At 51.4% G+C, this 140,970-nt stretch overlaps 4 protein-coding genes across 5 annotated transcripts; 1 reads left to right on the top strand and 3 right to left on the bottom strand.

Moving 5' to 3' along the window:
- Positions 1-997: 997 nt before the first annotated feature.
- On the bottom strand, positions 998-19,466 carry ONECUT2 (one cut homeobox 2). Its single transcript, XM_088527885.1, has 2 exons — positions 18,359-19,466; positions 998-1,398 (listed from the first exon to the last, which is right to left on the bottom strand). The coding sequence occupies exons 1-2, from the start codon at positions 19,464-19,466 to the stop codon at positions 1,112-1,114; spliced, it is 1,395 nt and encodes a 464-aa protein (XP_088384011.1). The 3' UTR covers positions 998-1,111.
- A 13,574-nt stretch (positions 19,467-33,040) lies between these two features.
- Positions 33,041-37,908, bottom strand: ST8SIA3 (ST8 alpha-N-acetyl-neuraminide alpha-2,8-sialyltransferase 3). Its single transcript, XM_088527884.1, has 4 exons — positions 37,681-37,908; positions 36,966-37,088; positions 34,798-35,355; positions 33,041-33,649 (listed from the first exon to the last, which is right to left on the bottom strand). The coding sequence occupies exons 1-4, from the start codon at positions 37,857-37,859 to the stop codon at positions 33,367-33,369; spliced, it is 1,143 nt and encodes a 380-aa protein (XP_088384010.1). The 5' UTR covers positions 37,860-37,908; the 3' UTR covers positions 33,041-33,366.
- A 33,576-nt stretch (positions 37,909-71,484) lies between these two features.
- WDR7 (WD repeat domain 7) lies at positions 71,485-102,655 on the bottom strand. Of its 2 annotated transcripts, XM_088527874.1 has the most exons (27): positions 102,484-102,655; positions 102,196-102,302; positions 101,851-101,929; positions 101,446-101,620; positions 101,008-101,084; positions 99,471-99,590; positions 98,982-99,127; positions 98,482-98,584; positions 97,749-97,890; positions 96,932-97,180; positions 95,914-96,134; positions 94,394-94,589; positions 93,175-93,389; positions 91,531-92,282; positions 90,894-90,982; positions 89,273-89,362; positions 88,308-88,426; positions 88,095-88,218; positions 86,672-86,785; positions 83,323-83,544; positions 81,064-81,250; positions 78,601-78,718; positions 77,724-77,873; positions 77,383-77,465; positions 75,524-75,623; positions 72,851-72,955; positions 71,485-71,688 (listed from the first exon to the last, which is right to left on the bottom strand). In XM_088527874.1, exons 1-27 carry the CDS (start codon positions 102,640-102,642, stop codon positions 71,485-71,487), a joined length of 4,446 nt encoding a protein of 1,481 aa, XP_088384000.1. In that variant the 5' UTR covers positions 102,643-102,655. The 2 variants fall into 2 exon arrangements, with proteins under 2 accessions (XP_088384000.1, XP_088384001.1); XM_088527875.1 differs by lacking the exon at positions 89,273-89,362.
- Positions 102,656-106,904: 4,249 nt separating this feature from the next.
- On the top strand, positions 106,905-117,462 carry TXNL1 (thioredoxin like 1). Its single transcript, XM_088527873.1, has 8 exons — positions 106,905-107,034; positions 108,253-108,349; positions 109,372-109,545; positions 112,394-112,516; positions 112,848-112,917; positions 113,513-113,685; positions 114,684-114,788; positions 117,205-117,462. Exons 1-8 carry the CDS (start codon positions 106,937-106,939, stop codon positions 117,232-117,234), a joined length of 870 nt encoding a protein of 289 aa, XP_088383999.1. The 5' UTR covers positions 106,905-106,936; the 3' UTR covers positions 117,235-117,462.
- Positions 117,463-140,970: the final 23,508 nt, after the last annotated feature.

Genomic DNA, 140,970 nt, shown 5'->3' with positions numbered 1-140,970 from the left:
CACGGCGATGCCCGCGGCCGGGCTCCTCGCGGTGCTGCGGGGTTTGTGAGGCTTTCTGGTTGCTAAAACAGCGACGGGGGAGACGGGGTCCTTGGCTCGCGGGTCCTGTCGCTTTGGTGTGCTGTGGTCTGGGCAGGTGGCGGGAACCGGTGATGGGAAGAGCTCGGCGCTGGCCCCGGCGCTCCGGCCTCGGGCGGCATCCAGCAGGCGTGTGCAGCACATCTGGCACGGCCAGCAACATCTGCAAGGCTTGCTTCTGTGGGCGTCCTCTGGTTTGACTCCTGCTTGAAAGTACCCTAAAACTCCGATGCAGATTTTGAGAAAATAAAGAAAAATGCATCCAATGCTAAGCACGTCTCAGTAACCGTGACATGGCAAAGGGGAAACTAGATTCCTGGGAACTGAAAAAGACTTCTTAATGACCTAAAAAAAACCTAGATCTTTCCAAAATCTTGTGTTTGCTCCATGTTATTTAGCAGTTAAATTGACCTCCTGAGTATGTATCTGCATTATGCACAAACACAGAATTTGTGGCAAGCTGCAAACTGTGCTTGAGACCTTGTACTTGTTCACTAAGAGCTTTGCAAATCTGAGTGCATCTGGCAAGAGCCGCCGTGGTGAGTCCAGACCGTACCTATTTCTACAGCTATTGGCCTTGTGCTTGATTCTTTGAGCTCAAGTGAACTGGATTTCTTCTGATCCCAGATAAAGCTATGTTCACCGATTAAATAAGAAAAAGTTAAAAAAAACAAAACAGAGAAAACTTCAATTTGATCGCTTTTCTTCCTAAAACACTTAACAAAACCATGCCTGAGTTTTAAGGACGGGTTCTTGGTTCCTGGCGTGCGGGAGGGTTGTGCTCGTGCTGCGGGGTATGGCTGTGAGCTTTGGTACACGGCGGCGCTGCGGACAACCGCCTGCTTCCCAGGCCTGCCTAGCGTGTCCTGAGCATAATTTTGTAGAGAAAGAGGTTAATTTTTGACTCGCGCCTTCTCGACCGGACTAAAAGCCGTAGGAAGTGTCCTCTGCTGCCGGCGGGGCGCGACGCGGTTTGCAGGAGGATTGTGCTTTCAAGCCACCAGCGAAGGGCCCCGCCGCGCGCCCGCCGCGCTCACGCCTTGGTGCAAGTGCTGGGCGCCGCCGCGGAGCCGCCCGTGCCCAGATCGTCCTGCCACTTCTCCAGGCTGCGCCGCCGCGCGTTCATGAAGAAGTTGCTGACGGTGGTGAGCTCCAGGCCCAGCTGCTGGGAGATGGTGATCTGCATTTCTTTGGACGGACGCTTGTTCTCCTTGAAGATGGCGAAGAGCGTTCTGCGCTGGAGGTCGGTGAAAACCAGGCGGGATTTCTTCTGGGAGCTGCTCCTCTCCTTGCTCGGCTCCTGCTCCTTGCGCTTGCATGCTTGGGAGGGAGAGAGAAAGAGCGGATCAGCACGCGGCCTCCAGCGACACGAGAGCGCGCGCACGGATAGCGTGGGTCCCCTAAGGAGAACTGCATACGCGGTGCCCTCGTGTTCCCCCCAAAACGCACACGTTTTTGGATCTGACTCATGATTTTGGATGGTCAGATGGGTAGTTAATTGCTCTGCACTTGGGCAGGTCAGAGGCAGGTAGAGCACCCATCCTGTGCACGTTCCTTCTCCTTGCAACGCCACCCGGGACCAGCCCCTGCCTTCGCTTGCTCCTCTGAGCAAGGCCGCAGTTGGAGATTTTCCATAGCTTTTGTAAAGCCCCCTTGGGAAACATGTCATTCTTCGGTCCCACTAACACTAGGATTAAACTTTCCGCTTCTCCTTATTTGGTCTAGAACAGAAAATGCAAAAAGCATGCCTTTTTTTCCCTAATAGCTAGCAAACATTAATTCTTTGCAGATCTGTCTCACATCCTGACAAATAACAACTCCAGATTATTATTTGTTAATGCAACTGCACAGGCCCCTAATCCTTAATGCAAGAGGGGTAATTCATGCAGCAGAGCCACCCACGGAGGAAATGAGGGTGGGAATTGATGTTGCCAGGGCACACAGCACCGCCACGCACAGCTTTGCCTTCCCTCCTTCACTTCTCACCTCTTCGGACGCCTTGGGAAGGTTTTTTTTCTATAGCTTTTTTTACAGAGCTTCATTCTGCCCTGCTGCGACTGACCCCCCTCCACCACAGAAGAAAAGCCCCAAAGCAGAAGGGATCAGAGGTTTGCAGAGCACAAGCAGCGCTTCCCCAGGCCCGCGCGTGCCCGACGTCGAGCCACGCTAATGGCTCATAAAGAAAATCAGCATTAAGAGCTCATCTGTATTTATTAGCTCAAAGAGAACATCAAGTGCTGAAACCAATACCACCACCAAAGCAGATCCAGGTTTAAAAATAGACTGATAAGGCTGTCTACACGAGGCAGCAAGATAAAAAAATCCATATGTTGACATGATTAGGTAATGTGCTGGGACGAAATGAGTAGAGGGAATTGGTAAGTGGCCAGATTTCTAAGCGGCCATATTAAAAATCTCTGCAGCAGGGCCCTGTTTGGCACTGGGGCTTAGTATGGGGGCACGTGTATGTGGGTTAAAAAATATGATGGCATGTGTGAATATATATATATAAAATATTCAATATTATCTGGAGGGCTTGCTCCAAAGTGAGCAAGACAGTAGCTATCACAGATAAACCCCCAAAAGAGGGCAATGGGGGGCACAGGTTCATGCTGGAGAGGAATCAAGCACAAGCCTATCTGGGATGAGGGTTTTTTCCAGACTGTCCGAGATTCCCAGGGAAGGGAACAAGAGAGGCCGGCGTCACTGTAGGACATCCTCAAACAAGAGCTGCACAGACAGTCCAGCAGTTTTCCTGCAGCTGGCACCACGAGGTCCGAATGCACCCAGTTTGGGATACGTGGTGGATAATGAATTATTCTTGCCCAATTTTAGACATCTGGGGTGGTGACATCCGCACCCGGGCTGGCCGGTGAACAGGAAGGGCCGCTCGGGACGTGACTGCAGCGGCGTTGGGGATGAGCTGAACCGCACGCGGCTGTATCGATTTCGGTCTGTTGACCATAAAACAGCCCCCACAATGAGCCTGGATGCAAAGCCCCGCCGCGAGCTCGAGCTGGTCCGGGGGCTGCAGCGAGCGGAGCGGCGCGGCCGCGCGGGGCTGTGCCGAGACGGCCGCGCTTCACCCTGCGCCTGCCGCAGCAAAGCAACAAATAATCACTCCAATTTGCAGCACACAGATTTGTAATCAGCTGCTAGGAAAACCTTTGCATGGGGTTGTTGGCTGCTGGAGTGGGTTATTCCGGTGTCTTGGCAAGGCTGGGAGCAGAGACCTGCTCATCCCGGCTCCCCTTTTCTCGCCACATCCTCTCCTCCGCAGCTCTGAACTTTTTGGATATTGTGCAATCCCACTTGAACAATCACGTGAAATACTGACCTGTGGCTTTACTTTGGGTAGCCCCTTTCACCAAGAATCTAGCCCAAACATTTTCTGGAATTGTATCACATTTTAAAATTTTACTTTTCCTGCAGGAAGGAAGTTTGATCCCTATCTTTGTCTCACGCTGAAATCACCAGTGGAGCTATTGCTGATTTGAACTAGTGCGGATCAGAGAAGCACATCTGGTGTATCAAGAACAAGTCATTGCAGCATTTTTATTATCACCTCTATTTCTTCTTTCCCAACAGTTGTCAGAAAAGAAGGCCAAGATGCAGTTGAGATCCGTGCCAGAGAGAGGACAGCTTCAAAATTAAGGTGAAATGATGCAACTCTATGGAGATAAGCACGACTGGACCCTTCTGACATGCCTGAATTTAAAGTCAGGGATGAAGTCAGAAATCCTTAAAGCTGCTCCTTAAAATTGAGGCTGTTTAAATTAATTTTGGCAAGCAAGGGGGAGACAACTGGAGAATGCGATTTTCCTAAAGAAGGTTTGGCCACGGCATTAGCAGACATCTCGGAAACAGAGCTCTCGGCAGCACTGGAAACAGAAGGTTATATGTGTTTTTCTTTTTTTCCCCAGGGGAAAGGACCTTGCTTGCTCTATGGTTCCCTTTTCACACCCATCATGAGACCATCCAGCTAAACAGGGAGTCTCTTCCCAAGCCCCGTTCTCCTCGATGGTGTAAGGACAGTTTTCCCTCTTACTTTGTCTCAAATCCAGGGTCATGGCATGCTGGAGGCTGCGGATGTGATGAGCTCTTGCATTTTTGCTGCAGTTTCTAATAGTTTCCGGGATACCAGGAAGATTCCAGTATTTCCTAACATCACTAATTTATGTTCAGAGATACTCTGGGTATTGCAGTTATTGGTATCTTATAATAAATAATGCAAAGGTATGTGCTTTTCAATGCATTCAGTAAATACTTTCCTTGAACTGTTAAGTTTGCTCTTGAAAAGGAACCATAAAGGCAAATGTTTTTTCTTGACATGCATTTATGAGAAAAGAAAAATGGAGGGAGCACTCTAATAAAATATGTTTCTTATCCAGGAAACCTGCCTATGGATTGAGAGACATTTTAATAGAAGAAGGAAGGGAAGCAGCCATCTTGGTCTTAAGAACAACTCGATTGTATTAACTGCAATTAATCCTAAGTATAGTACATGAAAGAAAATATATAATTAATAATAATTGAAAGCTGTAACAGTGGGGAAAAAAAATCATTCTTTTTCTGCTACCTTGGGCTAAGGATGCTTTGCACAGAAGCAGTATAGATTAAGTTCAGAACCAAATGCATTTCTGCTTTACCTTATTTTTATGTATATGGAAAGCTACTGATTTAAAACACATAAATAGTGATTTAAAAACATGCCATCGCTCTGCTGAATCAGGTCGTGTGTGTTATGTCTCTAAAAAAGGGACAGTGAATCTTAAATAAGACTAATTTTGTCTTGCAGCTAAAATTAAGGAAAAGGTTTTTTTTTTAAGAAAAAAAAATAGTTGCTTTAAAATGATGAGGTGGTTGTGTTTTCAGAGTGAGGTATTACTGAGAAATTCAGAACAGGCATGAAGAGGCAGGGGAGGAGGCAATAAATGCAATGAGTCCCTAAGTCTCTACAGTTCTTTTTCATTAGAAAAGACTCCTTTCCTTGAAGGTAAATATTCAGATTCAGTGATCTGAAGTACAGAGATTGAATTTCAGAATAAACTCTGATGATTTCTTACTCCAGCTTTTTTTGCCAGTGTGGATATATGGAAACCTTATAGCATTGAGCTTTCACTGGTGCAGACTGCACAAGCAATGTGAAAACCAGGAGCAACTGCAAAAAAGACAGTGGAGTTACTAGCTGGTTATGTCCTGATCCAGCAAAATGTTTATGCACAAGCTCAACTTTAAATATGCAAGATGCTCCCTTGGCTGCAGCCAGCGTATTTGCAAGGCTGAGGTGGAATGAATGCTGGAATATTTTGCTAGCGCAGGAGCAAACAGTCGTCTCTTCTGCCAATAGCTCCAGCATCTCCCCAGCGTGCCCCTTGGTGAGCACTCAGCATCCAGATAAGTGAAATCCAAACCTGGCGCTCCGGATATACCCAGGAGTTGCAACCTGAACTGGATGCACAATGCAGGATTTTATGCATGTTCTATTTATGATCCAGGGAAGCCACGAGTTTGTGGATGTTCCCTTTGCAATGAAATCCCAATAACAGAACTTGAGATTGTGGGTACGGTGAAGCTATGATCAATAACGAAACCTTCTGCATCATCTTTGGAGATCTTCCCCACGCATTGCAACGGGGGCTCCTCTTTCCTCGGCACAGCAGCAATGCTGGGAAGGCTCCCAGCCCTGTGTCAGCATGGAGCATTTAGACAGGCCGGTGCTACCACAAGGAGAGGCTGATGCTTTCCTTATATAAATATGTTTATGAGTGATCTCTGTACTAAAAGCTCCAGAGATTGGTCAGGCCCATAATTTCCACGGAAAAGCAAGGCATCCGATGCTGTCCAGGAGGCAGGTGTCCCGTGCAGGTGCAACTCCTCCCTTGGACTGCTGGAAGGCAGCAGAGATGACAGGAACCTTCCCCGGCCTGCGCTGAGCCCTGGGACACACGTGGGCCCCTTCCTCTATGGAAAATCAGCTCTACACCGCCTGCGTTTAACAGCTTCCAACACAACTCACATCATTAAAAAAAAAAAAAAGAATCAGTGATTACAAAACCCAACACAAGCAAGAAGTCCAGCGATGAGATCCCATTGCATGAGTTCCAATGTGGGCAGCCCCATCGGCTCGAAAATACCTGGACGAAGCTGATGATTTTTTCAATTTCAATTCAGCAAACCTGTCTGGGTTTTGATTTTCTTTATATGCTTCTAATTTCAGCTTAGTCTTCTTTTTGTCATTGAATATCATTAAATTGAATGTTTCTACCAATATTCCATTTGTCTGCAACAGCAGAGTTATTTTCAGCAAAGATAACACTTATTTTCCATTTTCTCCCTCAAAACAGAGAAATGCAGCCAGCCCATGCGTTACAAATAGCTATAAATCCTGAAAAATACTTAGAAGCATTTCAGCTGATAAGTAGTGTCTTTAAAACTTCAGTTTATAAAGACTAAAGCATTGTGAACATTCCCTCTAGTCATTAAGGATGAACACACGATGACTATTAGAAAGTGGGAGCGGATCCCAGTCCTGCGTGGGTCACGGATCTAGTGAAAGAAAAACCCCAGAATGGAGAACGGCTGGAGATCATCTAGATCACGCAGAGCACATCACCCAGGACCGTGTCCTGAGTATATCCAAGGACAGAGACACCACAACCTCTCTAGACAGCCTGTTTCAGTGCTCAGTCACCCCCAAGCAACTATCATCTCATGCCTTGTGCCACATTGGTTTCTATTAACTACTTACGTACATTTACAGAAAGACCAGAGCATGGGCAGAAAGACTGCTTTTTGAAATAGGAACTGATTTTGCCACATGTTGGCAAAACTGGTCTGATACGCAGCTCATCCCCGTGACTATTGGCATCACTAGTAGTATTCAAAGTGCCACCGAAATTGTGTTACAACAGGACAGTCCCGGCAGTGAAGCTCCAAAAATGTTGCAGATGGCCAGCGATGGCAAAAAAATGGCTTTAAAACTACAAAACAAGTAAGTAAATGCTAGGAAGGAATCAAGCAGCAAATAATATTATTTTAATCCATCAGGAAGTCATTCGTCTCCATTGTTTGTAAGGAAAAGTCATGAATATTGATCCCATATATGTTGTTACATATGGGTGTAGTACAAAGTCAACCAAACCAAGTTATCTGTCTGATGGAACTAAAAAATATTTTTCAATTTGATTTCAGAGAGAACTCAATGTGAAAGAAATTTAATTATGCTAGTAATACTGAACACAATGAAACGACCATCAAAAGGCTTTCCAGAGGCTTAAAATGCTTTCTTTTGATATGATTCACTTAAGGCAACCTCCTGTATATCTGTGCTACTACAATCTCTTAAAAACTAGGCCTCAAAAATCAATTTGATTACCTCTCCGAATTAAGTATGCACAAATGAAAGCAATTCAGATCAATACAAATTAGGTTAAGTACTCCACTGTGTACAAAATCATTATGTAACAAGAAACAATTTGAATGAAGATGCAAATAATCACATTGTTAGGGTGTGCAGCCAGTGCACATTTATCTGCTTATTTCCCTCTGCTACACACGTGCACTAAACCCTCTTGATTTTTTTAATCCCTATGAATGCCCTTTGAAGGTATTTATCTAGAAATATTAAATATGCGCATGGATGGAAAGTGCAGTCCTAAGGGTTAATTCTGCTCTTTCACAGGGTGAAGTGTTAGTGGCAGAGCTCTCTCTGCTCACTCCAACAAGCCCTTTGGTAAATGGAAGATGCTCACCCTACAGTGATCCTTGTTTCAGGATAAAAGGTCCTGAGACACAACCCCACAACCTAAATATTTCCCGTCAGCAACGACTTTTCTTGGTATCCACCCAAATTTTCTCCTTCTTAATTCTGTCACGGACAGAACACCTTTCTCTAACTAGGACTTGCATCCTTCAGCTGTTTGCGAAGGGAAGACGAACGGCTTTTGAGGTTTTGCTCTTTTAACCCTCCTTCTGGCATGGAGCAGGGCTCGAGCTTCTTGTGTCGAATCTCTTGTAAATCCGCTAGAGAGCTGAAATTGGGCTGTAAATTGTGTGGGGCAGGAACTGCTCCCTCCTCCACGATCCTGCTACACCTATCTCAATGTGGCATCTCTGACAAGGGCTTCTAAGTACTATTGTAATATACATCTATCATTAATACAGAACAATAAATAATAGATGGGGTAGGGCCAATTTATTGCACTCTAGGGCAAGAATGAGTGGAGGCTTGGTGAGCGTACAGCACAGTTTAAATGTACTCCTTGTCACCAAGCACTTGTAAGCTCTACCCATAGACTGCAGCACTTTCTGCAGAGCAGCCCCAGTTTCTTTTTCTGTGGCATAGGCAGAAGGTGCCCTCCAATGCTAATTATTCAGCCGTCTTTACAAGCAAGCACTTCTGTGCGCTGCAGAATGAGCAGCCCTGATTTCCAACAGACATCTGGTCCAGAGCTGCTGATGTGTTCTTAATGCACCCTTTCCGATAGCTGGGACATTTGCAAGCTCCCTTTGCAGGAGCAATCACCATCTAACATGGTGCAAACTCGTGTTAGAGCTTTGCATCAGCAATCATGCACTTAGGAGGTCCAATTCCTCTCTTGTTTCCACAAAAATGGGCAATCCACCCCTCCCCTTCCCCCCTTCCTCCCTCCCAATTATCTTTGGGAACTCCAGCTCAGTGTGAAATTAGATTCGTGTTGACCACGGGGTCCAAATGACATTGTGAGGAGAGGAGGCAGAGGCTGCAGAGGCAGACAGACATGTGAATCTTGCATAATTGCATAATCCTTGCTAAAAGGCCAAAATATACTCATGCCATTTTGGAGTCCAAATTGCTTTGAGGAATACAAGCTGACAAAAACTAGCAAAAGTGAAAGCATTTAAATGTAACCCCCTGGCTATGGTAAATGGTGTCACACTGTTCACTCAGACGTGCCGCTCTGCTAGATCACCAGCACTCGTGTCAAAGGCACAGCAGAATCTGCTCTAGCCAGGCCGCGTGCACAGGCCTGAACAAATGCTGCTATCAGTTCTGTGTGTCCGAGGATGAAAGCATTTACTGTTAGTCAAGAAAACTAGACATTGGAGAACTTTTCATGGGAAGGGAAGAGGTTTAACATGGAAGACATCGGAGAGAGATCAAGAAGGATAAGGTAGTTCCCTACTGGCACAGGTCCCTGAAAGGAGGGATTTAAGCTAGGTTGTTTCTACCACTGCTTTGGCTCCTAGCAGGGAGGAAGCAGAGTGTAAAATGCAGCACAGCTCAGGTAATCCAACGAGGAAAAGTGAAATGTTGAACCCTTGGAATGACAGTCAGAGACTCCTCCACTTCTAACACCTGAGAGATTTATGTTCCCGCTTGTCCTGAAGACTCCCCCTTTTGAATCCTCACATAGCTTCCAGCTGAACTATAACACTTTTCTGTTAGGTGGATTTATATTCCCTTAGTCAGAGCACAGAACAGACCCTGGACCTTTTCTCATAGCGAGCAAGAGTGATGCACCATCACGTCCTCTCAGGCCCCACAACAGAGCAGTGACTTCCTCCGCTTGCAGAAATAAAAGTACATAGGCTTTTCCAAGACAGCAGAGGGAATCCCAAAAGGGACAGTCGAGTAAGCACTGAATGACCTATATTGAAATATATATTCAGTATTTTCTACTAATCACCTCAAGTTGCTTTCCCCTTGGTATGCAGGCTGTGCGCTGTCCATGTGTTCCCTCACATCATGTTGTACTTACAAGTCAGAGACTTGAGCTGGGCCCCCAGCTCCTACTGGCAAGCTACAGAGAAAGTGTGGACCTCCTGGCTTCTTGGGCTATGCTGCAAAACCACATTTCTTCCAGAAATCCTGTCTTACACTAGAAAGCAAAAAATAATGATTTATTTGAATATCTTACTGGTAGGGTGCAATTACGACGAACATGAGAGGAAAGGAGCAAAACTCTCCTCGCGCAGAGGAGAAGGAAAGCTGCGAAGAAGATGTATGGGAGCGGAGGGGAAAGGGTCTCTCTCAGGAAGACTTCCTCGTGTTCTTCCTTTATTCTCTTCAGCTATGTGCTGCTTGCCAAAGCTTAATGCCTCAGTACAGCCCTTCCTTTTTAAATCTCCATTATGCCAAGAGGAGATCTGCTGGAAAATCACCACTGCTTATACATATGTTCTCTGTTCACTTACACATATTTTGGTCCCAGAGACAATTTGTGTTTTGGAAAACTGCCAGTCTCTATTGCTTGCCTAGTAATTCCTCTGTGGAGCATTTACTAGTGTTTTGAGTCCCCCCTTTTTCATAATGCAGTAGTTTGATTTTATAGTTCAGGGAAAAAAAAAAAAAGGACAAAAACCCCCCCTTTTTCTTTTCTGATTGCATTTCTGCTTACAGGTGAGTGGTCCTGTTGATCTATCTATGTGTCCATTTGAGATTAGCCTAATTTGTATGATTTCTGCATACAAAAATCCTTTACAAATCAGTGAGCCTTTTATACAAAAGTCTGCAAGACTGGGACTGTATACAAGCTCTTCTACCTTGGGCAAAGGTATTGTCTGTCCCACTGAGACTTTTTTTTTTCTGCCTGTTCATCTCCAAAATATGATGAAGTTTTGTCTTCTCTAAGACAGAAGACATGATAGTCAAATATAAGCAAAGAGGAAAAAGAATATATATTTTTTCCTGTTAAATATGTGCAGAACATTCAGTGTCTTCAGGACCACTGTGGAGCAAAAAGATTAGAATGGATAATATTATAGAAAGCTGATCCATGAGAAATATGATTTATCTCATAGCCACAATTTGCATATGGAATGGATAGTTCAAAAATTAACCACTAATCTACAGCTGAAGTGAGGAATAATATTTAATAATATTTTAAGCCACTAGGCACCTTTCAAAGAATCTAAAGATTCCTGCATATTTAGTTCAATTTTGAGTAATAGTGTTATATACACTTAATACAGATGCTGTTACACCATATTTTTTAGTTGCAGCTGCGGGTGACAGCCTGCAAAATCCACTAAATCCACTAGACTCCTAGCGGAGGCCGCGCACAGGACGGCGATCCGCCTGCGGACTAGGATGCCCTCGGCGTAAGGGGAGCTCAGCTGAAGGACCCTCCCTAGCGCGGAGGGTGCTCGTGTAGTGCCAGGTGGTGTCAGAGGCGGCACTAGCCCAATGCCCGGCCCGGTTCCGGCCCGGTCCCGGTCCCGGTCCTCATCGCGGCCGGGTGCCGTGGGCGCCGCCGCTGTCCCTGGTGCTGAAGCCCGAGAGGCGCCGCCGTCCCCGGTGCTGGAGCCGCTGTCCCTGGTGCTGGAGCCGCTGTCCCCGGTGCTGCAGTCCATGTCCCCGGTGCTGCAGTCCACGTCCCCAGTGCTGGAGCCCAAGCGCAGCGCCACTCACCACTGCAGGCACCTCAGGGGCCTGTCCTGTCCCTCCATAGATGTCGGCTTTTCTACGTGCATTGGCTCCTGCAGAGCCTATCTCCCTCTTTCTGCCTGACGCTACTTGTATTCCTTCGAGCAGGAAGAGCATCCTACTGAAATTCCTACTGCACTTGTCACACAGAGGCCTCAGATGAACCCCGCGGTGCACCAGGGCAAAGGGGTTTACCGGGCACAGCAACACACGGAGCAGCACAGCGCAGCACAGACCAGCACTGCACTAGAGCAGGTGGATCTTCCTCCAGGAAAACAGGGAGAAGAGCTTATCTGCACTGAAGGGACTGTCTTTTATGCGACCATCTCCATGCCAGGCTAGACCCTCTGTGCCAGGTGCCAGTGTCAGCCATGCCCCGTGGCTGCAGCTGTGAGTCCATCCCAGGCCAAACCCTGCAGCCTTGGGGAATGAAGAAGATAGCAGACCGTGCCCGGCCGAGGGTAACTGTAGCCCGTGAGAATAAGATTAAGCTAAATTGGGTTGGTGGTGTAAGAAGCAAAATAGGAGTGTGCATTTTTCTAGCATTTGCAGGGAGCAAAGATGAGCAACATGGCCAAGATTTCCGGTGGGAACCCTAGATGCAGCCTCACGCAAGGCCTGTTAAACCAGACCTGGCTCCCAGGGCCCGGGCTCGATGCATCTCCCTGGGGGCCATTCATGGCCCGGCATCACGGTGTCCTGGTGCGGGCAGCTGGTGGCAGGAGGCACTCGCGGCCAGCGCGGCCAGGTGCAGCAGGGCCCTTGTACCCCTGCATGGGGCCGGCTCCAAACATGAGCTGCGCCGGCCCAGAGAGCGCCGCTGAAATGCACAGCGATCAAAGGGATGCGAATACGAAACGGCCAGGATATGTGCGTTGCACAAATGAATCATTGATGGTGTTTCGGTACAAAAATGTTTAATCATCAATAACGTGATTCAGCAATCAGGAAATGTAAACAAGCAATGCAACTATTTTGCTGATCAGCCCAGAAAAATAATAGGATATCTGCAAAGCACAGGATTTGCCAGGCTGTCGTTGCCTTGCTTTCAAACTGTCGTTGTTTGTACAGTAGGGCCACTTGTAACCTTTGACTTTGCAAGGCAGTAAATAATTCTGATGGGGTTAAACAAGCATGAGGCAAAACCTGATTGTTTAAACAAATGTTTTGCTCTGCTCTGACAGGAGTAAGTTACTCTAAGGCTAATTCTCAGAGCAAATTGCAGAAGCTGCTCCGCAGGTCAGAGACCTGCATTATTCAGTGAAAATTGTATTATTGGGTGAGAAAATGGTTCTTCCACCCCAGAGGCCTTCACCCGCAGTTTCAGAACCCAGCTGAGCTTGGTAGCTTACCAAAGATTACAGCGCGAAAGTTATTTTAATTGCATTCTTCCTGTGTTTGCTTGCCATGGCTTTGGTGCACCTTCCAACTGATAATATTCTGAGGTTTAGTACTTTGCAGGCAACACAGGCATTAGGACATGGTTTCGTGTTCAATTAACCTGAACCACAGTTGAACTCTGCCCTTTGAACTCACTGAGCAGATAAATACACTGACTCACCTAGGGATCATTAATATTCTTCATTCTGGCAGAAATTTAGGGACTGCCCTACCCGAGCTGTAGCAAATAGAGATTTTACAGAAACGCTTCCGTATTTGCAGCTCATACAGTTAGAAGGTCACGAAGTCAGAGGAGATGGGGGGAGCAGATTGGTGCTGCCAGAGCTGCTGGCTGTCCCTGAGCGAGCACAGCCCTTGGGGCAATGGCAGTGCCACCTGCCTGGCTGCCCCACTGCCTCTCGGAGCTCGCCTGACCCGACAGGACAACTCAGCTAACACCGTTTCACTCCTTGCAGCCTGCTCTGCCAGAAGAGCCACAACGGCTGGGCAGGGTTGGGGCCAGGCCCAGCAACGCGTGGGCAATCGGGAAATGAACCTGTTTGCAGGGAGCTGAGCATACTGTGGGCAAGTATTTTACCCCTTGATTTTGCCCACCCTGTCCCAAACACCCCTGATTCAGCCATGGTTCCTGGAGCAAAGTGTCTCTCTATCTCTCCTTTTGCTTGGATTCCAGGTTTAAAGCTACTTTGGTTGAAACCACTTAAAAGAGTACTGCAAGCATGAAGGGTAAATCTATTGAACAGGGGTCTTTAACTATGCGGTTTCCATAATGGGGAGGACTGGATCAATAGGATCAATATGAAAGGTTTCCCTGGCCCTGCATAAAACAGTGAAGGGCTCCTCTTCCCACTGGATTAGCGCTCCCCTCCACATGCAGATCAGTGAGCTGCTGCGCGGTGGCCCTGTGCGGTGGCCCTGCTCGCCCTCCGCCGGGCCAGCTCGCTCCGGGGGACACTAGCCTGGTCAAGCGCGGGTGCAGCGGCAGCGCAGCCTCCGGAGGGGATGCAGACGGTCGCCGCACGCTCCCTCCTTGTTAAAGATAACACTGTTATTTACGTGGCCTCCGCATTTAGTTTCACGGTGTGTCTTCCGGGCACAGATTCCCTGCCGCATCTTCCCTGCCACACAAACAGGATGCTTATACGGCTTCAGGGGGGAAATCCAAGGGTGGTAACGTGACAGCTGAGGAATGGTGAGAATCTGAAGACTGGTGAGATTTTATGTTTTATATTTTAGGAGAATGTTTATCCAAAATTGTCAGCAGCCCACCAGAAATAAAAATCTGTTTCCTTCTGCAGAGTTGGAGCCTTTGTCAAAGCCAGATGTTCCCGTTGAGAATTCTTGGAGATTTCTCTTGCTGCAGACCGGGTTCCTTTGTTGCAATGTGCTGTGCAGGACCCTTTGGATAGCAGAGATCCTTCCAGGTGCCGGCAGTTCTTCTGTCCCCCTGCTCATCGTTGCCTTAACCCAGCAGGCTCTCATTTTACTTTCCCTCCGAACATTTCCAAAAACATGCACAGTTATGCCAAAGAATGATATTTTGTTCTTGTATCTTTAAAGCATTTGGCAAGGAAAGTATTCGCTAACATTAGGACATATTTTGGACATTTAAAAAATCTGTGTAAAATTTGACTGGATGTGATTTACTATTCTGTGTATAGAATGTACTGCTCGCATTCCTATAGCTGGCTGGAATTGAGATAGTAGCTTAAATTTGAACTGCAAGAGGTTCTTGTACCTCCACAGGGGCTACCAAGTGCTGCTTGCTGTTTTATGTTCCAACAGTGCACAAAATCAGCCTATGCAGTGTCAGTAATTCTAGCCCAGAAATGGCTGAAGATGATCAACGGACCTAGAAATCCTTTAAATAATAAATAATCAGCACATCCCTCTTCTACAGTTCTCGCGGGGAGAGAAAGGCTTTCTCTCAAAGGACAGCGTATTTCCCTTCCGTTTGAGGGAAACTTACGGAAAGGGCACAGGGGCAAACGGCTTTCAGAAACCCGCCGGCAGCACTTTCGGTTCATTCCTCCCGCTCCGAGGCATCGAAGCGGGAGAGTAAAGGTAAAGGAAACACCGGGGCAATGAAGCTGCATATTCACACGTGGTAATAAAAAATCAATTTCCCGAAGGGACGGTAATTTACGGAGGTCTTTCCCGCTCCCCCCGCCGCCGTCGCGGGCGGCTTCCCCGTTCCCCGCGAGGATCAATGCGGGCTGGGGCTGGCGCTGCGGACGGGGCCGTTCACGCGGGGCAGGAAGCCCCGGCCGGGAATATCCTCCCCGCAGCAATGCGGAGAGCGCGGAGCGGCGCGGAGCGGCGCGGAGGGTCGTGCGGGGCTGTGGAGGAGGGGGCCGCGGAGCAAGCGGCTTCTCCCAGCGCCCGCTCCAACCTCCGCGAGCAAACCCGAGCGGCGCGCGGCCGGGAGCCGAGCCGGCTGCGCGGGGCTGCGCGGGTCGCGGGGGGAGCTGCCCAAGCGGGCGGGCACGGCCCGAAACAGCAAAACGGGGCCGGGACGGCGGGGACACCAGAGGGGCGGCTCCGCGCAAGCTGAGGTCAAGACTGTTCGCCCGCCCCGTCCTGGCGCGGCCCCGGGCTCCGCTGCCCGCACAACCTGCGCCCCTGCGGAGCGCCCTGCGAGGGACGAGGAGCCGGAGAGGAGAGGAGGGGGAGCCGGAGCGAGGTGCTGGGAAGGAAGAGCCCCGGCAGCATTACTGGAAATAAGCCGGATCAGGTTCCAGATCAATGAAAGCGGGTCCGCACGTTTATGTTCTTGTTGCCAGCATTAATGCTCTTTTAATCTTCTAAACATTATCTGCATCGATTGGCCTCCGCGCACACGTCTGTTTGGGAAGGCGACACAACCGCGCGCTCGCAGCGAGCGAGGTGCGCGGGCCGGGGCGCCCGCAGCGCCGCGGGAAGGGCCGGGAAGGGCGGCCCGGGCTGCGCGGGGTGCGCGCGGGCCCCGGGGCGGCTCCGACCCCGCGCATCGCGACCGCTGAAACCGCGGAATAGCCGGGTCTGGGGCTCGGGGGGATGACGGGGGGCAAGGGGAGCGGGGAGTGACCACAGGCGATCGCTCTTGCAAAGGTGAAAGCAGCGCGCGGGCTCTCGCAGGGCAGCAACGCGGTGGGATTAACGGCGGCCCCATCGGCAGGGCAGCCGCGTCGCTCCCCTTCCTCCTACTTGTTGTAACCACCCAAGGCCCCTTCCCTGCACCGATGCTCTCCTTGCAGACAGCCTCGAGCCTGAAGATGGGAAATGACTGAATATCCGTCCCCTCTTGGCCCGGGGTGTCGGAAATGGCAGTGGGGATTTGCAATGCCCTCTGCAGCCATGTGCTTTCAGCCCTACTGCCCCTGGCCCGGCTAAGAAGGGCCTGCAAAGCCAGGACCGCTGTGAAAGGCAGCGGAGCAGGGAGCTGTGCAAAGCCTCTTTCACACTGAAGAATCCCCAGCCGCCTCGGCGAGGTGTTCAGAGGCTCTGGGTCGGTGCTTGTTTAACCCGCAGCATCTCTGGCCCTTGGCTGGGCAAGGATTATAACCATCCATAATTCATGGCCACTCTTCTTCCTACTCTGACTCTTCCCACTCCGTGGAGCTGCCCAGCATGCAGAGACCTTCTGCGGGCCCACTGCACACCACTTACGGTCTTGCAAAAAGGAGAGCAACCTACTGACTCGCAAAGAGAGAGAGAGAAATGTCATTTTATGAGATGCCCCGAGTCCTTCACACACTTGTTGTTACAAATAAAATCTCGTGGCAAAAAGGGAGCTCTCAACTCGGCTTAGGGCGCGTGCAGGCTCACAGGGGGGTGCCCCGGAAAGGCGGGATGCTTGCTAGCCTTTCTCTGCCCATTCCACGGGTTCGGGAGGCCCAAGGGACACCAGTGCCGTGACCGCAGCCACAGCAGCCAGACCCTCGTCATGCGGACCAGCCTGGGAGCCGGGGGAGACCGGGAGCCGCCGCTTGTCCCGCCCGGGAGGGGGGTCACCTTGGTGGGCTCCCCCCACAAGGCAGCTCCAGGCAGCGCCGCGAACCCCGCGGCAGCCGGGCTGGTTCAGAAGAGTCGCTCGGAGCCTCACGCATTAATCAGCTCCAAGGCGGATCGAGGAAGGGGGGATCAGAGGCTGGAAATTGCCTCTCATCTCCCAGCTGCGCACCCCCCCGCTACGAACAAAGGAGGGGACCCCCTCGCCCCCTCTCTGCCCCCCGGGGCAAAGCGGAGCTCTCCCCCCCGGGGCACCTCCCGCTGTCCGGGGAGCAGCAGCTTCAGCATCGCCCGGGAGCGATGGCCACGGCGGCAACAGCGGCTGAGCAGGGCAGGGGGAAGCGCTGGAGCCCCCCGGCTCTCTCCCTCCAACTCCGTGCGCTCCGGCTGGGGACGACGCGGCACGAGAGGCTGCAGCACGCGTAAACTCTGCTAATGACTAGCACACAAAATTAATCGCTCTGGGTCAGAATCAATGGGAATAAAGATGAGCAGGACTTGTCCGTGCAAAATTCCTAAATCTCCAAGGGTGTTCGCGGACCCGCTGCTGTCACAGCCGCGCCGCCGGACACAGCGCACACCGCACGCGCGTGCCTGTCCGCACTCCGCCTATTTACCCTTTATCTCCACAGGGCACGAGATAAATAAGCTATCCCCATGGGGAGGCGATGTGTTAAAAGGTGTCCTCGGAACGGAGCGCTCGCTCCCCGCAAGCCCCGCTTTGGCTCGTGCGGGGAGAGCGGGGCGCTCCGCGCAAACTGCGAGCGGCTCCGTCCCCCGGGGCAGCCGCAGCAACGCGGAGCGCGCCCGGCCAAGCCGCTTCCCCGCGCAATGTCGTCCCGCTCCCCCACGCAACACGGGGGCCCCGCGCAATCCGCTCCCCGGGCCCCGCTCCGCGCTCCGCCGATTTGGGGCCGTTTCAGAACAATAGAGGCTGCCGCGCGCCGCGCCCGCGCCAGGGGGCGCCCGCCGCGCCCCGCGGAACAATGCGGCCGCGGACCCCCCCGCGCGCCCCTGCGCGCCCCTGCGCGCTGCCCCCGCCGCTCCTCTGCGCGCCCCCTGCGCGCCGTCCCCCCCGCCTGCGCGTTGCTCCCGCCCCTTCTCTCCGCGCACCCTGCGCGCTGTCCCCGTCGCTACTCTGCGCGCCCTGCCCCGCCGCGCAGGGAAGGGCAAGGGGGGCGCGCAGAAGCGCGGAGCGAAGCGGCGGCCGCGCTGGGGGCCGCGGCGAGAGGCGGCGCCGCGGGGCGAGGGGGACCCGGCGCGAGGAGCCGCTCGGGGGACAGCGCAGCGCGGGGCCGCCGCTGCCTCCGCGGCTCTGCTGTGCGCAGCGGGCGAGCGAGCTCCGAGGGCTGCCGGCAGCGGCGAGCGCGGCGGGGACAGCGGGGCAGGCGCGGGGACAAGCCCGGCCCGAGGTGCCCGAGGCCGGGGGCCGCACGGGGCACCCGCGGGGCGGGCAGCAGCCCCGGCTCCCGCACTTACCGGCGAGCCTGAGGGCCGACATGCGCTGGAACTCGGGCTCCTGCAGCCACTTCCACATCCTGCGGAAGGTCTCCCGGCCGGATTTCAGCTTACTCCAAGGCTTCGGGTTCCTTAGCAAGTCCGAGAGGGTCCCCTGAGAACGGCACAGCACCCGCTGGGCGAAGATGGCCTGGGGGATGCTGTAGCGCTTCAGCTCGGCCGTGATCCTTTGTGCCACCTCCTTGGTGTTGATCTCCTCCAGCTGCCCCGCGCCGCTCACCTGCGGGCCCGGGGGCGCGGGCGGCCGCTCGCGGGCGGCGGGCAGCGCGGGGCCGTGCGGGGCGGGCGCGGGCGGCCCGCCGTGGGGCCCGCCGTTCAGGTGCGGCATGACGGTGCCCGGAGGGGTGCCCAGCCCGCGGGGCAGGTGCTGCTCGCCCCGGGCCAGCATGGCGCCGTGGCCCACCTCGAAGTTGGGGCTCAGCATCTTGTCGTGGCCGGGCGGCCCGTAGCCGTGCAGGCTCTGCTGGGCGTTGTGCAGGGGCCCCAGCCCGTTGGGCAGCGGCGACAGGCTCTGGCCCATGGCCGGCATCTCCTTGTAGGGCCCGTAGAGGTTGTTCATGGCGGGCAGCCCGCGCTCGTCCCGCATGAGCGTGAAGCTGCCGCTGACGCTGCCGGCGAGGCGCTGGTGGTGGTGGTGGTGGTGATGGTGGTGCGGGTGGTGGTGCGCGTGGTGGAACTTGTCCGACACCGTGGAGATGGGCGGCAGGGGCTGCAGCGGCGTCAGCGTGGTGTAGGTGCCGCTCATGCCCATGCCGGGCGGCGAGGAGTCGCAGGGCATGGCCATGGCGTGGTGCAGCGGCACCGAGAGCTCGGGCCGGTACTCGGCGGCGCCGTCCAGCAGCGAGGCCATGCTGGGCACCATGGCCGCGCGCGCGGGCTCCTGCGGCGGCGGCGCGCGGAGCGGCGCGGCGCGCCCGCCCTGGTGCGGGCTGGGGCTGCCCAGCAGCTCGGCCTCGGCGGCGGCGGCGGCGACGGCGCCGTGCAGGCTGCCCAGCGGCTCGAGCGGCAGCTCGGGGTTCATGGCGCAGGGCCCGGGCGGGCAGCCGTACGCGCCGCCCGCGCTCTTCATTCAGTGCATGGGGGCGGCGGCGGGGCCTGGCGCGGGGCTGCGGGCGCCGCGGCGGCCCCTCGCCATGTCCTCGCCCTCGCCGCCGCCTCCGCCGTGTGCCCGGCCCGCGGGCGCTGTCCAGAGCGCGGCCGTGCGCGCGGGGCGGCCGCGCCCGCGGGGCGGAGCGCGGCGGGGGCGGCGGGGGCGGCGCGGCGGCGGGGGCGCCAATGGCGCGGCGGGGGCGGCGGCACCGGGCCGGGCTGGGCCGGGCTCCGCCGCCGCCGCCGCCGCTTTGTGCTGCGCGGGCCCCGCCGCCCCCCGCCGCGGCCGCGCTCGGGCCCGGCCGCTGCCCCCTCGGCGGCCGCGCAGGGCCGCGCAGATGTCGCCTTTGTTGGCGCCGCCGGGCGCGCGCGGCGTGACCTAGATCCGCGGGGGCCGCGGCGCCGCCCCCCGCTGCCGCGGGGGGACGCGGAGCCGAGCGCGGGAGGCCCCCGCGCAGCCCCCGCGCGTCTTCCTGCAGCCCCGCGCAGCCCCGCGCATCTCCCCACGGCTCCGCGCATCTCCCAAAGCGCCGCACAGCCCCATGCAACCCCGTGCGTCACCCCACAACCCCGCACAGCTCTGCGCAACCCCCACGCAGTCCCTGCTCAACCCCCACGCATCTCCCTGCAGCCTGCTCAGCCCTGTGCTGCCCCTCACAGTCCCGTGCAGCTCCATGCAGCCCCACGTAGCCCCATGCAACCTCTGTGCATCTCCTGCAACACCGCACGGTCCCGCGAAGCACCCATGCAGCCCTTGTGCTTCTCCGCACAGCCCTGCACAACCCTCCAGCATCTCCCAACATCCGCCGTACACCTCCCTGCAACCTCCGTGCACCTCCCTGCAACCTCCGTGCACCTCCCTGCACCCCTGCACAGCCCCGTATAGCCCCCATTCATCTCCCTGCACAGCCCCTACGCGTCTGCTCGCAACCCCACTCACCCCACACGTCTCCTCGCAGCTAGGCGCAGTTCCCATACAAGTTTCATGCATCCCTGTGCATCTCCCTGCATCCCCAGCCCGCCGCCAGCATCACCCCTGGCCTCGCTCTTGGAGCTGGGGTGCTGGGAGGCCTCGGTACCGGCCAGCCCCGATGCGCGGTTCGCCTGCGCTAGCAGCCGCGCGTGCTCTTCTGTCCTCTCGGGTTTTTAAACCAAGGCTTCATGTTGGTTAAATGTGGGAGGAATTCTGCTTTGGGGAAGCATGTGCTAGAACATAAAACAGTAAATTGTTTGCTACGGTCACCAGAATAATTCCCTTCCAAGGGATGGACTCCCCTTGCCAACGCACACGGTCGCCCTGGACAGACCCCCCAGCTGCTCCCCCAGGGAAGGCCGTGTTGGAGGGTCCCGCTCGGCCTCGTGCCTGGACGGTGCAGCAGGACGCCGCAGAGCGGAGCGGCCCGGCCATCGCGAGCTCGTTTCCACCGCTTGATTCTTGCCCTTGCCCAAACCATCTGGCGCGTGACGGCAGGGCTATTGATCCGAACCCGCGGCCGCGGGACCCTGCGCTAATCCGGCGTGTTAGTGGCCATTGGCCTGGCGCTGAGCTGCGTCCATCCCCACGTCCCCTCTCTCCGCAGCAACATCTGCTCGGGCTGAGCCTGCGCGCCCCGTGCACCCAGGCTCGCACCCTCGCACACACACACCCCGATGCGTGTGCACTTGCACGCGCGCACAGATGCTCACGCTCACACACAGGCTCTCGCACGCTCACTTGCATTCGCCTGCGGGCCCCGATGCGCATCCCCCTTGCACACACTCCCGCTTGCACGTGCACGAGCTCGCGTGCCCCCTTGCACACCCAGCCTGCACTCCCTCCCCTCACACTCGTGCACACACTCACACAGGGGCCCTGGAGCTCAGGGTCAGGGCACGGAGCTGCCGGGGGTTCCCGTGCCAGGCTGAGCCGTGCCATGCGGGGCAGGCCGTGCCATGCAGGCCATACTAGCCCTGTTCTTCCTGGGTAACAGGCAGTCGGCACCAGGACCCTCTGCAGAGCCTGGAGGGGCTTCCCAAGGACACCACCTCTCATAATATCCCTTCTCTTCCTCGCGTTTCCTGCATGGATCCAGCGGCCCATATTCCCACCCTGTCTGTCCCGCGCGGCTTGGGGACTCCAAGCTGCTTTCCAGCACTAACTGCGTTCATCTAAAATAAAGTCCCCCCCGCCTCCCGCCAGCCGCTTCTTCCATCGGTTGGCAGCAACAGCAGGGAGAAGGGAAAGAAAAGGCAGAAGAAAAGGAAAGCCCTGGCGTGAGGTCCCTTTGTCCAGGGCAAGTTAGGCGTGAAATCCTTTTGTCCTCCCGAAAGGGAGGCAAAAGTTGCAGTTGATTTTGGGAAGAGCGAGGCGAGCGCGGCGCTGCGGGGCGCAGCGGGCAGGGAGGGCTGCCGCCTCCCCGCTCGCTTCTTCCTTTCCCTTTTCCCCTCTTTCTCCCGCTCTTCTTCCCTGCCTGCTTCTCTCTTCCTCTTTTCCTCCCTCTCCTCCTCCTCGCTGCTGTCCATGCCAGCCCGGCCGTGGTGGGGCCACACGTTGCTGCTCTGCCCCAAACCAGCTCCTTGCTGGCCGGGCGGCCTCGGTTTATGTGGCCATGGCTTGGGGTGAACCTCGGAGCCCCCAAAGCAGGGAGGACCCGGGGCCTGGGGTGCCGGGAGCAGATCTCCCTGCTGCCCATCTCAGGAGAAACGGGGCTGCAGATGAGCCGCGCTCACAGCAGGAACAGAAATACTTTGTTTGCCAATCAAGCCAAGTCCTGACTATATAACAAAAATGTAAACTGGGAGCGTAACACACCATGTCTGTGCTTACCTACTCCATCCCTGCCTTTGCTGGGAACTTTCAGATCTTAGGAACAACTATCTAAAAACTGAGATTAATCAGACCTTGAGTTTTAGCTCCATAGGTTTGCAGAAGTCTTCCAGCACCCTTCATAAACAAAACACAGCTTTCTGCTGAACCCCACGATTTACGTGGTTGTGTGTCGATCTCCTTTTCTCTGGGAAAAGCTGTTTGCTTTCAGTGCCCTCCAGCAGCTTGGTCAGTTCGGGTGTCTCATCACCTTTGGGGACACCTACCTTCCAGACTCGGGTCTTCCCGCATGCAGCAGGACCCCGGGGATTTGTGGATAACATGCTGGCTTTTCCAAGCATAGCTGAGTACATAGTTGCTTGATTCTGCTGCTGTGGAGCTGGCAGGAAAATCCATGGGGCTTTTGGCCCAGAGGGCTGGGCTGAGCTGCTCACTTAGATCAGTTCAGCTCCCTTTAAGCTATCACAAGAAAAAAGAGAAATTGTTATTTTTTCCCCCCCGACAAAGTGATAGTTTCAAAATTCAGGAGATAAGCTCTGGCCCCGACCTTTTCTTCTGCAGCCCGCTCCCGATGGCTGCATTTCACAGCTGCTGCTATCGCCCGCGCTGGCGCCCGGCCAAAGGGCCGTCAAAGTCTTCACGGCAACCAGCCATAAATACATAAATATCAACGTGCAGCGCAATTACAAGGGCTACAGCGAGCACTTAACGGCAAACGCTGCCCCGCGCGATGCTCCGTGCCTCCTTGGGAGCCGCAGGGGCAGAGCGGGACCCACTGCTCCCTGCGGGGCCATTTTTCCCTTTTCTCTCCCAAAACACGAGACGGTGGTGGGAGGCACTTGTGGGGCTGATGTGGAGCATTGGTCTGAGGTTTTCTCGCTCTTCATTGCCTTTTTTTGCCGGTTTCTTTCATTGCTGGTTCCTCTGGGAACCAGGATTTTTATTGCTGCCCTCTTCCGCTCATGGGGGCCCAATTTGGTGGTTTTCTGGTGGGTTTTCGGGCTGTTCCGAGGCGGGGGCAGGCACAGCCCCTGCCCGCAGCGCTGCAGGCCGGGCTGCCGGACCCGACCCGCGTGCACGGCGGGAAGGGAGCGCAGGGAAGCGGCCGCCCCGCGCGGGGACGTGCCCTTCGAGCCACGGTGTGGGCGACTTTCACCTGCTTCTAAGCAAATATTGCAAGTGTTTTTCTTTGGGGGTTTTGAAACCGCTCGTGCAATTCCCCTCCCCTGGCCAGAGCAGAGGGGCCGGGACAGAAATCGCGTTCTGGGGGAAGAACCCCCAGTTTTCCCGTTATTTAAGGGCGTGCTCCGGGGCGAGGAGGCAGGAACATGGCTTTAGCACCCCAGGAGCCCGAGCAGGTCCCGCTGTCCCCGCTCCTGCCCGCGGGCTCCCCACGCTCAGCCCGTGGCCCACTTGGCCGCGAGGGCCGTGGTTAAAGATTAAAAGCGCCGCGGTCGGCAGTGTTTGCCGTGGCGGGAGCGACGCGGGCTGCTTGGCTGGTGGGATGTGCTGGGAAACGGCCAGTGGCACTTGCTGCTCTCCCATCCCGGCGGAAAATATGTTAAGGAATTCGTGTGATCAGATATCAGCGTTGGGAAGCATGCAAGTAGCATAGTTGGATAGTGATTTTTCATATATATTCATAAATATGTTCATATATGCTTTCTGGTGAGTCCCAAAGCATTTTCCAAAGGTTCATGGCTGATTACTCCAACTATCAGCCCTGCACATGGATCCATAGCTCGACCGGGACATTGCAGCGCCCGGCTTATAGGGAAGAGCAGGCTTTAAAACCATCCCGGTGGCACAAGTCCCCGGTGAGCACAGGGACAGGACGCAGGGCGCTTGGTAACGCGCCTGCTCCTGTGTAGCGCGGTGCGTGGAAAGCTCCCGGGAGCAGATTGTGCATCGGGATGACCCAAGGAAAAGCTGGCCCAAATGCAGGCGTCATGACATGGACTTGGATTGCAGGCACGTTTGGAAGGCAGAGGTGCGAGCCAGGGTTGCTCCTGTCCCTGCTGTGAAAACAAGGGCGAAAATCCTGCCTGAAGAGCAAGGAGAAAGGGAGGATGGAGAGTTTTCGGGTTGGGACGTCAGAGGGGAAAGCAGCAGCAGAAAGCAGGGGATATGCTTGAAGCACAAGTGCTTGCTGCTGCATCTATCCCACAGGCCCAGAATTGTCCTGTTTGGTTCCAAATGGGAAAAGGAGGTTTGGTGCTCGTGCTGCCGAGGCACAGAAGCGGGCAGATGCATCGAGTGAGATCCATTCGGGACGTCAGAGCTTGCGCAGGGACCTTGGGGACTGCATCTTTTAAGCCTGGTGTGGACCATGACTCCACTGTCGAGAAAAATTTGGGATGCAATTATTTGTATAGCTGGTAGGTGACAAGAGAAACCATTAACCTTTCACTGGAGAGGAAAATGAAGGCGCAGACACTGCTGAGACATAAATAGAGTCCTGGCCCAAATCCACACCCTGAGGATGGATTCTTAGGTAGCAAAAATAGCATTTTCTCTGCTTTGGGTTCATGGCATGTTCTTCATGCTAAGAGCAGAGAAATGGGCAGGTCTGCAGCAGGTCTTGCAAGCTGATAATCATTCCCTTTAGGAATAGGTTCATTTATTGTCCTGCTCTATCAAAACAGGTATTTAAAGTCGGATTGAACAAAGCGGTGCCAAGTGTATAGTAGAATATTGATGCTGCAGTAGTTGGGAAGGACCTAGATTATTTAACAGCTGATTTCTGGCTTTTGTATGATTTGACAAAGAACTGTTGGAAACTGACTTAGAATTGTTAGAGACCCAATATCCTAAATTACCACTTTTAAAGTGATTTTTGGTTTTGCTATCCTCTGCGTGAAAGCTGCTAGGCAATAACTATTGGCAACGTTGATCGATCTGGCAGTTGTTCTGGGTTCAGTAGTGGTGAGGGAGAAAAACCTGGAATAGGAGATGGGAAGAGATGAAGAAATATGGGCACTTTCTCCGGGACTTGCCTTGGCAGGTGCCTGGCGTGAAGAAGAGTCATTGCTTGAAGGTGTCCTTCCACCAGAGGCTTCCTGAGTTGTGAATCCACCAGCTGGAGGTCGGATTCCTGCTGGGATTGCGTTGGGTCTTGAAGGTTGGTGAGAGGGACTCAAGTGTGCACGTGCATCTCTTTCACAGATACAGAAATAGCTGATGAATAAGAACTCGTAGGTGCCAGGAGAATGTTCCTAGTACTAGTTATCCCTGTAATTTCACAGAGACATAAAGGGATCCAATACCCAGAAGCTGCCTGTAGTAAAAGACTAGAGATTTAAAGCACATTTTTAATAGTGGGAAAATAACCATTACGACAGCTTAAAAATGAGATAGTGCATTCTGCAGCAGCAGAAGTCTTTACATCAGTCAGTTTAAAACATGCATTGCATTTTCTCCACAAGCATGGCCATGATATAGGAATCCCCAAGTGAAATTCTTGATCAGCGCAGTTCTGACTAAATATTTATCACGGCCTCTTCTACCCTGCAAAACTGCGTGCCTGGGGATTTATGGGAACTTCAAAAAGCCATGCCAAAGTTCCTTGCAAGGAGCAATAAGAGACCCAAGTAGTGTTGAGGCAAGCAGCAAGTCTTCTCTTGGACTAGAAACTGGCCACAAGGCAGAAACAGAGTAGAAAGGATCGATCGTTTCTGACACAGCAAAAGGGCAGCTCTTAGAGCTCTGGATTTACCCTACAAGGAGGCCAAGAGATTCACAGTTCAGACTGGAATCAGATATTCATGAGTCTACTGAAAATATCCACTGACGCAGGAGAAAACAGAAAAAGAGTGGTGATTAACCCCCAGGTTTCAGGTCATTCTCCAGCCCCATGGCCCGGCCAGCTCTCCTCTCTGCCCGTGTGCATGGGCCGTGTTTCCTTGGGGGACATCAAGTGTTTCCTTGGGGGACACAGACCAAGACCATGATAGGCAGCTGCCCCACCACAGCAATGTCCCGGAATCATGGAATAAGGACCCAAATTGGAGCAGGAGATAAAGCCTGCGTGCTGAAGTGGGACAATCCATACATTTTACTAGTAGTATAGATAATGGATGGAGATTATAAGATGTTCTTGTAATGTAATTCACTTTAATGAACGAAAAGCCCAAGCCAAGTTCTGCACTGATTTACAGGCTTTGGAGCTCAAAATATTTCACAATAATGCAGAATTTGATCCATCATCCTAAGCTCACTGCGGTATATAATGAAGTATAAGACATAACAAATAAGACCTTTGGCAACTCTTGTGATGCAGTTTTCCAGTAAAACCTTTTCTTTAAGGCCAGATCCACAGAAAACCTCCCATGTGGGGATGCAGAACACGAGACTTGAAGTCCAAATGTAGACCCTCAAAACACCTGGTCAGCTGCCATGTGTTGCCAAAGGCTCCGGCTCCCCGTGCATCCGCAAGCGCTGCCCTCGGAAAGGCCCATGTCGGGATGCAGCCCCAGGCCTGCTCCATAGCTGCATCCCTCGGGTTTGCAATGGTGAATTCTAAACCATGGTGAGATTCCATAGCACGTTTAGGGAAAGGCAAATTTCAGCAGGATATTTTCCTGGAGGGAAGCGGGACTTGGGCTGCCCGCGCTGCCGCTGGGGCCGAGACCCTTCGGAGAGGGATTCAGCCCCCGACACAACCCACGGGTTGTCTCGAGTGCCTGCTGAAGGGGAGCTCGCTCTGTGCGAAGACCTTGCTGCTTGAGCAAGAGGGTAGTTATTTCTAAACTGCTACTAAAAATACACAAAAAGGCACTGAAAAATCCTGAGACTGGGGCACAGCAAAATGTTACGCTGGCTCCCAATGAGCTGCTGTGCTGCTGCCCTTGGGGCCTTGCTGCAGACACGCTGAGGACCAGCTGGAAGAGCTGGAGGATCATCCTCTTCCAAATGGAATGGAAACAGAGTTTTTTGACACTGTCCAGGAGGAAATGAAACCCTTGACCTGGTTCTTGAGTGGAGAGGGTACCGTAGCTAAGCGAGGGGCAGAGGGGTGCTCTGGGCACCGTGCCCTCCACGCAGCACTTGGTGACCCGCTCCATAGAGCGTCATCGGCAGGAGCAGTTCACAGAGGAGCAGGGCTGGGACACTGCAGGCTGGTCCCCACCGTCCCAGCCCAGGGAGCTGCTGGAAAGCAATGGCAACGTGCTAAGTACCCGCCAGAAAGGGGCTCGCAGCCAGACCCTGATCCGTACCAACACCCTCCAAACCCCTCTGCATCGCTGCCAACACGTACTCTTTTTGGGAAAAGAAATGTGTGTGTGTGGAGAGCACTGCGATTTCCCCAGGCTGACGGCAGTGGATGTGGATGTGCCCTCGGCCAGTGCAGGAAGGAATCTTTGGAAAGCATGGTATGGAAGCAAGGTGAATGTAAGTAGCCAGGAAAACAGCAGCCACGTTCTTCAGAAGTGGAGATGACGATGAACACAGGTTTTGCTAAGTCCAGAGACTCGGAGGGCAAGAGCCCATAGGAAAAAGCACAAGAGGAGAAGCTGGGCTGCATGTCTGGCAGCCACTTAAGGAAAGGACATTGATGGCTCAAGCCCAATTAGCGGCAGAGGAAGAGGATGGGAAGGCTGTGAAGAGAGCAGATGGGGAGGATGGGAAGGCTACAAAGAGAGCAGATGGGCTATGTCACAAATCTCCAGAAATGCGGGCACAAGTAAGTATCTAGAAAGTGGTTACCTGTAAGATTACCAAAGATTAGTAAAAAAAAAAAAAAAGTATAAAAATGTAGGAAGAGTGTCAGAAGGTGCAAGGCACAAACGAGCAATGCCCAGCAGGGACATGAGGAGGGGGTTCCGAAGTACCACTAAAACTGGCTGCAAGTTGACGGTCAGCAGGGCTGGAGGAGCCGTGAGTACCCTGGGGCAGGGGGAGAAGCAGGAGCGATGCTACAGTCAGGACAAGTGCAAGGGGTGCACGGTGAGGAGCAATGGACACCAGCGACACGAGGAGGTGCAGCCCCAGCCACACCAGCATTTTGGTGAGGCAGAATAGTCACAACATCCCCCATATAGTTTATCTGGGGGTATTTGCAACCACACAGTGTCTCCTTAAAATACAGACTGCTTTCTGATCAAAGTGATGCCCTGGTGTCCATTAGAGTGTGTGTACGGCATGGGAAAAATCATTGGATTCACGCCAGTGGTTATTACTGACAATAAGCAGTTAATAAAATAATAATAAAGGAGGAAGTGGACACAGTTTAGTTTTACAGACTTTCAAAGCACAATAAAACATTTTATTTAAAAACAATGCATTCAATATCTTGTTTTGGCACGAGTCAATGTTGCAGGCACATTCACACCGAACAGTAACATCGCTGAAAGATTCCGGATGAATCGTTGCGTTTTGCTCCACGCACTATGGTCACAACAGACACGCAGGATTCCTCTACACGGAGAGCCGGGCTCCTTGCAGCCGGATTGCAGATGTGCCGCCACATCTGGCACGCACTGCGGAATTCCAGCCCCGATCCCGATGTCCCTGCCCTGCTTCCCACGGACGGGCTCGCACGTGTGGCTCCGCATGCCGTCACCGGAGACGGCATTCCGGCCCTCTGTGGACATCCGCCATTAAAAATAAATAATACTTCTAGTCTGGCCATTAAAATAAGGAATCCTTTATTACAGTTATGGCGATTTTTTTCTTTCTTTTTTTTTAAATATTTATCTTTTTTATTGAAAACAACTCCATCAGGCATTGAACTGTATAGCCATTAGAATAAAGACACATTCATCCCCAGGAAACCTGCTCTCTAAAAGATTTGCTTTTGCAGCCTCCATTCACAGTCCTTGTTTTTTGGTATACTCAACATTAAAACCGGTAGCCAAAGCCACGTATCCTGCTACCATTCACTGAAAAGATGCAAGCAACAAAAATACAGAAGACAGGAGTGAAAGCAGAGGAAGCAGCACACCTAGCTCCATTGCTATCTACACTGTTTACTTGATATTTGTCTGCTCCACAACCCAATGCCCAACACAAAATGTGGCTCCCGGGTGCAGGCACCAGCTGTAGGGTGCTGTGCGGGGCTGCTCCTTGCGCAGTCCCCACGTGCACCCCTGGGCTCCTCTTGATTTTGTAAACGAAAATGTTTTGCACTTACACATATTGATCACACTGCATTACAGCATACTTTCATTTAGCTATATTTGTTTGTCTAGACATTCAGCAATAACAGCGAGTATTTTCCCTGAACCATCAAGAATTCATTTAGATGCACAGAGACAGGAAGATTTGGGAGCGAACAAAAGGGGAGGAAGGGTCTAGCCGGGAGGATGGCGAACGCGATGCTCCGTGCTGAGCACCGCAGGCTGCAGCTGGCCCCTTCCCGCGGCTGGAGCCGCCGTTCCCGACTGGAGATGCTGATTCAAAGCACCTCTGCTCCTCGTGCGTTTTCTCTTTGCACCCTTGGGTCTTCACCTCTCCACGAAACGCAACCACAACCTGCCCCTGACGCTCGAAATGAAGCATCACTGCAAGTGGCAAAACCTAGAGCTCTGTTGACTGTCATCTCCGATTTGAGGGGCGCCAAGCAAAGGCGCTCGGTCCTGCTGGGGGTCCCCGCCACACCGGAGCGTGCACTTTGCCCCTGTTGAAAGGGAGAACTGCTTTCCACAAAAAATAAAATTGCACATGCTGCAGGTCAGGCACAACCTGGGAGGGACACTCGGCTCCGACCTGCAAGACCAAACATCTAGGGGGGATCTCACCAAGGCTCCGAGCTCGTCCCTTCCCCTCCGCCTCCCAACAGCAGCAGAATTCAAAGAGCCTCTAAAGAAACAGCAGGAACAGAAGACACATTTTGAAGACCATTTTCCACATTGCAACAACTTGGGCAAAAAAATATTGATACTCAGAAGCAATTTGCTTTGGGCTGTATTGCGCCATTGATTCTGAAGCAGAAGTCCCCATTGAACCCAGTGATTCTGAAATGCTCAATGCGGTTCTGCAAAGTCAATAGGGAGTCTTGCTTAAAAATCAATGCTGTAATATGGCCCTTTGTCAATAATTTTCCCGCATTCCCATTTCTGGATGTTTGCAATCATTTCTGCGCTCCACGCCGAGCACTCTTAGCGCGTGGCGGAGCGGAGCGGCTGCGCGTGCAACACGCCGTCCCACGCGGCCTTGCCGCCGACCCCGCTCCCGAAAAGCTGCGGGCAATTTTGTAACTTTCCTCTGAATAAGGAGAAAAACTTAAATTTTTAAAGATTAAGCAAAAGTAGGAAAAAGTACCCTGGGGCAATTTAAGTATTTGGCTTCTATTTCTAATTTTTGCTTTTTATCTTCTAACGTAGGTGCTCCAAGATGTTATTCTGAAAGGGAAAAGAAATGTGCACCGTTCTGAAAAGGCTGATCTGGGACTTTCTGAGTGTCAGACTTTCTCCCTTTCTCCCTTCTTATGCAGACTCAGGGGAGGGGGCACGATTTTCCCCGGATTTTGCTAAGAATGGGGCCGTCCTGATGCAGATGGGCTTGTCCCTTGTTGCGCTGTGCAGCCCCACTGAGGAGCCTGGACGTCACCCAGGGTTGTTCCCGTCCCCAAAAGTGCCTCTAGGTGCATGATCAGACATTTGTTTAGACTAAGGGTGCTCATTTGCCTTGGCATAAAAATTAAACTCGTTTTTATCATGTAAACACCATACAGCAGCCAAGCAGCATCCGCCTGGGCAATTTCTCAGCCTGGATGAGGGGCACAGCCCGTCCGCACCTACTGTACAGTTCAATACTAAATTACCTTGGAAATGATTAATTGATGCATTTCATTAATAGCTCGTGCAGAACCCCTTCTTGCCTTTATAATTCCTGCTTTTCTTTTGGAGTGGGGAGGGGAATAAAAATCCGCATGCACAGGCACCTGAGGAGAGGTTTCTCAAAGGGCTTTGCCTACCTGCTGCCCCGCCAGCTCCTACCCTATCCCAGCAGCTTTGCCCACCTTTTGGGCTCTCCCCTGGGCTCCAGCATTCCCAGCTCTCGGGACAGCCGTCCCGGTCCCCCCCGAATCCAGCACGACTCAGTGCTGACCCCCGCCTGGGCCCTTGCATGCTGCGACAACACAAATAATAAATGGCAATATTAATAATAAATCGCAGGGCGCCATATGGCATCATACACTGCTATTACTACACAGCTATGTCTTAATAACAAAATTTGCCAGAAGTCATACTTTGCTGCATGAATAGTGATGAGAAGAGGCTTACTGCGCTTGCAAGGAAAGGCGAGAGCTGGGACGCGGATGCAGCGGACGAGGAAGCAGCGACGAGTCGTCTACAGAGCGGATCTGCAGCGGCTCCGCGGGCCGGGCACGTCCGCGCTCTAAATACCCGCTTAAAAATAAAAGCCAGAACACGCCAGGTGATTAAAACAGGGTGAAAAGGGAGGGTTTTCTACATGGCTTTAAAATCCTTGGTATTTCCAGAATGAAGTCCCTTCTAGTTGCAATTGCTGTGGACGTGCTAAATTTGTCCCGTGGAGGATGCAGTCATTTTTTCCACCACCAGTGCTGGAATTGGGGCATTTTGGAGCTGTTGCAAGGTGAGACTGAGGGCACTAGGGATGATGAGCTCCGTGGCTGGGGGAATGGCTCAGGACTCATCCTAATGGGAACAGCTCACAGAGCTGTGGGCACCGCGAGATGCTCCGCATTGCTCGGGATTTTATGTCATACTGGGACCTCTTTCCTTGCTTTCTACACCTACTTTAAGAATCCTAAAAAAAATGAAAATGCATAATTTTAAAGTATGATTTTAAATGCACTTTTGCATCTTCTTTCAGTGTATAGTCAGGTGTCACTTAGTGTAATACAGAATTATATAAAAGAGTTAAAATACTTCTAAGTATAATTGTTTTAATAGGAAAAAAAACAGTTATTTTATAGACTCCTTTATCCTGAGAAATATTGGCCAACATTTCCAAACTTTAAGTGACCCTAAAATTTGTCCTCTCAGTAAACAGTCTGATTTCCAAAGGTGCTCGAAAACCTACATCTTCCTTCGACTGCAGTGAACATTTCCTTGTGACCTGGAAATGAGGCCACAAATCTAGTGGCCTGAATGTGGTTTTGGAGATGTAAATGTGACAATCTGATGAGTGGCTGTATTTCTTGCTGCCTGCATCCCCGCTATGCTCACTTTGCTCCTCTTTACAAAGAGATATTTAAAAATACTGCTTTTGGCTTTGATGTTGCTCAGGTCACAGTTACTCTGCTCCCGCTAGGAGCAGCTGTATTCCCTAATGAAGGCGTCGGGTCCAGGATGGTCCCCTCGCCATACGGATAACGGCAGGACCACGGGACGGGCTGCGGGGTCCTCCGCAGCACCGAAAACAAGGCCAAAGGAAAAAGAAATCTAGTAATTCTTGTTTTGGTATTTTATATTTAAAACCAAAGGGCCAAACAGGATCCCCTAGACGTGAACGAAAAGGAATTCAGTTCGTCTGACTGCGATTCGGCCCAAGTTGAGTTAAAACACCGAAGTACTCTAAAAGTATTACAAACGCCTTGCTATGGTACAGGCCGTGCTCTGACCTTCGTGGTATTCCAAAAAAATGCAGAGTTCAGTAAATATGGAAACATGCAAGTGGTGGAGCGCAGGCTCCACGCTGCCCATTGCAGCTCGCGCGGCGCTTTGGATCGGCCGCGACGACCCACGCGTGCCGAGCCAGGCACAGCAACAAACACGGGAGAAGCGGAGCCGTTCGGGGCTAACGTCTCTAACCTTGACCCGAATGGAACAACAGAACTAGGAGATTTAGAGGCAGTTAGAGGAACGCTAAAATATGAAAATATCTTAAAACATATTTAGAAGCGTATCTATAAATGCAAAATATTCCAAGTTTTCTGCTTCACAAGTAGCATCCACAGAACTTGATAAATGCGTCTGCACTGCTAAATATGCTCAAACCCTCTGAGGAGCAGTGATAAGAGTGATTAAAAAGCATATTTATCATATGGAAAATACTTTTTTTTTTAAGGATTCTATCTGAAGAATGTTTAATTCTGTTTTGGGCACTTTTTAGACAATGGTTTGGCACTTGGAGCTTTAGGTTCTTAGGCACAATGCGACAAGGTGAGTTTGGCCAGTCCTTCACCGTGCATCCTGTAGAGCAGCTGGAACTCCGCGGGCAGCTGGTGGGACTCCTGCCACTTGGTGGTGAACTTGGTTCCCTTCTTGTCGTAGTAGTGGTACGGGAGGTCTTCCCTGGTGTTGGGATCGAAGCCGAAGGGCCAGAATCCGTATAGGTGGATCTCCTCGCATATTGCAGAAGCGAGGGTGTACATGAGAATACCTGTGCTCAGCCGCTTGGGTGACAAATGCTTGTTTTTCCAGTATCTGTGAAAATAATAAAGGCATCTTAAACTAGCATGGAAATAATACGCATGGGTTTACTGTAATAGGAAAAAAATTACTACGTGGATCCATCAGTACTAAGGGCTGATGATCTGAGTAGGGTAGGGATTGCTGCTTGGGTCAGTCTGGAATAAACAGGAGTGTTGAAGAGTCTTTTGGATATTCTGATCAATATTCCCCTTTGTGGCCCCCTTCAGAATGCATTTTTGCCTTAAAAAACAAACAAACAAACAAATAAACCCCAGGAAAAGTAGTGCCTTACTGAAGAAAGTAAATGCATTGAACCCTGGTCACACGTGTGTTTGCTAATGAGGTTGACAACATTATCCTAGTGTGATTTCATAGAATAATAGAATCGTAGAATCATTATGGTTGGAAAAGACCTTCAAGATCATCAAGTGCAGTTGTAAACCTATCAGCATCCTGCCTGCTAAACCATGTCCCTAAGTGCCTCATCTACACGTTTCTTCAATGCTGCCTGGGACGGCGACTGCACCACTTCCATGGACAGCCTGTTCCAAGGCTTCCCCACTCCTTCTGTGCAGAAATTTTTCCCAGTGTCAAACCTGAAGCTCCCTGGGACAACTTGAGGTCGTTTTCTCTTGTCCTGTCCGCAGTTATTTTGCAGAAAAGTTCTACAAAGATCTCAAAGATCCAAGAGATTTATGACAGTTTTATTTGGGCCAGTCTGCAGCTATGTCTGGTAGCCTCTCTATTTGCTAGTGGAGAAGATCATTTACAGAAGATGTCATGAAAAACTCTGGTGGGAACATCATGCAAATTCTTCCATAAATGATGTCCTGCTTGTGCTAGATCTCTTGCAATTCCTTGGTGCTCCTTCTCTCTTTGTGGGAGCACCAACAGGAGCAGAGTCCAGGGGTGGGATCTACCCCTGTGTGAGCAACCAACCCAAGGCACAGTCGTTGCCTGAGATTGGTAAAAAAAATCACTGGAGCTTCACTTACTGAAGCAATAACAATGCTACATTTGCACTAAAAGCCAAGAACATCAAGCTCTAACTTGCTAGAGAGTTCACATCATTTGGGCACAAATGGAAGAATAAATACAGTTGCATTTATAGCCACGGTGATACATATTTTGATGAATTAAATGCAAGAGAAAATACACACCTGTTAACATGTTGCATTATATTTCCTGGCCAAGCCAGCTGGACCTTTAACTGCCCTCTATGCTCAACAAAGAAGTCAACCAGCGTTCTTGTGACTGTTGCTGACGTGTGGAAGAAAAAAGCGGGGATCCAAAGAATGGCCCCATCGAGCTTTTTTAAACTTAAGAAAAAGTTGTTGCGATCCTGAATGGTCAAAAGATTGTTGTAATACTTCTCCAGGATGCTGGGGTTGAAGGTGGTGAGATTGGTTTTCCTTCCAACATCTCTTTGGAAAGCCTCAGTTGGAGCAAAATTGCAACGAAAAACAAAATCAGATTTATCTATTTCTTGTCCGCACTGGCTCCCAGTTAGGATTCCACTATTCCCAACCACAGCGCAAATGTTGTAATGCTTGTTCATGATGGGCGACACATCTGGAAGCAGCGATCTGAAGTTATTACTAATAGAAAAAACATACTTATGGCTGGAATAATCATAGTGCATTAACTGTCCGATCCGAACACTGTTCTTTGTCAGAGAAAAATTTTTTATTACGTCAACATGCTGAAGAATTTCTTGCCTAAAATAAAATAGAAAAAGGAAAGAAAACATTTTATTATTTTTCCCCCTTCTCTATGGCAGAGACATTATCTTTCTGACTAGACCTAAAATGTTAAATGTTTTACAGCAGTTTCTGGGAAATGAGATGGAAACCAATAATAATGAATTGGGATCATGGAGCTGCTCCCTCGCCTAGTGCTCTGCCGGTGCTGCCGGACTGTCCTGACTGATGCCAGGTAAGGAAGGTGTCTCAGAAGAGTGTCAGGATTAAAATACTGGGTTATTTTTTGAAGTCTGAGACGTATAATTGTGGAGACTCCCAATACGGCCGTTTCCGTGGGACAGTGAAGATCAGATTTCTCATTTTGCCATGATCCATGTGGCCGGTGGACCCGTGCTCTGCTGATGCTCTCTGCAGCCAGAGGCTCTTTGGTAGCGGTGGGCAGCGTGTCTGCCAACAGGCACTCAAAGAAAACCAAGCAGTCCAGAGTATTCAGTTGTGTTAACTGCAACGGAGCTGACTTTTAAATACAAGCATTTTGTATGCTCTCATTAAGAAGTTTTGGATCATAAAAAAGTGACCATCACTGTCTCCCTTTATGTAAACATAATTTCTTAATGTCTTACTTGGGCAAGCGCATGGGAATTTTTAAAAAGGTTATTAGGAATACTTAAAAACAAACCAACCAGCCCTGCTCAGGAATTTCCCTAGCAGGGCATAAAATTAGAAAACCAATACCACTTTATTTGCTCCTGTTTATGGAAAACAACCTTCCTTCCAGCTCACATCCTCCAACATCTAAGCATTAATGGAGTCCCAGTGGGTTCCCTAATTATGGGTTATGGCTAACAGACAAATGCAAAGGCAGACCTTGAGGCATTAGCTAATATCAACAGTGAAGTGACACTAAGATATTTATTAAGGGTTAGATGGTGATGCCAGGAACCAAGTGATGCTAACGGATGGCCACTGCCGCCTCTCCAAGTCCACATCGCAAGGAGGGATGACGATGGCAAAAGGAAAGTGCATTTGGCTTGGTATGAAGAACAGGGCAGCTCTGAAAGACCCCATGCCATTGCCACCACCAGAATGGTCAGCGCAATGTGCCCATAGCAGGCAGAAGGCAATACGTGAGGAGGGCATTTCAGCTGGGTCTGGCCTTGACGGTGCCCTCGGGGACTCTCTGCCCACTCTGCCAGCCACGGCGAGAGCTGGGAAGGCAGAGCTGCACTGCACAGGCTCGGAATTGCTATTAGCTGGGAAGTTTCATTGGGCATGTTTTGCCCTCCATTTCATGGCTGTTACAGTTTGATTTGTTTCAAGTTTCAAAAAAACAGCCATTTATCTTGAAGAAATGACAATTTCACTTGCACTCTGGGAAACTGGGTCACATGCCGTTTGGTAAAATAATGTGTGTTGCAGCTTGGTGTCCTACTCTGAAATAATCAATTCTTCTAAGATAGCTGTTTCCATCTTGGGAAATGCTCCGATTCAGCCTTTGTCTCTCACTGCTGGCAAATTACTCAGAGCTCAGTCTATTTAGCGGCCCCCGATTGTGTTCCCTTCAATCCTGGGGGGCAAGGGGCCCCCTTGGGGAAGGTGGGAAGGAAGGGCCGGCGCGGGCTCACCTCTGATGGGCGAACGCCGTCCTGTTGAAGGTCCACTTGGCAGGCTTCTCCTGCAGCTCGTGGCTCAGGGAGTTCGTGATGGGCACGAACGAGGGGTCCAGGAACTTCAGGGCGAACTGGGACCTGGGGAGCAGCGGGCACACACGGACCCTCGCGGACCCACGCGCGGACCCGCCGCCCGCGACCCGCCGTGCCCAGGCCCGGCCGCCGCCGCCGGCGTCAGCACCGCGGACAGCGCCCGCCGCGCCGCGCCGCGCCGGGCCGAGCCCGGCCGAACCGAGCCTGGCGCCACCGGGCCGGGCCTCACCGAGTCGAGCTGAACCGGGCCGAGCTGACCCAGGGCGAGCCGCGCCGAGCCGAGCCTAATCGAGCCGAGCTAAGCCGGCCTGCGCCAAGCCAAGCCGAGCCTAACTGGGCCGAGCTTAACCGAGCCGAGTCGGGCCGAGCGGAGCTGAACCGGAGCGAGCCTAACCAAATCGAGCCGGGCCATGCAGGGCCGGGCCGTACCGGACCGAGTGGTGCCGGCCTCCCCCCCACCGCCTTTCCCCGGTGCCGCCGGTTCCCAGGCCCGGCCGCGGTCCCCGGGCCGGGGGGAGGCCGCCCGCTGCCCGCAGGCCCCGGCGGCCGCTCCGCGGGGGCGGGCAGGGCCCGGGGGGGAGCGCAGCCCCCGGGGCGGCGGGGAGGGAAGAGGGCAGGGATGGAGGGGGGTCCCTACCTGAAGCCCGCGTGGAACATGTACATGCGCGGCCCGGCCGCGCCCGCGGCGCGCGGCGCCCCGAAGATGTTGTCCTTCTTGAGCGAGACGTAGCTGATGAGCGAGAGGATGAGCAGCGCCACGCTGAGCATCACGAGCCCCAGCACGCTGGCCACCCGCACCATCTTGCAGCTCCGCATGCCGCGCTGCGCGTGTGCGCGGCCGCCGCTGCCGGGCCGCGGGCACGGCGGGGAGGGAAGGCAGGCGAGCCGAGGGGGGGCGGGACGGGGCCACCCCCGCCGGGCGCGCAGGAAAATGGAGGGACGGCGCGAGGAAATGGCAGCCGGGAGCCGCCGACCGGCGCCGCCGGCCCGGGGACCCCGCGGGCACGGGCATCCCGTGGGATCCCCCCGCCACGACCCCCGGGGACCCCGCGGGCCCGGGCATCCCGTGGGATCCCCCCGCCACGACCCCCGGGGACCCCGCGGGCCCGGGCATCCCGTGGGATCCCCCTGCCACGACCCCCGGGGACCCCGCGGGCCCGGGCATCCCGTGGGATCCCCCCGCCACGACCTCCCAGGGACCCCGCGGGCACGGGCATCCCGTGGGATCCCCCCGCCACGACCTCCCGGGGACCCCGCGGGCCCGGGCATCCCGTGGGATCCCCCTGCCACGACCCCCGGGGACCCCGCGGGCCCGGGCATCCCGTGGGATCCCCCCGCCACGACCCCCCGGGGGCTCCACGGGCACGGGCATCCCGTGGGATCCCCCCGCCACGACCCCCCGGGGGCTCCACGGGCACGGGCATCCCGTGGGATCCCCCCGCCACGACCCCCCGGGGACCCCGTGGGCACGGGCATCCCGTGGGATCCCCCCGCCACGACCCCCCGGGGGCTCCACGGGCACGGGCATCCCGTGGGATCCCCCCGCCACGACCCCCCGGGGACCCTGTGGGCCCGGGCATCCCGTGGGATCCCCCCGCCACGACCCCCCGGGGGGCCCCGGTGGGCCCGGCATCCCATAGTGCCCTCCCAGGCAGCCCTGGGCATCCAGGGGTGCCCCCAGCAGCCCGGGTGCCCCCCCGGCAGCCTGGGTATCCCGTGGTGCCCCCCAATAGCCTTGGGGCATCCTGGGGTGTCCCTCAACAACCCTGGCTCTCCCCCAACAGCCCTAGGATGCAGCCGTGGATCCCATGGTGCCCCTCCGTCATGGTGGGGTGCCCCCACAGCTCCCGTGCATCCCAAGCTGCCCGCTCCCCAACTGTCGAGGGTGCCCAGAGTGTGCCCGACATTCCAGGGTGCCCTGCAGTGACCCCCGACAGCCCAAGATGTCCCCCACAACCCTGATGCATCCGATGGGGCCCCCGCAACCACCCATGGTAGACCCCCTGGCAGCCCTAGGGTGTCCCCTGACATACCAGGGTGCCCACAGCAAGCCCCAGCAGTGCCAGGTCACCTTGTGGGGACAACGCCACAGCCCTGAGGCCACCGGGACCCCCACATCCAGTGTGCCCACAACGAGCCCCCCATGAGCCTGCTGCTGGCTGGGGGCCACCGTGTTGCCTCCTGGTGCCTGAGGTGGCAATATCGCGTGTGAAGCACCGCAGGAGCCTCCAGCACCATCTGTGCTGGGGCAATGCAAAAGCAGATGCTGGCTCCATGGACCCCTCGTTCCTTAAAAACATGTTTTGCTTTTTCATTGTTTTATTTTTATTTATTTATTTATTTTTGCTTTTTAGCCCATGATGCTACTTAAAAGAGTCCTGCCTGTAATTAAACTGCCTCATAAATCACACAGCAAAATTCATGTGAACTCGAAGAGTGGCTGACTCCTGCCATGTGAAGAATGCCTTTTATGAACATGGCTTCTGCATTCTGCAATACTTTCAGTGTTACTTCTAGCTACATTTTCTTTCCTTATAAAGCTTAGCCCCCTAGACAACTCTGCCTCTGAGCCCTGAGTTCATAGAAGTGTGTTATAAATAATAAATACTGTCTTTGTAGCACCAGCCTTGCTCTGGGCTATATCCTACAAGCTCTCCATGCATGAAGCTCTCTTTGAAGAGGAGGAGCACGAGGAGTTCGCAGGGCTGTGCTCTGCGTCACAGCGTGGCTCTTCAGCCTTCAGCTGGGCCTGGGTAAGGCCCCGAGGTCTACAGTCATTCCTGTGGGATATATGTGGCTTTAGTGGGGAGAGAAAAGGATGAAAAGGTAGGAAATAATGCTGCTTTGCTGTACAGGATGGGCTTTTTCTATATGAACCTCTGCATGGTCTCTGGTCGGCACTTTTACCCAGGGCCCCGTGTCCCCAGGTTCAGCGTGCTCATCCAGGCTGCCCAGCCTGGAGCAAACGTGTTTTACCCGCAGGTCCTTTGGGAATTAGGTGGTATATTGGACGGTGGGTCTTGCCATGGTCTCGAGGCTCGGTAGAGCCCCCCTGGCTCAGGCTGCGCGGCACTCGCGTTGGGTGCCTTCCCGCACGGCCAGCGCTGCTCAGGTGCAAGGAAAAGCGCCGTCCGTGGGATCCGCGCAAGATTCCCAGTTGCCTGAGGGAAAGTTGGGTGAGTGAGATCAAGGTGCTGCCACGGGGCTGTGGGACTCATGGTGCCTGCCCTCTGCAGCCAGCTCCTGGGGATGCCTGCGGTGGGACACGAGCTAGGTGTTGCAAGAGGGATGTCAGTGATGTGCCCGTTTGCTTGGACCAGCTTCGCGCCCTGCTCCTGCCCAGCCTTTCTGTGCAAACCAGGGCCAGGAGAGCAGCAAGGCGCTTTGGCAAGGAGGGCTCCGCCGGCCCCGCCGCCATCCCCGGGCACGCGGCCTCGCACAGGTTGCAGCACGAAACAAAGGCAGTTCTTGCTTCAGATTCTTCAGAGATAGCAATATGTCAGGAGCCCCTAGAGAGGCTGAAAGTAAATGAATCAGTGCTAGAAAGTGAAGGATATCATCTGCACTGAATGGTGAAAAGGAGTCCTGAACAGTATCTTCATTGATTTTTCTGTAATTGACACAGAATCTCGGTTTGCCTGAGGGCTTCAGCACGGGAGGAGTGGGGAGGCCCAGGTACAGGCAGCTTCCTTCCCCAGAACCTGCAAAAATTCCTCCTCAATTAAATGCCTTATTTTTCATGTGAGCCTTGGAAAGAAGCAGTGGGTTGGTAATGCAATATTTTCCCTATTCACAGGGTGTTTCACAAGCTGCATTAAAGGCAAGGGGCAGAGAGAGCCCTGTCTTATGCCGTAACGCTACCAGCTGCTTTCCATCATCCTTGCAACAGCCAGCAAGACATCAGTGTTTGGGGCAACTCTGAATTGTTGGCTCTTGATAAATATCTGTTCTTAAGTGAGTGTGTTTGGTAGAAAATACAGTAGTAACACACTGCAGGAATTTTGTAGGAATTACTGCTTTGATTAGATTGGAAGCTCTCAAAGGAGGATTCTGCTTCCACCTGAAACCTGCTCTGGCTGCGGCTGTAGTTCCTCTGTTTTGGGGTGTGCAGGGGACAGACAGCACTTCCAGGCAGCAGATCTGTTAGATCCTGACCGGCCAGGAGCCATCCTTGGGCATAGATATATTTTTAAACATATATAAGAAAGGAGGACACGTCATTGCCCCTGCTCGGAGTGGCTTGTCCTGAGCTCCCCACGAGGGCTGCCCAGATGCAGGTTGCGTGTTGTGAAACCTGCCTAGCCCTGGGCTTGTGGCCGCTGGCTCCTGGACCCGGCTTTAAGGCACCTATGGCCAGGGCAGCACAGCTCCAGGATGCCCTCAGCCTTCCTGCATCAACCGATCACCGAGCATCTGCAGGAGAAACCAGAGTGGAAGTTAGGGGGATTTTTAACCAATTGACTGCCCGTGCCATCTATAACTGCATCGTCGTGCTTGCTGGCGAGCCCGCCACGGAGCGGGTTGCTGTGTCAGGGATGCAAGGGAGCTGCTAACACGTTAGACAACATGTATCATCACTTAAAAAGGTCCTGCCACAGACAGACTGAACTGCAGGAGTTTATATTTTCACCAGGGGAAGAAGACACGTTTCAGCTGTCTGTCAGCACTACCCTTCGCCTGCTAATTAATATCGAGTCGAGGTCCAGTTGTCTTACAGTTTGCATATATGTTGGCTGATTAAGATAAATATGAACCTCCTTAACCTTAAGCTACTAAATAGTGTTAAACTTGTAACTACTTTTGCTTCAAACACAGTTTTGTAAATATAAAATGTTCTTAAAACTGGGAACATCATATATAATAGCATCTGGCAGAAAGATCTGACAGCTAGAAGGAGGACATCCTCTTTCTTACATACCGTGATGCCAAACAGGCTTTTATTTTATTGTGTTTGGGTAGGAGAAAGTGATCAACATTAACATTAAAAATACAAGGACATCTAATTTGCAACACTTCTCTGTGCGGGGAAGAACTCCTTTTTTATGATGTTCAGTGATAACAGGCTAATCTATCACTCTTAATTCAGCAGCTGGAGCCCCCTCCAAGCTCCAGAAAACACGTATTTTTATTTAACACAAAGCTGATGTGATGGCTCTTAATAAACTAGACCTCTCGCCTGCCTCCCCCAACACCTTTGCTCTCCATGGAGGAGCTGGGGTCCCCCCGAGCAGCCGGGCACGGCCCTGCGGACACGGGATTTCTTCCTGCACTGTTGTGGACACTGCGAGCTCTCATAACCCCCTGTCTCTTCCCTTCCTTTGTCCCTTCTTGCTGTGGAGCTGGTTCAAAGCTCCGTGGAAAGAGCCTGGAGCTCTTCCTGGAAAAATTCCAAGAAACTCTTCCTTAGATGTTCCTTTCCCGCTGTACTGAGCAGCCTCTGCGCAGACTGACTCCTCCCAGGAGCCCACCAGCCTCTTGCCTCCCTTTGCAGAAGGCAATGCATGGAGATCATCCATGGATACACTAATGCCAAATCCGTGGATCCATGGGGCATTCCCTGATGCCTCTTCCAGAAAAGAGGAAGCTCCCCAGCTTGTCCATGGCCACGGATGAATCGTGGTCCTACACAGAGTATGCCTGGCTCCAAGGGCCGGATTGGTGCTGTTGTCTCTACAAGCATGAGATTTGGCCTCTACGTGCCGTTATAACAGCTGATGGCCTGGATGGATCTTCAGTTTCATTTACAAGGAATAAAGAATTTGTGCTCTTCCCCGTAGGCCTGATACAGTCTTTGACCCTGATGAACAAGCTCTGAATTTCATTCCAGCTGATGCGTGCCTTGGAAGCACAGGGTGGAATATTCCTCCAGACCGGTTTCAAGTAATGAAAAAACAAAAATTGCTTCAGCAAAACACAACCCAGCCATGACTGACCTCCCTGCTCGCTAATGAGCACAGCAGCCCAAGCAGAGGCAGCCAATACTGTGACACCTGCGGCCTTCCGCGGTGCTCGGGTTTGACATGACCTATATGGCCACAGAGCTGTTGGGGCTATTTGCCGTAACGACCACCGGCGTCTACGCTCTCCGTTTGGCTACAGCCTCTGCCCTGCGCTGCAGAGAGCGGTCGGTGTTTGGCCACTGGCCCTAGCGGGAAGGGCACGGGGCTTTCCCTAATTGCGGAGCTGCAGTAGTGTCACGTCCAGAGCGAAGCTGCTGCGGAGGAAGGGGAAGGGGTCCTGGCTGTCATTGCACCGGGTGGCTTGGCTCTAGGGTCAGCAAGCCAGGTGGAAAAGCAGAACAGCTTTCCTTGGCTCTGGATGGTCCCTGAGGTGGGAGAACGTAGAAGATGCACAGGACAAGCGCTGTGTTCTGGGAAGAGGTCCGTGTGCTGAGTTGGAGCTGGGAGCAAGGTTTGGAGCCCTGAGTTGGAGACCTTGTGAAAATGCTTGCTGAATCGCTGTGATTTTCTCAAACCAACAGCTTATCAGTGAGGGAAAACATGGACAGGCTGCATAAGAGAAACCAGGACCATGGGCGGCTTTGAAGCTCTGTAGAAGAAACACCCAGTGGGTTGAGAATTTGCTTAGAAAATGTTCCTGTATTTTGACTTATTCATAAAAATGGGACATGTTCTGTTTAACTTTACAGGAAAGTTGTACTTTGAAGATTTGCACCTGTAGAAATGAACCTTTTCATTGCTAGCTTTTCTGTGTTTTCCTTCCTTTGAAGTGCATGTGTAGGATCTCCAAGCAGTAAGGGGGTCTTGGTCTGACCGACTGCACCCAAAACAGTTTTAAAACCTCTTTAAAAGCAGCACGCTGTTAGCCTGCTGGTGTGTGAAGCTCTATGAATTTGTTATCAGAAGCATTCTCATTCCTCACCCTTGTTTAGCTTTGGCTGCTGGTGTGCAACATCTCCGCTTTTACTGCAAATACATTCCCCCAGGGAGGAAGGTAAGGAAAGAGCCACCTGCTACTCTAATAATGACATTTTATTAATAAAGGTCCAGCTCCTGAAGTCATTCAGTGCTAAAACAGTCGCATGAACCAACATGGGTAAAGTCTAACTATGAACAGAACTAAAATGTTCGATTTGCCATGAGCAAAGCAGCAGCAGGCAGTGGCTGTGGAAGGCCTGACCCTCATCCCCACGATGTCACTGAGAGCTGTGCTGGTGACTGCAATGACAGGGCACAGCCAGAGGTAACTGTTCTGCCTTGCAGAGTGTGGTGGCATCTCAAGGGGTTTGACATCTTTACCAGGGTGGGAGGGCACTGCATGGACCGTGACAGCAGGGGAGCAGAAAAGTGCTTTGTATGGACTCTACAAGCCCGGTGACACTCTGAAGCGGCGAGCTGGGCAGACATGGACCATGGCAGAGTGCTCTTGGACCCACCTCTCCCTTCCTACTTGTCTCCATCCTCTTTGCCAGCTCCCTCTTGCTGGGTGCAGGAGCACATGGCCGAGTCCCTCATCCACCCAGCGCTGAAGGTTGGCCTTGACCAGGGTTCTCGAGAGCTGTGCTGGGTTATGATGGGATGTCCTGGGTTGTGATAGGTTGTGGTGAGTTACGATGGGCTGTGATGGGCCCTAATGGGTTGTGGTTGACTGTGATGGGGTGTGATGGGCCCTCAAGGCTTGTGATGGGCTGCGTTGGAATGTGATGAAGTTTAAGGGCTGTGATGGGTCACAGATGGTGACAGGTTGTGATGGGCTGTGAGAGATTGTGCTGGCTGTGAAGAGGTTTAAGGACCATAAGGGCCCTGTGTTCCGCGGAGGACCCCCCTTCCTGCTGCAGACCCTGGTGGGAGCGGGATGCCGGGCCCGGCGCGGAGCCGCTGCCCGTCGCGCCGGGCGGCTCCGCTTTCCCTGAGTCACTCTCTTGAACCCGGCCCCGAATTTCCTGCTGAGGCAGCGCTTTGGGGCTCTAAATGCTTTGTTGAACGTCTGCCCAAGTGTGCGTAAGTGCTTTCAGGTTAGGTGGCTGCTGAATTGGGTTTCTTTAGGTAATAATTTTGAACATAAGTACCCAAAGTCTTCTTCAGTTCTTTTTAAAGTGCCTAAGTTATTTTGTTTTAAAAATCTGGCTCTGTATCCTTGTACCTGTGGTCAGAACAGTCCCAGATACACATTTATTTAAGTTACATTTGCAAAACCTTGCTGGAGATAAATGACAGGCCTTGCAGTCTGACTTCAGCACACGCAGCGTTTTCTGTTAATCTTCAGCTTTTGCTGCCCTCAGTGCCCGGGCGAAGCTGCCCTTATGTTTCAGTGCAGCCAGCCCAAGTCATTTCTGTCACGGGGATTCTCCTTGCGGATTCTCTCTGCTGTTTCCCACCATGCCAATCCCGCACGTAGCAGTGGGATCAGTGCCGCTGGCGCTGGACAGCTTTGGAGCGGGCTGAGCTCCTCCATGGGGCTTCGCAAGCTCCATCTGTCCCACGCGGAATGACAGCCCTGGAGCGGGTGTGGGACAGCACGGGCCCAGGGAAAGGACCAGCACACAGGCTGCTGGTCTACCCTCATCAAGGTAAACGTTTTGGAAAATAATTTCTTCTGCCGCTTCCCAGGCCAAGCTATGTGGTCATCCTTAGGGCTCTGGTTCAAAAAGGTGCTTAAGGATAACATTAGGCGTGCGCGCCGCACCGCTGACAGGGGTGATGGATTTGTAGCTATTCTGAAAAGATCCATGAATATTGCATGTGGATCCACTTATTGGAGCCTCCGCTGGGTGGATGCTCCGCGCGGGTTTAATGGGGGGCTCTCAGCAAATGCAGGCAGGGAGGAACGGTCCAAGAAGAGCCCTTTCCTGGGCAGCACTAGGGGCTGCTGGAGAGCAAGGAGGAGGGTAGGGAAGGACCACACAGATGGCTCTGCAAACCAGCCTTCCTTGTCCTGCTGGTTTGGGGGAGCTCCCTGCATGTCCTTGGACCAAAACCACCAAGTCTGGCTCTGGCCAGGCCCTGTGGTGGGTTCTCTGCCAGCTTCTGAGACAGGTTTTATCCAGGTGTCCTAATTCAGCCGGGTCCCCCTGCCTTGGTGGGCACCAAGCCCCAGCAGGTGGAGAAGGAGCAAGGTCCTAACTGCGCCCATGAAAGCCACTCCAGCTGGATTTTCTCCAATGTTTACTCCGTGACATTTAGTCAGCAGCTGGAGATTATTCCTTGTTCCCATTTTATGCATTAATCAGCCAGAGAGGGGAGTATTTTATTCCCACATAGCTGCTGCCAGCTCCTCCCTCGCTTGCACCTGCGCGGCTGCCCGGCTCAGCAGAGCCGCGCGCGGCCCCGCTAATTAAGACGCCTGTTGCTAAAGCAGGAACGATGGAAAACAATTAACCCCGTGCAAAAATATGTGATGCTGGAAAGGAGAAATGCATAATTCAGGAATCCGGAGGCTGCTATGCAATATTAATTGCGGGCAGCGTGTCGGAGCAGCACGACATGCCGAGAGTCTCCTGCTCATCACGAGCTGCTGCAGAAGGGCGGTTGGGGACACAGAGCCCCAGGGACATGTCCATGTGGCCAGCAGTGATGGAGGGGGCTCATGGACGGGCTCAGGGCACTCACTGCTCAGCCCGCGGTCCTGGCGGGTCGGGGACGGGCTCGGTGCCTCCGCTGGCAGAGGGACGGCCAATTTCGTTAATTAAAGTTGTAATGGTGCTAAGGGAGCGCTGACCTCCTGGAGGACCCCTGCCCTTCTCTGCACGGAAAATTGGATTATTTCTACTGGTGCTGATTGCCGGTGCCTTCTTGGCTGCTGAAATATTCTCTCTCCTTCCTAATCAAATGGCTGAAAAAGGCCAAACGTGGAGCTTTCAGCAGCAAATGCACCTACTTACTCAGCAGGCGCAGGATGTGTAGGGGACTTTAGAGAAGCTCATGGATGACAGTGAGCAGAAGGTCCCCTTGCTTTTGATATGCTTCCGGGGTTTGACCTGGGGTTTAACAGCTCTGCCAGTGCTTTATTTTAACACAAAAAGTGCTGTTTAGGACCCGTGGGCACAGCAGGGAGAGGACTTGGCATTGACAGGATGTTGGGGTTGACCATTGCATGGGACCAAGGAAGCAAACCCAAACCCGCTGTCACGTGGGCTGGCTCTGCTCATCTCACTGCAGGTCTACAAGTGGATGCTTACTCACAAACTCTCAAAGTTTCTCAAAAATCCTTGATATTTGATTTTTTTTCCTGATTTCCATAGTTTTGCTGGATTCTGAGCCCCTGATGGAGGTGCTGTTGGCACCCAGCGAAGATCACCTTGCTTTAGAGCATCATTCAAGGTCGTCTTCCTCCAGGGTGCTGTGGCACCAGCGCAGCGTTGTCCCCATTGGTGCCAGCGGCTGTTCCTGCAACATAACCTCACTGCAGCATGGATGCTGCTAGCTTGGAAGTCAACCCCTTGGCTGCTGTTGGGGCCTCCACACTCAGCGGGGCCACCTCTTACAAGAGAGCCCTTATGCTCGAGCAGGGTGAGCTCGAGTCCACCAGGAACGAGGCAGCACCGGCGCTTCCCGGTGCCCCATGCTCCCTTGGCTGTCATGCAGCCTCCTTTCTGCAAGTACTAAATCAAGAAATTACTTCTTAAATGACTTTAATGCTATTTTCCAGCCCAAGCTAATGAGCTATTTGTGTAATGAATCATAAATTACTTAGAGCGAGACCTCTCTTTTACTTAAATTGGGTAAAAAATATGTGGTCTCTCTCGTCCATGCTGCTCTGCCCACAAGGCCGTGGGTGTTTTCGTCTTAGGCCTTAAGTGTGCACAAGCCCTAATTTTGCAAATAAATCTGCTGTTTCATTAAATGAGTTCTGCATGGCCTGCTTCTCATAGATATTTCCAGGAACATTAATTCATAGACTTTAATCTGATTAGCATCTGATTAACAGATTTTTTAATCACCCATAATAATAATAAAAACCTTAAAGCAATAGCAGAGAGGTAGGTGTGTATTTGTCTTTGCTCTTGCCATTGTCCTCACAGCCATCAGCACTGCACAATAATTCATGATATTTGGCATTGTTTCTTTCAGATCTATTGATCAGATGGAAAAAAAAACAGAACTTGTTTGAATCTGATTCATTTAACCATTTTTGTTAAATTACCTATTATCAAGAGAGGGTGTTTTGAAGCAAGCGCTTCAGTCTCCTTGAGTCAAGATACATCTGTACTATTCACTCCTGTGACACAAATACCATTAAGCCCATGTCTCCAATAATTAAATGCCTGCTGCATGACACCTAAAATCATATTTGTTGTCAGATATGGCACAAGGTACAATAGTGATAGATTGTAGCATACATTTAGTATAAAAGTAACCATGCTGCAGCAAAGAAATTTGCCTTTACACTATTATTCTGGTTGTATGTTTGACTTCTTGGTTAACTATCTATAAATACATATGTCATACAACATGCCAAAGCAAACAATGCCTGCATTATCGAAGGTCCTGCTCCGCAGTAAAACTGTACAGGGCAGTTAAAAGCAAATGCAATTAATTGAAGACAGGGCCGGCTCCCATACTTCTCCTTTAACAGATTTAATACATTTAGTAAATCCTTCCTCTAATTCTATTGTGTTGCAGAATGCAAAAATCCATTACGGTAATCACTTTAAAGTGTCACCGCAGCAGAAGTTCTGCGAGCAGCTTCTGGAGGGAATCGGAATACAAGAGGAGATGTTTATTGCGCTTTCCCTTGCTCTTCTCCGTGGGGATTGCTGCATTTCCAGAGTCCATCACCAGGAGCCAGGGCTTGCTCCCATCGTGTTCCCACCCAGTGCAATGGGGCTTCCACACCTGAGTGGTTTCTACACGTGAAACGCCTTCCACAATGAAGTGGCAGCAACGTTTCTCCAGGCTGAATTAGGGCCCGGTTGCTATACATAGTGCATGAAATAATAAGCACCGACCTGCTTCCTTCTTGGCCTGGTGAAGTTGTGTTCTGCTGCACAAGGTGGGTGTAGGATGCTACGAAGCCAAAGCAATTCAAGCACAAGTCCAGTCTGTACAGATGAGAATGGCTATGCAATAAATACACTCAGTTTGTGATAGAAAATATGTTTTTAGCAAGATCAATGATTTTCACAGAACCACAGAAGTGCTGAAGTTGGAAGACACCTCTGGAGACCACCTAGTCCAATCCCCCTGCCCAAGTGAATTTTCCTGTGCGTGCATATAAATATTTATTTTTAATATTTCATTAGAAAAACAGAACAAAATATCGCATTGGTGCCGCAGTTGTCCACATCCATGAGCAGCCCATTGAGCGCCTCTTCCCAGCTCCATGAAATTCCCTGGGACCGGTTCCTCCTCAGCATCTCCGCTTGGCTCCTCTCTTCACCCCATGGCCAGTGGTCCAGTGTGAAGCTGGACAAGCCACCTCATTGCCTTGCTCCACCATGTCCCCTCTCTGACGGTGCTTTTTGGGCACGTCTCTTGCACTACCTGTCAGAGCATGGGGTGAACATCACTGCCAGTGTGGTCTTACACTGCTCCGATGCGATGGGACCTCAGGTGCTCCGATATGATGGGACCTCAAGTGCTCCAATGTGATGAGACGTCGGGTGCTCCGATGCGATGGGACCCTGGGCGCTCGGATGCGATGGGACCCCGGACATGTCACTGGGCAGCCCCGGACACGGCCGTGCTCCCTCTGTGTGTCCCTGGAAGAGGCAGGAATGTCACTGCAACACAGGCCTGGAGACAAGGTGGGGAAGGAGCCAGAGCTCTGGCTGTGGCCACCTCCAGCTGCCCCAGACCCGAGGGCTGAGCCGTGCAGCACGAGCAGCGGCGACGCAGCGCGAGAGGGAGCTCTGCTTCCACGCTCTTGAGGGGAGCGTCTTGGCGGGGAAATGGCATCTTTTTTTGTCTTGCAGACATGGAATTAAGTGTTTTTTCCTTGGCAAGGGTGAGTTGAAGGTCAGGGTGTAAACTGCCTGCTGTACTTTGTGTGGAGGGATCGATACTCTGGCCACCCACCTTCGCACACCCCTTGCAGGGAGAAACCCTGAAAAGCAGGAGCCGAGAGCGGTGAAAGGCATCAGCTGCATTTCAGGGGGCTCCTTGCCTCTCCCTCCTGGAAATTGGAAAGAAATGGATCGATTTTTTACTCTTTTCGGGGTGAGGGGAAATTGCAGAATGAAGATGACTTGAAGGAATTAGATGGATGGGAGTAACTGAAGCTCATCCTCCACGGGGGAGAAAAATGCAGGGAAAATGACAGTGTTAGCTATCCGTCCTTCCGTCAGTGTTTTCATATGGAGGTCCATCACCGGAGCACCTGGGCACCAGGGTTAATGCAAGCCCTGCTAATTCAGGTGGCCGCGCACCTTCAATAATGCATCGCCGCCAATATTCACAAATGATAAAAAAGCTGGAATCACCCCTGGAAGGGCCCGGGAGGCAGGTTAGCCATTCCTCAGACCCTTGGCTATTCCATAGCACATTTGTATTTGTGACAGAGAAATAGCCAAAATGGGGATTTTTAGGGACTTGTTTTCGCAAGGGGCAGCAAATTAAGGTGTCAGGGACGTATGACTCGGTCCTGCGCTAGGCTGTCTACCCACCTCAACCATTCCATGATTCTGGGGTGTCCTACCTGCAGGGAGTCCCATCCATGGAGCCCCCCATCCGTAGGACCTCCCACCCATAGGGTCTCCCACCCATAGGGTTTCTCACCCATGGGATGTCCCATCCATGGGGTGTCCCATCCTCGGGGCATCGCATCTCCCAGGGCCATCATCACATCCCAGCCTCCTTTTCAGCCCCTGCATCTCCCCGTGACGGGACTCGAGACAAGAGGGAACCTTCCCTGTGTGGAGCAGTTATAAATTCGCAGCGTAGCAGATTTCGAGCTGATTGCCTTTTCTCATGTTGTCCCTCTGCAAATGAGGCTTTTCACCGATGACAGATAGAGCTGCTCCTCCAAAGCATAAATTCTCAGCTAACACAATGTACTGCCACAAAATATTTAACACTTCTGCTCCGCAGCCAGCCCAAGCCCAGCTCCTCCGATGACACAGTGGCCTGGAGGGTCTCCTGAGCCAACGTCCCTGTCCCCAAGCCAAAGCCCCAGTGCGAGGCTTCCATGTAAACTCTGGCTTTGAGCCGGGCACCAACCTCAGCTCCAGAGCAAACACTGTGGCCAAAGGCCTTCTAGTCCATCCTACATGAACCCAAGGATGGATCTCCACTCATCCCTGTAATCCTAAGTGTGTGTAGTTATTTTTTTTCCACTTGTCTGGTGCTTTCTTTTGCATTTCTGCTGCTTCTGGCCCTTCAGGGCATTGGAAATGGGGCTCTCCGCCCTGACGGCTGCTGCAGCCCCAGTGCTTTTAATGCCTTTGGAAATGCTCCCAGGTTTGGGAAGCCTCAGAAACAAGGAGCAGCCGTCCCAATTGCTTTGGAGCGGAAAAGTGGATGGAGAATCAAGCTGTTTCCACTAAAGAAAGGGACAGAGCAAGGAAAACCTTGGGAAGAGGATGAGATTCATTCCCACCGGTCGCGTGGCAGCCTTGCCCCATGCGGGCACAAACCCTGTGCAGGATGTGACTCGAGTCCTGGGGCAGGAGCATCACCCCAGGAGGGGCTGGAGCCGCTTCGACAAGGTCCCTTCTCCAGAACGGGGCCACGAGGGGGAAAGTTCTCAGGAACGGCCCTTCCGGACGCCGCGAGCCCCTTGGAGAACGGCTCGTGGCCGCCGGGCCGATGCTCGCCGCGCCGCTCCCCGGTGAGCAGTAAGTCTCTGCAACGGTGCTTACAGCCTGTAATAATATTACTGCTCGGGCGGCTACATGGTCCCTCAGTCATTTTTTCAATTAAAAAAGGACCAATGCTCTATTAACCTTTTGCCTGCTCCGCCATTCTTCATGCCGCCGCGGCGCGGAGATTGCAAGCCATGTATTAAAAAAGGCATATATTACCGTAAACCGTCTCCAAGTTTTTTGTCATTAGAAAGATGAAGTATCATTTTTTCATTTAAACGCCTGAGACAGTTTATCAAATTCATAACCTCCGCGCTGGCACGGGAATCTCTTTGTTACGCCGGAGCGCTCGGAGCGCGCGGGAGCCGCGGCGGGCGGCGTGGAGCGCCCGTGTTTGCGTTTGGGACCGTGGGTTATTGATATTTCTGACAGCCTTGCCGATAGGGAAAGACATATTCTGCTCGCAGAATGCTCTGGCGGGGAACGGCGACAGCTCAAGCAAATAAATAAATACATCTATTTTAATCAAGAGAAGGAAGGGATTTGGGGGCTGCGCTAATTAGGAGCGGTGGCGCTTTTCCTCCGGGGTGTTCCTGCCTTTGGGGAGAGCTGCTTTTGCAGCGTGCCCAGTGTTTGCATGGCAGCGTCCCGGCGCAGACCCAGCTCCTCTGGAGCGCTGGAAAATATTGAGCTAATTGTGAAAATTGATCCTTAATCCCGCGGAAAAACGCAAAGTCTGGTCCGGGGCACACGGGCCGCGAGGCTCTGGGTTTTCCTTTTGCTTAATGATTTGTAAACGGCCATGAGCCTGTGTTTGGTTACTTAATACTTCCCACGGCAAAGTACATAAATTAACTGCAAAACTTGGGGGAGGAGATTTTTTTTTCCCTCCAGAAATAGGGAATGCAGAACTGTGTGATTCCTGATTTGTGCGTCGGTGTTTTGCTGACACTGTTATACCCATGTTTTCACCCAGTATTTTATTGCAGGTCCTTCTCATTGCTGTAAATCTGCGCTGGCCTCCTCCGTGGTGATTTGCAGTGCGCAGAAACGGCCCCATACTAAGCAATGCCTTTTAGCCCTATGACCATTTTCTTCCCCTTTAACGATGCAAACTTAGTTTTTGAATATCTGTTCTTCAATATAGATGGTGGAGATGGTGGCAGTAATGGTGACAGTGACAGTGGTGACTAGCGGTGTTGGTGGTGGTGGTGTTGGCCGCTCTCGCACGCACAGAAGGAATTGGGGAATTTTGTTTGCAGCAAGGGGCTGCCCACCGGGTTGCTCCTGCTTCTCCAAGTGTTTTCCATGCCCCAGGGCACGCGACTCAGGTTCCGTGTCCGCTGCTTCCCCCAGCTCCATTTTCACGCGGATAAAGTGAAGCATTTGTGCACCAAAAGAGCAGCGTGCTGCGCTCCAACAGTGACTAGCATCCTGTTACTAGAGCCTGCTCTTAAATAAGCATGTGCTAGAGAGACCTGGATGCTTCAGTTCGATTTTCCGGACCCACAAATAATGGTTTACAATACATTGTTTGCTAGAAATTACCCGGAGCTCAGCTCTTCTGAGATCGTTCTGCCGTACAGCAGAGAGACCCTGTTGCAATCAATAGGTTTGCCATGGTCTCTGACTGTCCACTGGCTGTTATTTTGCGGGTTTTATTTTGCTTACAGGCCCAGCTGCATCGATACGGGCATTCAGGCTGCTCCTGGGCTTAATTGAAGCAGCAATTGGGGGTTCTCATTTACTTGTTTGTTTTTGAGGTCTCTCACTCTCCTGGCCAGGCTGCGGTTCCTGGAACAGGGGACAGACAGGGAGGGAGAAAGCGGAGAGACAGAAAGGGGGGATATTTCCAGAATACTGTGCCCATTAAGTGCTGCTTACAGAGGGGCAAAAATGGACATCTCCATCACAAAGGTGGAGAGTGCAGAAGGACAGCTAGAATGCAACGTAATCTCAGATTTGGGCAATTTTTACATATATATTCTTCCCCAGGACGTGTTAAATGACTCAGATTGAATATGCATCAAACCAGGCATTTTTAAGCACTGCAAACAGGGAGGTAACTCGATATGAATATTGCTCCTGAGCTTTCATGTCGCAACATATTGAGGTTCCTGGATCCATCATTTGTAAAAGGTCTCTTAATTTTCACCAATTAATCCCGTATTGTTCCCAATAGCGGGTGCCTGTGTGAAGATCCATTTCCAAAACGCTCCTGCCTTGCTGGGAGGCACCAGGCTGTTGCCCCCACGGTAGTTTGTTCCTATGGCTTTAATTCAGGGCCTTTTTCACCCTGGGGTTCGCCTGGCTCTGCTTTCTCCAGCAGCACCCCCGAGGATGTCCCCGTATCCCTTGCTGCTTTCCTGTTCTCCACGGCTTTGCTCAGAGCATTTTTCATCCCTTCCTCGATAAGCTCAACACATCAGGCTCTTTCAGTCCGTGCCTGTGCAGTATATTTTTGGCTCGCAAGTGATTTTATGGCTATTTTCTCTTCCCTGCTCGCTTTCTCAGCATCCCTTGGAGCCGTCAGTACCACAACAGGCTCTAGCGCTGCAATCTCTGCCTACAAGTGCCAGCGCGCTCGGTGGCTCCCGGGAGCAGATCCGCGTCCTCCGGGCACGAGGATGACGCCGGTCACAGCCCCCCGCAGCGCTCCCTGCTCCCAGGGCACCTGGAATGTGCGATGCTGCTCGGGGCCCTGGCTCGTGCATGCTGCTCTTTGCAGCTCCATGTCCCGTGCCCGGGATCCATCCGCTGGCACTCACTTCCATCCGCTGGCTCATCCGCTGGATCAATGTGCCCAGAGGAAATGGTATTTACCTTTCCTCCCGTGCGGGGAGACGCTGCAGCCAATATCCCCAGCAATAAATTTAACGCGGGCCCTCTCCAGCGCTGGGTGTGCTGCAAGGAGGCCTCGAGCTCGCTGCAAGTGTGACAGGGTGTCCTTGAGCTCACTGTGAGCGTGCACAAGGTGTCCTGGCGCTCACTACCCATGCACACAGCGCGGGTAAAACTCTCCTCCCAGGCCCTGCAATTGCTCCATCACGGCTTTCCGGCCCTTTTCCTGGCAGCGCCGCCTGTACCCGGAGCCTGTGGATGCTCCTGTCCCTTCCCTGGCACCAAGGGCCCCCGACGCCCTCCATTTCCCCATTTTGGTCTCATATCCCATCCTCTTTCTGGCATATTACTTGGATTAACAGGACCCTCCATATCAGCTATAAGGCGCCTTGGTCCCTCTAATGAACTCGCGGCCACCTTTGCAGCCTGGCTTTGCACCTTTTATCCCCAAGATATCCCTTCCTCCGGCATCCTCCAGCAGGCAGGATCCCGGATCCCCACGCTGGGGTCTCACCCGGGCTCAGCAGCTCCCCTCCGTGCGCTCCTTCGCGCCTAGATTTATTATTCGTCAGTGATCGTGTTGAATTGCATTTGAAATCAATTAGCGCAGGTGCTCCAAGATGAATGTCCGCGCTCTGGGAAAGGGTGATGAAAACATACCATTTAAATAGAAATCAATTTCCCTTTCATGTATTTCTTCCTCGCTGCTGCCCCCAAATTAATAGTTTTTAGATATTTGTGTGCAAAGAGGGGACTTCGCTCCCGTAAAGCATCCGCTCTCCCGCGTGCCTGGGAACTTGCACGCCGGGAAGGAGGTTTTGTCTGACTGAGCCAGAACGACCGGGTTGGGAGCAGGGAAAACCTCCTCCTCCCTCCTCATATTTAGTGACATCACGAGCCGTTTCTCCATGGGAAACTGTTTAATTCCAGCAATTGTGAACACGGGAGCAACAGCAAACGGGCTGCAGCATCTGCTGTTCCCGGGTGGCTCAATCCTTCCGCAGACCTCAGTGCGCCCATGGGCTACGACGGGCAGCGGTGGGACAAGGACATGGGGGTGAAGGGGGGCCCTCCGAGCACCCCAGGCCCCACACGCACGGTCACATCTGAACTAGAGAGGTCCCAGGGGAGCCAGCAGGACCCGCTGGGTCCAGAGACACGTCTGAAACCGGTGGTGAAGGTCTGTGCTCCTGGCACGGGTTTAACCCGGGTGATACCACTCAGGCTATTGCCCGGCCACGAAACCCCAAGGATGTGCTTGTTTCTCTCGCACAATCAGGTACTTAGACTGTCCCATTGAAATGGCATAATATCGACTGAAGACCCAAGTCCCAATAGTCCAAAAGGGCTATTTTCTTCTTAAAAAGAAGAAAAACCTGCATACTGTGCTAACTTTTCCTGGGAAATGGTGGCCCAAGGATTCTCTCTGGATTGCCCAAGGAATCTTTCAGAAAAGAGTTTCCCTCGGGCTAAAGTGCCCCTCCATATTTGTTTATTATTTTGCTTGCAAAGCTCTTCTCATATTGCCTGTCAAATAGAAGGCCAACACTTTAATACTGCAATCATTGCATTTATTATCTTCTTTAGGCTACGGAATTTAATCCCCGAATTTAAGCAAGCATCTTTCCTCTTCATTTGCTGTGGAGACATCACGTCCTCGCCCAGCCTCTCTGCTGCATCCTGATCCCTTCGATCCACTTTTCTATCACTACGATGGTTATTAATCTCCCGGCGTTGCTTTTCCCAGCCCAGGGTACCCAGCACTGAAACAGGACGGTGGAAATGGAGCGGTGGGAGATGTGGGTTAATTTATATATGGGAAATGTGGGTATTTTTCTAAAGGGGGGGTGGTTGGGCACTGCCATGGGCTGCCCGCAGGGTTTGGGGACCTGCCACCAGCCAGGGGCTGCAGTACGTGACCTCCCGAGGTCCTTCCCAGCCCCGTTCCACCGGATCTAAGGACAAAAACCTGCTCCTGCCGGAACATCTTTTCCGAGGGCGTATCCAAATCCTGCCGCGCCTAACGTGCACTTGGTGGTTTATATCTCTCTAGTCACACTGAAGCGTTTTTATTATTATTATTTTCACCATTATTTCAGTATCTTAAAAAAAAATAAAAAGAAAGGAACACCAAGATGTGCTCTGCAGTGCGGGTGCCTCGCTGCATAGATCAGTAATAAAAATCGCCCGCGCTTCTCGTGCTGCTTTCCTGCAGGTATTGATCACCTCCTCCGTCTCCCGTCTCGGCTCTGCTGCCGCGGGGCGTTTTCACCCCAGGAGCCTCCCCGAAGGCTTCTCCTCCTCGCCATCCCCAGCTTTGCAGCCCCTTTTTGTGGCTGTCACTAAGAGCTTTCCAGGGATGTGTGGCCTTTCCTCCCAGGTTTTCGTGCGGAGCAGCGATCGCTGCTGCTTGGGGTGGGAATTGCAAAAGCGAAACCGCTCCGAAAGAGCAGCTCTGAGTTAAAGGATAATTCTGTCAGCCATTGGGGTTGTACCCGTTCACTGGGGTTTTCCTCTAAGAATAAACCATAATGGGGCTCTAATTATATAACCAGACCACTGATAGCTCGTTAGGAGGTGACATATTAATAAAATGCCGAAATGCAGTGTATTTTTGCCAGTAAGTGCCCTTCATCTTGGTTAGGAACAAGCGGTGAGGCAGGACCTGAATATCTATTTGTCGCTGTCCGTGGAGCTGGGTCTGGGCTTGATGCATTTGTTTTCCCGCGACTGCAATCTCCTTTCCTGATTTCCTAATTCTTCCTCCTCTTCCCCGGGTTATTTGTTACCCTCCGCAGCCGCGCGCGGGCTGCTCCGCTCAGAAATCAATTCCACGCCGGAGCTCCGGTCTCGGAAGAGCCGTGCGGGCAGGGCCCGCCACCTTCCCGGGATCGCCCGTGACAGAGTATAAATCACCGCGGATTTTTTGCCCACAGACCATATTTCAAACTCATAATCAGCCCGCTATCACCCGCAGGTTCCCCGCGCGCCCGCGCTGCCCCCTTCCCGCTCCGCGTGATTTATGTTCCCGGCGCCTGACACCGATGGCACCTCTCTGCTCCTCCGTGTCTAATTGCTCCTTGCTGCATTTCCGTAATTACCCTCCCTCCGACCTGGCCTCCGCTCTCCCGCTCCGCGGTGCTCCCGGTGCTCGCGGGGATGCTCAGCGCATCCCGGCGCAGGGATCGCACCGGGGTGTCCCAGCGCCCGGGACACGGCCAGCCCTGGGTGCCAGGCACACGGTGCCTGTGGAAAGCTGTGCTGGTGACACGGGGAGGGGACCGGGTGACACGGGGAGGGGACCGGCACGAAGGCCCCTTCCAAGCGTCCTGCTGCCCCCCGTGTGGGAGGGAAATGGGAAGGCTGGGGGAAAAACAGGCGTTTTTGGAACCTGCAAGTTTTTGCTCTCTCTTTCTTTTCTCTCTGGCTCCCACCGCCATCCCTGCTGGGAGCCCCGCTGCAGAAATCGGGATCTTTCCGCAAAGTGGAAAAGCCCAGCAGTGAGGTGCTCCTTAATGGCTAGTTTGGCTAGCAGTGAAATGATAGGCACTTATAGCTAAAGCCAGGGCTGCAACTGGGCTACCAGCACGTATTGGCTGTACCGGGATATCCCACAGAGACCAGGTGAAAGAACGGGGGACAAAAGGAGAAATAGGTCCAAAAAAGGAACCTGCTGCGGGCTCCAGGCTGTCCCTGCAGTGATTTTTGCCGTGCCTGGCACCATTCCGGCTCTCCGGAGCGTTTGGCAGCCTGTCCTGGAGCGCTGCAGCCCGCAAGGCCATGAGCCCCATAGAGCACCTCCTTCCTAATTAACCGATGATGAATATTGCTGCTGCTGATCCATAGGGATATTAGAGGGCATCCCTCGGAGCGGGGCCCTTTTTTGGTGGGCAGTTCTGCACCTCTTTTGGAGCTGGTGCAATCCCGGGGCCCCTGAGCAGGACCCAGCCCAGAGCCCTGGTCAAGGACATCAGCGAGGACGGGGAGCGCCGTGCGGCACCGCGGGATGGGGACACCGGAGCGGGACACCGGAGCGGGACCGTGGCCCTGCCGGATCCTTTCCCCCACCGCGAAGGGATGCGCCTGGGGGCAGAGGCATCCGGTGGGAACGGGGAAGAGCGGAGCGGGAAGCGGCGCCCCGGGAGAGGAAACCCAAGCGCGTTGACAAGGGAGGCAGCGTTTCCCGGAGGCGGCGGCGCCTCGCGGGGAGCGCGGCCGCGCCGGCGTTCTCGGAAGCGGCGGCCCCGGCGGCTTGGCAGGAAAACCCTGCGCAGGGAGTTTATGGGGTGATGACGGGCAGCCGAGTACGCTGGGCGTTGACACTCCGTGTGCAAGCATTTCCTTTGGGAGATGTATTTTAAAGATTTATTTACGATTCTTCTTAAGTGGTTTAAAGATTTTTTTTTTTTGGTTTTGGGTTTTTTTTCCAAGTGGTTTAACAGGTTTTCTTCGGAAAAGGCACATCCAGGTTCTGGGGCAGGGTCGGGCCCTTTCCCCTGTTCCGTGGGCACCTCTCGGTTTTTCCCGTGGTTTTCCTCGCCCCCGGGATCGATGGGCAGTTAACGCCTGTCATCACGCGGCGCGGCGGGAAGGCAGCCCCTGCTCATCCGCGCTAATTAGCAGCTCCCCGGAGCCGCAGGGATCTCGGCCTCCTCGCGGCCATCCCGGCCGGCTGGAAAGGGCTGCAGCTGCTGCCCGGGGAGAGCAGAACGCGGCCCAGGGATCGGGAGCTTCCAAAGATGCCAAAGCCGCTAGCATTTCACTTGCGTTAAGTGCCTAACTCCCATAAAATCACAAAAATCCCAACCCCAATATAATTTTTTAGATGTGAATTGGCTCGGAAAGAAGTTTTTTTCCCTTCTTCTGTTTGGCTTTGCAGGAGGACAGGCAGCGCCTGCTGGAATCCCACCACGGGATGGAGGGAGCGGATCCGGCAAACCCGGCACGCAGGGAGGGCCTGCAGGAAGGCCAGGCCGTGGTTGGAAAGCTCGGACAAGAGCAAGGAGGTGCTGGAGAAGCTTTCTGACGTCCTCACCTGCTCATGGAAAGGTGTTCACAGGAGCGGGGTGGACACCAGGGTGTTTCTCCAAAGGGACAGGGCTGGCTGGGTCTGGGTCATAACATGGGTTCTTCACCGGACTGTGTCCACCCATCTGTCCTTGTCATGTCACTGTGTCTTGGGACACTTTATAACGTGCTGGCTCCCAAGCCACATGTTGCTGTCTCAAGGCTTGGCATCCTAGCAGGAAAACCAGACTTCTTCTGTGTTTGTGCTCAAGCTCAGCTCAGCAAGGGCTGAGCTAATGCAGTAGCTGCTGATCTGGAGAGGAACCGGGATGTCTTCTAGAAAGACTTGGATGACCTTGAGAAACAAGATGAAATTCAATTACGAGGGAAGAGCAAGACTGCACCTTCCCGGTAACAAGTGTATCTGATGTACCCTGGGCTCACCGCTTGGAATAACAGGAAAGAAAGAAAGGAAATCTCTGATTCCGCCGCTCCGGCAGTGTCGGGTGCCCCGTAACAGATGACAAAAGCTCATGAATGTTTCAGCTGCGCTATTTCCAGCGGAGACGGGGAAACCAGAGCCCAAGAGCTGATACCTGCAATCCAGGCTGGTTGGGCCAAATCCAGGCATCCGGCAAGTCCGGGATGAGTGGGGCAATGGGAAAAGCCAGCTGGGCAGATGGTGCTTGGGGACGAGGGCGGTGGGGACCGGGGCCAGCCGCTGTGACACCGCTGAGCCCTGTGGCCATGGGCTTCCTGCGCGGCCAGTGCAGTAAGTTATTGTTTGTAATTAACTCGATCAAGCAAAACTCCTATAAATCAGTCGTGGCTTGGCTAATAAATAAATCTTTGATCAATTACTCTGCAGAACGTGCAGGCAGTGGCCAGTGCCTCTGATTTACCACTTTTCTTGTGCTGACTTGTAAGATCAAAGATTAGTGTCACGGGGGACATCAGCGATCTGAATGCAATGCATTATTTAAAAACTTCAGAGATAATAAAATTTTTTAGGAGGCCAGGCCATTAGTTCAGCATTCATATTGACATTTCTCCCCCTGGGCTGGGAGTTTTGCTGATGATTCCGTATCCCCCCGGCTCCGTGCTCATTTTCCTCGGTGCTTTTCCCGTCTCTCCTGCGCGTGGGGAGGCGTCTCCTGGCGGGAGTCCCCGTCGCTTGTCCCCACGGAGCCTGATGGCACCTGCGGCCCCGGGGACGGCCCCAGCCTGGCACCGCGCGCGCTTTGGCCGGCTCCAGCTCTGCGTCGAGCCCCTCGTTCCCGGAATCCGGCCCCGTGCCGGAATTGCCAGGGAGCTGCCCGAGACGCTGGCGCGGAGCCTCCGGGTCCCTCCGGAGGATGATGCCGCCGGCTCTGGCGCTGCAGGAAGCTCCAGCTGCCTCGTTGCAGCATCATCCGGCAAAGCTGGGGCACCTGGTAAAATCCAGGAATCGCCCCGGGACCGGGAGAAACTGGCAAAATCCAGGAAACGCCCCGGGAACGGGAGAAACGGGGGGAGCTCCTGCACCAACCGCCAACCGGGTGTAGGCAACAACAGCGTGTAAGCAACAACCCCCGAGAGCTCCAGGATGGGCTTAGGATTAAAGCGAGCTTTTCCATAGGGAAAAAGCTTCCTTTTTCCATAGGGCTGTGCACACCATGGCTCTGTGTGTGCATCCCCGCCGTGCTGGCCCTGGGACAAACACCGTGGTGCATCGGGGACACACGTGTGGCTTGGGGGGCCTCCCGGCAAGGGTTTATTTAGGGCGCGGAATCAACTCGCCCGAGTGGCCACGGTGCCCCGGGCAAACTCGCACGGGCCATCGGGGTGGAAACGCGCCGGTCCCCAAGGACGGGCCGAGGTGACCTTGGGGACAGAGCGCGGGAAAGCGCCTGGCTCGTGCCAGCTGCGGGGCAGCGACACGGGCTCGTCCCCGCTCCGCGGCGCCGATCCGTGCGGATGCGCCCGGGAGCGCTCCGGGGAGGGAGCTGAGCCGCAGGACGTGTGCAGGGATAATGAGGATAAAAGCAGGGCGCACGGGGACGAGCAGGGGACACCCGGCTCGCTCGGGCATCGGGTCCAGGATGGGGATGGGGATGAAGCGGATGATGCTCACGCACGGGGATGCATCCCTGCTTGGACCGACCTCCTCTCCCGCTGCATGGGGCACCAGGAGGAAGCCAAGCCATGGCCACAGGCTGGAGCACCACGAGCTCTGGGCACCTCAAAGCCAATGCCACCCCCATGACGTCCCCTCACTGCGGGGCGGCGGGACACAGTGTCCCCGAGCCCTTTGGGAAGCCCTCCGGCTCGTCGGGATGCAGAGAAATCTTTCATTCCTGGGAAATCTACTGCAGCATTTCAATATGAGAAGCTCCTACTCTGCTGTTCTTCCCCCGAAGAAAAATAGCTTAATTTCTCCGGCGTGATAGATTTTCCTGATGCTTCAAACAGTAGAAAAAGACTCTTGAAAATCGGTCGTTGAACTATCCACAGGCATTTTATAATGGCCGTAAATAGGTCTATACTGAACAGCTCTCCAGGCATCAACTTGAATGGTGTCCTTGACACTGTTATTATTATCCCCACTGGAAAAAAAAGGAGGAGAAGAAAGGGAAGGAAGGTCTGGGCGGCTCCTGAGCGCAGGGCCGGGGTGTCCGCAGCCACCCTGGGTGTCACCGAGTGTCACACGCCGCCCGGAACGAAGCCTCGAGAGATATTGCAACCTCCAGAGCAAATACAAGGAGGAGAAGCCGGTGGTCACTCATTCCCTGCCCTTTGGCCCTCTCCATTCTCAGGTGCCCGTCTAAATCCGCGTTGGCAGGACGGCTTTGGTGGCAACCCAAACTTTGGCCCTTGTCATCCGGATCTCCGGCTGTTCCCCCACCTCCTCCTTGCAGCCCTGGGCTCCAGGTTTATGTCGGATTGGTCCCGTTGGCAAAGCCCGACGGTAATCATGGAGCGCTGTTTTCTTAGGATAAATAAGGCTCTTTTTTTTTTCTTGAAAGCAGAGCTGCTTTTTCTTTTTCCAGCCCACTCACGAGGCAAAAATAGCTTGCCCTAAAAACGTCACCGCACTCCTATGGATTTATCGCTATGGAGCGCGGGCCCGCGGCACCGGGAGGGCTCCGCTCCCTGCGGACACCCTGCGCTTCCCCATGGAGCGCGGAGGGGCCCGGCCGGCACCGCGGCCCAAACCGGCGCCGGAGCCGCGAGCGGGCGCCACCGGGATCACCTCATTCCGGGCGTCGTTGGGGCAAAACCCCACGATGCCGTGAGACAAATCCGGGTGGGATTCCCGGCATTCCCGCACGGCGCCCGCTGCGGCGGAAACACCCGGCTGTGGGATGTTCCCCTGCTTTTCTACATGGGCGCCTCCATCGGAGGGTTTCACCAACTTATTTCAAAAATGTGGACGGCAAAAGAAATTCTTTAGTGACCTGTCCCTAGGAATGTCTGACTGGAGTTTCTATTCCCAGTGAAATGGGGACAGCTCGGTCCTCACTGAACCTCCCCAGTCACTGGGGCTCTTTTCCTACTTTTCCCAGGAGATATGGCGTAGGAAACTGCACAAAGTCATGGTTTACCTCTCTTCAGAAAAAGCAAGGCAAATGTCTGGATTAATTTTGTGCCTCCCTTTTTTTTCCCTCTCTCCCCTATCATGGTTTCGCATTGGCTCAATGCTAAATATAAATACAATAAATAGCCCCACGTATGGATGCGGTGTCCTACTTTTGTCAGGAACGGCAGGAACAGTGCGAATGGGCGGCTGTGAAACCCAGTGTTTGCCGCAGGATCCAAGAGCCCCTGTGTCCTCATATATTATTTCCATGCAAACCATTTAGAAACAAAACAAGATAGCAAACACAAATCAATTCAATTGTCCTAGAATATGACAGGTTGACTTGCGACCTGTCTCATCTGGTACATGACAACGTTGTTTGCATCCTATTAAAGTGGATGACTTGTGCGCTATTTATACAGAGCAGAGGTTCCTTTTGATGACAGCTTTTGAATCATAGCTCCTTCTTCATCATATAATTCACTACAAAACCCCTCCGCCAATTGACATTGCAACACGGGTGTCACTGCGCGAAGCAGTTTATCCTTCAGCACCAACAATGCCATTGGAATTCTTTTATGCCTTTCCCACCCGGCAGCGCGCGCGGCTGTTCCTCGGAGCAGCATTTTGCAGTTATCGACGTTCCAGCATGTTCCGGGTTCCTTTTCCTTGCAACGCTCCGGCTCTGGCCGGGCTCTGTCTCCATGAAGTTCCTGGGAGCTGCTCAGATGATGGGATATTTCTCCTAGTGTCTTTGGGAGCATCTCAGCTCCCTGCTGTGACCAGCAGGTCTGAGGAGCATCCCTGGAGCCGGGGCTCTGCTCCCGTTCCTGGGTGCTCGGCTCCCGCTGGACGTGGAATATCCACCTTGTTCTTGCCGGGATCTGCAAAGGGGGATGTGGAAAACCAGGAGAAACGGGAGAACTGGCCATTCCCGGCTGGGTAGCAGGATGGAAAGCAAGGCTGCGGGGTGATGGTCTCACTGCAAAGCCCAAATTGCAGAGCTGCAAATAGCTGAGGTTGGGAGGGTTCTCTGGAGCTCTCTGAACCTCCTGCCACTCGGAACCCTGAATATGACAGCAGAAAAGCAGCTATAGGACAGGAACCTCAAAACTTGTGCAGCTCTACTAGAGCTCTCTAAGCTCTATTCAAAATATATTTTATTTTATTTTATTTTATTTTATTTTATTTTATTTTATTTTATTTTATTTTATTTTATTTTATTTTATTTTACTTTATTTTATTTTATTTTACTTTATTTATTTTTAAGGCTCAGGCTGTGTTTGGAGCTTCTGTGTGTTCTTTAGTGGCTCCAATTCCAAGTGTTTTCAGCTACCAAGATCAAAGTTTGTCTCTGGTCCCCGGGGACCCGAGGGCTCCAGCGGCTCCGGGAAGGCCATTCCGGAGCCTGCAGGGAGGGAGGGGATGTCCCCACGCTGCCCTGTCCCTCCGCGTTGGGATTCAGCCCACGTCACCTGCCTTCCATATTCATCGGGAATGTCACCGCCACACCGTGAAAAATGGACACAAACAGCCTTTATACACTGGTTTCAACCAGAAGAACCCTATGATCAGTAATTAATTACTTGGAGTTTCACCTATTGATTTGCAAGATAATATGATCTATTCTCTATATACCCTTTAAGCATGGTGTAATTAAAAAGTAATGCTACCCACAAGAGCCTTGGAACGGAGCTTCCTCAGGTCCTGCTTGCGCGAGGTCGGCGTCCAGGTGCTGACCAGGATGGAAGTGTCTCCCATTGCTCCGGCGACGCAGCCCAATTCCCTTCCCGCCCCAGCTCTTCCCACCCTCCCTCCCTTCCTCCCTCCCTTCCTTCCTTCCTTTTCCTTCCTTCCTTCCTCCCTCCCTTCCCTCCTTCCCTCCTTCCCACCCCAGGTTTCCACGGAGCGTTTCCAGCTCCGGCTGCTCCTGCCCTTGGGAGCAGCCGTGGGCGGCAGCGGCTGCGCGGGGCGGCCGGGCAGGACAATCATTTAAAGCTTCCCTGTTTAGGGAGCAATTAATTACCCAAACGCCCGCTTTTGGAGCAGAAGATATTTAATCTCTTCGGATCCCCGGGGCTCGGCCCTCCGACCCGCAGCGCGACCTCGGCTCGGCGCCGGGGCTCCCCCGGGGCCCCGCGGATGCAGGAGCAGCGTTCCGGAAGCGGCGCTTCCATAAATCCTCGCGGGCGCTGCCGGGGGCCCCGCGCTGGGGATGCTGCAGACGGGAACGTGCCGGGAACGGGCGCGACGCCGACACCGGCAGGGCCGGGACGGGCATCGCTCGGAGCCACCGGAAAGGTCCAGGAGGGACCGCGGCGTTGGTGTCCCCACGGGAGGCCAAGGCGGGTGACAAACGCGGGTGGCTTCACCCGGAGGGCAGAGCGGATGGAGACGGTGTCCCCGGGGGTGGCCCCAGGCTGGCGAATCCCTGTACGCCCCTTCCAACCTCCCCACATTCCCAACACGACCCCGTCCCTCCAGGGGCTGCCGTGGGCCCTCCCCGCAGGCAGGAACATTCCCAGGGGGATATTCGGCTCCCTTGGAGCAGGGAAACGGCCCCGCTGCAGCCCGGCATCTCCTGCGCGCTCCGCTTCCCATTTTCCAGCGCGAGGCTTCCCCCGGGAACGCGCCTGACCCCAAACTCTGCCCATTTTCCAAGTCGATGCCCTTGATGGGATCTGGCCTCGCGGCGCGCGCGGGGATTGCACGGCCGGGGGCTGCTGCAATTCGGAGCTGCTTGAATTCGTTTGGCTTACGGGGCCTTTGGAAGACGGGCTTCGCTTTTCCGAGGCCGGTTTTGTTTGGGTGTTTTTGCCTCTTGCAGCTCCCCAGACAGCCTGACCCGTGAGTAACTGTTCCCAGCGCGCGTCCTCGGCCTCGCACACGTATCACGCATTTCCTTGCCGTTTTGCAAGGAAATATTGAAATAAATGGGAGATGTTGCTCAGACGTTTGCAATTTTTGCAATTCCTATTTTGGGTTAGCTGGGATATTTCAGCAAATGTTTTCTCCTTTTTTAAATGGAATTATTTCCATCTGGCAATTCTCTCTTTGAGCTGCACAACGAGATTATGAGGGAAGAGGCATTCACAGCTGGCTTGAGGAGAAATCCTTATCCCTGTCCAGCCCCAGGGCTATTAGCATGAATTAGCATTAATTTGCATGGCCCCACCCCCTGCTCCCGCCTCGCACAGATGCGGTGGCATTTGCAGAGCCTCCTAGCAGGGAAATGTTTAAATGTCAGGCAAAACTGCGTGGCCAGGGAGAAAAAACCAGCTACATGATACAAACACCGTTGGCCTTTCGGAAAACATGTTTTTATGGCAGGATTTCAAGGCGTCGTGTCCCGGTGCTGCCGGGTGCTCCCGAGGGACCGGGGCGCAGCGAGGAGGGGCCGAAGGCTCCGCGCTCCATGCGGGAATGAAGGACCCGGAACAGCCTGTCCGGTGCTGGCGACGGCCCTGGAGGGATGCTCGGATCCCGGCACAGGGATGCTCGGATCCCACAGGGATGCTTGGGTCTTAACCACAGGGATGCTCGGGACTCACTGCAGGAATGCTCGGATCCTAGCACAGGGATGCTCCGGTCTCAGCACCTGGGATGCTCCGGTCTCAGCACCTGGGATGCTCGGATCCTAGCACAGGGATGCTCGGATCCCAGCACCTGGGATGCTCGGATCTCAGCACCTGGGATGCTCAGCTCTCAACGCTGGGTCTCACCACCGGGATGCTCGGATCCCAGCACAAGGATGCTCCGGTCTCACCACCGGGATGCTCGGATCCCAGCACAGGGATGCTTGGGTTTCACCACCGGGATGCTCGGATCCCAGCACAGGGAAGCTCGGCTCCCGGCTCCGATGGAGATGCCACCACCTCTGGGCAACCCAGCACCTCCCGGGGGCCCTCCCGGGGGTCTCCTTCCCCCCGCTCAGTTTTCCAGGGCAGAGCAGGGCTGGGACGCTCTCCCGAACGTGGAATCCACGCGCTCCGCCTGCTCCACACGCTCATGGAACACCGGTTTGCTCCTGTAACACGGGATGTGAATGAAGAGGGAATTTAACTCACCTCATTACAAGGAATTTATATGTAAGGAATATAGGAATATATAGGAATAATATGTATGTATATATGTATGTATGTATATGTATATGTTTTGCATTTCATTGCAATGCTTTGCCATGCGATCCCTGCTCCGAGGTGTCCCAACGGGTCAGTGTTTTCCTGCCGGGAGCAGCTCCCGCCCCGGCAGCTCCGGTAGCTCCTTCTCCTCTTCCTGCCGGCGCTTCCCGTCCTTCCCGCGTGCGGGAAGCCCAAGGTGACTCGGATGGGTCTCCAGCCGCGGTGCCGGGTGTCACCGGGATGACTGGCGAGACGTATTTATGAACCCAGATTACCACGAAATTGGACCTAATGCCTTACTATTAATTTCAGTCCTCATTGGGATCATGGGGGTTGCCAGAGAGCGCTTCGTCTTTTAATGAAACCTCAATGAAAAAAAAATCCATCATTCATACAATTATCGGGCTGAATTTATAAAGGGTGGCAGCCCATTCCCTTCGGCGGAGCAGTGAGGAAGCCGCGGTTGGATCCGGAGCCAGGATCACGAGGAAAACCGTGTTGGATACGGTCCGGTCCGTGAGAGCTGAAGGCCGAACCTGGGTCTTCTTTGAGGCCCCGGCTGTTCCCGACCCCGCGGGGCACCGTCCGCCGCCGGATTCCCTTTTTTCCAGTGTTTCCATGTGCAGGATGTGCAGAGCCCGTCAACATCCTCATGGTGAAGCCGCAGATTTCTCCTACTTTATGGAAAACCGGGCATAGCTCTGCAGAAGTGCAGAAATTGCCTCTATCTAAAACCAGCTGCTTCAGTAAATAAATACCCAATCCCTCCACACTTTAAGCTATTCTGGTCCACTGCATAGCAGTTCCCAATTTGCTAAAATCTCCTAAAATCCCGTACCCCAAATGCAACCACCCACGGCGATCTCCCTGCAGACGACACCGAGCCTTCGTTTTCGGAACAAAATCAACATTCCAGCGGCCGTGCTGCTGCAGCAGAAAGTTTCATCTTTTAATTTTTCATACGAGATTAATTTTTAATTTTCAGACATCAGAGATGCGGGGAGGCTCCCCCGGAGCCCTCCTCTTCAAAGAGCTCTAGGCTCTATTGCCATCGAGTGTCAGTTTATCGCACCGACGGCCCCGGCCGCTGGACACCCGTTTTTAGGGATATTTGTATTCCAAGACCCATTTCTGCGGAGTTTTGGTGTCTGCTCAAGCCCAGGCCCAGCCTGGAGCCCCAGGGAGCCCCGTTTTGCTTTCCCAGAAGCCAAGCTCAGAACGTCCCTGCAACCAGATCCTGCCCAACAGATGCTGCTTTCGGGACATAACCCACCACCAATTATGCCGAAAAGCGTTCGTTGGAGGCTGCGGTGTTGGTGGAGCAGATGTTCCCTAATTTGTGTTCCTTCCAGTCGTGTTCGAACACTGCAGGAACCCGGGAGGGGGTTTCAGTGCAAAGCGAGACCATCTGGATGAGGAGGTCCCAGCTGGGTCTCCGTTCCACCAACTGGGTCCTGTCGGTTTTGCCGGGCTCCGAGCGGCAATTCCCAGCCCAGGGGCTCCAAGGGCTCCCGTTTCCACATGCTCACGGTCCCAATCCGCATCCGGAAACGTCCCAGGCTCCGGAGCAGCATCCTCTGCCCCCAGGGCACAGACGGGACGGCGACGTTTGCTCCCGCATGGAAGGACAGCGGGACATGGAAGGAGGCAGCTCCGCAATCCCGGGGCTGTCCTGCTTCCCTACCCAACGTGGAACGACGGCCGAGAGAGGCCGAGAGCCAAGGACTGGACTCGGCCGGGAATTCGCCTTTCCCAACAGGAATTCGCACGGATCCTGCCGCTTCCAAGAGCGCTGTTTTGGACCCGGTTCGGTTGGGATGCGCTGCACTCTGAGCGCGATATCGCGGGATCGCATCCCAGCGCCGCTCCGGGTGTTCCTTACCCGGGACCGTCCCCGGCGCGTTCCCAGGAACGTCCCGGCGCGGGATGCTCCGGGCTGCAGCTCCCGCATTCCCGCACGGATGCAGGGAGGCCCCGGTGCCCACGCGGAGGGGCTCAACATGATCCCAGGGGACACGGGATCCCATTCCCGACTGCGGGAAAACAGGTCCCTGCCCTGCAGCGCGGCCATCCCGCTCCGCAGGCACCGGATCCGTATGGAGCATCACGAGGGGGACGGCGACATTCCCGACCGCTTCCGACAGCGCCCGGGAACGGGGCCGCCTATTAAATTATCAAGAAATGATGCTGCAGAAATGAAAAAAAATATTGATCGTTTTGCATCAAAATGCAATTATGCCAAATCAAAGCCAATTAATGTCCCTGAATGCAGATATACAGCAGGAAGGAAGCACGCGCTCCCGCACAGTGTATCTACGCGCAAATTAAACCGTCTTTACATTTCATGAGGCAAAGAGCAAAAAAAAAAAAGGAAAAAGAGAAAAGCGCATCTGATTTTTGAGATTCTGCTGGCTTTCCTGGGTGACCTTTGGTATTTGTATGTATCGATGCTCTCCCTGAACGGCTGCACAAAAACACCTTGAAGTGTCAAGCTTTAAAAATGAGTCTTGCTCTCCCCCTCTGCCAAGCAGCCTGGATTATCTCGGCCTTGTCAAAACACATTCTCTAGTTAGAGGCTGGAAATATTTCCCTGCTGGCTCCCGGGTATTGATTTCCCGGCCGGGCTCCGGCTGCCAGCGCAGGGGCAGGCGACGATCCCGTTCCGGCTGTGCCATTCCCGGGACCCTCGGCCGCTCTCCCTTCCCTTCCCTTCCCCTTCCTCTGCTCCCTTCCCCTGCTGCTCCTTCCCTTTCCCTATCAGTTCCCGTGACTCTCGTGTGGGTTTTCCCACCCGGCCGGAGCACACGGAGAGCTCCAGTTTGTGTCCAACATTCCCAGTGGTCCTAATCGCTCCCTTTGGTTATTGCTTTTAAGCAGAGAAGAGCCACGCAGCTTCTGCACTGTGAATCTCCCGTTCCTGCACGCTACTATACAGACCACCTTAAAAAAGAACCAAAAAATCAATGCTTTTATATTTAGCAGCCGTTTTAAAAATGCATTTATTCTCTTTGGGAGGAGGGAGGATTCTGCAGGTATCGTTCTCACTGCATCACGTAAAGACAGGCACCTTCTGCGAGCACTTGGACGACACGGCAGAGAAAGCTATACAAACATATACAGCCATATGCTTCAATAAAACAGCATTTTAGGCGTTTTCTTTTACCGCGAGCATAAACATTTTCGCACTGTTAAATATTTCACAAAATCAGATATGTACCAAGAAGGAAACACAGTTACGGCAAATCTTACAGGGGAATATTCCTAGCTAGGAAACTCTTGCCATGGACCCGTTGGAATGGCTTTCCTTTTACAGGGCTTTTGGGGATTTCTCCTGGGGAATTGCGACGCTTGTCGCCTCGTCCCCAAGGGCTTGCACGCTCCCCTTGCACGCTCCCCTTGCACACCCACTTTGTGCACTCTCCTTGCACGATCCCCTTGCATGCTCCTTTGTGCACTCCCCTTGCATGCTCTCCTTGCACTTTGCACACCCACTTTGTGCACCCTCCTTGCACACCCACTCTGTGCACTCCCCTTGCACACCCACCTTGCACACCCTCTGTGCACTCCCCTTGCACGCTCCTTTGGGCACTCTCCTTGCACACCCACCTTGCACACCCACTCTGTGCACTCCCCTTGCATGCTCTCCTTGCACACCCACTCTGTGCACCCTCCTTGCACACCCACCTTGCACACCCACTCTGTGCACTCCCCTTGCACGCTCCTTTGGGCACTCTCCTTGCACACCCACCTTGCACACCCACTCTGTGCACTCCCCTTGCACGCTCCTTTGGGCACTCTCCTTGCACACCCACCTTGCACACCCACTCTGTGCACTCCCCTTGCACGCTCCCCTCCATCAGAGCAGCCAGGCGAGCGTGTCACAGTTGCACACGCAGCCCCTGCCTCCCCTGCAAGCTCCAGCACAAACGGGAGCGACTTACAGAAAAAAAAAAGTCTTTTTGGTTTTAATAAATATCCACATTTGCAGCCCAAAAAAAAAGAAAAGCCTTTGTGTATAAATACCCCATTCCCAGTCCGCTATTCCGTGCAGGGATTCTCCTGTCCTCTCCTCTGGCCAGCAGCAAGGGCGCCAGCCCCTCCGGATCACGCGGGAGCGGGAAGGTGCCTCTCCCGCCGGGCCACGGAGCGCGCACGGGATGGGGACGGGGATCCGGGATCCATCCCGTCGGGAAGCGGGAAGCGGGCCGGGAGCTACACCACGAAGCGGTGCTCGCGGCCGTCGTGCGCCATGAGGATGACGTTGCGGTTGGAGGTCCAGATGAGGCGCGCGAGGCGCAGCGCGCCGTGCGAGCCGGGCGACGCGGGCTGCACCGGCGGCACCTGGTACGTCTTGACGCAGCGCAGCTGCGGCGCCGAGTTGAGCATCCCGATGCTGCCCAGCAGCGACGTGTTCATCTGCGGGGACAGCGGCGGCCTTGGTGCTTTGGAAGCGCCCCCTCTGCTTTATTTGTGCCTCTAGTAATGCGGAATTTACTCCAAATTCCAGGGTAAAGTGTGGAATATTAATAAGATTATATTTAGGTGAGAAAGGCCCAGCAACGGCCGAGCTGCCGGCAATGTGGGCGCAGGGAAGGAGGGTCTCGGGTGTCCCTTTGCTCCTTTCCAAATCCCAATGTTCCCATCCAAGGCCCCCCTGGACACCCCCCTGTGTCCTGGGTGTCCCTGCTGGAGCAGGGGCCCAGACACGACCATCTCCAGAGGCCCCTTCCAGCCCGATCCCGGGAATTGGGGCTCTCCGAGCAGCTCCTGCCCACGCGGAACAGCAGCCGGGAGCGGAGCGCTCCGCGCTCCCACACTCCCATCCCACATTCCCAAGAGCAGCTCCCGGGATCCTGCGGGCCCCGCGGAGCCCGGGCGTAAATCACGGCACCGGGAGCGGGGGCACGCGAGCGCCGCTGACATTTCCACCATTTAAATCATCTTGAGTAATAACCCTTTTAAGATGACTAATGTTTCTGATTTTCCTGCATTAATAATGGTGCCAAATAGAACACAGAAGGGGAAAAATCACTAGTGCACGAGGTCACATTTTAGAACTAGGTGTGTGGGTGTATTTAACCCTTCATGTAAAAGCTAGTTGAACGTTTATACACCTGGAAGGAGTGTGGCAAAATCACCACTTCGATTCACGACTCGATGCAGACTGGTTTTTCCCCCCAGTTTTAAAAGATCTGTTAAAAAATCAAATCAAGAAGTCTGATTGCTTTCCAGATTTGCCCTGAGTATTTAAACTGATGGAAGAATGTTTTTGAGCTCTCGTTTACAGTTTCCGAGAGCTCGCTACAGAGTGAGGGATAATAACTTAATACTTTGGAATGGCACCTGGGCTGGGGATGAGGCCCGAGTCCAACCTGCCTCTGCGGAGCAGGGGGAGCTTCCCGGCTCCGTGTGTGGGGACCTACCTGTCCACGGGCACTAACGGGAGGAGCGGGGAGGTCCCCCGTCTGAGCGTGGCACGCGGCGCCGCGGGAAGCACAGGGAATTCCGGGCTGGGGACGAGCCGGGACACACGGAGCTCCAACAACGCAAGGAAAGGTCCCGGCTGCGGCTCCCTTACCTGCCAGAAGGAGAGGTGGCTGTCCTGGTTGCAGTACGTGGCCAGGTAGCGGCCGTCGGGCGCGAACGCCACCGCCGTGATGGGCCCCTTGTGGCCGTGGATGGTCTGCAAGAGGGGAGGAACGGAGAGGCTTCGTTACCAAGTGACAGCGCACGGGCCAGCACAGCTGCAACCGCGCACGGACTCACAAAAGCACTTTAAAAAGGTAGAAATAGGTCATTGCAGGCAGTAGAAATGAGCACGGCAGACCCGCGTGCGGCACCAAAGGGCCCCGGTTTGGGTTCCCAAGGGGCCTGTGACCATCCCCTGGGCTTTGAGCAGCAGCAAAGGGCCCCTTGGCCAGGCCTGGGCTGCCGAGGAGCCCCCAGGACGACACGCACCGACGCGGGGATGGATTCACTGCACGTCACGCGCACAGGGAGCCACCTCCACGAGGGCCGCAAACCCGGCCCTTAATACATCACGTCCTGCTTAGCGGGAGAGGCTGGAAGGGCAATTAATTAGAGGATCCAAGGTTCAGATCCATCAAACTCTTGAGCACTTAACAAGCCAGGAACCCTTGTCGAAAGAGCAGGTTTGGGTAAGCGGCGATGCGGGACCCTCCCGAGAGGGAGGGGGACCGGCCTCTGCAAACCCCTCGCTCCGTTAACATCACCGCTAGTGGGAGGAAAAAGCCATGAAAAATTCCAACCTGAACTAAACCGGACTGTGAATTAAGAGGCAACCGGGATCTTCGGGAAGAGAACATTCCCTTTTCCCACTTACTGCTAATAAACGGCATCTAGCGCCAGCAAACTGCGCTTTCATAGCGAGGGCTCAGCTCCCCCAGCTGCTTTCCCCAGCTGCGGCATTCCCAGCGTTTTCCCATTTCTCCCGCAGGGAGGGCAGCCCGGCTCCCCCCGGCGCAGCCGCTTCCCGCTGCGGGAGCAGCAGCTGGAGCAAAATCAATGCCACCGCGTTGGAAAAGCACACGGCGCCTTTCCAACTGCTTTTTTTAAAAAACACCTAGTTATTTCTGCCTCTTTAGGATTTCCATCCTCCCGCGTCCTCCGGCTCCTCAGCAGGGAAACGTCCCTGTGTTTCTCCCCTGCCGGATGGGCCGCTCGGGTCTTTATGTCTCCTAAATGACGGCAACGGCTGCGACCCCGCAGGCAGCCCCGGGCCCTGCATTAGCAGGACCCCTCTGAAGGAGAAGCCCAGTTTCACCTGCACGTTGATGATCTCCAGCCTCATGCAGAATCCCAGCACACGCAGCGGGCGTCCCGGGCGGCCGAGGAGCCCCGGGCACGCTGCGCCGCTTGCCAATTCGCTGCAGAACATCAATCACCTTTATCAAGCTGCAGCATCTCCTCTCAGCCCCTTATCGAGATGGAGCCTTATTCGAGCTGGACCGAAGCCCTATCTGTACATCGAAGCCGGCCGCAGCGGCAGAGTGAGTGAAGGGCTGCGAGATCATCAATAATCAGCGTCAAATCGTGGTCGACGGGTTGCAAGGATGGAAGGTTTTGCCGAGACCTCGACCCTGTTTTGCGTGGCTGGTGATGCTCAACCTCTGCGGCAGCCGATGCGGCCGGCCACAGGGTGCTAACTTTATTTTTGAACCGTTATTTGATTATTTTTTGCTGTTGATTATCCCGAGATTCCCAGGGCCGCTCTGAGCCAGCCTCTCCAGCAGTTTTCCTGCCGTTTCCCGTGCAGGATGCGGAGCTCCGGCAGCCCCTGGGGACAGGCTGGAGTCCCCACAGTGGAATTCCCGTGCAAGAACCCGGAGGAGAAACACACGGAAAACACGGCCGTGCCGACTGCTTGTGCTCCCAGGCAACCCCTTGCTGCTCGTATCAATAACTGACACCGGGTTCAATAAGTGATACTAATACTATACATTTTCTGGAAAAAGCCTATCGCATAAAAATGGTGATTTACGATTTGTGAAAAAAGGTGATTCTTGGCATCCATCCGTCTATGGCACTAATCTCAATTAACCCTTAATGAGAGCCACAAACGCAAAAGCAAACGGTCTCCCCTCCTATCCACCGACCGGTCCCGATGCACGTTCAAAAACGTGGACAATTCCCTGTGAATTGTAAAAAAAAGAAAGTGCCATGGACCTCGAGGCCCTCGTGCTTTCATAGCACAGATGTGTTCAGTAAATGCGAAACCATCTTTATGGCTTCAAAAAAAGATTTAGGCAATTTAGGATGGAAAGAGACCGGACACTCGTGGTGTGTCTGCGGCTGCCGTGGCATCAATCCGGGATGCCCCATCCAGGATGGGAGCCCGGGGTGCCGCATCCAGGATCGGAGCCCGGGGTGCCCCATCCAGGATGGGAACCCGGGGTGCCCCATCCTTCCCCGCTCCGCTCCGAGCGGAGCCGGCGGGATGGGAAGCGGCCCCGTGTCCGATAGATGGCGTTGCCCCCTCGCAATCCCACATTCCCTCCCTCACCAGGAACGACGAAGGCCGTGGCTGAGGCCACCGCCGCGTCCTCCCAAGCCTCTGCGGAGGCCCGTCCCGCTCTGCCCTCCGGGAGCGCTCGGAGCCTCCCTAGGAGGGCAGGGAGCGGATCCACCCGGACAGCCCGGTGTGGCCGAGCCGCACGGAGCAGCACAGCGCTCCACAGCGAGGAATTTAATGGGAAAAATGAGCAGGGGATGCGTCGCGGCGCGGACGTACCTGGCACTTCCCGGTGCGGATGTCGTAGAGGGCCACGGAGCCGTGGCGAGCGCCGACCGCGATGCGGTGGCTCCGCTCGTAGTAGCTGACCATGTAGAACCTGCGGGGACACGGAAGCCACTGCAATTAACGGCCGGGGTAATTAAGAGCAGGGCTGGAGCGCCGCCTTCCCCAGCAGCCGCCAGGCCACCCTTCCCATGATCTACTGCCCCTTCCCCTGACATTCCCAGCTCAGCGCCAGGTTTCCTGTATCCCCTTCTCTCTGCTCTGCTCACCCTCCAGTTAGCTCAGCTCTGTGGCACCCACCTATCTGGTTGGTGCTGTGAGTGAAGCTTTGGGCTCATTGCCTCCACTTTAGGCAATTTGGTATTTTTATCATTTATCATATCTATTATTTCCCCATGCAGACTGAGTTATCGGTTTATTTTCAGGGCTCAGGCCTTTTACACTGCGGAGCACCCATGAGGTACTGATTATAAAGGTCTTTGGACCTTATAAAGGTCTTCTTAAAGGAAGGCTCTTTGGCCTTCCAAATTTACAAGTGCCATGAGTTCATCAAGTTGCATTAAATTCATCAGATTTTAGCACTTTGCTGTAAGTAAAGTCTATTATTTGGATTCCTAAACAGAGGAAACAGTGCAAGAAAAGGGAAGTTGACTGTTCAGCCAAGCTGTGTCTCTGTTTCACCTCTTGGAGCACTGACTGCTCCCTGGAAAAAGCCAGGCTAAATAGCTGCTATTTTATATCCAGGTAGCTTTTGTGAAAGGATATCTAGAAGGCTTTATATCAGTATGTGCTAACCAGATGCATACTGAGCAAGCAGATCCCACTGGGAACACGCCGATGTAGCTGCTGAATCTGGAAAACGCTCAAGTCAAACGGAATGACGCTGCCCTCGAGAGCATCATAGCACGGTGGGGTTTTTTTTAAGCATCAAAAATATTTCCCATTCATTGGATTCTCTCAACACTTTGTTAAGAAATGAGGCCCATGCAAGCAGAGCGGCTTCATCACAGCATCCGCCCGGGCAATGCGGTACAGCAGAAAGAGCATTAGGATGTTAAAGAATTAGTAATAGGATTATGTCAAGGTATTTGCACTTGGAATCCCTCCAGAGATTCAGTGCTTTGCTAAAATCTTAAGAAAATTTCCACCCGGCTCAATGATCGGCGCGGTGGGGTGCTGCATCATTTTTACAATGGCTATAACTATGTAGAAGAGGAAATACTGTTAGCAATTTAACCAAGTTTTAAGACAACGTAGCACCATAAAGGTACTAGTGAAATAGGGAGATTTTTTACATTAATTCTCACTTGCCCTCGCACTTAAATTTAAGTTAAGCCTTTTAAAGTATCAAGAAGCGGGAAGATTACCTCTATCAGTATCTTATCTTCCAGCAGGATAATAGTTCTTTTCTTGAGGCTATTCAATATTTTAATAGCTTATTAAGTTAAAACGTAACACTCGACAGATGAGTATGTTAATTTATTGGTTGTACCGGTTTAACAGTATAACCGGGATATTGATAACAGGCTAAGGACAGTGCAAACGTCCCTGTTTTATAAATCACGTTTTATTATTTAAAAGCTCCCCGTGAAGGTGTGCGGAGCTGCCATGGGGGACGGGAGCAGTCAGACCCTCCGGACACGGCCTGATGTCCCCCTGCCTGCCGAGTTTTTAAATACCAGGGCCTCAAAGAGCTGTGAGGTGACATAGAGCTTTTCTGATGCGTATCTCTGTTAGATGAGGCTGGCATTGGAAGCCCTGTGAAGGTTCACGTGTGCTAAGAGCACTCTGCACGTTTGGTGTTTTAATATCAAGGATCAGGGCAGCAGCTCTGTGCCTGCAGGAGGGCTCACCTGCAGATGGCTGGGAAGCACTCCTGAAGCCCCTTCTTCTTCACCAGAGATCCTTCCAGGCAGTACATGATGATGTCCATAACCTTGGGAACAAGAGCTCAAGTCACTCAGTGCAGCACACTGGGGATTTCACAGCGCACGTTCCAGACAGGTGAAAAGGGAGGATTGCTGTGCCTGGATGCAGCTTGGAGATCTCCGTTTAAAACATGACTGGGATAAGGAAGAACCTGGCTTGCGTGTAATGGGTTTTGCAGTGCCACCACCCCAGGGCCCGAGCAAGCACCCAGAGCACCAGGAAACAGCCATAAAACAACAAACTGCTCCTCTCTCACATGCCGCACCTCCACGAGCAGGTCCACCACGTCGGTGGGCATCTTCTCGATGAGGATCTCGATGACGCGCAGGATCTCGCCCTTGGCCCGCGCCAGGGTGCTCGTGTGGATGTTCTGCTGGGACTGCGTGTTGGCCGCCAGCGCCGTGTGCCTGTGCACCTGCAGGAGGCCGAGAAACCAGCCCAAGGGCTTCCATTTAAACAGCAACCACTCAGAATTACAAATTTGAGAACTGTATCATTTAGAAACACTGAAACCCCTTATGGCCAATCTGGAAGTTTTAATTTGGTTCACACAGCATCGCAAAACAACTGCTTTTTAAGACATAAGCTGAACATAAACTGTGACTTTAGGAGAATCTGTACCGGGCTTTGCTTTGCTGGGAGACCAATGGGTTATTTCCCCCCAGGTTGTTGCTAGCAATCACTACATTGGATATTTAAATTCTCTACAGATGATGCTTATCCTTCGTGCAGTATTTACACAAGGGTTTGATGACTTCGAATACTTCTTAGTTGTGTAAAACTAAGGATGAAGGGAAACAAACGCCTGGGTCTTCATCCTTTACATAACTTCTGCGTATTTCTATGGATTTCCACAGGCAGCAATGGACACTTTTTGGCCTCATGCTGCAGCCCACCCGTCCCTTAGGCTGGCAGAAGGCCCAGCCTGGAGGCCGAGGATGCCTTAGGGCACGGCCGTCCTGCTGCTCCCGTGCAGCTCCCCAGCTTGAGCGGGCACCCCGGAACGCTGGGAATGCCAGGAGCAGCCCCGGGAATGCCAGGAGCAGTGCCGGGAATGCCAGGAGCAGCCCCCGTTCCTCCTCAGGGCGGGAGGAAGGGTGTCCGCGCGCGTCCCCGTGCCCGAGCGCGCGAGCGGCACCCACCTCCTTGGCGATGGTGGTGATGAAGGCGGGCGGGCGCGCCGTGGCGATGAGCGAGAGCGCGTGGCGCGCCGAGCGCGCCGAGTCGGCCGCCGGGCTCAGCGGCAGCCCCGTGGTGATGCTGCCGGGGAGGAGAGCGGCGTGAGACACACGGAGCCAGGATGGGGAGGAGAGCGGCGTGAGACACGCGGGGTCACGACGGCGCCCGCGCGGCTGCCACGGCACCCCTGCCCACCCCTGTGCACCCCGCAACACCCTGAGCACCCCTGTGCACCCCTGAGCACCCTCCAACACCCTGAGCACCCCTGTGCACCCTGTGCATCCCTGCAGACCCTGAGCACCCTGCAACACCCTGAGCAACCCTGCACACCTTGCGCACCCCTGAACATCCCTGCACACCCCTGTGCACCCTGAGCATCACTGTGTACCCTCCAACACCCTGAGCAATCCTGTGCACCCCACAACACCCTGCGCACCCTGAGCACCTCTGCACACCCTGCAACACCCTGAGCAGCCCTGTGCACCCTGAGCAGCCCTGTGCACCCCTATGCAATCCTGCACACCCCAGAACATCCCTGCACACCTCTGCACACTCCTGCACACCCCTGCGCTCCCCTGCACAGGCAGCGCTGCCCGCTGAGCACAAGGGCTCCGAGGCCCAAGGCAATCTCTGTCCCCCAGGGCTGGGGAAGCTACGTGTGAACAAACTGCAGCTTTTCCTTCCAGTAACCGTGTCACTTCAGTGCACGTTCACAGCCCGAGCTAGCTTTTATTCCTGGGAAAGATTAAACCTGCAGCGTTGGCCAGCACCGGTGTGATTCCGGGCGGTTAATGATCTACCCCCTTTATTAATCCTACATTACTTTGCACTTAGATAGCAACTAGTACTCTTAGAAGGTGCAAACTTAGTGAAGATTCCTGAGTAACTGGGGACCTGCCTGAAGGATGCCTGGCCAAAAGGCTTCTTGAAAGCAGAGTTTATGATTTGAGTGTCTCGTAGCGAGCCTAGTCTCAAAAAGAAAAAAGATGGGGGAGATGGAACGTTTTTAAAAATAAAATCTATTCAGATAGAGATTTAGAATAAACTTGCGACAAGATGATCAATTTAGAGCAAACAACAACACGGAGGGCCCTGCTGCAGAGCCCCGTGCTGCGCGGGGCTGCCGGCTCCATTAATCAGATTAATGGGGTGAGCAGGGCCCGTTCGGGCGAGTGCCGGGGCCCAAATTGAAATTTATTGCATTTGGGCCTTGGATAACAAAGTCCGTGGATCCTCGGCAGGAATCCGGCCGTGTCCTGCAGGACTCCCCAACCTGCCGGGAATGCCGGCTGCTCCGGGCACCCGGATCGGCCCCGGCAGCCCTTGGCTGGATCCCACGCCGTGGCAGCTTCCCAGGATACTTCCCATTCTGTCCTAACGCTACTTCTATGTTCTCTGCCCTGCCACTAACGTTATCCTTGGAAAAATAACTACACTACTTGTGAAAGATTAAAGTGTTCATAGAGTCATAGACTGCTTAAGGTTGGAAGGGACCTCTAGAGGTCAAACTGTTTTTTTCTTAAGCTTCACAGCTCTGATCTTGTAAATTTTCATTTCTTAGCCCTGTAACAGTGGAAAGGCTGATGGCCCTGGGAGTAGAGGAAGGTAATAATTTCCTGTGATTTAACAAACATCCAAGTGGGGCTGGTGCAACAGTGGCATTATGTGCAGATAAATTCAAAGAACTGGTTCTTACTTCACTCATTTAACACCAGACTATCATACTGAGTGAAATCACTTGTTTTTCTTTTAGAAACAGCTTTTGCTCAATGTCTATGGCTCCTCCAGGATCAGCACCCCGGGGACACCTCCTTGGGGAGCTGCTCCTTGAGGACCAGCACCCCACGGACACCTCCTTGGGGAGCTGCTCCTCCAGGACCAGCACCCCGGGGACACCTCCTTGGGGAGCTGCTCCTCCAGGACCAGCACCCCGGGGACACCTCCTTGGGGAGCTGCTCCTCCATGATCAGCACCCACGGACACCTCCTTGGGGAGCTGCTCCTCCAGGATCAGCACCCCGGGGACACCTCCTTGGGGAGCTGCTCCTTGAGGACCAGCACCCCGGGGACACCTACTTGGGGAGCTGCTCCTTGAGGACCAGCACCCCGGGGACACCTACTTGGGGAGCTGCTCCTCCAGGATCAGCACCCCGGGGACACCTCCTTGGGGAGCTGCTCCTTGAGGACCAGCACCCCGGGGACACCTCCTTGGGGAGCTGCTCCTCCAGGACCAGCACCCCGGGGACACCTCCTTGGGGAGCTGCTCCTCCAGGACCAGCACCCCGGGGACACCTCCTTGGGGAGCTGCTCCTCCAGGACCAGCACCCCGGGGACACCTCCTTGGGGAGCTGCTCCTCCAGGATCAGCACCCCGGGGACACCTCCTTGGGGAGCTGCTCCTCCAGGACCAGCACCCACATGCACCTACTTGGCGAGCTGCTTCTCGGCGTCGGCGCAGAGCTCCAGCAGCCCCATGAGCACGGCCGACACGTCCATGTAGGGCTCCCACACGGTGAAGCCGCGGCCCACGAGGTCGATGGCGGTGCGGCGGATGGTGCTGTGCGCCGGCAGGCGCGCGCTGGGCGGCTGCAGCAGCAGGAACGTCAGCGCCTTGCCTGCGGGGACAGCGGCGAGGACAGCCGTCACTTACCTCTTACTGCTGGCACTTACCTCTTACTGCTTGCATTAACGCTCGCTCGGCTTTCAGTATTGATTTCCATAGGCTTGGCTTTAGGTTTAAGCCGTCCTAGCTGAGCTGCTGCCCAGAATCATTAAGCAGCCGCCTGTCACGGAGCGGCCCCCGTGTTTCCAGCGTTGGTTTCCTCTCGCAGACACGAGGGGTGGCCCTGCCCTTCCCAGGGATCCCTCCCGGCATTCCCGCTTGGGAAACGGAGCTGCGGGCAAAGGCGGCCCAAGCAGAAGCGCTGCCGCCGCCGCCGCGCGTTTCTCAGCCTGGACATCTTTGTTTAAGCTTTGATTCGGCTTAAATGAACGAATTAATATTGACAAAAACATCAACTAAGCTAATGAGTTGTTAGTTAAGGCAATAAACATGTCACATTAGAGTCGGCGCAGCAAAGAGGCAATTAGCCCCGGAGAAGCTCCACGGGCCGGAGCTGCCGGCCGCTCCGAGCCCGGGATGCACCGGGATGCACCGGGAAGGGCTCTGCCGCAGCCGGCCGCGGCTCCGGCTGTGCCCCGCGCTGGCTGCTCCTCCTCACAGCGCTGATACGTGCTCCCAAACTGCTAAATCAGGGATTTATTGCTGGAAACCCTCCTGATCCAACACCATGCTCTCAGGAACGTCATCTGACCTAGGCAGGTTTTAACGACTCACCTGGGCTATCTGCCATCATCAAGAAACTAAAACCCAGGGTGCGACGGGACCGCCCCGGGCTCGGATAGGGCCACCCCAAGCTGCAATTCCTCTATTCCCATTAACGAAGACGCGACCCGAACACCAACGTGCTGCTGTTTTCCACGCACGCACCCGCCTGCGCCGCTGGAATGTCTCTTCCTGCTGATTCTCAAGAGCTTGAAACATGTGACATGTTAGGGGCACCATTATCCCCTTTTTGCAGAGAGATTTGAAAAAAAATATATATTTTTTCCAGGAAAATCAATAGCATGGGCATGAACGGGACACCGAAACCCTGATCCCATTTGCCACGAGATCAAGCTCCAGCTAAATAAAAGTGACAGGCACCAAGAATACAACTGAGCTTGCTTTGCCTCCTCTCCCTGTTTACAGGGAGAAACAGAAGGGAACAGTCCTAGCTTGGACTCATTTTTCACTCTTCCCCTTCCCCGTGTCTGCAGTATGCATTTTTCTACAGGAAGTTAAATCAGATCAAATCAAATCACCACTTTTTCTGGATGACTCTTTCCCTCGCCCCGATTTGACATGTAAGTGCGTGAAATGCCAAGAGAAAGAGAAATACAAATTTGGATGCGTGGGTTCAAAACCCTGGCACCCCTCCCTATTTCTAGCGCCCTGAGTTTTTATCGCATCCCTTGTCTCATTCCTAAGGCCGGAGCAAGCCCAAGGATTTCAGCATTTCAGCTGTGCAGAGGGCTGACAGCGCAGGCTTAGTTCCCGAAGCACAGAAAGGATCTACCCATGAGCTCCGTGAACACGGAGGAGGAGGAAAATAAAAGGCAGCCTTTTCGGGGGGTTTCCCAGGAATGCGGCTTGCTTCCCAAGCGGAATTGTGCCATCCGCCCCGCGCTCCCAGGGACACAGTTCTGCTTAGACACAGAACAAAACTCATCAAACCTCTCATTATGGAGCTGACTGTCTGCACGTGGCATTGGAAAAACGAGTTGGAGTAAAAAAAAAAGGTCAAGAAAAAAAATATTAGCATCAGTTTTGTGCCTTTTCTGAACAGAACTCTAAGTAAGCTGATATTCCAGTGAATATTGTCACTCACAGATGAATATGGGCACTGTAAGCACCAAGCATAAGTGCAGAGAGAAGCAGAGCTGGCAGCGCTCGCACAGGGCTCTGCTCTCCGACACGGATCATTCCTTGGCGGTTCCTTATGGCACTGCTGAAACGGGCGTTCAAAATTCCCTCTCTCGCCCCTGTTCTCCGCACGGAGATTCCTGACGAACAGGCTTGTACGGAAACACGGCTCAGAGGGAAAACTGCACCACGAGCAACGCGAGCGAGCGCGGGGCTGCTTACAGGTGTGCCTGGCCAGGGAATAGTTGGATCCGCCGCTCGTGAGGCCGAAGCCCTCGGGAATCTGGCTGGAGCTGCGCGGCCGCGTGGGCAGCTTGGGCGGCTCGATCTCGGCGCCGAACTCGGCGCCGATGACGCCCAGCAGGACGATGGCCGTCGCCTGCTTCCGCCGCTCCTCGTACGACGGGGGGATCTTCTTGAGCTGCGGGAGAGCCGCCAGGCAGCCTGAGGGAAAAACGGGAAACGTGAGCGAAACGCAAGCAGGGCTGGTTGTTCACATTGCTAATAAGCAAGCCCTTTTTTTTTAAACAAGATGGATATCTTAAACAACTTATTGCATTACATACGAGCACACGCCAACTGAACTGTTTTTTTGCACACTCTGATGCCATCCCTGTCCCCGTGTCCCTCGCCGTGGCCATGGGGGCTCTGCCGGCCCCGGGGCAGGTCCGTGTGTTCCATTTACCTCCTCCTTGTCGTTTTTCTTGGAGAAGATCAGCACGCTGCAGTCTTTGCAGATAAAGCAGACGTGCTGGAAGCCCAAATAAACAGCTGCAGGCAGGAAGCGGCGTCGGGGAGCGCGCAAAGTGACTAAGCATATTTGGAAAGCACTTAAACCCGGGTAAAACATCCCCGAAGTTTAAATTGTTTAAGAGGCTGTCGGCCATCGATTGCTTCCTCGTGGCTGCGAGGGCAGGGGAAACTTCACAGTTTGAGGCACTTTACTAAATAACCCTGAAGATCCCATTAATTGGCTTTGCACAGTTCTTGGCTGAAATTAATTTTAGCCTAGCTCACAATAAAAGGATTAAAAGACAAACTCAGTTCTCCGGGTTTAACTGGAACAGGAATCAATGGGGCTGCATAAGTCGCCCCACCAGGTACCGTAAATCTGTGGAGAGCAGGAATCCCGACAGGCAGGGGCAGCATTCCCAACCCCGGGAATGCTCGTCCCGACGGATACGCGGACGGATCACACACGTGTGCGGATGCGGGACCAGAAATGGGTGGGAAAAAGCACCAAAGCACAAGGACCTAAACGAGTCACAGGATTTAAGGGGAACGGAGGAGCGAAACTGCATGAATGAGGGAGAGATCCAGAGCCTGCATCCGAACGTGGGGCCTCTGGGATACAGGAAAACGGATCCACCCCAGCGCTCTCCGTTTGCATCCCGGCTCCAATTCCACAGAGCTGTCTGGAGACTGAAGCCATCCCCCTGCTTTTGCAGATTTCTGGATTTTAAAACCACGTGCAGAAAAACCAAGTAAACATTTCAGTGCTCCTGGAAGCTTGCAAAGCAGGAATACCCGCAATAAAATCAGAAGTGAGGATACTCTGCAGCAACAACAACAAACAAAGTGCTGGTGTGCGGACGGCGGCGGAGCGATGATCCCGCACGGACGCGCCGCTCCGGCAGCGCCGACCATTCCTGCAGCAGCAGCTCCCTCCTCCGGCTCAGCACGGAGCAGCCCCGGCAACGGCTGCGTTATTCCCAACAGGGAAAAGTTGGGAACTAATTGCCCTGGAAAATCCAGCCTGGGACGCCAGAGAGCAGCGGACCCTTGCTGAGAAGGGCAGGGGAGGTGACACAGGAGGGTCCAGCCGTGCCAAACAACTACGGGGCAGCAGCTGGACAGGGAAGAAGAAACCATTGCAGCAGCTTGCTAGGAATCAAAGGAGCCACTGCACACAGGGACCCTCAGCTGCTGCGGCGTAAATCGAGGACTTGGTATCCTAGACGTGGAGGAAAAGCACTTGATAATCCCTCAGAGAAGGCAGGTGAGAGCTGGCCGTTCCACTGCCCGTGATCGTGCTCTTCACCAAACCAGTATCTGCTTCTTTTGGGGTCAAAAGCCCCTGTCACCACATCGGGAAGAGCGAGGATATTAAGAGACATGAGAGAGGTATTAGAGAGGATTTAGGGACACGAGATTCCTTCCGAGATGAGTGGAAGGGGATTGTGCTGCAGAGATAAGGAGGTTTTACACGCAGGGAGCCACGTGCCCAAGGAAGCGGCGGCTCCGCTCGGGATAAGGGCCACGACACCTTCCAGGACGGTCACTGCTGTCTCTCTAGCAGCCAACCCCCTAGAACAAGGCTGTAAGGACACGAGGAAGAGGCTCCAGAAACACCTACGTGAAACCTACACCGTGTTTTCCCAAAACAACCAGCTCGGCTGTTCCACCCCGGCAGACACCCCTACTTTAGCTGTGCAATCTCTTCATGCCATTCACTCTAATGGTAGCTACACCTTAACAACAGCTTCTCGTGCATGGCCTTGGGTTTGGTTGTGCATTCTCAGACCTAAAAGGGAGTGTTGAAGTAACACGGCAAATCCTGTTCTGCTTTGGTTGCAGCACTGAGAAGTGAAACCTAAATAGAATGGGAAGAAACCAAGGAAATGAGGAGTCTCAATAAAGCTTAAAAAAAACTGCATTTTAGTACTCTTTAAAAATAATTTGTCTTTTTAAAACCACACTTGTGGCTTTCCTCATACTCGTGAGGAAATTATTCTCAATAATCATTTAGGAAGATTCTCACGCTCAATAGCAAAATCTTTAAATGGGTTAAGAAAGCAGCGCCCTGAAGTGTTTCTGCCTGATGTCAGCGAGAAGAGATGGGGAGCAGAAAAGGCCGTAAATGTTTTTTTTCCTCAGGAAAACAGAACTGTCGTTTTCCAGTTAATCCAGCCCAGTTCCAACCAATTCCTCGCCCTCAGGTCAGGAGATTTATGACCACAAAGGGGAAGGAATGCTGAGCCAAAGCTGCACAAGCAAAATATTCTTCTGGTTTTGAAGATGGAAACCAATTTCCTAAACAGCTCCTGCTTAGGTGCTTTTAAATGCTATTTAAATGCTATAAGAATTACTGAAGTATTTGCCCGAAACTGGCTTCGGTGTTTTTCAGCCAGCTAAGCTAAAATCCTTTAATCTCTCAAAGGACTGATGTGATCCTTTTAAAAAAATTATTTGGATAAATGAAAGCGAATCTCAGGTTTAACTGAAAACAAATCCTGTTGAGCACTGCACAAAGCATTACTGCATGCAGTCAGTCAGGAAATACGAGGTTTAAAAGTACTGCTGGAGAAAGAAGCTGCACCATGATTTAGACCTCACCTTGTCACGTTGAAGATAGCTCAATTAAAACCTGTTTTTTTTGGGGGGTATTCCAGATTTTAGCTATCGAACAGCTTTCTGAAAACCTCAAAACTCAGGAGTCCAGCACATAGCAAAGGATGCGAATAATTTGGAGCCTAGTCCAATCAGAACTGGCAGCTGCGGGCAGAGCGCGGTGCCACGAGAGCAAAGCGGTGTCACTCCGGATCCGCGCTCCGCTTTCCCGGCCACGTACCTGCGGCGATGTCGTCGTCCGGCAGCTCGTGCTCGTCCTCCTGCGCCTTGGCCTCGGCTCCGGCCGCGTCGGGGCTGCCGCTGGGGCCCTGCAGCGCGTCCGCGGGCACGCCGGCTGCACGGGGAGCACCAAAGGGAGGGAAACACACTCGATCTGCGGTTAATCCCACTAACAGGCCAAGGGAAGGAATGTGTGTTCCCAAAGGGAAGGGCTTTCTTGTGTAACTCAGCAAGAACGCCCAAGAAATAGGTTTGAGAAATGAAAAGGACATTAGAAAACAAAACAAAAGCACTACGGTATCCTGAAAACAAGCAAATCTACTGCAAAATTAAGATGTATTAGAACCTTGCAGCACTAGCATAATTTACTCCCTTCTGTAGCAACTACTTGTTCATTTAATGCGCTAAAACCCTGCAGTGCAAAATTGAGCTGCTGCTTTGCACTCTTTTAACTCAAACCTTCCAAGAGTGAGAGCAACCCCATGTATAACTAGCCGACCCTTTGGGTCCAGTGAAACGGTCCGTGCTCAGTGAGAACTGCTTGAATCCATGCTAGTTTAATTAAAGCCTGCTTGATTGAGTAAAACTTGAAGAAAACTGAGAGATGGATGCATCTACCTGAAATATATTACTAAAAACGACAACAAAACCACTGTCACAGACTGCTCTCATCTACCACTGCAGGTTCACTTGGTCTGTTCACTCTTGATGCAACCAGGTATCTTCAATGCGCAAAAACATGATCAGTAACTGCATATCGGATTTGGAGAAGAAAAATAAAATATTATATTGCATATCCCTGACTAGTGCTGCAAGATATAGGTACATACATATACTTGTGTGTAATAGTTAAAATTACACAAGAATTTTTGCTCTGAGTCATGTTAAAATTGGTTAAAGCCAATTTTGCCCATGACCCGCTTGCTTCAAACATGGCAAATCGCTTCAAAATCTAAGTGCTTTTCAAAGCTTTCAGGATAAGCATTAAAATATATATGTATATATATATTTTTTTCCCTGTATCATTCCATCTTCAGTGGGGACATTAATGGACAGCATTTTACTGAAGAGGACAGGACTGTATTAAAGATCACTGCAGTTCGACTCGCACTGACGCTCCGTTCACCTCAATGCTTCAAGTTGCATTTTAAAATTCGACTTCTTTAAACCCCACCCTTCAGCTAACAAAAGGGAAAACAGCTGACGGTGAGAATATACAGAACAGCTATTAAGGAAGAGAGTACTTTAGAGCTAAATTCAAATATTGTTGCAGAAATGTATAGTCTGAAATGGCCAAAGCAAGGGCGACCCTCTCGGCCTTCCTGCTGTGGGGCAGCAAGGAGGGGAGCTGCGGAAGGGCCCCGGAGCTGCGGAAGGGCCCCGGAGCATCCCGGAGCACCCCGGGCAGGCGAGGGAGCACTCACGGGAGATGAGGCTGTCCATGTAGTGCGGCAGGTAGGGCGCCCACGCGTCGATGGTCTCCTTGCGGCCCGCCTGCTCGATGCGCCGCAGCTCGGCCAGCAGCAGCGCCTGCGCCGCCTCGCGCACCTGCGGGGCCAACGCGGCATCCAGGGCTCCGTCGGGAACGTCCCGGATGCCGGAACGCGCCGGGAAGGCTCCCCGGGCTCCCGGCTCACCTCCAGGCAGCGGTCCTGCCAGCGGCGCGCCAGCATCTCCAGCAGCGGCGGGCGGAACTTGTCGAGGCCCAGCAGGTCCGGCAGCATGACGCAGTGCATGGCGGCCAGCTGGCTCCAGCCTGCGGAGACAGCGCCCCGGGATCGTCGGGAATGCCCGCCGGGAGCGTCGCAACCCCCCGCACACCCGAGCTGCGCGCTTGGATGTGGAGGGTGCAGGCCCAGGAACGGGCTCAACTCGCTCACTACATATAAAAAGGGTCCCTAATCCCAGCCACGATCCTTCTGCTGTTAAAGGGATAAGCCACGGCCCTCGGTTCCAAATTACTTTAGGTGACCTGTTCCAACAGTGATTAACACTACTTAGCGTCACCTGTGATGTACTCCTTGCAAGTGTGAGATAATCCAGTCACAGAAACCCAATATATGAATTAGCAATAGAGAAACTGTATAAAATTTTTAAGATCAATTTCAAAAGTTATGCAAGAGCACCCAAGCACATTTACTCGCTGTCCTTATCTCTCCACGGAAATCTTCCTTCAGGTATAATCGAACCATAACCCTGAAATACTAGGCATTTAGGACAGAAAAGCATACCGAGTCCAATCAACATGGCTTTTTAAATTCTTGTAATGTATTCTAGACAAAAATAAGTATGTTTTATTATTATCCTCACATATCCTGACATTATTAGGTCACCTAATAGCTCAAGCTTTGTGTTTTCCCTACGGGAAATGACGGAGATCATTTGTTGTTACAGTAAGAGCAAATAGATTCTAAAATAGCATCTCCAAAGCAGTATTGGAGAGCTGGCAAAGCCCCCCGTGCACCTTTCACCACCAACTGGGGCCTCTGCTTCTCCCAAAGAAAAACACCCACGTACATTAAATCAAAGTCATGCCACAACAATGAGAGAGGACATCAGTTGAAAGTAAGGGACACATAGAGAGAAAATGAGGAAAGAATACCTTCATTTACTAAGAAACAGGTATGTAAAGGAGGAGCAGGGTCAGAGGCAGAGTGCCCAGCTTCAGCGCTAGAGGAAACAGCAGGAGCGACTTGCAGAAGAAACAAGAAGAAAGAAAGAGAAAGAAAAAAAGGAAAGTGAGGAGAGCAGCTTCTGAAAAACAGATTAGTATTACTGAAGAATGAGAAACAAAACTGAGGAAACTATGATAATATTAAAGAAAAAAAATCTCGGATTCACAGAGTGCAAAGTGAGAGGCAGACGTGCAACTGCAGATAAACACGAGATACTGACGTAAACGGGTGCATGGCAAGAGGCCAAAGCACCTGTGAACAAACACTACCAGTGTGTTTTAAGGAGTGTGGATTCATTTTGCAACGCTTCGCTATGAATACAAAAATACAGGTCCCGCTACTTATGTACTTTGCCCACATCTACCAGATTTTAAGTTTCTGCTATTTGTTAACCCAGAACTAAACGCCCAGCTTATTTCTCTTGCTCTAAAATGGCACTAAACATACTGACTGCTTGTTTTGGTGTCATTCTGTTTAAACTTCCTGCATCCCTGTAATTAGCAAACCCATTTCAAAGAAAAGGACATGGTTTTCATTCTGGTAAGTATAATCCAAATGGAACTATAGGGAAACATAAATCTGATCTGGGAGAAATACCTTTTTTAAAAGAAAAAAGAAAAAAAAATGAATTTGTCATGTAAACACGATTTCTGGGAAATCTTGATCTTTCAAACACTTCTTTTCCAAAATAAAAAGTAAATGGTTGTAAAAAACAAACAAGCAAAGACACCTTTTGCCCAAGGAGCCAGCAGCCCTTGCTGGTTTCTCGGGGCACGTTTGAGGTTTTGTTATCCCAGCAGGGAACACTGCAGCATTCCCGCACCACGAGCGATCCCGGGAAGCGGCACCCCAGCATCCCGACCTCCCTTCCCTGTCCAACAATTCCTTTGCTCCTCAGCTTTGTGCTCGAGTGAAAAATGGGTGTTCATTTGGCCCATATAAGAGCAGCGACCTGACTCGGAGCCGCTCCGGCCTCGTCTTCCCGGGAGAGCCAGTACTTCCCATAGGAAACTCGTGCCTGACCTTGGGCACATCCTTCTACATCACGTACTGTTTCATATCTGCACACCTAATCGTTGTGCTTATGAAAAGATGTAAGCTAGAAAAGACTATTAAACTATCTGCTACTGGCATCTCTCATAATTGCAATTAATGAGTAGCAGTAGCAGAAGGAGCGTTCAAATAAACATTTGCCTTCATGCTGTGTATGTATTACTTACATATATATATCTTTAAACTTTAGCTTCGAGGTACAGTGCCATTTCTGTAAAGGGGCAGCCTGTGCACCACTCCAAATGTGTGAGTGCCACCTGATTGCCAAGAGCAGACTGCTTGGGAGCACTTAAACATGCAAACATCAACATCAGCAGCAGCACCTTGGACAGATTTTTAAGAGTCTTAATCATTAAAATTTTTGCCTAGAATATTACACTATCTTTTCCTCCCACGTAGATACTAGCACTATTTTTTGTTCATCACTCAATAGTAAGTTGACGCCTTCAGTGACAAGCTTGTATCAAATTGTTTTACAGAAGGTGATTTTTTTACCTTGCTTGATTTGTCCTTGAGCTGCATGACTTGATATTGAAGGAGGGGCCTTCACTTTTGTCATCTCAGGAGTGCCTGGCCTAGGAGGCCTAAACACAAAGTGTGTGAGAAGGGGGAGAGGAGAAAGGGTGGAGGAAGAGGAAAAAAATAAAGGTTATTTGCTGAAGATGCAGTAACTAAACAAACTTTGAAAAGCAGCCCTGCAAGAAAAAGCAGTCTGACTTCACAAGGTAGAAGTCACCTGCAATTCCTAGGTGAGTTTATTTTTTGCTGCAACGTCATGTTTATCTATATATTTTCATTAATTCATAATTTGACCTCATAATTATAAAACCCTCTGAAAACAATAAGCATTAAAAATAAAGAATAAAATGGCTTCTCAGCCTTATCAGGGCAAATTATGCTAACCCAACGTTATATTAACTTGCATAATTGCCTTAAATTAAACTATCTTGGCATGAAAAATGATATACTGAAGAAAAAAGCAATCCCTTCTGTTTATCTAGGCGCCAAAGGATATCACAGCTATTTAATACCTCAAGCCCAAGTGAAAAACCAAATAAATTAAAAACTGTGTTAAAATATCGCCTCTGAGAGAAAGTTAGGGCAAGCTGAACAAAACGAGCGCTTTCCATACCTGGTTGGGCCCTTCTTCATGTGGTCCCCGATGAACGTCGCGTTGGTCATGCTCATGAGCGTGTTGGCCAGCGAGATGATGGACAGGAGATGCTGGGTGGTGACGGCGCGGGACACCCCGTACGTCCCCTTGCCCAGGCCCTCGGCGGTGGGCGCCCTTCCGCAGGGCTGCTTCCCCATGGCCTGGTTGTAGCCCGGGAGCATGAGGGACATGTGGCCGCCCCGGGACAGCAGGCCGAAGGACACGGAGCAGTGCGGCCGCAGCATCCCCAGGCGCTCGAGGCAGAGCTCGTCCAGGACGGCGTTGAGGCCCCACGCGTGCAGGCAGGACATGAAGAGCTTCGCCGTGTCCATGGTCAGGTTGTATTCCAGCAGGGTGAGCGGCTTGGACTTGCTGGAGCGGTACTCGGGGTCGCCGTCCTCCCTCCGCTGCCTCATGGATTCCTCATCCTCATCCTCATCATCGAGGAGGTGTTCTTTTATGTTCTCTTTGATGGTCTCCTTGACCTGCTGGAAGAGGACGGCCGCTCGCTTGCCGGCCAGGAAGGAGCCGCCCTTGTCGGAGCTGCCGGCTGCTTTCTGCAGGTTCTCCGGGGAAACGAGGGCCGCGCTGGGCCGGGAGGCCTCCTCCGTCAGCAGCTGGATGATGAGCGCTTCCACGTCGAAGAAGAGCACGTGGATATCCGGATCCGTCAGGTTGGTCTTGATAGCCTGCACCATCAGGGAGTTATGGGAATACTTAGGCAGATTCCCCTGCAATAAAATAAACAAAACTTTCAGTGGAATCGCTCAACGCTTTCCACAAAGCTAACTCGCATCCTGAGGACGCCCCGAGCGCTCGCGCAGCTGCAATAGCGGGTATGGCATTTTTACAGCATTCTGCTTGGATAACACAACGTGGACTGAGGACTGGCTGGATGGCAGAGCAGAGGGTGGCCATAAACGAGGCCAAGTCCACCTGGAGGCCAGTGCTGTCCCCAGAACGAGGTGCACACCTTCACCTTCTAGCCCTTTTCTTGCATTTCTGAGGAAGCTGCAGTTAGTTCACAAAGCTACATAAACCACCAAGGGTCTAGCAAATACCCCAGCTCTGATCCCTTTTTCCCATGGTCAGCCTGTGAATGAAGAAATTATGCTTATTTAACAGCTTCGTCATGAGAAGCAAACGTTAGGAACTAGAACAGAAATAATTGTCAGTGAATAATAACTACTAATGTTCTACAACGCACTGACCTCCTTACGCACTCCATATTTATTGCAAACGCAGCTACTATTTCCTCAGCATGTAGAGTGGGTACCTTTGGATACCATAATCTCTGGTAATGGTCCCAGTGGTGACATTAGAAGCAACAACGTCACAAAAACACCCTCGCTCCTAATCACCCCTGCTCCCTGTTGCTCTTTTTGCCCCTTGTGTGCCGGGAGCCGCGGCGTTACCCTGAGCAGAGCTCAGGCACCTGCACCTACCGCGTCAGGGAAGGCGGCTCCGCACTCGGCAGCGATCCTAGAGGGTGCAGTGGGGAACGGTCTCCCTGCATCCTCCCCGAGAAGGTGCCCCGTGGTGCCCAAAGGAGCCCTGGTACCGCTGGACGCGGATCTCTGCCCACCTCTGCTGCCCACAGTGCTGTAGGCGCCCGCAGCTCACCTTGTCGGAGGCCTCGGGCGCCAGCAGGTTGGTGGCCAGGGTCTGCAGCTTCTGGTGGGCCACGTTCTTGAGCGCGGCCAGGCTGCGGCGCGTCATGGCCTGCTTCAGGTTGACGGCCGCGTGGCTCAGCGCGTCCACGGCGGCCGGCACCGCCTCGTCGCACGCGCTCAGGATCTCCACGGCCGTGATGCCCATCACGCACCGGTCCAGCGCCCCTGCGGAGAGGCCACGTGGGGAAAAGGGCCCGAGGCGCCGGGGGATCCGCCGCAAAGCGCCCGAGGCGCCGGGGGATCCGCCGCAAAGCGCCCGAGGCGCCAGGATGGCCCCAGCGCCCCGGCCTGCGCCAGCGGCTGCTTTAGGACCTGCGCTCCTAAGGGGAACCCCTACACTGCTCATTGCCACGAAGGATGCAAAGAAAAAAGCAAATTATAAAACACACACACCATGGTGCTCCACCGAGCACGCAGCAATGGCTGCAGTCGCTTGACGCTTCGAGGGAAAACTACTTCCAAATCATTTGGAATTCCTTTTCCCACCCAGCTACCTCAGACGATATCACACATTTGTTAGTTTGTTTCCTCGACTCAGCTGAGCACTGAGAAGGTAGTTAGTTACCTCCAGGAAATATTTTGATGCATTATTTCTTGCCTGCTCCCTTTCAACTATGACAAACAGAATCTTCTACAGCATAGCTATTATTATTTTGTGCCATGTTTAGCACCTGTTCTCAGTTTGCTGAAGTCTTCTAAACTACTCAAAAACTAAAATTCTAACCATTCCTTAAAAAAAAAAAAAAAAAAAAAAAAGGAAACAAGTTGTTTCTGCAAGTGTAGAAATTCTTGTAGATTGAAGCTGCTGCATTTCTGCACTAAGCTTGAAGGGAATTATGCAAACACTAACCCATTTAGAGGACATTATGTGCTGTCAGTGCCTGCAACTCAACTGCTAGAGATAGACAGGATATTGTGTCTGGAAAGACAGCAAGGCAGACTTTTCCAAAACTAAATCAATTCTTTCCAAGACTGGAATATGCATTTAACAAATGCTTGCACAATCTACACAATTGAGGAATATTTGGAGAGCTAATTTTTAAACACAAACATGTGAAAACAATTAACTCACCTCCCAGAGACGCAACTCCCAGAACTACTACCAAATGTATATATGTATATCTACATAGATTTCTTTTTTAAAGCAGTCTCTCTGCATTGAACCTTACCAGTATCCATTTGCCAGACGTAGACGGAGCCATCCGAGCAGCCCACCACCAGGTAGTCGTCCGAGGGCCTCCACTTGATCACCTGGATGGGGAAGAGGTGGCGGGAGGCCAGCATGATGCACTTCTTCTCCCGCAGGCTCAGGAGCCCCACGGAGTGGTCGCTGGCCACGGAGCAGACGCAGTGCTGCACTCTGGCCTTCAGGAAAACCAAACAGCGCACAGGAGTGAGCCTGGGCGTAACACCGTGCGTTTACACTTAACAAAATCCTTAAATAAATACACAAAATATTCTGCAGGCTCTTCGGGTGATAAACCACCCGTTTTACGAGCAGACCTCAAGCCTACAACAAAACCCCTTCCGACTTCACCCACCGAAGTCCTCCTGACCAGGAGACACCCTGCCCGCCCGGCCCTGCCAAGAGGGAAAATTCAACACAACCAACAACGTTCCTGCACGTTTACCAAGGCAGCCCCATGCTGACACCTTTCTTTGACCATTAAGGACATCCTGTAATTTTCCCATAAGGAAAATAAAATCGCCCCTCACCTGCTTTTCAAATATTTAAAATTCAAAGGGAAAATACCTATGAAAGGTTCAAAGCAGTCAAAAAATAATAAAACAAATTATTTGAAAAGCAGATTCAGCCAACTGGTAAAGCAGTTCGCCTTCAAATAAAACACAGCCTATCTGCACCCAATCCTTTCACTTATGTTTAATTTTTCATGTGACAGACAGGAATGTTGACTTATGTTTCTTAGCAAAACAAAAAGAGAAGATTTTGGGTTTATCATACAGAATATGTGCTGCCCTGCATGCACAGTTAAACACTGCTGCAGGTAAGTTAATCCAAAGAATCACTCACATAGTTTATTGGTTTTTAAACTATTGTTTTAAATTTTATATATTGATTTTTTTCCTTTTTGTTTTTTTGGAGCTTATCATTAGGCTAATAGTCAGATAAGCTTTTATACAAAATCTTCCATCTTAGCTTACTTCACCATGCTAATTCTCAAGTATTTTTAAAGCTGGGATCCAGGCAGGAATAGAGCACAGCAGACCTAAGCAATGCAAAAATAAAGCAAATGGGAGCAAGAAAAGAAAGCAGTAAGAAAATGAGGATAACTAAATAGAAAAATGTTGTTCAAAGAACAGAAGACAAAGGGAAATAAAGGGCAAAAAAAACAGTTATGGAAGAAAGGGAAACCAGGATTGTCTTTTAAACAAATTAATGGCAATTGGTCTGCATAACTGTTCCTATTCTTGCAAATTTTGTAAAATAAAATTGCATTTGAGAACTGTGTGCAGATTGCTGCGTGATGGAGGCTTCCTGCCGCATCCCCGGGGCCCTTGGGGTGAAGCTTTTCCACTATTTTTAATCCTACTTTTAAATACAAACATAAATGAGGTTAGCAGAGCGACTGAACTGTTTTTAAACATCTGCAATGTTACACTTTGGCTCAACTCTAAATCTCGAGTGTGTCCCGTTACATTCACATTCTTGAGAAGGATTCAAACTTACGCTACAGTTTTCTGGTGGAACTAGAAGCTGTGTAATTTCTCCACCATGCACACAGAAGATATGTTTCATCTCTCCAGAAAATATATCCCATATGATGACTGAGAAATCCACACCACCTGAGATCAAATACCTTTGATCATAACGAGCAGAAACCTGGTGAGGATACAGTAAACATGTAATTTTGTTGCGATGGCCTCGGAGGGTCCGGTGAGGTGGCCAACCTGGGAGATTTGGGAGGGAGAAGGGTTGAAAGGAAAGAGAGAGAAAAGAAAAAACAGGAATTAGAAGGGATTCTAATACAGAATACTAAGCAGCAGCCTGCTCTTGACTGTTATCTACGTCTGAATGATGAAGTTAAACTGTCTCCTTTCTGAGATGATGCTTTCTAGCAGGCACACCCGTCAAACACACGGTACCTACAGACACTGCTGTATTTTTAGAAGGTTAAGAGTGGCCAGCAGTGAACTGAAGAATATCAACATTCAGGCAATTGAGCCTTACAGAAAAATTCACCGTTGCTCAACATTACATGAAGTAAAACAATTTATCCACCTAATAGAAAAATATGTAAATATTTTTTTTATTTACCTGCATATGTCGACACACAAGGCAAAAAAACAAGATCTCAAAAATATTAGGCTAAAAGGATGTGGAAGTAGCGTGTGCAGCAGCAGACTGGTGTATAACTCGCATGATGCACACAAATTAACTCTCTTTCAAATGTGCCCAGGGCAGCTCGGAGAGCACACGCAGGCTGTCCCCACTGTCACCTGGCTGCTACACCTCCAAGAATGCAGCAGAAACCCCCAAGTCTTTTCAGAGAGGGGACATCCTAAAAAGCTGGCGGCAGCCGGCTGCACTTAGCGCTGAGGTGTCTCACTCCCCAGAGGAACACGGGGCTCGTGAGGAACACGGATGTGGGATTTCTCCGGGTGCAGAACACGGATGTGGGATTTCTCCAGGTGCAGAACACGGATGGGATGTGGGATTTCTCCAGGCGCTCCCCCCGTGCACGCACCTCTCCGGAGCATGTGCTCGCCCTGCAGCAGCTGCACGATGGCCGTCTGCGTGGCCGGCACGATGACGATGCTGCCGTCCTCGCGGCCGCACACCAGGCGCCCGTGCGCCGGGATGTACACGCTGGCCGTCACCTTGAGCGGCTCCGGCGCGGTGGGGACCACGCTCAGCTGGTCGATGATGCCCGCGGGGTGAGGGCTCAGCTTGTTGAAAGCTTCCTGGAGGGATATGGAGGTTGTTGCTTGCAGTCCTGTTGGAGGAAAGAAAAAAAAAGGAAATAAGACTTTCGGAGAAGATCAAAGCCTGCTTTTAAATACAGCACACTACAGCACTTCACACCAAATAAAACACACGTCCTGGAAGCTGATTAACCAACTCCACGAGTGCTGGTAGCACAACACATGGGAGTGTTGAGAACACGTGGGAGAAACGAAACGTGCATGTGCTCAGCTGCCAGACAAGGTGACGCACGCAGGCAGCGCCCATCAGAGCTGGCACCTGGAGAGTGAAACCCTGGAAAGCACTCAGAGTAAACTGAGGTTCTGATCGTGTGTTTAAAACTACTATAACCCTTACAGTAAGCTGACAATCAAAAAAAAAGACTATTCAAGCAGCACAAATTTCATCTGTAACCTTCAGTAGTTCAGGTCAAAAAGTCTGAATTGGAGGAGAAAAATGGTTGGTAACCCAAAACTGCAAGTTGCTGAGGGCCTGCCCGAGTGCTGGAAACAAAGGGGAATTGAGTGCAAAAACCAGCCAACAAACTTGAGTTTGCTCCCACGTTTCCAAAGCACGTGTCCACGGAGGTGCCGCGGTACCTGGCGCGCCGCCCCGCTGCTCCGGCGCGTCGGGCACGCTCCAGATGCACAGCCGGCCCGAGGAGTCTCCCTGGATGAGGAGCTTGTGGAAAAGCTCCCTGCGCCCGCAGAAGAAGCGAGTAACCGGAGGACATATCAGGAACTGTTAAAAATAATAACAGCAATAATTAGAATGAGTTCAGGCACGAGCAAATCACACCCCGACCCCAGCGCTCACTTTCCACATCATCCAGTGTACCTTTTAAGAGCAGGATGGGAACTGCACACTCTAAGCTTTAGCCATTGCAGTAAAGGTCAGTTCAGCAATAGGACTGATTAGTTATAAATATAAAAATTTCCTCTCCTCTACTTCTGTGACATGTTTTTATATGATACAAGCATTATTAATATTGCTAACATTTTAAAAATAACATTGACTTTGAGATATACTACTCAGTGAAGAAGTTCAACAACAGAAACAAAAAATACGTTAGAAATTCATGGGCAGCATAAAGATTGAAGAAAAAAAAAAAAGGCTAAAAATACCAATGTCCAAATTTGCCTTGAGGAATAATTAGGAGAATAATTTGCAGTTATTCTCCTAAATATCTACTCTGAGTAGAACAAGAACTCTAATGTCGACAGAGAGAGGAGGAGGTCACTTGGCAAGCTAAGGGAGCTTCGAGGCTTTAAAATACAGAAACACAGTGCACAGGGAAGCACAGGCAAGGAAAGCAAAGGAAAGATACTTTACCTGCTTATCTGCTCTGTCCAATACACTGTACAGCAAAGGTGGAATTAGGTTTTCTACTGCTTTTCCCACACCACTGCGGAACGAATCGCTGGCCGGTAGACAACTGGAGTTATGAACAACAAAACCAAAGGAATAAAATTCCTGATGTTATAGGGGAGAGACTACACAGGCTGCAGTATCACGAGACAGAGAACACGTTGGATTCTTGTAGTTTCCCTCCCTGAGCCTCCAATCATTCCATGTGCAAGGATAAGCAGTGCACAGCAGATCACTGCCATCGTTTTAATGTGCACTTGGCTTCGGGTGCTGCCCAGCGCTCAGCGTCCCCGGCTTGGAATGGATAAATCCAGGAGAAAGCAAAGCCTCCAGGACCACCAGAGAGACCACAGAACATGCTTGTGGAATACTAGTTCCTACAAGCTTCCTGTGATCTCGTGACTATATAGATATTAAAGATATTAAATACTTAAAGAAAGGGGCAGCGTTTCCACGCCGAGTACCTGGCGGGTAGTTTGTATATGAAGCTCTGCCCATCCTCTGTCCACACGATGACTTTGTCGGCTGCCACGAAGTCCCCCCCAGTCCAGGTCCGCTCGTTGTCGCTGGGGACTGAGCACAGCAGGGAATAATCGCCCGCGTCGAAGACCTGCAGAGGGACAGGGACGTCTGCCAGCAGCCAACAACTTATGGGAAAAAATGTAACAGCTACAGGACTAGCCAAAAGGTTACAAATATAGCTGTGCATTACAGTATTACATATATTACATTATATCACATATTTTATCTAGGTAAAACTCAGACATTGTTCTGCTGAAGTAATATTCCCTATTATACTTGCAGGGGGTTACACTCAATGAACTCTAGAGCTTGAGTTGATAAAAGGCAAAAGCTTCTTGGGCTTGAACTACCGTTCATCTATAATGGCAAAAAGGAAGAAAAGAAGGAAAAAAAAAAGCAAAAGGCAGCTTTCATTCGGCAGGTCTCCTTACCCTCCAGTATTTGGAGCACACCACTAGCAAGGACTGCTGTGTGAATGAGCAGAAGGAAATGCTCTGACAGTTCTGACAGTAAATAGGTTTAGACTCCTCTTCAAACACTGGTGTAGTATCCTAAGAAAAAGAGCAATACAATCAATTCAATGGAATTTATTTAAAAATGAATGGGAAATCTAACAGAGTCATATTCGCCTCTGTGGTAAAAGCTGTACCTTCTAAGACTGTTAAATTGAGGTTAAATTTTCCTCAAGTCACAAGTGTTTCCAAACTCTGACTGAAACAAACACTAACGTGGTACCCGGATGCCCTCAGGGCCACCTCATCTGTCGAACTTCCACCTTCCTGGTACAGAGCCAGGTCTGCAGGAGCATCACGTACACAGACAAGCGGAACCAACAAGTGGCATGCAAGAAACTTCCTCGGAGAGACCAGACACACGTCCACAAAATGACATGAACTGGGTAAACGGGAGGCCACTATTTTTCTGGAGAGTTCAGAGCATCAAAGGGCGCTCGCCTGCTCAGCGCCGCAGCCCATGCAGGGCTGGGGCACGGGGCTGCTCTGCCCTGCCCAGCCTGGCCAGCATGGAAAATCCCTCTGGAATGCGCTGGCAAACGTCCCCTCCGCATGTGCCGAGGGGGCTGCTGCTACAGGCTGGATCCAGGGAGCTCCTGCTCCAGCTCCCGAGGGATCCTGGCCTGCAGCCCCATCCAGGGAGCTCCTGCTCCAGCTCCCGAGGGATCCCGGCCTGCAGCCCCATCCAGGGAGCTCCTGCTCCAGCTCCTGAGGGATCCCGGCCCGCAGCCCCATCCAGGGAGCTCCTGCACCAGCTCCCGAGGGATCCCGGCCTGCAGCCCCATCCAGGGAGCTCCTGCACCAGCTCCCGAGGGATCCCGGCCTGCAGCCCCATCCAGGGAGCTCCTGCACCAGCTCCCGAGGGATCCCGGCCTGCAGCCCCATCCAGGGAGCTCCTGCTCCAGCTCCCGAGGGATCCCGGCCTGCAGCCCCATCCAGGGAGCTCCTGCCCCAGCTCCCGAGGGATCCCGGCCTGCAGCCCCATCCAGGGAGCTCCTGCTCCAGCTCCCGAGGGATCCCGGCCCGCAGCCCCATCCAGGGAGCTCCTGCTCCAGCTCCCGAGGGATCCCGGCCTGCAGCCCCATCCAGGGAGCTCCTGCTCCAGCTCCCGAGGGATCCCGGCCTGCAGCCCCATCCAGGGAGCTCCTGCCCCAGCTCCCGAGGGATCCCGGCCTGCAGCCCCATCCAGGGAGCTCCTGCACCAGCTCCCGAGGGATCCCGGCCTGCAGCCCCAGCCAGGGAGCTCCTGCCCCAGCTCCCGAGGGATCCCGGCCTGCAGCCCCATCCAGGGAGCTCCTGCTCCAGCTCCCGAGGGATCCCGGCCTGCAGCCCCATCCAGGGAGCTCCTGCTCCCAAGGGATCCCTTGGGATCCCCCAAAACCCACGCACACTTCACTGAGGATGAATTTGTGCGAGCTGGCAGTGGAACAGCCGCAGCGGGGAAGCCCTGCTTTACCTGCACGCGGCCGACGTCCGAGGTGACGATCCACACCTTCAGGATGCCGGTCACGGAAACGGCCACCACGGTGTCCTCTGGAGGAAAACACAGCGCGGGGAGACTGAGCGCCCGGGAGCAGAGCGGGGCCGGCACGCGTGGGGCTGCCGGGGCGGACGGGGTGAGCACGGCGCCTGTTGTGTGTGAGGATGCGCACACACACACTGAACTTGGCTAGAATTGAGGCTCTGCTCGTGGGAAAGCCTTTAAATAACTAGAGCTACAACCCTTGGGGTGGAACAGCAACAGAGACAACGCTAAAAATATCCAACGTCATCAGATCTTCTTGCTGTACAAATGTTAAAGCAGCCTCAGGACCACCGAGTAGCCGGGGACCTTTGGAATAGCATTTCTCTTGCAAGGAGGCAAAGTCATAACAGAAGCAATAAAAACAATTACCTTGCGTTCTGTTGGACCGAATGATACTCATGGAGCTGATCCAGTCGGGAGATATCTTGGAGAGCAAAGAGTAAAGCACTTCAAGGCTGGTGGCATCCACCACGAGGATCTCCGGGTAGTGCCCGTGGCACAACAGCCTCCCTTCCCGCTGGGTCCCGACGGTGAACTGGTAGAACTGAGGGGGTGGAAAGCAAACACAGAGCTTCTACCTCAAGGGTGGCATCCCGTTATCGTTATCCAAACCATGATTTTGGAGCTATGTTCTCGGGGCTCTCCATGGAAGGAATGTCCCCTGCCCCGGGGGATGCCCAGCACAGCAGAAGCTACCCGGGCAGATTGCAGCATCTTCTACAATACCAGCGTTAGGCCTCCCCCAAAAGCCTTGCAGCCTGCAGGAGCACTCACCTGGATGCCCGTGTGCGCACAGGCCAACTTGGTGAACTCCATGCACCTCCCATCGCTCACGTCCCACAGGCACATCTCCCTGAAACGCAGAGGACAGGTGACAACTGCTCGGAAAAATGAAATATTTTCAACGGATTCAGGAATTGATTACACTGGGAAAAAATTAAACCACTGTTAGGAACTAGATGAGTTAGATTTTTATTCAGGAAACTCAGCAGAGATGCCTTTATATACAGCTGTGCTGCATCCTGCCACCAAAAATGAGGATGAAAAATGCACGTGAGCAACCCACCCCCCTCCATGTCTCTCAATTCCCGTTATTTAGCTGATTGTGCAGAAACTCACCCGCTTTCCGAGGCGCTCACTATGTACTGCTTGTCACTGGAAGCTGAGGCCTTGGACAAACACGTAACCGAGGCGGTGTGACCAAACAGCAGCGCTCGGGGATTAATCTAGAACCAGAGGAATAAAGCAACAATCAGAGGGAAGATTTTAAGAGGGGAAGGTAGAACACACGAACAGAGCGTGGAAAAGACTCAGCCCTGGAACGGGCACTATGATAGCGAAGGATCAAGGCCCTTTTGGCAGGGATGGTGAACGCCTCAAGGCAGCAGGGAAGGGAGCGCCGCTCACCTCGAGGTCCGCGGAGAGGTCCCAGAGGCAGATCTGCCCGTCGTGGCAGCCCGTGACCACGGCGGAGGCGTCGTCGAGCAGCAGCAGCGCCGAGATGCAGTGCGTGGGCGCGCGGCGGCCCCACAGCACGATGGGCAGCACCAGGCTGTTGGCCGCCATCCTGCGCTCGCTCCTGCGGGATGGAGCACACGGAAACCCTGTGTGGGCTGCGGAGCCGCAGCTCGCGGCTGAGGAGTTGGCTCTGTGCCTGCCCGAGAAGGAAAAGGCTGCGAGGGAGAACAAACCTCGTGCCCGGCGCTGCGAGCACCTCCTGGCCCAAAGCAGAGGGCCGTGCGTACCGCTGCGCCCAGCCTGTCACCTAGTGCAATATTCCAGCAGCTACAGCCCAAACAGTGCCCTGAAACACGCCTGTTATGCAAGAGCAGATCGATTGTTCCCTGCTCCCAACACGGCACAGCTGCAAATTCCTTAGGGATACCCTGACCGCACCGAGGATTGCACACCTAAAGAGCTACCGGTCTGAAATAGCACATTTGTAGGGACTTAACCTGCAGAAAACGCAGCAAGAGCACACATAAAGCACATCTTCTGCTCATAGTTCAGGGAACAAGTCACACAACTCATATTTATGCTCATCTCAGTCACGCAAACAACTGCATTTTGAATATACAGAGATGCTGCTCTGCCCGAGCACACAATTGCCTCTTCTTGGCAGCCTTGCTGTGAGCTTATTGCTTTACCAAACTACCTGAAAACTTCCAATTTGACAGCACTATCGACGCAAACTTTATAACAAAACTGAATTTCACAAGGAAAGAAACGGTTATTATAATATGCAAGAGCGCTAGCACATATAAATACCCACTGTACATCTTCCGTATAGAAAAATGCAAGAGAAAGTATTGAAAAATGCAAGAGAAAGTACTGAAAAGATTAATATCAAAATATATTTTAAAGGTTTACACACAAACGCATTTCAAAACCTTATCTGAAAGAGAAAACCATAATCCTTAGGCTAGGAAGCATCAATCCTCGGGAGGGAGAACAAAAAGTACCTCTTTCCTTCGAGTTTCCTACAACGGTATCGCAAGGCCTTCACCAAAAACTTCATTTTCAGAAAGCACCACAAGTGCCACATGCTGAAGCGGGAGAGCCGGCTCCTCTGCCGCCGGTGAACGCCGAATGCAGCCCTGCAAAAACCCTACCTCCTTCCTGCCTGGAATCAATGAATATCGATGGGTTTACAGCAGTGACGACACAGCGGAGCGGCGAGCGGACGCCGCGGCGGTTGATAAAAGCACCAAGCGAAGCTCTGCACATGAAAACCCAGGTTTGGCTCCGTCTAAACGTGACTAAACCGCCTGTTTTTGCAGAAACAGGAGCTGGGAAAGGGAGCTGGAAAGTGAAAAATAAGGCAGGACGGCACCGACTACTTGGCCCTTTCACGTCCTTCGCTGCTAACCCCTCCGTATCTCCAAACTATAACCCAGGTAGTTGTACATCCCAACAGGTTTCAGTTGTGTCCTGCATTTTAAAGAGAAATTGATCACCGAAATTACCAAAAATACATGAATCTCACTATTTCTACATTAGTAACAGAGAGGGATTTGAAAGAACTTCCCTATTACATCATTTTTAAGTCATCACGTGGGTATAAATCAGGAACATACTAATCTGGCAAACTAGTCAAGTGACATTTCCTAGGGCAGTGCTTAAAGCTGAGACTTAGGTAAATTTGACAACAGCCAGGGACAGATTCCTGCGTGAGTTAAGCTATCGATTTAAGCACAACACATAAATACTAAAGAGTTTTATATAAAAGTGCAGATGAGGCGGCCGAGCTCGGAGCGGTCCCCAGGCCTCGGAAGGCCCCAGGTTTCCGTGTCACATCGCTCCCGGCGTGTCACACGTCCAGAATGAATCATTAAACACTGCCAGCCGAGCACCTGCTTTAAGTAAACGTGACCGTGCTCGGCCTTGTGCAAAGCAGCTCAGATCATTCCTCTCCCTGCCTATTTTCCCCACACAGGAACACTGTTTTCCCTAGCATTTAAACGACATTATTATTCAGATTTGCCACCAAGGAGCACGGAGGTGGCTCCAGGAGAACCCTCCTCCGTGCCCTGCAAGCGGGCAGCAGTTTTAATGCCTGATCCCTAATTAATCCCACTTGAAACAGGTGACACGAGCAGAGCATTTTGGCACCTCTCCTAAGGCCATTTACACCCCTTCATTGCAACAGGTCATCTCACAACTTGCCTTCCATTTGAATAACGTGATGCTTTTCATAAAATTGGAAACCTTTAGTATTATTACCAACAGCCTTTTCCATTTGGTACAGGGAGTTTATTAAGAAAAGGGGCTAACATGGGCAAGGGAAGGAAATTAAGACGATTTGCCCACAGCTGTGGCAATCTTTGCCATCAGGACCCAGATGTTTAGGGAGCTATAACTTGGTTTAATCACCATCTACTTGCACTTCCTAATGGATTTTGTTGTTTAAGTGGTCGGTAGAGCTTGCTGCATCCATTGAAAATTGTTTCTGAAGGTCGGCCAGTAATTCTCAGTCTTTCTGCATGGCGTTTTTATTCACCATAAGGGCATCAAATGCAAAATATCACCTTTTTGCTTTCCTGGTCCAACCATGAAAGTGAGTCTGAGAAGGAATTAAGAAAGCTTTTAAATACTGCTGCTCGTTCAGCAACAAAGCCCTGCAGTTCTTTTAAGCAAAAACCAACCAAACAAGATGGGACCACAATCCCATGATACAAACCAGTGCAAAATCACCCAGCAGGGCAGTTCTCCGACACACGGAACAAATGATCAGCATTTCGGGAGACGCACGCCAAGCACAGGACACCAGAATCAGGGAAGGGCGACTAAGCTGCTGACCGGCGACCACAAATGCATAAACCGTAACTGATACAACCATATAAACCTTAATAGACATATATATATGTATATATATGTACAGGCAGTGTTTGGGGCTGTCCAGGGCGCAGTCTGGCGCGTGCCTGTTCGCAGTGTGGGACCCCCCACGCACGGCCACGGTCACACACGAGAACGGACCCGAATTCGCTTCCGAAGCGAACGCCGAAACGCGCAGCCGATCCGGACCCCATCCGAGGGACTAACCTTTACGCGGCGATAAGAAATAATATATAAAAAACAGCAGATGAGAGCACAGCAGGGATGCGCTCCCACCAGGCAAGCCCGGGGCCCGCACCGGGGCTGCGGCGCGGGGCCCAGGGCCGCCTCACGGCGCGGGGGCGGCGAGCGGGGCCCGCACCGGGGGCTGCGGCGCGCGGCCCGGGCAGGGGGAACACGACGGCGCCGCCGGGGCCGCGGGGCCCCCCCGTCCTCCCCGTCCCCCCGCACTCACCGGGGAGCGCCCGCCGCCCCGCCGCGCTGCGGCGCCGCCTCCACCCGCTGTCGCAAAGCCCCGCGCGCTGACGGCAGCGGCGGCGTCGCCGCGGCAACCGGCGCGGCGGGGGGGGGGGGCTGCCCGGGGCCCCGCCGCGGTCCGGGCCCGATTCCCGCCTCCCCTTCCCGATCCGTCCCTCATCCCGTCACTGACCCAGTAACGCTCGGCCGCCCAACCGGCGTCTCCCCGCCGCCGGGACGGGCTGCTCGTGCCGCGTTTTCCCGTTTTTCCCGGTTTTACAGGCAACACCTCACGACTGCTCGGGAGGGAACGATACCCCGGCAGCTCCCCGGGAGTGTCCCCTCCTCGCCGGGATTAATTAATCCTTCCGCCAGGATTAATTAAAACGGTTGGCACACACCGTGCTCCCCCTACCGTGTGCCATGTTCCCTGAACCCTGAAGGGAAAACACCAAGCTTACCCACCCCAAACTTCCATCGCTGCCGAATTAACAATTTCAACCCAAATCTGGGATATAACGGTACCAATAAACGTTGTGACTATGTGGAGACATTTTGACGGAGGTAATGCATATATATATGTAGGTATGTATGTGTGTATATATAGAGGTATATGCAGCCTCCCTGCAGTCACATGACTCTCGCAAGGCAGCGGGAATGCCCCATCATGCAGCAAGAGAATAGAGATTTTTCTAGGCATACTAAATTCCGAAGCCCGTGTTGGTCAAAATCCCGTGGAATTACATCACGGCAGAAAGGAGTAATTTTTACCAGATTTATTTATTTATTTATTATTTTTATTGCTTCGGCGTTTACAGAGATTGCCCGCCCTGCCCTCAACCAAGATGGCGGCCGCGCCCCTTCCGCCTCCCCTGGCGGCTGCCCGCACCCAAGATGGCCGGTAGCCCTCAACCAAGATGGCGGGAGCGGGGCGGGCGGAAGGCGCGGTGCATGCCGGGCGCGCGGCGCGCCGTGACGGTGCAGATCGCCAGGCCGCCGCCGCGGCCGTGCCGTGAGGGAGGCCGTTCTGTGCCGCGCCGGGCCGGGCCGGGCCGGGCCGGGCGGGAGGATGGTGGGCGTCAAGGTGATCGCCAACGACACCGAGTTCCAGCCCGAGCTGAGCGCCGCCGGCTCCCGCCTCGCCGTCGTGAAGTTCACCATGCGCGGGTGAGTGGCGCCGCGCAGGCCGCGCGGGGCCGCCGGCAGGGCCGTCGCCTGCCGCTCTCCGTTATCTGCCCCCCACTTCCCCGCATCGGTGTCGCGCGACCCGCTCAGGGCGAGTCGCGGTCCCAGGGAACCCTTCTGATCGTGGAATCGTCATGGTTGGAGAAGCCCTTCGGGATCATCCATTCCACCCGTAAACCCGCCATCGCCGTGCCTGCTAGGTTACATTTCACGTCTGCTTCCTGGGTTTTGGTTATTTGTGTGTCCCTTGGCCGTCAGCCTCTCCGCTCACCGCAGAGCTGCCACACGAGCATGACCAGAAACTGGAGACCCCTCTGCAGGCGCCTGCAAAACTGAAGAGCTTCCAGCTGAGCCAGGGAAGGGGTTGAAGGCAGCGCCTTGGCGTGGTGCTGCAAGTGGCTGTAGGTTTGCCGTGCCGGAGTGCTCTGGATTCGTGTTTTCCCCCAAAAAGAGAGCAGGAAGAGGCGTTTGGGCCTCGTTTGTGCTCTTGTGCAGCCCTCTGTGCTGGCAGGTCCACATGGACAGAGCAGCCTGCTCTAGAGACAGCACAGATCAGATTTATATATTGTTCAATATTGTTCTCTTTAAGCGCTTCTTCTGCAGCAAGCCAAGCTGTAAGGTTATTTTCCTGTCAACATACGTGCATCATGTCACCACCGGTTTGTTCAATAACAAATATGTATCTTAACCCAGGCTGACACAGTTGTGCTGGCAGAAGCCAGGTCTGTACCGTGGCCTAGGCAGTGTGGTGGTAACTGATAACAATTTAGTAAATGGGTTTTACCATAATAAACCTTCAGTAGGAATCATAAAATTCTCAGTGTGTTGGTGTTTGGCATTGAGAGAGGATTTTGGTGCTGTCAGGGAAAGCCGGCGGGAGCTGTTGTCTTTACTTAGAAAGGCTTTGCAGGGAAAGGTGCTAGAACGAAACACACCAGACAGAAAACGTGAAGATAGTCTTAATTAATAGGTGCAGGTGATCGCGTCACGTTGAGGCCGTCTAAGGAAACGGGAATTAACACTTGGTGATGTGTTTCTAAATGTCAGTCTTAATGGTATCACCAGGATCGCTCGCCATCTGTCAGCCAGGTAGGGAAGTTATTTCACATGGACCAGGGATAAGAACATGAATGTGTGTTTGGTTTGGGGCCAGGATTTTTCAGGAAAAAAAGGTTGTGTTAACTTGTTTTGTTTTCACAGATGTGGCCCTTGTTTAAGGATAGCCCCAGCTTTCAATGCCCTGAGTAACAAATATCCTCAGGCAACCTTTTTGGAGGTGGACGTGCACCAGTGCCAGGTGGGTATTCAAAATACACCTTTAGCTGGGAAATTAGACCCTGTAAGAGAGTAGATAACGAAGGAGAATTGCTCAAATAGTATCCTAAAAGACTGTGGCTGTTATGAGTTTTGTGAGTCATGAATAGCTGCAATGTAAAGCCTCCAAAAGGAGGATCTGCACTGAGATGTGGAAGCCTACACTTCACTTTAGAAAGTATTCCTGCAGTTGCACTCTGGATCTCTTTCACTTAAATAGTGTGCAGACAGTTTAACTGGTGCTTCTGCACATGCAGTAAAGTGTGTAAGATAATGCAAGTGTGGATTAAAAAGAGTATCTTGGTTAAATTTTCCTAAACAAATTCTAGCATAGTTATTGATCCAAATGAGAAACGTATTAAACAGATACGATCAGAAGGGCTGGGAACCTCTGAAATGCTGCACAAAGCTGTTTTAACATACAGTGTCTTGAATTACTACAAATATTACAGTAACGGAGAAAGAGGAATATGAAATAGTAACTTCATTTGCAAATGACACTAAATTATACGAAGTTATGGAAAAACCCACACTACTATGGATGTGTAACAAATATAAATACAGGTAGGAATCAAATGGAAGTCACTGTCACCCGGAGACTGCAACGTCCTGGCTCAAATGAGGCCTGGGGAGGAGAGGGGGAAAACAGTAAAGAGGAGCTTGTGAAATAGGAGTGTTAAATGGAGCAGCCCCCTGCCTTGATACAGGTGCTGCTTTTTAGAGCAAGGCAATACAGTGACTTTTATGTTGTACTAACAAATCTTTTATTAGCTGAAGCCTCTTCAAAGAATAACCCGCTGCGTAAAGAATTAGAAAAAATGAGGAATGTATCAAAAATTGGCGTTTGTGTTAGAGCTGTTTATAAAATAGCAAGTATTGTTTGTGACATGTGAGGTGGTAAAACTTGATTAACATGTAATATGCACATCTTTAAGTGAAGCAGGCCTGTGTTTCTGTCTAATATTAGTCTGTTAGGTAACACTTGTACTAATTTATGCATTCCAGGGAACAGCTGCTACCAATAATATATCAGCAACACCAACATTTCTGTTTTTCCGAAACAAAGTGCGAATCGACCAGTATCAAGGAGCAGATGCTGTAGGATTAGAAGAAAAAATTAAACAGCACCTGGAGAATGACCCTGGAAACAACGAAGACACAGATATCCCCAAAGGATATGTATGCATCTTCTCTCTCTCTCTTTTTTATTTGTTTTTATTTTACACATTTGCATAAATTTAGAGCATGAAAAATCATATGTTTTCTAAACATATACTGGTCACACAGATAATTTAAGCAGCAGTGCAAGTTTTGCAAGACTTTGGGAAGATCTTTTCTCTGGGTTTCCCTACCCAGACAAAATTCAAAGGTTAACGTTGTAGCATTGTAAATTGTACTAAAAATTTCCAAGCAAAGATGCTGGTGGTTAAAACAGTGAATTTCATAATAAATCTTCTGTTACTTTGGTGACGGTAGGTTTATGTGGACTTTTTCTCTCCCTTCCTTTTTTTCCCTTTAATTCTCTTCATCACAGTCCCCTCAACCAAGTACAAACCCCCAAACTTTGTTTCTCTTCTTGATATTCAATATACAGGAAGTAACGGGTGTAGCATATTGCAACAGTGATTCAAAATAAGGTATGGATTTGTTTGAGGGGAAATAAAATGACTATCCTTTTTTTTTTTTCCTATAGGAATTAACCTTTATAATAGTCCGGATCCCTCTTATCCTCCAGCCCTGAAATGTTGTGTCTTTCAGGGAGTACTGTTAGATAAACAACATGTTAGGATTTTTTTCTCGTGCGTAATTTCTAACCTTTTCCAGAAGTAGATGGAACTGTGTTTTTTTTTTTTTTTTAATTCTTCATTCTCTGGAAAGAATTTAAGAGGATATAGAATCCCAAATGCCATACAAATCCTTGAAGAAGATGATGTGCCTGGTGTGAGTGTCAGGCAAGGATTCCTTTTTGCTTTCACAAGCTTTCAGCAGCTCCCTGGTCAGGCACTGACCAAGGATGTCCTGGCCTTGCTCTCATTCCTGTCTGCTGGTCGTGAGTGTTGAGAGGTGTCAGCACCAATTCCTGCAGGATGGAACTTGGGGAGGCCTTCAGGTAGCTGCTGGAAGTGAAACGTTGCCTCCGTGACAGCGTCTCGGGAACTTCTTCTTCTGTTTTGACAAACTAAAGGTTGCTTTTCCATTAAAATGTACGTTTCTGATCCTAGTCAGAACACCTCATAAAGCTTTAGTCATTGCTAAATTTTCCAAAGGGTGATTCCGTTCTCCTCGTAAATCAACTGCATTAATAAATCTGAGATGTTTTCTCCCTGCCCCTTAATGTGAAAGTTTTAAATAACCAGTAGAGAGAAGGATAACTGAAATACTTTTCTTCCACGTCAAGTTAAAAGTAAATTTGACAAATACTGATATAAATGTGTGATGTTAGCACATCAATATTTTATCAGTATTTTTAACTCCATAGCAGTATTTTTCAACATTTTTCTTTGTGTTGCTCTACAGAATGATAAAATGGGTGCATCATAAACAAAGCTGAATTTTGAATGTTTTATCCTTCCTGGTTTGGCCAAAGACAGCAAATATAGTTGGTCTTAAGTTTTGGCTTTCTCATCAGCACTTAGCTGAAGTTGCTGAGTTGTTAGTGAATGAACTACAGACTGGAAAGCGAAAATAAAATACGTTTATTATACATAAATACGTTTGCAAACTGCATGACTTTAAATCTTGCATCAAAAACTCAATTAACCTTAAAGTTTTCTTTAATTTTTTTCTTCTGAGCATTTAACAGGACCTTAAAGAAGCAGTATTTATGAGTAGATTTTCATGATGGTGTGAGATGCACGTGTCTGCTAGAGAAATCAGAACTTAAAAGGGAAATTTGAAGGTCTGGCTGGAACTTCAATCACGGAGCAATCAGAAATGTTTGGTGCTCTCAGGAAACTACTTCCATTGCATTCCACATGTTACCTCAAGGCAACTGTGCATGGCAAATCCTGAGCGTGCCTGCCAGCTGCGCTGACAAACACGTGTAAATGAGAGCCCTGATGTGACAAAACGCTTTCCTGGAGCTGTCACCTTAGGTGGCGTTCCGCGGTGTAACGTCGTCCTCGAAACGAGAGGCCTCTTGTTCTGGTGGAGCCAAACGCAAAACCAGGTTTCTCTGGAGGTCAAATATTCGAAATTGGTGGCAAATGCAAGCAGGATACAAATCCAACGGGATATTTCTCATTTAAATAAGAGCACGGGGCACTTGAACTGCGCTGCCCCCCGGGATACATTGTACAATGAAGGTGAAATCCAGAAGACAGAGATTTTGCTCGTTACTTTTGCAGCCCCAAACACTGAAAATCTTTGAAGTAACTGGCAAATATGTGAGGTTCACGTGCGTCTTAATTCTTTTTAGATAGTGTTGAGGCAAATGTATTTTATTACCTTTTGAAGGGCTGGGGCTTTATAGCATGCATAGGGACCTGTCACTGCGTATCCACCAGAGCTCCTAGCTGGGTGCTTTCTAAGAGCTCTGCAGTAAAGACAAGTAGGTTGTGGTGAGTCAAATAGCTTCTGTTTCCTGCTCTCCTGAGAATAAACCCTAATACAGGGGTAACCCTAACACATGGGTTGGGTTTTGCAATGTGAATTCATATACTGGGCTTGGCAGGGCAGGGAGGATAGGCCAGCTTTGCAAACGGAGTGTGATAGCTGTAGTGATGATATTTGCATTTATTCTGTAAGATATAGTATGTTTTGGGGAGGCCTGTTTCAGGATTTTCCATTAAATGGATCACAGCTGCAATCTTTATGTCAATTGGTGATGTTGCAGCGTGAGGACTTGGTGCTGTCCCTGTTCCCCAAAAGTGTATCTGAAAATTACCCCTCTGTCCATTTTCGTGTTCTGAATAGAGAGGAAAAACTTCCTTGGGTTCCGAACAGGATAAACCCAAGCCCGGCCGTGACTGGGAAGCTCACGGCACGCGTCCCCCGCGCTCAGCAGCGCTCTCGCTTTCCCTTCCAGATGGATTTGATGCCGTTCATCAACAAGGCTGGCTGCGAGTGTCTCAACGAGAGCGACGAGCACGGCTTCGACAACTGTTTACGGAAAGACGCTGCCTACCTGGAATCCGACTGCGACGAGCAGGTACCGCAGCCGCCTCCGGCCTCGGCAGGGATGGTCTGGGAAGAGCTTGTACCCTTAATTCAGTGGAAACAGCAGTGGGAGAGGGGGTAGGATAGTAGGAAAACTCATGTACCGAGGTTGCTGCAGCATGGCCAAGTTTCCACCCTTTTCCGTGTAAGTGCCAAAGCAGCAGAGCATGTCCTGATGCTTTAGTGACACACGTGTGTGTGTGTGAAACACAGGGAATGTAAATAATTCCATTTCAGAGCTCACCCTTAGTTCTGATTAACTACTGTGCTTTTTATCAATGAAGAAAATAGTATTTTAAAACCATTTTTTTTCCCCTCCACAGCTGCTTATTACTGTAGCTTTTAGTCAACCTGTCAAGCTTTATTCTATGAAACTTCAGGGGCCAGATAACGGTGAGTGAAGTGTGTCTGTTCAATCACATTCTAGATGAAAGCTTTGTCTGTATGTGACTGAAATTCCTTAAAAATGAAGCTGTTGCTCCTGGAACCGTTTGCTCTCTGCTTCAGTAAAACTGGTGTTCACGAATTGGGTGATAACGGTCTTGCATTAATATTATGCTGATCTGGTACTTTTGCTGTGACACAAATATAAATATTTATTATATTTTGACTTTCTGTAAGGAGAAACCTACAATTAGCCGAAGAGTTATATGAGAGACCTACTAAAATGTATAGCATAATTGGTAGGTAGCAAAACTATATAAAAGGTTCAGGTGTTCTGTGGCAGAGGGGTTGATTTCAAACTTTTATTTGGATTTCTTCCCTGAAACTGGTGCACAAACCCAGATGGGGAAAACACCTGCAGATATTCTGCAATGTCTAGGTTGTTGCTATACCATTAGCAAATTAGGATGCTGGAACTATTGAAGGCTTCTAGGGTGGTGGCTAGAATATGCAGGGACTTAAATGTTGATTTGTGGTAACTTGTATTTAAATACCTGAATCCTACACGCTGCATTTTTAAAGTAACTAATTTATTTTAACACAGGGCAAGGTCCAAAGTACATAAAAATCTTTATTAACCTTCCTCGATCTATGGATTTTGAGGAGGCGGAGCGGAGTGAACCCACTCAAGCCCTGGAGCTGACACCAGATGATATTAAAGAGGATGGTATTGTCCAGCTTCGCTATGTAAAATTTCAGAATGTTAACAGTGTAACTGTAAGTAAAACCTGTGTTCTGAGAGCTGTGCAAGGAATCTTTGTAGGTTGTTCAAACACGGTGCATGTTTAGTTAATTGCAGATGTTCTTAGCTGCTCTTGCATGTTCATGCTGACAGGGGACACAAGGCCGTGCACACGCAATGCATAGTTTGGCCTATGTAAAATAAGTTTAGTTTCATCTCTCTGTGGGCTAGTGCGCTATTTAACACAACATTTTTACTAGCATGCCTTCTGGAGAGGCATCTTGTCTTCCTTTAAAGAGTTTGGGAGTCAAGGAAACCTGTTTTCTTCAGATTATTGAAATGAGACAGCCATTTCCCCCTAAATACGAAGTATTTACTAGGACTTTAAACTCAGTAACTGCTCCCTGCAGGGTTCTTAAATACTGTAGTCAAATGTATTTTGTCTTTTACTCAGTTTATCTTTTTATGCTCGCTAAAGTGCAGTGGTTCCAGTGTTAACTAAGGTCCGAGCAGATCTGCTTTTGGTCCTTAATTTGTATTTTAAAGCAAGCTTCATACTTGCAGCCTTGAATTCAAAGATCCAGTTTTCATCCTGCAAAACACGTAATTACGGAGTCATTGTAACAAAGTAGGAGTAGTCCTGTGGGCTTAAGCAAACAGAGTTAAATCAATGTTTAACTTCACTTGAAATCAGAATAAGATGAATAGTGAACTTTGACTTCTTAAATCCCTCATTTTCATATTTGCTGCATGCGGTCTCAGGTAAGAAGTGTAAACTGGGGAAACCCCAAGTAATATTTGTGGGTGTATTGGGGTTTTTTATTTTTACTTTAATACTTCTTCAAAACAGTAGTAGCAACTTGTATAGTTACACAAAATAAATGGAAAAGCATCTCTGAAGGATAACGAGGCCTTGGTAAATGAAAATGTGTTAGTTGGTTAGTTCAAAAATGTTGGGAGCCTAATAGATTTTATGTATTCATTGAGGAGTTAATTAATGAACTTAGCTCTTGTATTTTGTTTTGTGTTTTAGTTATTTGTCCAATCTAATCATGGTGATGAAGAGACAACAAGAATCACGTACTTCACATTTATTGGAACTCCAGTCCAAGCAACAAATATGAATGACTTCAAGCGAGTGAGTTCTCTCTCTCTTGTTTTATTTTATTTATTTATTTTTAAAAGCACTTTTGAGGCTTTTAAACCTACTTGAAAATGGGCCATTCCTTGGCTGATTCCACAGTTTCAGGTAAGGTACATTTGGCATCCAGAGCAATACATCTTCCTTTATTTTAAAAGATCTCGGTTCCCGGTGAGCAGTGGAAGTGGCCGTGCAGCCTGGCAAATCCAGAGCCCGCACAGGGATCAAGGAAGGTGCCCAAGAACCTCTGGATCCCCCTCTAACCTGGGAGAGGAACAAACTACAGGCAGCAAACAGTAACTCAGTGCTGGCACTGTGACATTAACAAATTGGTCAGAATTGGTTTCAGTGGCAGTTTTGCCCACCTTACTGGGTTAAGTCAATCCAGATACTTGCAGACACTATATATAATATTCCTATTTTGCTTCCTAAACATGTAGCTTTAATGTTAGGCTGTTAAAATATTTTATCGTAGCAAATGGGATGTGTAGTCTGGCAGAGTCACAGTGCTCTTGGGAATTGGAACTTTTGTTTCCTGCCTTCCAGTGATCCTGTGGGCTACGAAACCTTAATATAGCGTCGGGCATTAATTATTCCTGGGTCTGTAGATGAGCTGGGAAACCTTCTTTCTCTTTTCATGTCCTGGAGTAGTTCCCCACACAGCTCCTCACCTCTTTCATGTGTCTCACCGCCTCGTCTCGGGCTCTCTTCGCTGCTCCAGATTTCTAATTACGGTGGAACAATGTGATTAACGGGATGAGCGAGGGTTGCCATTGAATGCAGCTGCAAAAGCTGCTTTTAAACTTGTTTTATATACTGTGTACGTTCTCTTCCTTTGTATTTCACATCTAGGGAGAAGGGAATATTTGGTGTTTCTAGTAGCATTCCCGTAGCAGAGAAGGGAGGATCCTGACAGTGCGGATCACTTTGCAAACTGCAGCTGAGGTTGCCTTTTGCTCCAAGACCTTTCTGACTCGTGTTACTGTGTTGGGCAGGCCCCTAAAGGTAGCGGGTAAAGGCAGAGCTCTGGGTTTTGCCCTTATTTAGTTATTTAGGCACATTCCTGCGAGTCCCCGGGTGAACTTTGAAACCTCCTTTTGGTTGTTTTAGAGGGCATGCAGCTTGGTTGCTGTTCAGTGAGGCTCTTGTTTTCACTCCTGGTATTAACAAATCCAGCAGGGCTGCTGTTTTTTTGTTTTTTCCATTTCCATGGCGAGAAAAACCCCTGTGTTTATGTAGGCACTTTCTATTTGGGAAGCGGGGCGGGATGATCCCGTGGTGACCAAATCTCCATGTCGACGTGGTTGGTTTTTGCAGATAATACCCATGGGCGAGTTGTCCATTCCTGCCACAGACTGGTACAGCAGCACCTTCCGTTGATGCTAAACACCTGCTAACACCTAATCTTTAATGATGGAGTTGTTTTTTGCTTAATCCGAGTCTGAACATAGTTTGCTTGGAAACACATGAAGAGTAAATACTGCCCCGCGTCAAATTTAACTGTATTTTTAACTTGATTAATGGAATCTTAATGCAAGCGATTGGGCTTCTGATTTTTTTTTTCTTTCCTCACGCTGTCAAATCTGAGTTTTCCCAACCACAAACATTAGATTAAACTTCCACATGGTGCAAATGTTCCTGGCCAAGGGCACAGCAGGGGTGAAAATTTCTTTAAAAAGTGCTTCCATCAGTAGATCTCATTCCTGTGCAGAGAGATGAGAGCTGAGATCACCAAAACTAGCCGAGCGGTGGAAAACTTTTGGAAGTCTGGGAAGAGCTGGAAAAGGGAAGGATCAGTAGGAAACCTGTGCAGCGAGACCCGGGCCGGTCCCGGGTGGAATTCACCCGGCCGGAGGTCGGGAGGAGCCTTGGGAAGGGCTGAGGCTTTGCCAAGGAGGTAGCCCCGAAGCAGGTGACTCCTAGGTTTGATTTCCATGCTTAATTTAGGCTTGAGCTGCCTTAGGGGCTACCAAGGCAGGTGTTCTCCCTGGGGTGGAGGTGCCCTATGGCCTTGGTGCCAAAGGGAATGGGCAGAGGCAGCTCGGAGCAGCTGGTGGTGCCCTTGCCAGGGCAGGGCTCTATGCAGAGTGTTAAGGTATGTGACTTCACATGTATCTTTAATAGCGTGGGCTGTCCTGCTGTCCCCTAACTCCTCTGGGAATGAGGCTGGTGCTTTCCTGGCTGGATTAATGCTGGAGTCGGGAGCTCCTCGTGTGTCCCATCCCTCGGGAAGTTCCCTGCAGGCATTGACAGCTCCTCCCTTGCAGGTGCTACGCTGCATGCTCAAGTGCATTAATTCACTCGAAAATCCAGCAGCTCTTACTTATAGCAAGCCTAACTTAAAAAAAAAAAAAAGATTTGGCAAGACGTTTTCTATTAAACATTCATGATTTTCTGTTTTTTCTCTTATCAGGTAGTTGGCAAAAAAGGAGAGAGCCACTAGGATGCTGCCGACACTGGAAGGCCTTACTGCAATCAGATGAGATCTCCACTTCTATCTCCGCCTCCTGGATAATTGCTTGACCATAGCCAGAGACTGTCAGCCTGTTTCCATAATGCCATTCCCAATAAATCATTGCTTTTGTTGACACGGAGTTTCACTCGTGTGTTTCTGTTGTAACCCCCGGTCCATGTATTTGTAAATAAAATTCATTACTTTTGCCAAGTTTAATTTTGTTATTCTAGTAGCTGTGGCTCTTTCCTTGTTCCATTTAGACTTCAAACCTAGGCTGGCTTATCTTAAGAAACAGAAGTCATAATGCAGCTTGCATTTGTTTAAGGACTTTAAAATGTCAAATATGAGCAGAACAGAGATGGCTTCTTCACAGGCCTTTTAAAATCAAATTCAGAGCTGCTTTGTTATAAGTCTGAGTGAAATTAGGATCATTGTTCCCACAAAATTAAGATAATTCTCAGGCAGGAATAACTGCGCCCGGTTTGGACACCCGCACTCCCCAGGAAAAACAGAAAGCAGAGGAGGAGGAGGAAGGGGCTGTGCTGAATTTCTGTTCCATCAACGTGCAGCTTTGTTGCAAGCCTCATGCTGGTGGAAGCTTTTCAGCGTGACGCGTTCCGGAGTCCTTCGGAGTATTTTTTTTGTTTAATATCATTAGAAAATATTGATCTTTCCCAGGCAGACTAGCAAGCTGTGCAGTTATGGGGATGAATAGGCGTCTGTGCCCCACTTTAATTCCTTATATTTTTACTGGGCGTTTTTTTCTTGTCTCTGCATCTCCATAAGGAAATGCTCTTTGCAAATACCGGTTTCACATCTTAATTGGAATTCCTGCTCTTATGTTTTCTTGGAGGCGCGCCCAAAGTAGTTTTAATAAACTGGGCATCGATTGTACCCTATGCATACAATACTCTAGAAATTCCCAGTAGAATTTACTAAGTGTTTTTAGTTGCCATGATTAATTTATTTGTCGAGTTACATTTATAATCACCGTAAATCCCACTAAGGCTCCCATCTTGCTCCCGTGCGCATTCCCTCCCTGCTGGCCCCAAAACCACGTCCTTAGCCACGAGCTCCTCTCCCTTCCTTCAGCGAGGGGAAAACCGGCCCCGAGAGGCCCGTTCTGCTCCGTGCATGGAAACACCGAGGGCTTTTGGGGAGGTTCTTCGGCGCCTGCAGCCCTGGAGGTGCCCAAGGGGCCCTGTGCCGGCCGCGCGGTTCCCTGCGGTGCCAAGTGCTGGATTTGGGGTAGCACAATTCACATGTGCTGGGGAACATAAGGACCATCTAATCCTGAATCTAAATCCTCGCCTCATCTGGCAGGAACTCGAGCGCGTCCTGTGCATCTAACTTGTGCTTCCAGGCTTCTCAAAGAAGTGACTCCGAGATAACAAATACATCCCCTCTTTTTATTCTGCCTGAGCCCTCGGTGTAGGGTCCCTTCTATGTGGATATTTCTCAGTGGAATGTTTTTTTTACTGTTTATTTTAGATTGTAGTGAAAGTTCAGATGCTTTTCTATCCTTATTTCTCATTTCTATTGAAGCAAGAGGAGTGCTCCCCTGCTTAACGTTGCCTGAGTGAATCAGGACCTAAAAATACATGTGGTTTCTCTCTTCCTGCAGCCTTTAACTGCAGAACGGTTTTCTGGAGGAAGCTGCACGGGGCTCTGGACGTGACGTGGGCTGAGGGCCCGGAATTGGTGCTGGGACACCACAGGCGGCTGCTTGGTGTTTGCAGGACTGTTTAACCAGAGATTTAAATACAAATCTTCGTTTAAGCCCATGCGAGCTGGTACTCCCGGTGCGTAAGGCTCTTTAAACCCCAGATTCCGCCAGGAAGAAGCTTCCATGTGAGCAGGTTTTTCCTGGCGCCTCCAGCAACGCAGTGATGCTCAGGGCTGTGATGGCTGGTTTGAGTTTGCCTGGCCTCAGCCACCTCTACCGGCCTCCTTTTCTATGGGAAGATACGTCAAAGTGTCCTGGGGGTAAGAGAAGCCCTCCCCGTTCCTGGCTCCGGATCATGAGCGCTCCCGGGATCCTCCTCGTGGCCCGTTCTCCGGAGCACTGCGTCCCTGTGGCCTTTCCTTCGGAGAATGATGGTTTTTCAGTGGCTATTGTATATTCGTAATCACTGACCTTCTCATTTGAACATTAAAGGACTATTTTTTCTTAGGGGAAGTCTCTCCCAAGAAACAAATTCCTCTAAATGAAGCAACCAGGGAGTTAGGGGGATCGGATGCTGAGGCTCTGCCGAAGCATCCCGGCTCCAATGGAGCGGGGTTAGGGCTCGCGGGGCACACACCCCCGAGCAAAGCTTGCGAGATGGCTCCAGCCGCACTAAAACAGGTGAATTTTGCCTGTTTTATTGTGATTTGGAAGCTTGGCTCCGCATTAATGCTCCTTCACGTAGTGCGAGGCTGCGTAACCCCGAAACGCGCTTCCTGCTGTTAGGAGAAGAAATGCAAGCGCGAGGCGTGCAGGAAAGCCGGCGCGTGGCAGAAATGCAACGAGTAAGCGTGGAGGAGGGATGGACGAGGCCAGCAGGGACACAGGAGGGGCAGCGCGAGGAACGGGGTGCCCGGCAGGAAGGGAACGGGCCGGGCGGGCCGGGCCGGGTCGGGCCGCGCATCCCGGCGGGAGCTGGGAATGCGCCCGGCGGGAGAGGCGGGAGAGGCGGGAGAGGCGGGAGAGGCGGGAGAGGCGGCTCTTCCCGGCTCCTTCCAGCAGGTGCCAGTAGCAGCTCGGCGAAAAGCCCGCGGCGGCCGGGCGGGATGGCCCGAGCTGCTCCCGGCCTGTCCCTTCCCGCTGGACCGGGAGATATCCCGCTATGGACGAACCCCCCCGGCCCCCGAGGGCTCCATGGAGCGATGGGGGATGCATTGGGTGCTGCTCAGGCTGCGTCTGCGTGAGCGATGCTGTGTGCGTGGTGGTAAAAGGCGAGATGCAGGGGGAAATAACCACCCGGGATGGACAAAGGCACCTCGCGAGTGACGGAGCAGGAGGACGGCTGCATTTCCCGCTTGGTTCCAGTGCCACGGGGTGGGGAGGAAGGCGCGGGAATTGCTGCTGGGGTCTCCAGGGCAGCCCCGTGTCACACGACGAGACACTAAAGAACAAGGCAAACGGCCCCAGCGTCGCTGCAAACGCTGCAAACGCGGTCGGTCGAGCCCCGTTGGCCTCCCCGCTGGGTGCAGGGGAGCGATGGCAAGTGAATCTGAACCCTCCTGCCCCGGCAGAGCGAGCGCGAGAGCTGCAGGGATCACAATCCCAATCCGTGCACCGGAGCCCCGTGCAACGGAGAGGGGCCGTGGCAGATCCCGGCCCTGGAGGATGCTCTTTTCCAACTCAAGTTATTTTTTCAAACATTTTTTAACATGGCGAAAGGGGCAAGTTTGAGTTCCCTCAGCACTGGGTCTCCTACTCATGACCGGAGTGAAACAAACCCCAACTTTTCCCTATTTCTCTATTAATGAAGCAGTTCCCGCTCCTATAGGGCAGCCACAACCTGCTCTTGCTGAGCCTGCCCTCGGAGCGAGCCACAACACTGGCCACTGCGGTTACGGTCTCCAGGTCTAGGCTTTCGAAAACACAAGAGATTGTGCAAAATATTGCACAGACTATTGCAGCTTCAAAGAGCTTTTGCAAAAGCCTTTTTTTATATTTAAAAAGCCCCGCGTTTCGGCCCCGCTCTTGTTTCGCTTCGTTCTGCTCTGCTCCCCTCGTGTCTCGTCCGGCCGCTTGTGCCGGGGCTCGGCGGAGCGCAGGGAGGCGGCGCGGGATCCAGCAGCGCCGTGGACGCGGCAGCGTTGGGAATTGTGCTCCTGGATCCCGAGGAAGAGGAGGAGCGGCCGCGGCGCTCCCCACGTCCCTGCGGACGGGAGCAGCCGCCGTCTGCTCGGCGCAGTCTGTTCGGAAGGAAACCGCAGCGATCCGGCAGCGCGGCAGCCCCGGGAGCCGCGTCCTGCGTGGGATGCGGGAGCGCCGGAGGGGCTGGAGGAACCACGGCCGAGCCCGGATCATCTCAGCGAGCCGCTCGTCCTTGGGTTGTCCGTGGCCCTCAGCCCGTGCCATCGGTAGCGACTGCAGGAGCAGCAGGACATGCTGCATGCAATACGCACCTACGTACCAATACGTACCTGCTAACCATGCCATACAATACCAATCCCAAGCCCTGTTTTTTTCCCAGGTGGATGCGGAGGGCTCTGGGCTCCCACGGGAAGCTGCTCTTGGTGGGGACAGGGGCTTGGGCTGCAGGAGGACGACGGTGCTTGGGCACGCGCTCGGTTCAACCACCTACGTGGTGGCACCTCCGCGTGCCGGGGTGACCGCTTGGTAGAGCTGGGTGATTCCAGCTGCCTCCCACATGGAACGAACCGATTCCCGGCTTGATCCTGCTAAAAACACAAAGCAGGTTATGAAGAACATCCCGGTCCTTGTCCTGCCGCCACATCCGAGATCCAGAGAGTCGCGTGAACCGGGCAAAAACCCACACAGCTGCCCACGAACCACCAAAACGAAGGAAAGGGTCAAAAGTCACTGAAAAGTTTTTGTTCTGTAAAGCTTAATATGAATTTTGGCTGCTTTTCTTTTAGGAAAACCTATTTATAGATAAATAATCCAAATGCTGTAAAAAAGCTGCTTGAAGAAGCTGAAAACATGAGCTCCAAACCCAAGTGTTTAAACATCGTGTTTTTAAAAGGTTCACTCCAACGTCAGACTTCACGTAGTCCATCGGCACTTCCAATATCATTCATAAGCAATAGGTTATAGTATGATATAATTTAATATAATGCTACTTCCAGTGTGAAAAAAACCTATGTTTGGAAATTCAATGGAATCGCTTGATTTTTTCAAGCGCACTGAGCACCTGGGGGCTCCCAGTAGCTTCTCGTGTTAACAGAGAGTTTCCTCTAGATAGAGGATTCATGGAAAGAAGCTTTGAGGCTGAACGGTTAAAGCAATTATCCCCTAGAAATTCCCCCATTTTTTTTCCAACCAGTTAGAGCAGTTAAATCAGGCAGAAAGGAAATTATTTGAACAGTCTTTCACTGGAAAAAGAACTCCTATTGAACCTGAAATGGTCTATATATAACAGCAGTCTTCATAAAATTTTCCATGGAAAAATTCCGAAATGATTGACAAAATAAAAAAGGAAAGTGAATGTTAACGCTGACCTTAGGATTTTAACCTCTTTGTGCTATTAAAAATACTACATAATTGACAAAATGCTTCACTTCCAGAAGGCCATTCTGCTATTTTCAACCCCAGATATCTGGGGATTTCCATTACACAAATATTTTGGTATTTGTATGGTCCTGATTCAGAACAGAGCCGATTTGGAGTTCTCAAGAAGATGATTTTGCCTTTCGGGATGCCTTTGGTTTTCACCCTGTCATTCTGTCTCCTTCTGCCCAACGTGGGGTGGCCCCTGGACTGATGCTTTGGAGCTAGGAGTGGAGGGTCTTTTTTGGGGGAATCTCGGAGCATCCTGCTGCACCCTCCGCTACGAGCAATGAGCCTTCCTCGCCACCGCGCTCCAACACGGAGATCAGGAGACACCTCTAAAAATCGATTCTTTAGCACGATCGCTTGGCCTGGAATGGTGAAATCTGCACCCGGGCAGATCAAAGAGGGTCTCCCAAATCCCAGGAACTCGGATTAAGCGGAGCCGTGGGGGCTGCTGCTGCTTTAGGCCTCGTTCCAGCAAAGCACTTAGGCCGGCCTTGCCTCGGAGCTGGGGCTCATCCCGGTGCCTCTGGAGGGCCCGACCGGGTGAAACGCTTTCCCGGGCCGGATCCCTTCTCCGGGGCTCTGGATCCCTTCTCCCAGCTCCGATTGGATTCCCACATGTCGAGCCCCGTTGGTCGAGCTCGTGCCAACATGTTATTTGCATTACCGCACGCTGCATATGGGAACGGATGGGCCCGCTTGAAATCAGAGCTCTCGGAGAGGCTCTAGGAGCAATAGGATAAAAATGAAGCAGTTTTGGAAGCAAGCTATAGCGGCGTAATTAAAGAAGTTGCTAACTTTCCTTAAAAATGCATGTTTTTAGCTAAATGACATCCTTTGTGATGTGAATTAATTTGTATTTGATTCTTACCTATCTTGGGAAGAAATGTTCTGAGTGAGTTGAGCAGAAGTCTCTTAGCTTCTTCGTGAACATAAATCCCGTATTCGGAATCGCAGCGTTTTGTACTTTGTGTGATAACAGCAACAGGAGAATCCCTAGAAAAGTCCCGACTTGCGGCTGTCTCCTAATTGTGTTAAAGTACCTAACGCGCTGGAGCTTCCAGATGCAACAAATAGAGGATTTGCAAGTGATTTCCCTATATATATCTTAATTCCATAGCACCGGCTGTAATACAGGGGCTTCCATGCAGACTTGCAGGGCTAACGGGGGGCACGTGCTACTTTGAAGTTGTACCTGATATTAGCTGCTGTTTAGGGCAAGAACGATGCAAATAGGGGTCTCTCGTTGTGCCTACAGAAATAGGGCTTTGGTAGCTCCCAAAGAGCGTGCGGACGCTTCAGTTAAAGGGAATTTCTGCTCGGAACCTCCCCATTTCCTTTTGCAAGGAAAGGAAATTAGTTAGGACTCCTCCTAACCTTTGCAACGTGTATTTTACTCCCCGAGAGCACTGCATGGGAAATGCACTTCATTCCCAGAAAGAACTTTTGGGAAATATTAATTCATTTGTTCGCACACTTGGAGCTTTGGCTCTTCCCCTTCCACCCTTGCAGACGCCCCGTTTCTTATAAATGTCCCTCCAAACAACGTAAGAGCCCCGAAGAAACCACCCCAGGGTGGTTGCTCTTCCTGGGGGCTGTTTGTCACGTTTCCATGCTGATGGAAAAGGGAGAAAAACGTTGATAGCGTTTTTGTGAAATTCCCCCTGTTTATGGCGATATGAAATGAAAACGCTTTCAGACTCGTATATTCCAAAGAGAGCAAATATGTTTTTTCCTACCGAATCTGCTTTAAGGATATAAGAAATATGATTGCACAGCTCAATATTTCATATAAAACAATATGCTATACCATTTTAATTTTCCTGTGCGGAATTGCTTTTTTATATGAATTCATATTGCATTATTTTCTGATTGCAACTGAATTAGAAGTATATAGATATAAATGATATACATTACATCTATTATACATAATCTAGGTAAATATTATGAACTAATTCATCAGCCGCGTCTCGGCTTTCACCTAAATTATCCTTGTGGCACTGGGTGTTTTATGTAAACTCTTACAGTCGAAGGTTTGTTTGACTCTGTAACAGTGATAGCGTTTATTGAGTTGCACGTCCATGTAAGAATTAATATTGCTTTCTCATAAGAGATGTGGCAAATGCAGTAAATGCAGGTACAGTTGTGGCTTGGGATGCAGGGAATGCCCATCCCGGGATGCTTCCCGGAGCAGGGCCGGGCTCCGATGCCCCGTGAGCCACAGGACCAAGTGCAAAAAAGTTTATTTTTCCCCCCGCACGGGAACTTGGAGCTGGTGGTGGAAACAAACTGCTCCTAATGAAACATATGCACGCTCCCGAGGAGGGAAGCTTCGGCACGCATCTGCTGCGGGAGCAGACGGCTCCTTGGAAGTGTGAAGTAGGAGGAGAAAAATCCCTCGCGCGGGTGCCAGCGAGGGCTGCAGCGATATCAAGCAGAAGGGCCGTAAACGCGGCGTGGAGCATCCCCCCCGCCTGCACGCCCTGTCCCTGCGCAAGGAGAGCTGCCTGTTCACTCTGGTCCCTACTGACGAGCAGCGCGGCAGCCATGCGCTTGCGGTGCCGCGCGCGCTCCCTGGCTTTCCCGGTGGCTTCAACAGCTCTCGGGAGCGAGTCGGGAAGGAGAGCAGCCCTGCCAATAAAATCCTTCCCCCTTTTTCCCCCCTATTCCCCCAGGTGTCTTGTCATTCCCAAGGCAGCACTTGGGAATGGCAGCACTTCCCACGGTCACTTCGGTAGCTCCGCTCGCGTTCGCTTTCCCGTTTTTCATGTCCAGAACCCATCCTATAAGATGTATTCTACATTTGGGAATTCAGTGGGATCTAGAGGTCTTTGCGTTTTCTTCATCTCTGCAGTGGGGCACAATTTCGTCACCCATTAATCCTGTTAATATATAAAACATGCATTTCATTTTTAGTATGTTAATACATGCCAATAAATGATATATGATACAGGATATACTATACGCTATACATTATATAATATGTATTTTAGTATATATTTGCGTATATAATGGTCCGTATAGCACTGGCTGCAGTGGTCCTTGGTATTCTTGCTGCTAGCTGCGTATGAGTATTTTGCTCCCGCTCCCTTGTGCGAGGTCAAGCACGAGCCCCGCGTTGAAGCATGCACCGAGCCCTCGTTTGGAGAAAAATGTGCATTTTCTGCCAACCTTTTCTGATAGAGACGTCTCGTTCGGCGCTCGGCTGTGGCAGGAGCGTTTGCAGCCGCTCTGCCAGCCCTCCTTGCACCTGTAGCAGGGTAGGAAGCGCCGCTCACAATTCAATTATCTCCCTGCAAACGTGAAGAAAAAAACCACAAAAGCAATTGCAATTATTCACTTAGGCGAATGTATAAGTGTAATAAACTCGGCAACCAGGTATAAATAAAATATAGGTTATTAAAGTACCGTAATATGATGGTAAAGAGCTTATAGGGTCTTGTAATTAAAAGGGCTGCATGAAAACAGCCATGCTGATAGCTCAACCATCGTCAGCTACTGCAGCGGGGAGATTTCTTGAGTAAACCGAGAGGAAAGGTACTGTTTACATTATTATCGCTCTTATTTATTAACTCTCCGATGCATAATAAACTCACCCGCCGTATTAGCTTGCAATCGATGCCGTTGTTTGGGCACGAAGGGTCACGTCTTCCTCCCCTGCCTTTTGAGAGGGGAAGCCAAAGCGAGTGTGACGGCGAGGTCCACGCGCCGAGTTAGCAACGTCGTTTCTCATTTCAGGAGAAGTCCTCCCCAGTAACGGGAATGCCGAAGGTTACCGCAATAATAAATGACTTGGCAGGGTGATTTATATAAGAAAGCAATGTACTTTCCTGCGGAACGCTGTTTAATTCCGTGTAAACCTTGCGCTTCCCGGCCGAGGCCCGGCGCTGCCGGCAGTGCCGCGCGGCCACGTGCTCCGGTTCTTGTTGGCCAAACAGCTGCTCCTGATAGTCCTCCCTGCAGGTATCTGTTTGGGGATTAGTAATGCTTCGCGTGCTCGTACATCACAAGAAGTGGATGTGTAATTACATTAAACATGCTTCATCTCCTTGGGTTCACTTATCCCGGATCGCTGATATTGGCTCAACCCAACGAGTTTGCTTCATAGGCGGCTTTGTGTCTTTTAGCACAAAAATACGTGTGAATTTGCAAAGAGGAAGCCCTACCTCAGGCAATGGCTTTCGGTGTTTCCACTTAGTCTTGGGTGGGCACAAAAATTCGCGTTTGCTTGCCCATTTTCTGGAAGTTGCAGCATGGATGTGGTTGGTGCAGGAAGGGTCTCCCCAACCAAGAGCAGCGACCGAGCTGCCCTCCTGCTCGACGCGTTTTCCTTGTGATCCTCGTCCTCTCCCAGCGCTGGGACAATCTCCCCATTCTCCCTTAAAAGCTCTCCTAAAAAAAAAATAATAATCTCAAGTCCCAGTTTCGCCCTTGGAAAGAAACAGGAATGTCCCCGATATCCGCCTTGGTGGAGGGAGCGAGAGTCCTGCTTGGATCCCTGGTGTGTTTTGTGTTTTCCTTGGGATGCTGATAGGAAAATCCCTGATTGCGCTGGATGAAGACCCTCACTCCAGTCTTTACTGCAGAGGGAGAGGGAATAAATAACTTATAAAAAGCACAGGAGACAACCATGCAGGCTGTAAATGAGAACCTTGTGCCTCTGGAGCCCAACACGTAGCGTGGGACACACCGTCATCCAGGTGGTCCCCTCCATCCTCGGGGAAGCATCGGATCGGCCCTGTGCTCCGCGCCGGCTCATCCCGACTCCGATCCATCGGGAAAGGAGCGGAGCGGCAGAGCAGGGAACGGGCTGTGCCCAGGCGGGCCCCGAGCTGGGCTTGGCGAGCGCGAGGAGGGAACGGCGCGCTCAAACCACCCATCAGATGTTCTGAAAATTATTTCAGCTGCTGAAAATGCTAAACAAATTTTTATTTCGAAGGATGTGTTCCAAAATGTTCCCCTTTGGTAATTGCTTTTTTTTGAAGCCATCTGTCCTCTCTTCCCGTGCAGTCTCCGGGGCCCGGCTGCCCTCCCTGCGGTGCCGGCCCGGGTGCGGGTGCGTGCCGGGGCTGCACTCCGCTTTATGTGGCTCCTTTTTGCCTTTTCCCCACATTTTTTACGGTTTATTTTGAATATTCCAGGTTTATCTTCAAGCCCTGGCCCACAGCCCTGCATCGCAGCAGCCTCGTTTCACCCGCGGCTGAAGCTGGAGAGCCGGGATCCGGGCGCTGGGATCCAGGCTCCATCCGTCCCTTCCCAAGGCTGGGAGCAGAGCTCCTCTGGGCGCAGCTTTTGGACTCTGCAATGTGGAAGGCAAAAAGGAGGTTGTGCTTACGGGTTTTCAAAGCCACATTTACCATCATCTTGCCATAACGATGCCTAAAATTCCTGACTCCGCTCAAAGGCCTTGATGGCAGCCACCGAGGGACCCCTGGGTTAGCTAAATTAATGAGGAAATCAAGAAACCAACCACTGGATTCCGGAATTGACATTTAGGAGCTGTGCTGTGTAGTGCGAGCACCCCTATAGATATACACACATTGCCCGTGCACACCAGGGTGCTCCCATATAACCCTGCATAAGCGCAGGGACCCCCAAGCCCTTCCCAATAAAATCCCATCCCCTTCCCGATAAAATCCCATCCCCTTCCTTTACTCCGAGCCGCGAGTGGAAAATCTGCTGGCGTCGACGAGTGTCCCCATCAGCTCTGCAGAAAGGCCACAGAAAAGATTACAAACCTCGACAGCGCTAGTTACAGGGATATTATCCATAAAGCATGTAATCCTATCCAAACCCAACGACAACAGTTTCACAGTACGCCAGAATTTTTTTAGGATATTTTCTATTTTCATCCCGTGATCCCATGTAATACATAGTCTTGGCATTTCTTATCACTTCCAACCATGCATTTCTCGTTTTTTTTTATGTTTGTTCCAAATTTCAGTGCTGTGCATCCTTTTTGCCTTAGACCAAAAGCATATCGCACATTCTCATCATTTTAATTAAACTAGGGCCAAGCCAGGGCAAATGTTTGATTTTGCCTCAAAAGGTGCATGCAAATCACCAATTCCATTTGATTCAAGACGGAAAAGGCTCCCTGCTCCATCCTTACTGTATATGGAATTAAGCAGCCTGCCAAATTCAGGCCTGTGCATCGCTTCTAAAAAGTGCCTGTGTTTTTGAATCGCAAAACGGATTCGCGCATTAAATGGACGTGGTGCATGCCTTGGTTTGGAGAGGCAGCCCTGGATCCCACGACACCCTCGCGTGCTCCCTGCTAGCGAGTCTTCCTCCAAAACCTTTTTTTTTAATTGCTTTTCCCATTGGAAGACAAAACTTGATGGCCCTAACAGCGAGGTATCCAAATCCCAGGCACTTTAAGGAGCAGCTGAAACCCATTTCTCTTGCCTGTAAAACATTATCCATCGTATTTGGAGCGTAGCTCTTCCTCCCTGGTACTTCCCTCCGATTTATTGATTGGGAAAATCACATCCTTCAGTCTTAGCTTGATGGGAATGAATGAGTCCAACGCCCAAGGTCTGTGCATGGAAGAGGTGCCGGTTCCGGGAGCTGCATCCCGGCCTTTCCCTTGTCCTGCCCCACAATCCCAGTGGGATTTGCAGCGATGGCTTCGCTCCCGATCCCGCGGAATTGTCCCCACGTTTTCCCCAGGATTGGGTTTTTTTGTTTGTTTGTTTTTGGTTCCAGACAAACTGTATTTGGGTTATTTATTGATACTGTGCTGTTGCATGAAAACAAATCCTACAGGGTTGTAATTCGGATATAATGTTCCCCAAAAGCCATTCAGGCAAAATTTCTTTTTAACTGTGGCTAATTACATATACTTGGTTGCTCAATACCAAAAATTGGAGCATCCAATGTAATGTTTATTATTTCTCTCACAAAGGGGAAAATCATAAATTCTTTCTAATGGGATCTTTAATAATAAAAAAGAACATAATCATTACTATCAAAAGATGTACGGCTTCCATGGGGTTTACTTACCAGCATTTTGCCTGATTATATCTCTGTTACACTCACGGCATTAATTATTGGAGACTAATTAGGCAAGAATGCAATGTAAACCCTAATGAAAACTGGTCTTGCAAAACCCTCACTCCGCTTGGTGCCTGCCTGCGAGTTCACCTGTAGCTCATTGCACCTCTCACTCTCAAAAAAAGTTAATTTTTCAGGAAATATGCGAAGAATTGTGTCTTATTCCATTTACTAGACATCCAGTGTTGTATGTTCCTTATTCGCTTCTAATTTTTAGGAACTCACATATGGCAGGACCTGAACTGATTTATTATTTGCATAATGCATAATGTATTTTAAAAGGCTGCCTAAATTTCTAAGTTTTAAACAGAAAAAAACCCAAGGATACAAACTCATGGGAATCCTTCCCAATATATATATATTTTGCTTTCTCAGAATAAAGTCCACCTCAATCACACTAATAGGCTCATACGACCCGTCCTGCAGGTTGCAGTTGGGAAGCACTTGGACTCAGCTCACCAAATTGCACCCGAGTTTCTTTATACCCCCTAAATTATTATTTGAATATAAATGATGTTTATAATATCTTTAGATATAAGCAAATTATTTAAATACAATTAATATATAAACATATTAGAGTCCAGTTCTCGAGGTACCTGCTCAGTCTCTTATGGATCTAGCCTGGGAAGCATCTCACACAGGTTTAGGTACCTACAAATCAAGCATCTAAGCTTGATTTCTGCTCGGCGAGGAAGAAACCGGGACCCTTAAAGCACATTTTATCCACTATCATTAGAGGGCTTCTTTAGGGATGCTGCAGTTATCGGCTTTCAGACTGGAAAATGCCATCCCTAAAGCCTGTAGGCACCTCGGGTTTTACCAGCACAGTTCCCAATGTTGGTAAAGGTTGTTTTTTTCTGGACAGGGACAAAGAAACCAACATCTTGTCAGAGTTGGGTACCTTGGTCCTGGTGCCCAAGCCAGCTCAGGTGCTTAAAGCTCCAGACCTTCCTTTAATCCTGCTTGTGGGTATGAACAGGTCCAAGTGTGGAGCACAGCAGCCGGGATATTTTCATGTCCAATGACTTCACCAAGAAGATCAGTGTTCTGGGCCCAGCTCCCTCGTATCAGCACCTACCTGCAGACATGTGGGGATGGCGCTGGATTCAGTCCTTTCTGCTGAAACGGAGCCATCAAAAATGTTCTTTTCAAGATCGGTGGACAAAGAGGAAAGAGTAAGATTTTCCATGCCAGTGATTAAGACATTCAGATGGAAGAGGGGAAACCAGATCTCTGATTTCTGCTCCCAGACCTGTTTATAGCACATCCAGTCGTGGACTGATGAATTTTTAAACACGCCTTGCAGCAGAGACGGAGACCCAGAGCCTTCCCCTTTGTCGGGAAAGACCTTTCCTCGCTGCTCCGTGGCTCTTGCTCGTGTCCTGGTGCTCCAAGCCCTTCCTTATTTCCATGGCCCTTGGCTAGATGGGAGCCCGGAGCGCTGTTGGCCTTCTTGGCCATGAGGGATCATGGTTGGCTCATGGTCAACTTGGTGTCCCCAGGGCCTGTTCTGAGGGTGACAGTGACACGACATCTCTTGGTTCTTTCTGCTGTGCAGTTGACTTGAGGATATGGAAGAAGCTGCAGCATCCTCAACTGAGGAACATCTCCGTTCGTGCAGCTGCTGCTCTCCTTGGAACCCCGGGAAGAAGAGGGAACCGCAAGAGCAACAACAGAAATAACACCGCAGCAGTATATCACGGGCGCTGGGACCGAGGGCAGCTGATAATTACTACACAGCTTTATTGGTATTTAATTACAAATAGATCCAAAGATGTCATGTAACCATTACTTTTGTTTGTAACCACAATTTAACTCTGACGGACTCTTCGTGCCCCTGGTCACCTAGCCAAAGCACTTGCTCTTCCTTAGTGCCACTCCGTCCCTGCAGGCCAATTAGGCAAAGATACCACCTTGTGAAGGGAGCACGTGATGAAGCCACACGTCTACGCTGCAATCAAGACAAGTCATCATTTCTGCTGTTTATTTCTGATCTTCCCCATGGATTTCCTGGGAGGGTTTTGCCGTGAGAATTATATTTTGAACCTTTTAATTTATGCGGAGAAGATGATTCTGTGAAAGATAATATTGTGCAATTATCTACAGTTATTGCTATAATAGTGAAATGGTGATCTTAATAATTATACCACTAAAGCTAGCATTTCATTAGAGGAGGGCAACGCTGGCTTTAACGATGCACTTTGACGCACTGTTTCTGTGATTTGCTAATTGCGCTCTCAAAATCAAGTACTGATTCAGTGACCATAAACTCGGCTCCCTATAACATCATTAGATCATAAACCCTCTAATAGCAGAAAGTTTTAATTACGGAGCACATTCTCTTTATGATAAATATTTCTCAGCAGAACTTGCAGCGCACAAGGAGCTTGGAAGCTCCGACGGGAGCAGCCCGGTCTTCTCCTCTGATGGATGCAGCACTAATGCCCGGAAATGAGGATATATCCTCCTGTGGAGGGATGTGCCATTTGCCATGGAAAAATCCAGTCATTCTTTAACCAGGAGAAATTTGGGAGTCTCCTAACAGCGTTCCCGCACCGTTTGTTGTTTCACACCGTGCACCTGCTGCCTGCTAGAGATAGTCGCGAGGTTTCCTTCTTCCCTTGTTCTCCTTGTGGAATTAATTAAAGGAAAAAAAAAAAAAAGGAAGAAAGAGAAAGATACCCTCTGCCTTGTAGCATGACTTCCCTTCCCAGCATCGAACAGGCTATTTATAGACAGGGATTGCTCTTACAGTCTTTTTAAAACTGTTGGCAACAACAATTAAATCAAGGATGGGATAAACAGAAGAATGGGAGATGCTCTGCCCAAGCCATCCAACCAGGGCAACTCCTCTCTCCCTCTCGGTGAGTTGCTCCAACATCTCTACTGCATTTTTCCTCCTTACTAAAAGAGGATTAACAACTTCTGGGCTGGTCCTGCCTCCTGGTGCTTTCCCATAGCATTCCCCTTGTCCCGGAGTTGCCTATTCCCAGGACAAAGGGTTGCACAAGCATCTGGTCCTGAAAGCTTTTAGGCAAGAGGCTTCTAGACAAGAGGGAGGTCTCTATGCACTCAAGCCCCATTTTCAACCCATTTGCAAGCACTGAAACATAAACCCAACCTCCTGCCTCCTTAGGGCTCTTGGGCCTAAAAAACAAACTTTGCAAATAATGGGAAAAGCGAAGATGCCCTGGAGAACACAGCGCTGCTTGCAAGCGGCTCGGAAGCGGGTGCAAACCCAAACTGCCCGGGTTTGCAGGGGATTTCTGCAAAGCCACGGGGAGCTCACGGTGCTCACGCGGGTGAGGAGCAAAGCGAGGGGCTGCTGAGGCCTCCTAACAAAAATTAATCCCTCTGCTTGCCGTGCCACCTAGTCATGCTGTAAAGTAAATTAATTACTGCAACAGAACTAATAACAACGGAGCAGGCAGAGCAGCAGCCGCGTTGTAGTTTTCCGGCAGAGGCTGCGCGGAGACTTTTGCCTCTCTGCTGCCCATGAGTGCAACCCGGCAATTGCTGACTGTAACGTTTCTATTGTATAGTTTATGCTAAATATGCATATCTTAATTGCATTAGTCAAAATAATTAGCTAATATATTTTTGCATAATGACGAGGTAAGCAAATATCACCATAGCTCAGTGCTTCTTGCATGAGTAAATTTGGAAAATTAATAGACTCCCAATTTCCTAATTATCTGTCTTTTATTCCAACCTCAAACAATGCAATGCTATTGCACACTCCTGGGCATCGTGTAGTTTCCTTGGCACCTTGGAAGCACCTGCTTTTCCTGCTCTTCCCCCGCCAGGATGGACACGCGGGCAGCAGCGCGGCCTTGCAAAGCGCCTTGCGCGGAGCGGGGAGCAGAAATGGAAGCGCATGTGAGTCCAGTGCAATTTACCCCCTGTTTCCAAGCCCTTTCTACCCACTCCAGGTAGGAAAACGCCGTGGGAAGACCATGGGCCTTTCGTGCAACCGTTTTTAATCCCACCATGGAGAAACGCCTCTTCCAGGAGGATTCCTTGCAGGACCCACGCGCCGTGCGGGATGAGCGGCGCTGGCGCCCGCGGCGCCATCCCAACGGGGAGGAAAACAGCCAAGTCTGCACTCCCAGCTGGGAGCTAAAAACAACACCAAGAAACCAAAAAAACTCTCCCCCCGCCAAACCCCCAAATCGGGGAGGGAGACAGGAATATTTAGTGCAATCTGTTCTTGCCGTGGCGCTGGGTTTATTATTAACCAGCGCTTTTCTTTATTTCTCTTCACATTTCTGGGGCTGCTCGTGAAATGTTCACCCGCTGGGGGGAATGCAGTGGGGTGCGAGGCATCCGGGGGACCCCTGTGCTCCTTGTCACGGGCAAGAGCAGGAGGCAGAAAGCGCCATAACGTAAGCAATTCCAGTGCCCTTGAGCAGAACAAGTCTCCGGTGTGAAATACCTGGGGAACAGCACCCAGCAGGTGGTGGGTATTATCCCACAAACATATAGGAGCCTATGGAAAAGGAGCAGGATACAAGGAGCCGCTGGATGCCGGGGCTCCTCCTGGGCACAAGGCGAAACTGCAGGCAGGGTGCGAGTGACACCTTGCAGGGCTGCAATTCTGCCATCCCGCTCCCTTTTCAAATGAGAAAAGTCATTTCCTTACGGATGGAAATCCTGGCCAGATAACTTCACGAAGGAATTTGCACAGCTTAATTAAAGAGCCGGTTCGGCATTGTCCTCCGTGTACGAGGAAATAAAGCAAATAGTCTTAAAATATTACACTCAATTATACTTATAAATCTTGCGCAGGTAATGAACATATTCTTTAGATTGCAGGAAGAGCTGGACACTTATCTTACTCTTTAAGATAAAATACCACATCCATATAATGCATTGCTAAGCTTCCCTCTTACCATACACGCTGCCCAGAATCCCATTTTCTATTAAATAATAATCATTGTAATTAATAGACTAGTTATTTTATCTCCCTAATCTGGTTACAGTAATTTATCAAAGGTATGTAAATGAATGCAAAGAAAAGCAGTTCATTATTATTTTCTAAAGGGTATGTGCCTCTTGCCGAAGCATGTAAAACGCAGCGCTCTTGAGCTTAATAAGATACTTGACTTCATGCAATTCTTGGAAAGAAAAATCCATTCAATACTTTACTTTTTTATGCCATGTACAATTTGTTCTACTCGCAATTCCGTTGCCGTTGGGACTCACTAATGGCAGTTTTCCTGTGCGTGGCCATCGGAGAGGGGGACACAAGGGTCCTATCCGGGATCTTTGCCCAGGTCGTGCATTGCATGGGCATAATTCCCGAGTTATTAGCCCAAAACCAGCTAAAACCCCCAAATCGCCAGGTCTCCCATAGCTGCTAGCCAAGACTGCATGGGCACTCGGATGAGAGGGATCTGATTAATGATAACACCTGAGATAAGTGGCACTTTAGCCAACTTTAACTGTTGATGTATGATGACATAATGTCCCCTCCAATTAATGACAGGGATATAAAACACCTGTATTTAGCAGAGCAGATGTTGCTTTTATGGTTAAATGCACAGAGAAATTGGCTTCAAAGGACCAGCGTTAACTTCTCTATTATTTGTTTCTCTGTTTGTGGCGCTGGATTATGAGCAGGAGTGAAACGCAACCTCGGCGCGCGAGGCGTACGGATCCACGCTCTCCTTAATGGGAATTTATGGGTAATCCTGGCGTGATTTATGGGACAGCATCATCATTGCTGCTACGTAGCTCGTCAGCATCTCTCCCGGAGGATCTCCAGGCGACTTCCAAAGCGACATCCAGAGAGGCGGGATGCCCACATTCCCCCCTGCATTTGCAAACACCTCATGCACCCGGGCCAGGGTGGAGGCCACATCTATGGGAGCAAAGGAGCACATAGCACTGCTTGTGATCTGGGCCTCTATGGAATACATGTTTTTGCAGGAATTGCTTTTCTGAAGAACGAAACCTGGAATCAGCAGAGCGACTTGTGCTTTTACAGTTACCTGCTATACTTATTTCACACCCATCAGCTTATATCCTGCCTGGATTCTGACACTGTTTTTTAAATGCTGTCTTCAGACATTAAACTATGGCTCAGTAAGTGCTATAAATAGCTCATAAATGGTGAATGAGCATTTCTCCTGGAGGAAAACAACAACAACAACAACAAAATAACCCCATAAAGCCGCTAAAGCCTGAGCTCCATCCTGGGGTAAAAGCGCCTGCAGCAGCCAGGCTGGCCTGGCGCGCGTGTGACTTCCAAACCCGGGTTAAACCATGGTGCCCTTGGCCTTCAGTGAGGCCAAACCCGGGTTTAATCAAAGTCAGCCAAGGAAGCAGCATTTTGGGCTGCAATTTTGAGGGTAGATCCTGCCTCTTTCTTCGCTTTTGCAGGGGCTCCAAGATAGCAATGCTGATTTAGTGTGTTCCTCCGCTGCGCGAGGAAACGACGGCGTTAATCAATACGAACATCTTTGGGATATTTTCTTTGCACGGGAGCTGTTTTCCTTTGGTTGGCTTGAGCCTGCAAGGCGTCACCTCAGGTTCCTGGGCCTGGCATGAAGGTGAAGATGAGCAGGAGGTACCGGAGACCGACAGAGGTGACTTTCCAGGTGCCAGAAGCAGCCCAGGACCAGGTCCAGGGCCAATACAGAGAAAAGGAGATTCATGTCTGAACACTCACATGGTTAAACATATTTTTAGGTGACACCTATTGCCTCCCTGAAATCTTTAGAAGCTCTTACATCTCCTGGAAGAGCTCCCAAGACCTGCTCTTCCCCTTTTCCACCTTCCCACATTTTTTTCCATGCCGGAGCATCACTCCACATCATAGCCTGTAATGAGTGGCCCTTTGCTCTCTGTTTGGAGGTTAAACGGCAGGAGTGAAGCTCGTGGCGGCGAGGAGGACGCACGAAAGCAGAGAAACATCCAAGCTCGCACACAAGGAACGCAAAACTGCGGCCAATTATCACGGCTTTCCTACAGATCCTGAAATATTGCTTCCATAAGTCAGCCTGAGACGGAGCGCTGCGTTCGCTTTATCCTCCGGAGATTAGAGAAGAAGTTCAAGTTTCTGTTCTAGATAAATACGATTTCCTTAAAGCAGTTTAACAGCTGCAAAAAAAAAAAAAAAAAAGGAAAAAAAGAAAGAAAAGAGGAAGGAGCAAGTGAAGACATCCATTTTCTGCAATCAGTCGCACGATGGCAGGTGCAAGTCAAGGGGCATGGCCTTTAGCAGGACCCAAGGGTTGGCCAGCGCGTTGCCAATTAATCATCCAGCAAAATGCACTTGACAGCTTGGAGAAGTCTCCAATTCTTTTTCTCATGATTGCATCGCTAATTTGGTCTTTAAACTTGGGAAGAACAGGCAAGACTTAAAGGAAAGCTGTCGTGTTTTCAAGCATTTCTTTTTTTTTTTTTTCTGAGCTGTTTCAGTCAATTGTGGCTCATCTTTCTCCACCTCTCTGATTTTGGACATGACCCATGAGAGCTGATGGCCCGGGGCTCAATTTGGTGGGTGAAAAGGGCAGGTCTGGAGGGCTGAATGCGCTGGGATGTTCAGAGCTGCTTGATACGAGGTGCTGGGTCTGCAAAAATGCAGGGTTGGACCCAGAGCATGGGCTTGGGCACAAGGAAGAGTCAATATCCAGCACAAGTCATGGGGAACCACCCCGAGCACGTGTTTGTGTGTGTATTTTTGTGCAGGTCGGTGCCCAAGTGTGTGCAACGCTCCACCACAGACCCAGTGCGTTGCATTATTACGTGGATAAAAATAATATGTAAAGGGAAGCCGTGAGCTTGTGCTTATGGTGTTTAGAGAAAAGCATGTGAATAGCTTTCTACTGCCTTTTCCTATTTTCTCAAAATAGTGGACTTGTTTGATGCCAACATCTCATAGACCTAAGCAGCTCGCTGGGGGATTGGGCATGAGTTGGCACGTGTTACTTCTAGTTTATGTAAGGTCTTACTGCAGCTTCTATTTTTAACCACGTTAATAAAAAGGATTGTTCATCATTATACCAGCTTAGCAGGCACAAATCACATGCCTAGGCAAATCTTAAGGGGAAGTAAGGTGATTCATTCCATTAATCCTCTGCTGCACAAAGTCACAGTAAATCCTGGTCCCAGTAAGTGGGTTGGAGGCCAAGACCTTTGGGTTCCTCCACCCAGCGCTTGGCTCTACTTGCTTGGGGGACATCAGACTTTGGTTCTCCGTGTAAATTATTTTTCTCAAACCAAACCAGTTAAAAAAAAAAGAAAAAAATAACAGGAAACTCCTATCAATTGGGAATGAGTAATAGGCAAACATTAATAACTAAATGTGCATTGCAAAGTTTGAATGCTTTTTCCTTTTTTTTTTCCCAATATAAAAATAAGCATGAAGAAATGTTTTGTCCTAGAAACCGGGCCAGCAGTGTATTACCGAGGCCGACTGCAGCTGGACAGCAAATACCATGAGATTGAGTTTTGCTGCTTGAGTTTTACGGCTGGAGCAGGGATGTGCTGCAGAGCAGGGACAAGCACATTGCAAGTGGGCAAGGGTGTTTGAATCCATGGAATGCAAAAAAGCACTGAGCCAAGAAAGCCCCGACTTCTTGCAAAAAACATTTAAAGGAAAGAGCAGGGGCTCTGCAGCCCCTGGGCTGGCAGGAGCCGGGCAGGGCCACGTTTTCAACTCCCTGCCCTTCCGCGATTTCCACTGGTTCTTAGAGTCTGGATTAGATTAGGATTGCATTTCTCAATTTCTTCGAAAAAAAAAAAAAAGCTAGGCAAGGATGAACTCTGGGATTAACAGCTTTGAGCAACAATCTGGGAAAATCTCTCGGTGACTCAAAGATCTTGAACCTTGGGGTGATGCGGAGGTTTTGTGCCGTCAGGAGGGATCTTTCCCGCCCGGCAGCCCTGGAGGCTGCACGGGAAAAGATGGGAATTAGGGAGAGGCGCGGGCTGGTGGAGAGCGAGAGGCTGAGCTGCCGGGCAGGGCGCGTTAAAGTGGCCCTAATCTGATTAATTTAATTTCCAGTGAAAGTGAGGCAGGTTAAATGGACTTAGGGCTGCTTCAGCCCACAGGGCGGCTGTGGCTCAGGCTCATTCTCAGCCCCATATACATATATGTACATTGAAATGCATATATATATGTATATATACACATGCATACCTGTCCCGGCTATGCACATGCGGGCGCCTCTTTTTTTCTTGGCTGCTCCTGAGAATTAAACACGGAAAGATTCAATATGCATTCATGTTTGCAAACATTAACAACTAAGAGCAGTGCTTATTACGTGCCAACTTTTTAAGACATGAAGCTTTTCCTAAACGCCTGCTGATTCCGGTCCCCAAATCCCTCTTTTTTACCTGCATTTTGTTTTAAACTCATTATTTCTATCCTCTCAATGCAGTGCTCATTTCTTTCTAACACGATTTAAAAACTTCTCCATATGATTCCTTGCCTGCTATCAGCAAGTGTCTTTGCTGCCCAACGTCCTCAGCGCCCAACTCGATGCATTTGTGACAGGGGGACAAGGCCAAGCCGGAAACCTCCTGCAAGGCACCAGGTAAATCCTGGCCTCACGTTATTCCACAGGGGAGAGGAAACACACTCCGATTGCGATGGTACCGCAAGGAGCATTATGGAAAAGAGCAACCATTGTGTTTTCCTTGGAAGTTCCTTTAAAAGATTTTAATTTTTTTTTTGATGATGAGTGAAATTTTTTACTTTAAAAAATTAATCAGGCTGTCAGCGCTGGAAATTTTAATTCTCTATTCACTAATGTTTAATAATGCCATTATATAATAATACATTAAGAAGCAAAATAAGACAGCCCACTTCATTTTGCTTTGGTCTGCCTTGAGGACCGGCACTTGAATCCCGCAGATGAAAGGCTAATACTTTTATCCCTTAAACTCCTCAGTCAGCCCCTGAAACTAAAGGACTTAAAGGAGAATAATTGGCTCTTTGCAGGAGGAGAGCGGCACAATGTGCGCGCTGCCTCTCGGGCTCGCTCCTGCATCTGGCTCCACGCTCGCTCCTTTGTGCAAATAAATTAAATAATGCTACCTCCAGAATTAGATCACAAAAATATTCCCCCTTTACACTTTGTTCGGAATTAATTTCCAGATGGCCTTTCTCTTCTGGACGGGCTGCTGAGGAGGAGAAGCTCTTGGCCGGCGCTGGGGCGGAGGGGGATCTGTCACTTCAGCTTTGTAGATATTAATTGTAAAGACACCGCAAGCTGATGTCTATAAGAAACAACATGAGGGCAGGGCGGCAGCGCCTTCAAATATTGGTGGAGAAGAAGAAGCCAAACCGCATGTGCGGAGTTTCCTCAGCTCCTGCTGCTCAGAGAGCCCCTCTGAGCTCGTCGGGCTCCAGCGAGGGCAGCGCTGGTCCCGACGTGGCTGCAACGAGCGCGTTGGCCAACGCTCAACGCCAAGAGGGCCTCATGGAGCCGCAGCGAGAACGCAGCGTTTGCTTGAGCTGCAAACATCCCAGCATGACGTTACGGACACCTTTGGCCTGTTTAAGCCCTGTTTGGAGGCTGCCCATGTCACGCTGGACTTCTAAGGGGTTGTTCTACAGCCCGACTCTTCAGGCCCGCCGTGCTGCTTCCTTGGAGGCACCTTTCCAAGTCGCTCTGTGCCCACGTTGCCTCCGCTCGTCCTTCCTTGCTCACCAACGTGCCCAGCAAGCAGGTTCTTGAGAATGTCTCTGCTCACACCCAGGCGGGATGGAGGTCCCCAAGGTCTCCTGCGACACCAGCCCTGGTTTTCGCTCTCCTGGTGTCGTGGCGTTTCCTGGCTGGATGTGAATGTAACCGGCCGTTCTGGCAGGACCTCCCCAAACAGGATGCCGGGATAATCCAAAAAGGATGTTCCCCCCTTCCCTCTCCACTGAGGAGAAGCAGAACGCGGGTCGGCTACGAGCTCGGCATCTTAACGACTCCCAAACGGGCCGATGCCGGCGCTGCCGGCCCCTCTGGCCTGCCTGGGATACCGGCATGTGGGATGCGGGATGTTGGGTTGTGGGAAAACGGGATACGGGATGCAGGGATGCAGGATATGGGCTTTGGACCCTGCCTGGTGCCACGTCCCCACCACTGCTACGGCTTACACTGAGCAAAACCCACGTGTGCAATAAAGCACGGAGCCCCCCGCGCCTTCTTGTCACGGGGAATCCGTAAATATTCGTAGCAATTTTCCCCTTTGGGAACTTCTTACTAGTTACTCTCCCTTTCCCCTCGCTTGTCTGGGGCTGCTGTGTTCCCTCCAGCTCCGCAGGGGTTTTCCCGGGATTCATGGGCTCCCAGCAGCCGCAGGGCGGCAGAAACCTGGAGCTTTTCATTGAGATGTGTATCTTTAAATCCCAGCCATAATGAACCCGAGGATTATTTTATTCTTCTTTTGCATTAAAAAGAAGTAGCAATTCAGCTCTCAAGCCCAGATTTCCA

Source organism: Tinamus guttatus, unplaced genomic scaffold (assembly GCF_059628265.1).
Source record: "Tinamus guttatus ecotype Peru unplaced genomic scaffold, ASM5962826v1 Tinamus_guttatus_pri_ptg000293l, whole genome shotgun sequence".
NCBI lineage: Eukaryota > Metazoa > Chordata > Aves > Tinamiformes > Tinamidae > Tinamus > Tinamus guttatus.
This window is presented reverse-complemented; position numbering and strand designations above follow the sequence as displayed.

Bases quoted from the DNA above. Each gene is read 5' to 3' on its own strand.
- ONECUT2 (XM_088527885.1), bottom strand. From the start codon at position 19,466: ATGAAGAGCGCGGGCGGCGCGTACGGCTGCCCGCCCGGGCCCTGCGCC. The intron at 1,399-18,358 runs GTAAGTGCGGGA...CTCCCTCCCAAG, and splicing joins GTCGGCCCTCAGGCTCGCCG to CATGCAAGCGCAAGGAGCAG.
- ST8SIA3 (XM_088527884.1), bottom strand. From the start codon at position 37,859: ATGCGGAGCTGCAAGATGGTGCGGGTGGCCAGCGTGCTGGGGCTCGTG. The intron at 37,089-37,680 runs GTAGGGACCCCC...GCTGCTCCCCAG, and splicing joins ATGTTCCACGCGGGCTTCAG to GTCCCAGTTCGCCCTGAAGT. The intron at 33,650-34,797 runs GTGTGTATTTTC...TTATTTTCACAG, and splicing joins ATAATGCAACATGTTAACAG to ATACTGGAAAAACAAGCATT.
- WDR7 (XM_088527874.1), bottom strand. From the start codon at position 102,642: ATGGCGGCCAACAGCCTGGTGCTGCCCATCGTGCTGTGGGGCCGCCGC. The intron at 102,303-102,483 runs GTGAGCGGCGCT...CTCTGGTTCTAG, and splicing joins ACCTCTCCGCGGACCTCGAG to ATTAATCCCCGAGCGCTGCT. The intron at 99,591-101,007 runs GTAAAGCAGGGC...TCTTTTTCTTAG, and splicing joins CGGACGTCGGCCGCGTGCAG to GATACTACACCAGTGTTTGA.
- TXNL1 (XM_088527873.1), top strand. From the start codon at position 106,937: ATGGTGGGCGTCAAGGTGATCGCCAACGACACCGAGTTCCAGCCCGAG. The intron at 109,546-112,393 runs GTATGCATCTTC...TTTCCCTTCCAG, and splicing joins CAGATATCCCCAAAGGATAT to ATGGATTTGATGCCGTTCAT. The intron at 113,686-114,683 runs GTAAGTAAAACC...TTTGTGTTTTAG, and splicing joins AGAATGTTAACAGTGTAACT to TTATTTGTCCAATCTAATCA.